Source organism: Corvus kubaryi, unplaced genomic scaffold, assembly GCF_017639235.1.
Source record: "Corvus kubaryi isolate FWS band 111438036 unplaced genomic scaffold, C.kubaryi_AGA036_p1.0 37266, whole genome shotgun sequence".
Classification (NCBI taxonomy): domain Eukaryota; kingdom Metazoa; phylum Chordata; class Aves; order Passeriformes; family Corvidae; genus Corvus; species Corvus kubaryi.
The window spans coordinates 678,557-822,735 of record NW_024581081.1 but is presented as its reverse complement, the minus strand read 5'-3'; the positions used below and the strand labels follow the sequence as shown (position 1 = coordinate 822,735).

At 40.6% G+C, this 144,179-nt stretch overlaps 4 protein-coding genes across 27 annotated transcripts in view; 2 read left to right on the top strand and 2 right to left on the bottom strand.

Moving 5' to 3' along the window:
* ZNF318 (zinc finger protein 318) overlaps positions 1-22,616 on the top strand; it is a 26,847-nt gene extending 4,231 nt beyond the window's left edge. For 2 of the 4 annotated variants that reach the window (XM_042025022.1, XM_042025023.1), the window contains 9 exons: positions 1,192-1,337; positions 6,189-6,822; positions 7,986-9,410; positions 12,248-12,347; positions 13,113-13,399; positions 16,560-16,763; positions 17,235-17,334; positions 18,352-18,470; positions 18,839-22,616. In XM_042025022.1, the coding sequence (XP_041880956.1) occupies positions 1,192-1,337; positions 6,189-6,822; positions 7,986-9,410; positions 12,248-12,347; positions 13,113-13,399; positions 16,560-16,763; positions 17,235-17,334; positions 18,352-18,470; positions 18,839-21,586 (5,763 nt within the window). In that variant the 3' untranslated portion in view covers positions 21,587-22,616. Of the gene's footprint in view, positions 1-1,191; positions 1,338-1,369; positions 3,066-6,188; positions 6,823-7,985; positions 9,411-12,247; positions 12,348-13,112; positions 13,400-16,559; positions 16,764-17,234; positions 17,335-18,351; positions 18,471-18,838 lie in introns of those variants that run through there. The other 2 variants (XR_006015535.1, XM_042025024.1) reach the window with 2 other exon arrangements.
* Positions 22,617-34,856: 12,240 nt separating this feature from the next.
* Positions 34,857-51,567, top strand: FAM98A (family with sequence similarity 98 member A). 2 transcript variants are annotated; one of them, XM_042025021.1, is made up of 9 exons: positions 34,857-34,875; positions 35,336-35,414; positions 38,306-38,454; positions 40,026-40,160; positions 42,959-43,143; positions 44,141-44,221; positions 45,499-45,615; positions 47,999-48,166; positions 49,687-51,567. In XM_042025021.1, exons 2-9 carry the CDS (start codon positions 35,362-35,364, stop codon positions 50,443-50,445), a joined length of 1,647 nt encoding a protein of 548 aa, XP_041880955.1. In that variant the 5' UTR covers positions 34,857-34,875; positions 35,336-35,361; the 3' UTR covers positions 50,446-51,567. The 2 variants fall into 2 exon arrangements, with proteins under 2 accessions (XP_041880955.1, XP_041880954.1); XM_042025020.1 differs by lacking the exon at positions 34,857-34,875 and adding an exon at positions 35,023-35,132.
* A 7,336-nt stretch (positions 51,568-58,903) lies between these two features.
* RASGRP3 (RAS guanyl releasing protein 3) lies at positions 58,904-115,140 on the bottom strand. 12 transcript variants are annotated; one of them, XM_042025010.1, is made up of 20 exons: positions 114,955-115,140; positions 96,009-96,071; positions 95,185-95,344; positions 94,975-95,072; positions 87,544-87,736; positions 85,958-86,060; positions 85,257-85,319; positions 83,953-84,084; positions 82,811-82,958; positions 81,101-81,274; positions 80,565-80,681; positions 80,003-80,278; positions 74,251-74,328; positions 70,338-70,454; positions 68,039-68,154; positions 67,115-67,262; positions 63,582-63,618; positions 61,016-61,141; positions 60,144-60,508; positions 58,904-59,641 (listed from the first exon to the last, which is right to left on the bottom strand). In XM_042025010.1, exons 5-20 carry the CDS (start codon positions 87,611-87,613, stop codon positions 59,633-59,635), a joined length of 2,079 nt encoding a protein of 692 aa, XP_041880944.1. In that variant the 5' UTR covers positions 87,614-87,736; positions 94,975-95,072; positions 95,185-95,344; positions 96,009-96,071; positions 114,955-115,140; the 3' UTR covers positions 58,904-59,632. The 12 variants fall into 12 exon arrangements, with proteins under 12 accessions (XP_041880944.1, XP_041880951.1, XP_041880942.1 ...); XM_042025017.1 differs by lacking the exon at positions 114,955-115,140 and adding an exon at positions 103,321-103,423 and having other exon boundaries at positions 70,338-70,451; XM_042025008.1 differs by lacking the exon at positions 114,955-115,140 and adding an exon at positions 103,321-103,422.
* A 13,409-nt stretch (positions 115,141-128,549) lies between these two features.
* The window catches only part of LTBP1 (latent transforming growth factor beta binding protein 1), a 192,548-nt gene continuing 176,918 nt past the window's right edge, over positions 128,550-144,179 (bottom strand). For all 9 annotated transcript variants that reach the window (XM_042024999.1, XM_042025001.1, XM_042025002.1 and 6 more), the window contains 4 exons: positions 143,705-143,875; positions 134,276-134,398; positions 130,854-131,003; positions 128,550-129,581 (listed from right to left, as the gene is read on the bottom strand). In XM_042024999.1, coding sequence (XP_041880933.1) covers positions 129,412-129,581; positions 130,854-131,003; positions 134,276-134,398; positions 143,705-143,875 — 614 coding nt within the window. In that variant the 3' untranslated portion in view covers positions 128,550-129,411. The remainder of the gene's footprint in view (positions 129,582-130,853; positions 131,004-134,275; positions 134,399-143,704; positions 143,876-144,179) is intronic.

The following is a 144,179-nucleotide window of genomic DNA, read 5'->3' as shown; positions in this document are numbered from 1 at the left end:
ATAAAGCTATATGTACAATGGATTTTAGTACAGATTTGTACTGCAAGTGAACTTCGTTAGGTAAACCTGTGAGGGAATTCTTTTGCTTTCTGTTGGAGATTATGTACTGTTCTTTTGGTCTCTTGGAGGACTGAGCTGAATCTGCTGCATGTTCCCAGAGTGGGTGCAGACAATTCAGTGCACCTGCTGCTTGCTACTGCAATTTTCAGCAGTAAAAGTGGTGTGCAGTGCATGGCTGGTTTGGCAGAACTGAAGCTGGTTCACTGCTTCCTGTTAAGCAGAATCTAAATTGTGTTGATTTAAAAAAGCAAATCAAGTATGTCTGTCTTTAGACGTCTCATCTGTTTTTTATGGAACTCCTCGTAACTCTGATCATTCCTGTATTCCAGTGCTGTATTTCAGAATAATGTGAGGTGTAACTAGTTAAGTGTAACTTACCACTGATGTTTTGTGCACTGTGTATGTGTACAAAGGAAGGTCTGTGCAGAGGCAATGAGCTCAAGTCTTCTCTGCTGTAGATTTTTCAGAGGCAAATGTATTTAGTTTACTCTGGTTTATCTCTACAAGTAATAAATAATGGTAATGGGAATTCTACTATAGAAGGTCTTTCTAGTGTCATTGATGTTTTTAGTATTATGTTGTGCTTATCTGCTGAAAGCAGCATGAGGTGAGGAAAACTGCTAAAAACATCACTGCTAGAAAAATCTTTGTTTATGCTGGTTTATACTTTGGTTCATGTTGCTACTGAAGTTGTAAAGGGCCAGAAATCCAGACACTTTATTAAGAAATTTCTGGCACTGTTTTTTATGCAATGTTTATTTAGCTGCTTCTTCTCTGCAAAGAAAGGAGGACAGCAGCAAATTTGAGATTTTGTGACTTTCTCTTTGGTTTTACATCTTCCAAAATGGTGCTTTATGAAATGTATTTTTGAGTTGAAAATTTTTAGATAATTTAAATATAGAGCATGTTATTAGCACCTGGGATGAGAAGTTAAATGCAGTCAATACCTTCCCCTTTCTTTAGTAACTAAGTAGAATTGAAGTATTTGGAGCAGTTGTTCTTCTGGTTTGATTTTTGAATTGGTCCATCCCCCACAAGTCGCACTTATTAAGCAGAGCAGAATCACTTTCCTTTCTGTAGCTGAGATTAAAATCCCGATTGATGGGCTTGCACTCTTTCTTCAATTTACAGAGGCGTTCACCGAGTCTGCGCTCCGAGTCTTCACTGGAACACAGCTTGCGGATCACTGTTGGTAATGACCGGTATTGCATTGGCACGCCAGAGCGAAGGAGGCTGCCTGATAGACTGAGCTCACCAGCTGATAACCTGAGTGACAGGTACGGTCCTCTGCACGTGGGGATTCACGTGGGTGAAACAGTGTGGGAATGGGAATGGCTCTGCTGCATGAGACCAAACATCTCACTAGCCCACTGAATGCCTAGGGAGTGAGGGTAGGCATGTAGTGATGCTTCCCGGCGATATTCCCCCCAGCCTCTCGCAGGCTGTGGTGCAGGGAATTCTTGAGCAAAAGTTTCTGCCTGTATAACTCTGAACAGGTATTTCTTCTCTAATTTTTGTCAGCTGCTTCTAAGCCCCATATAAATTAAGCATGCACAGCATATATTGCAGGAGGGAGTGTGATGTCAAACCCTCTGGTGCTTCCTTCCCCTTAAGGGTGGGATGTCACATGGAGACACTTCATTTGACATTTCACTATTTCAGCCACCTTCTGTTTCCTATGAACCTACCTAGTCCTTACTGAAAGGAAGGTTGTTTAGTGTAAGGATAGTGTAAAGCTTCAACTTTCTCATTTATTGAGAGAAATTGTCTACTTTCCTGGTTTTTGAGACTAGTCTAGAAGAAAACTCTAGAGCAGCTTGAAGAAGATTATTATTTTGACTTTAAAAACCTTTGCAGAAGAGAATATAGTCAGACAGTCTCATACATTATAAAAGAAGTGTTAGAATTCTTAGGATGCCTTGATTGAAACTAGAGAGAAACAGTTAATGGAGAGAATTCTTTCGTGTTAAAAATACTGCTGTGGACAGTGAAGTGTAAATATTAGTAGATACAATTTGGAAATCTTTGCCTTCAGTAGGAGAACCAGTATAATCTGGCAAAAGAAAGAAAATCAGAAAACTGTGCAAATAATTCTCTTTGTCTTGAATTTCAAAGTTAAAGATGGCATAGCTTGTGCCCCGAAGCACACAGTTGCACTTTCAGGTCAGGGATAAGCATCCAGCACAAAAAAAGCACTACCACTTCCATTTTTGATGCAAATATCATCAACTGTTAAAAAAAAAAAAAAGAAGAAGAAAAAAAGAGAGAGAAAGGGAAGTGAGCAGAATAAATGAATTTCCTGTCTTTCTCAGATGTAAAGTTAAGTTTCAGCAGGTGTACAATGAGAGTTTGGTTTTCGGTACTGTCACTTTTATGCCTTTACCTCAGTTCTCCTGGCATTAGTGTTTGATTTGTAAATCCCCTATGCAGTCTGCAATCTTCTGAGTGAAATGAGTGCATATGCTCAGGGAGAGTAGAGTGGTTGGAAGGAGAAGGAAGTGGTATGTATGAGAACTGGCACTTCTTTGGCAAGTTAGGAACATTTGAGGGCAGGGAGTGATTGATGGTGTCTGTCCCATTGCTTCATTTTATCAGGTGAGATTTTAGATTTTACCTGTTCTGTGGTGCTGATGCATGGTTAGAAGTAACATCAGGTATAGTGGAGTTTATCTGACATAAGAGTGAGAAATCACAAAAGTTGACTTCTCTGTTACAGAACCCATAGATGCGAAAAAGAATGGTAAGAATAGACTCCAGAGGAGGTTTAAAAGTGACAGATGAGTTAGAATGAGAAGAAGATAAAGTGAGACCATGTAGACTTTAATCTTTAAGTGACTTCCTCTGTACTTGTAGTGTAAGTATGCAAGAACTTCATGTTGTTACATTTACTCTTTTTTTTTTTGTCTAATCTGTGCTGGCTGCACTTTTCTGAGTGATGCCCATTGTCCAGAAGCTTAAAGTATGTGACGACCAAGTCACCTGTCAGCTTTTCCTAAATCATCCAGGTACCACTTCTGAATTCTAAATTTCTTCACTGCCAGCCATTTTGGTTGTTTTCAAAAGACACTTGGTATTTGGTTAAGGACATTATTTATCAAGTACTTTTCATCATGTATTTTTTCCTCCTCTCTGAGAGGCTGCCCTGGTACCAGGACACTGACTTTATTTCTGTCTCTGTTCTCTCTCTCTTATTTCTATCTCTGTTACTGGTCATATCACATTTTTATTTGGCATGTGGTATGTTCTCATTCTAATTAAAAAAAAAAAAAAGGCAAAAGAAAAAAGTGTTTCCTGAAGATGTCTCTTCAAATCCTGAAGTAATTGGAGCAAATAATTCTGAATTTAGTTATTCTCTGCTCTTTTTGCTAACTACTTCTGTATTTCAAGCAATCGCTTTGACACATTATTCTCTGTAATTTGTAGGGCCTTGGGATGGTAGAGAGGTTCATTAGCCTGTAAAGGAAATAAAATACCGGAGGATGGAAGTCAGGGAGGCTTTTAGAGTCTCCTGCAGCAGTGGGTTTTCAGGATGCCCAAGGAGGGTTTCTCAGGGTTCGTGTTCACATGCAGGTCCATCCCAAAACATCTGTAAGAGCTTGCCCCAAGTTTCTGGGGCAGCTGGTCTCCTGCACATGTAGGCATTCTGAATGCTGCTGGACTGTGTCTTCAAGGTCACCTAAGCAGCTTCAGTCTCCTACTTTGACCAATAAGTATGTTTTTGTCTTCCAGAATCTCAATCTGTCAAAGTGAAAAATAAATCTTTTCCCTCTCCCTGTCTTCCATCTCTCCAGCTCTCAGTATTTTTAAGACATTCTACTACTATCTGGCATGAACTATAGAGAGCATCCCACCAATTCTTTCATCTGAGGTTAATACAAAAGATAGACCATATCACTGCAGAGACTTGGTCTGCGTTAAGCTGTGTTATGAAATAGCATTTTTGGCATAATATCAAGAGTAACAGTTGGCTTGAATATGAACAGCTCATCTGACTCCCTCTTCAAAGACGGTGTATTAAAGTGGAGTTCTGTTGGTTGCTCTCAGCAGAATACCACTATTTATTTCTCTTTCTCTGTATGTGAATAAATATGCCAAAAAGTAAATTACCTTATACTAGTTGTAGGTCTCTGAGGCATCATGTGTGTAGCCTGTGGTCTGTTTTCTGTCTTTGAAACTGCAAATTCCTGTGATTAATGGATTATCTGTTGGTGAAGGAATTGGGATGGTCACAGTGGTACCACCTTGTGTTCTCTCTCAGGGATGCAGTAGCCAGTAGTGGACATTACTGGCTGAAAGCATCCAAACCAATTAAGAGGGACATATCTCTGTTGGACTGTATGCACAGAAAACATGTTTCAAAGAATCCTGTAAGGCAAGTAATCATTTTTCTCACACCAATATTTAATCTTCAGGTTTTAAATTTGCATCTTAGCTGTTCAGAGTGTATTTGGAATGTCTTTCTGGTTGTAAATACAGTAGGTTTGCTGCTCCTTTCTTTCTGAAGTATGATTAAAAATTCCTCTGCTTTGTCACTGCAGTCAGAGTGTTTGAATTGTAGGTGACAGCTGCTAGACATGCATCTAAATAATTTTATTTGCACGAAAGTCAGCCAAAGGTATATGGTGAAACACATCTGTTACTCCATAAGGTTTGTTCATGCAGCTTGTACAGGTTTAGCAGGCTCTCAGAAGATGTGTCACTGGGAGCAGACATACCTTTATGTAGGTTGTGACAACAACATTTATTTATGAAATTTAACTTAGCTATTTTTAGATATTTTTGTGCCTTTGGAGGAGGTGGATATGTGTAGTTTGCTGAAAACTGGAAAGATACTGTGTAATACAATGGATACAGGTGCATGCCAGATTTGCTTTGTGAGATGTGTTGGACTGATAAAGTACTAAATGCTTAGCAATGATGCAAGGTAAAGTGAAGTTTTGTGTTGGTTTTGTTCTTAAATATGCATATGTGAACTATGAAAATACTCAAGAAAAAGACCTTGTCTGTGCATCTCTGTTACTCTTTAGTCTGATGTGAAAAACTGGGGCTGTAATTTGTTTGCAGATTTTTTGAAGATGTCTTCTGTCGTGACTTGATTTGTCCCTTCTCAAATCTATGGAGGGACCTTTTTGAGGAGGAGGAGGTAATTTTTGAGGATTCAGGCCATTAAATGTAGTTTATCTCAAATTGATTCACTCAGGAAAGAGTTTTCTCTCTCATTGATTTCACTTAAGGAGCACATTTTCTTTCTTGGACGATCTTGATAGATTTTGAAATATCAATGAGTAAAACCAGCAGCTGGTAACTTTTAAAGTGGTTTGATTTGTTTCTGCCTTATCTAAAGAAAAGTCCCAGAACGGTTTTTAGGCATGGAGAAAAAGGCCTTAGTTAAAACAGTACTCCTAATTGGAGGTGTGTGTAGGAATTGGTCCAAAAGAAGATACTCAAGAGAAGAAGCTGGTTATTCTGACACTGTGAGAGTTGCACATCCACTGCGTGTAATAATGCAGGGGCTGGCGCAGAAGAACAATACCATTGCACTTGATCTCCCTGGTTTATAGGTATCAGAAACTTTACTTCTTTTTGGGTATGGCGTTAATGTGATTAGCGACAGTGCTGTCTACATGTCCGTTGCAAAAGAAAGTGTTGTTAGAATTTGTGGTCCTTGTCCACAGCTGAAGATAAAAAGAGGATCTGGTTGCATTTGCCAGTGTGAAACTGAATAACATTTTGAATAATTCATACGAAATCTGACCTTGGCATCTTGCTGGGAGAGGCAAGGAAGGGGATTGTGGTCTGAAATATGATAGTAAGGTTTTTTTTAAAACATGTAGTCTCTCACATTCACAGCAATGAATCCATCCTATCAATTTTTCAAGGCTCTTATTCTTCAGTATAAGTTGAATTGTTCACGTCACTGTGTTTGAGGGTAACTTCCTAGGAGGGATGTACAGTACCATTAAAAATAAGTCTCCCTCTCTACCCTGCCTTTTAAGTACATAAAATGTTGGTTCTATTTAGTGAGGGAGTTTTGAAACTGATTTGGAAATTTCTTACCCCTAAGTAGGAGTAAGACTTACTTACTCTGATTCAAGTACTTGTATTTATTCTGTGTTTCTCTTACACAGGGATGATATGGCTGATGGTCCAATATTCACTAGAGGTCTCACATGTCCTCGAGGCCTTGAGAGATACCCCGCGCATGAAGATCAGCCTTCAAGTCCCTTCGTTCCGAGGCATGATGAAGACTACCGCAACAGAGACGTTTTCCTCCACCGTTCCGATTACAGTCCACACTATGGCCGTCGGGAGGAGCTGCCTCGTGGATCTGACAGCGTTGGTGACAAACTGAGGAGATCCCCCTACCCACTGAGGGCAGAGGAGAGGGGACGAGAAATAAAGCGTCCACGGTATGAAAAGGATGAGAAGATGCATGGTGTGAGTGGAGAGCATCAGGGTTTCTCATCAGGAACACGAAACTATCGCAGACGAAGCCGCAGCCGTAGTAGGAGCCTGAGCCCATCATACCCGAATGAAGAATTCCGAGAGCTTGACCGTGCAAGGAGGAAAAGAGAAGAAGAAGAGCGCAGTAGAAACTTGAATCATGATGTTTCAGGCAGTGGCTATGTGATCCCTGGCTTGACTAACACACTACAGACTTCTGAGCCTCGGTATACATATAAGCCTGAAGAAATCCCACCCATGCCCAAAAAATCTATTTTGAAGAAACGAATAGAGATGGAAGTAGAGTCTGCTGTTCAGGTTTGGTCTCTGTGCTTCTGTCTATGTGCTTGTACTTTCCAAAACAGTTACTTCATGATACAGAATGTTTGTTTGATTTCCAAAATAGAAAAGCCAAATCTTTGCTTCCCTGTCTTTAAGAGAATAGGTATCTTTTTGCAGGCCTGTATGAGTTAGAATTGCATTAGAAACTTTAAATGGTTATGGCATTTAATCAGGAATCATATACATATATATATATACACACATATATACACAAATATATATATATATATATATAATCTGAGACAGAATAAAATGTCTTTGTGGAAATTCAATCCAGGATGCAGAGATCTGGGCCAGCTTTTATAGAAAAGCTGACTCTTGTAGTACCACAGGCAGTCAGGATATTGATTGAATTTCTTCCCCTGTTGCAGTGTCTCTTTCTTGTTTCTTTATAGGCTTAGAGAGCTGCCTAATGCATTCTCAGTACCTCTGTTTGAAAATGACTTTTAAATTTCCTTATTTTTTTCCCTTTGGACTGTAGGCTGGGATCAGCCCTACTTAATTTGTACCAAACCTATACCAATTGAGTCTCAAAATTAGAGCAATGGACAGATAAGTGGCTGTGACAACTGTGATAAATTGACTTTTTGTGTTATAAGACATCACTTTGATTTGCCTGTTGCACTGATCAGTGTTGGTTTGACAGTGACATGTTTATCTCAGGAGTGCTCCGATACTGAGGATCCCGTTCCTATTTCCTGTTACTGGAAATGCTATTTAATACGGCATTAATTATGAATATCTGACAAAGTGACTGGGAATAACCCCAATGCAGTAGTTTTTACCTGAATTAACATATTGAAATCCTATTTGACTATGACTAAACTCAAAGCATATCCAAAATTATGCAACAGGATTTCAATTTTAAAATTTCAGTTCTTACGCTTGCAAAAAATTTGTGAAATATAATCGTGACTTTGTGTGTTCTCTGAGATAAGCATTCATTGTTGGACATGACATTCCAGAATCAACAGGCAACTTGGTTTGTTATTGTCTGTGTTCTCTTTCAACTGTATATTGGCTCTTCTAACACTTTTATTCAGCTATGAACTCAAGGAGAAATGAACATGTTCCTTTGTTCTGTGAGGTGCATGGTGCCTTAGAAGGCCTCGTTGTAAATAGTATCTTCTCTCTTTCAGCCCGAGGGCTTTTCAAGCAGTCCAGCCCCCAGCAAGGATCTTCCTCTTCTTTCTAGTCAGTCATCTTTGCCCCAGAGCAACAACATGGCTCCTTTTGCCTCTGAAGTGGAAAACTTTCTCAAACGGTTTAATAAAGAGTCTCTTGCGGAGTCTGCAAACAAGGAGTTGCGTGAAGGTTTATATGAGTGGAACCAGCTCTCTGGACCTTCCAAAGACACTTTGGCGTTTGAAGAGAAGTTTGGAAGCTTCTTAAGTCACAAAGAAAAGGTGGAACCCAAGGCAGAGCCCACTGATCGCCATACTGACTTCCTGCTGCCTCACGAGAGGGCCAGTCAGGATGGCAGTGGTTTCTCCCGAATTCTGGGCATGATGGCTGATTCTGTCAGTGCTCAGGAGAAGAGAAGGCGTAGCTTTCCTGACATTGAGGATGAAGAGAAATTTCTTTATGGTGATGAGGATGAAGAGACCAAAATTGAATCTCTCCCCATCGAGAAGCCCCCAGTGAGTTGTAGCAATGAGATAATAATCCAAAAAATGAGCCCACCTCCTTCTCCTGCTCCAGCTGTCAAGATGGATCCTTTAGAAGAGCCAAATGCAGAGTATGCAAAAATCCATGACTTACTCAAAACCATTGGGCTTGACATTGGTGTTGCTGAAATTGGAAAACTGGCTGTTCGTACCCAGGAGCGCCTTCATGGCAAAAAGCTGGCCTCTCGTTCTCCAGATCGCCGCTCTTCAGACACTCGCAGACTGGATGCTTGGGACCTGCGCCGCAGCCGGAGTGACACTCGTTCTCCCGAGTCAGGCCAGCCGCGCTCAGCGTCACCTCCGGGCTCTTTCCAGCAGCCTAAAGATGCGTCCTCTCTTCAGAAACCAGAATATACTAAGAGCAGTCCAGTGGGACAGGAGATACCTCCACATGCACCAGACCAACCTCTTCCTTCTGTCTCTCTCATTCCTTCAATTCCACCAACTCCTCCTAGTTTGCCACCTACACCTACTTCTGTTTCCCAATACCAAATTCCCAACTATTCCCACTACACTGCTGCTCAAATGCCCCAAAACTATCCACCTCCCACAATGGCTCCTCCAGGATACGATGCGTATGGGCACTATATGGCATATGCAGCCCCTGGATGGCCCATGTACCCTCCTGCCCAGCAGCCTAATCCTACGCTTCCAGAAGCTCATGGTCTTCTTACTATGGCCATGTCGGCGAACCCCACACGTCCCAATCTCCGAGTGATTGAGACAGTCTCTCTGGGAAAGGATGTCCCTGATGTAAAAAGAGATGGTTCTGTGCTCGTTCAAGTCCCTACCACTCCTTCTCATTCCAAAGCACCCCTTCGTCTGTCTTCACACGCTCTCAAAAATGCCACAGAAAGGATGTCGGATGAAAAAAATCGGGCAGCTCAAAAGCAGAAGGTATGTTAGGTATTCAGAATGTGTTGGATTATGTGGTTGGTGAGGTGGAAGGTTTTTCTCTTCGGGTGCACCTTTTTTTTCCTGAATTACTCCAGTTTAAAAATGGTTTGACCTAGTTTACTTTTGTTAAAGATTTCTAAGGATTTGTCTGTATTAATCTGTGACACTTTTGAAAAATGCATTTCAAATCCCCTGATGCCTTGATGGGGCTGCCTAAAAACAGAGGCTAGACAAAATTAAGAGGATAAAAGCAGCGATTTACTGAAGTGCCTTCAAGGTACACGTTGGGCAGTCAAAAGCCTTCAAAGAGGCTACACCCAAAATGGACGACTGGGTCACGGGTTTTCATACTTTTATAAGTTTGGTCCATTTGCCTATCTGGATTAATTCTCCAATTACAATTTCGGGTAATGAAGTCATTACCCCAAGTTTGTTCTCCCCCCTCCCCTTAAGCCACTTTGTCAGTGTATTTCGGGGCCTGAGACAATAAGGTGTCCTTGAAGTTCAGGCCTTGAGAGGATTTGTTTTGTCTGACCAGAATGGGAGAACAGTAGCTAACAGGCTATATGGAGTCTTAGAGTTACACACTAAGGCATTACAGGATATGAAAAATATAAAAGCTAAAATCCTAAGGCCTCACCCTCAAAGTTGTATGCCATTGCCTATGGCAGAACAGATGAAATCAAAAACAAAGTTGAAGTTCTTTGGACCATCCAAAATCTTACAGAGAAAACACATGGTGACTGCAGCTTGGCTTTATTCTGCTGAGCTTTAGATATTGAAATACCTGAAGATATGTGGAGATATGTAAATATCTGAAGGGACAGTGTTAAGAAAATAAAATGGCTTTTTTCACTGATGTCCAGTGGCAGAACAAGAGGCAAGAGGCACAAACTGAAACATGGGAGACTCCATCTGAACATGCTACATTGTACAATAATACCATGGTTATACCTGTATTAGACATTCTTAAATACAAACTAAAGGATATTGGCATTCACATCACATGCAGTCTTCTCTCTACATTTATATTAATTCTCTTACAAAGATCACAAAATGAGAAGATTGTAAGGGAAACTACTTGGAGACTCTGACACCAGGTTATGGGTGTTAATGTTTTCCTCTTCTAATTACCTTGGTTTGTACAATAATTAGAGTGTAGTGGGGAAGAATGTATTTTAATATAGGAAACTGTAGTTACACAACTGTCAAAGAACTGGAAGATTCCCAGAAGTTGTTTGAGTTTTCAGACTGGTGTCCACTTGGTCTTTGTTATTAAAGTAGAATTATATGGGTTGGAGGGGACAATTAAAGATCAGCTAGTTACAACCCCACTGCCATGGACAGGGACACCTTCCGCTAGACCTGGTTGCTCAAAGCCCCATCCAGCCTGGCCTTGAACACTTCAGGGTTGGAGAGTCAGAATCTCTATGGGCAACCTGTCCCAGTGCCTCACCATCCTCATTGTAAAAAAAATCTTCCTTTATATCTAACTTAAATCTACCCTCTTTTAGTTTGAAACTGTTGCCACTTTTCCTGTGACTGCAGACCCAGGTAAAATCTCTATACCCATTTTTCTTCCACATCGCCTTTAAGTATTGAGGCTGCAATAAGGTATTTTATTATAAGAGCCTTTTCTTCACTTGCATGAAGTGCTACATCAGCAAATACGTGAGCTTCCACTGCTTGCAGAAATAATAATTTCTTCAGCTGACACAGCTGAAATTTTGTTCTTAATGAAATTAGTACTTTTGTAGTAGTTTTCTTGGCTAAAGGTCTGTGGTTTTCTCCTGCCCTGACACACCCTGCTACCTCATATGTGCATCTTGGTAGAACTTCCAAGGCTTTGTGTGCACTACAGATGTCTTTGACTTGGGCTTAGTCCACTGGGTTTTTTTTGCTGGGATGGCTTGGAGTATAAAAATTTGCATGCTCCAGTTGATGCCCCATGCTGCAGAAAACTCAGGAGAGAATGGTGCTTTGGTGATAAAAAAATAGCACACAAAACCAAAATAATAATTTTAAAAACCCTTATGGTGTTTAAGATGTGGCTTAACTGTGTTGGTAGAACTACTTCAGGAAGGATTCAGGGATCCAGCCAACATTTACGGTGCCATAGTAGAAGTGATTGTCTAGGGAAGTCAGGATCACTTGTTTCTTAAGGGAGGGGTCTAGTAAATTTTAAGAGCCTTGTGAAGATAACAAAAAAATTGGGATTTGTCTCTTGAAAAATGAAGCTGGAAATGAAACTGAAAGAACTTTTCAGGTTTCATTTTAGCATATTGCTTTGTTTCCTTCTATGAGAATCAATGAAAATCTGGAAAAAGGATTTGTGAGCTCCTCATGCCGCAGTTTACCTTATTGAACAAGAAACAAATTTCATCCTGATGTTTCATGTCAGATTGAAGCAAAATCTAACTAATAGCTAAAATGGGCCAGAGTCAAAGCAGGAGGCAAGGTGAAGGGCTGTGAAGGCTACATGCTAGCTGTAGAGATACTGCATGAGTTTTGATTACCCATTTGGCATTGGTCTTGATTAGCCCTCTAGAAGACAGTCAGCTGAGCCTAAGGGCCTTGGGAAGTGGTGCAACAAACAGAGCAGTTTAGAGGAATACACTGCCCAAAAGAAAAAAAATTGCCTACCAGCAGGGTTGAAGTGTGACCACACAATACAGTTACCTTCAGATGCAGAGAGAGGTGTATTTATTGCATTAAAATACTCAAGAACATTTTGGGAATTGCGAGCAGTGTGTCTGGAAGGCTGAAGTCTTCCTGTGATTCTTGCAAGACTTGTGTTGGGAAGAGAAGAAAATCCAGACACCTTCCAATTTATTTAGGTGATAGAAGAGAGAGAAAAACTGAAGAATGATCGAGAAGCACGGCAGAAGAAGCTTTACTATCTCAAGACTGAATTGGACAGGCTTCGTAAACAGCAAGGTAAAGTATATTATTCCCCCACACCTCAGCCCCTGCTTCTTTTTTTTCCCCCATTGGGGTGTGTCACAAGTCTTGGTACCTAATAGGAGAAGGGAGGACCAAAATAATAATAGTCCATAACAGTATTTTCATACTCCTGGCAATGCAAAACTCTTCAGAAAACAGTGACCTAGTTACTATATTAAAAACAATTACATCAAAGTTTGGCTGTTACACTGAAGCAAACAGTTGCTCTTGCATCTTCTTTGGCAGCCTGATAAGCTAAAGGAATTGTACTTTATGCATTTTAGTGCTTCTTTAGAAGAAGTGAGAAATAGTAACTGAAGATGTTATTGTGCCTTTCAATTGTTCATGAGTATCATCTGGAGCTGGAAAAGTCCTCTCTCAACAGAGCTGACTTTTGTATCTTAAAACTTGTTTGGTTCAAGTAAATACTTATTTCCCTCACCTTCGGAAAATAATACTTTCAGGTTAGAATATGCAATTTAACTTTTGCTCATTTGGTCACAGGGACATAGTGATTATTAAATTCATGCTCTGGAGGATTGTGATGCCTCTCTTAGGTTGTGTATTATGGCAGTCCCTATAGGGGCAGATCATGCAGATTTAGTGATGCTGTACCTGAGAGTTCCATCTTTACAACTTTGTAGTCAAGATTTAGCCGTAATATTTTATATTAGAATTTTACTTGTTGCTGGAATTATTGTACAGATCTAAAGTAAATTTTCCTGTTGCATTTCTGACTCTTCTGCTTCCTTGTTGCAGGAGAGATGTTGAGGAAAAAACGTCGTGAAAAGGACGGACACAAAGACCCCTTGTTGATTGAGGTGAACAGACTACAAGAGAATATTATGAAGGAGATTGCAGAGCTGCATAAAGAATCTGATGCAGCTGACAAGAAGCAGTCTGAGCTTGACAAAGTAGCACAAATCCTGGGGATTAACATATTTGAAAAACCTCGGAAACCATCTGTGGAAACTAAAGACTCCTCGGAAAAGAGCAGCAAGTCAGAAAATGCAAAAGGTGTAGAGAAAACGTCTTCCTCCAACAAGGTAAAGTCTTACAGTTTGTGTGCTAATGATTTTCCCACTAAGAGAAGAGGGCACTGGGGAGACAGCTGGTCCCAAACATTTACTAAAGGATCATTTTATATCGTTTATTACCACATCTCATACACTGGCTTTGATGGTGCATGCAGGTGAGAGTCAATGTATCAGTATATATAATGTCCCTCAGGTTTTGTGCTGTTCAGCACCACTCGCTGTTTTTTATCTTGGTTTTGCTGAGGTGTTGGTTGGATTGAACAGTATCATGAGTGTTTGTAGCTGTTTGGTCTCAATACTTTACCAGGAGGACAGACTTTTTTTTTCTCTACAAAATTTCCGGCATGGCCTTTCAGGGCGGAGTGTTTGTAGCAGCAAAGCTCTCTGAAAGTTGGGAGCATGTTGGTCTTCTCACTGGGTAATGATAGTAACAAATCACAAGACTTACATGTGATTGTCAGCTTAACATGATTTTTATGTACATGAGTTCTCTCTTAGGAAATGTCAGCATGCATCTGTATGGTCTGTACTGCTCTGTGCTGGGTGTACCAGAACAGGCTCACTGCATTCCAGAATATAGTTTTTAGTTTGAAAGTAGTATGGATACTACCATCTGAAAGGTTATGCATGTATTCAGAAAATCAATTATCCTGCTTCTCAGATGTTTATTCAAATATGTAACAGAAATAGCTAATGGGAAATTGTAGGTGAATTTTGTATAGATCTTAGCATATATAATTTTTGCAGAGAGGAAAATGTTAGTAGGGTAAGAGGTATAAGGACAACTGGGAGGGGACCTCATCAATGTATCTCAAGGGAGGGTCTGAAGAGGATGGAGCCAGGTTCTTCTCGGTGGTGCCGAGCAATGGGACAGGAGGCAATGGGCAGAAACTGATGCACAGGAAGTTCCACCTGAACATGAGGAAGAATCTCTTTACTGTGTGGGTGACTGAGCACTGGAACAGATTGCCCAGAGAGGTTGTGGAGTCTTCCTCACTGGAGATACTCCAGTACCATCTGGACACAGTCCTGTACCATGTGCTCTGGGATGACCCTGCTTGAGCGGGGAGATTGGACCAGGTGACCCCCTGTGGTCCCTTCCAACCGTACCTGTTTTGTGATTCTGTATTTTCTACAAGGTCACTCAAATGTGTTTATCCTGTAAAATTTTCTTTATGCTTTATTGTGGTCTGAGAATCATTAGGTATCTTTAATTTAAAGGCTTGCTTTTGTTATTGTTGTTTCTCAAAACATCTCTGAAGTTTACTGTCCTCTTTAATAAATCGTTTGCTTCAGTCACCACTTCATAAAGAAGGCAGAAATGTTTGTTAAGTCCTACATTGCATTAAGTTATATTGCTTTCTTTTCTTGAGATATGGCATCTGTGAATATACTTTTCATTATTTTAATTTGCATTGTCTGTATTGTCCAAACCCATAATGACTTGATCTCTTTTTCATAGTTCCTTATTTTAATGTGGAAAGTTGTGAGTTCTGGACAGGAATATTTAATATTTTCATACATATGTAGGCACATAGGACATGGCCTTCAGCCTCTAAAATTCACCTTGTAATTCTGATTGTTAACTTTTTTTTCATTAAAGAAAGATGATGCAGGCCTTTCAACACTGAGATTGGTTGACTCTGCCAACCTGAGGGCAAGAGCCTTTGCCTTTCTGCTTATTTGCAACGTGCCTTGTGGACCCTTGCTGCTGAACCTGTGTCTGTGTGTTGTAGTTACACAGTCAGTGCAGAGGTGAAGCCAGTGTTAATGTGCTAAACAGATAGATCACCCCGTCTGGGCTCTAAATAGTAGCAAATTATAAAGACTTTCTGAGCTGGGGTAATGCACAAACTGGAGTTAAGAGTGGGCTGTCACCTGTCTATCTGAGAAGCATTGTCTCTTTAAAGTTCAGATAAAGATAGTATTTTTATAGGTGTTATGTCTATAAATAGCATAACCATTGATGCTTGTGTGACATTGTGAACATCCTTCCATGCACCTCCTGCAGATCATAAGTTGATCTCATTGTTTAAGAGAATGTCTGCTATGTTCTTGCAGACAGAGTGCATGCAAATATTCATTGGGTCACTTCTTATTCTGCTACCAAGAACTAAATTATATTGGGATATGGATATCTGGGGGGTGCATAGTGGCCTGGCTGTCTCTTTGTTCTTTGATTTACAATGCATGTTGTGTGGGGTGGTGTCAAGGAATTTAAAATAAGGCAGATGTTATTTAACAATTTTGAATCTGCTTAAATAAATATGTTGAGTTGTTGGTAGTGAATAACTTGGAAATCATGCGACCAACTCAAGTCTGCTAAGTTAACATGCTGTTCTTTCCAGACTGCCATGCAAAAGGATAACATGATGGACTTTAAGCCATTGAAAATGTACTCAAAACTCAAAATACATCTAGTACTATCATAATCTAAGTTGCCAGGGCTCATTCGTGATATATTTCTGATAATACTTGTTTTGCTACAAGTGTTAGTTTAGTCTTAATTTTGGATAGAGTCTTGAAATGTCTGTATATTACTATATGGCGTCTTTCTGTACAGATTAATGTAAGTGTAAACACCACATGTTTAAAGTACATGATCCTTCACCTTATATGCTTAGGTAATTATCAAAACACCATCTTTCTTTTATTATTAAGCAACAGGTTTTCTGGAGAATTCAGGAACACTCAAATAATCTGATAAAACTGATGGAGTTAAATACTTTTAGTCAACTTCCTTTTGCATTCTGCTTTCATCCAAGCTACTTTTACAAAAGTAATTTCTGAATGACTCTAGGGGAACCATTTTAGGTCTTCTGGGCACTGTTTGGCTAGTATGGTAAATTGGATCTCTTATGTGAAACCAGTGAAGTGGGAAAGGTGCATGCCACAGGGAATTTGTTCATTTGGTTCCTTGATTACCTACAACCATCCAGCCATTACATCTGGGAGCCTTATTGGAAACTCTTCACTGCAGCCTCACAGCATCTTAGTCGGCAATACCAGCTCTCTGAAACAGTGGAATTAACCTGGGCGCTGAAAAGCAGGTGATATATTTTTTTTTTTTTTGGTGTGTATGGCTTCTGCTGGAGGCAGGTTCTGAGTTCTAGAGCATTATGTCTGTCCTGCCTTGTCTTAGAGAAGTGTTTCCTTTTGTTCAATTTAGGAATCAAAAACTACTAATGAGAAATCGAGAGGTAGAAGCCCGAAGCCAGCAGAATCCTCTTCACAGTCCTCCAAACATCCTTTCCAGTTGGCCAATATTTATGAATATTATGATGCAGGGAACCACTGGTGCAAAGACTGCAATACCATCTGCGGGACCATGTTTGACTTTTTCACACACATGCATAATAAGAAACACAGACAGGTATGTTGCAGGCTTCCTTCACTAAGTGCATTTCATACTGCTATGAATATTAACACTAAAACATACATCGCAGAACTACATTTTACAAGAGAACCTGAAGTAATAATGAACCCAAGAAGTAGCTTATTGAACTGTTTTCCCCTAGTACTGGACTTGAGCAGTTGTACAGCTACCGGTGTATTCCAAATAGTGTAAATGGGGCCTCTGTTCAGTTTGCTCGGGTTTGCCACTTGTGTTTCATGTTTACCTGTTCTTCGCGATCATTTACATGTTACACTTTTCACAGGCTATTTTGTCATTGTAAATTGCAAAATGGGAGGGAAAAGAGAGGAAAATTAGTTCTTGTAAATATTTGCACGTTGATTTTAATGTTCAGTGTTCAAAAAGGATATTAAAAAGGAAAAAAGACAAGTGTACTTGCCTTGCTAGTGTAATATATGAGCCTATATACCTCTGTCACTGTGCAAATAGACCCTGGATCCTTACAACAGACCTTGGGCTTCGAAGACTCAGAGTGAGACCAAACAAGACTCCATAAAACGCATTGATAAGATAACGGTTCCTGCCAAAGGTATGTTAATTTTTATTAACTTGGCTATCATCCCTCCTTGCCCTCCAGCAGCCTCCATTTGCTCAGAGAAAGGAATTTTCAAAACTTTACCTTGGTATAGGAGCACATATAGATACTGTATTATTAGGTAAAAGGAAAATTATTTAGTTTCTTGGTTGTTCTTGTGGAAAAGGTCATAACGCAAGAGTGTAGGAAAAGGTTGTGGTTTCTTCTCTTCTTTTTAGAGATCAGTTTTTTATTTTGAATACCAGTTGACTTTCTCCAGTGCAGTTCTGAAATAATTTTTGCCAACATATTAGAATTCAGAGCATGACCACAAGAGTTGGCAGTGTTTGGGCAGATCTTGCACAGTATTCCACATAGTCTTGTAGTAGACTTTTCCATTCGGTACATTTTTAGCAGAGGTCTCCCTGAAAATTGACCAATGAGTACTTGTTATAGTGCAGATACAGAGAATCTGAGACAGACATCTAGAAGGAGCTGTAAGTGATTTGAAAATTAATATATGGTTTAAAATCTGAATGTTGAAAAGGCCTGCCAGTGATTAACTCATCAATCTGTTACATATTTCTAGTAGTGCCCACTAAAGAGGAATCTGCAGTGTCTTAGATAACTGTAGCTGGTTCTGTAGGCACAAGGATGCAGTCTTGCTGAACTTCAAAGAAAATATCTGTGTTCTGTTTATAAACCAGGTGTTTAGTATTTGAGCAGACTATACCAGAATGATGGAAAACAGATCAAGGCTGTAGGAAATGTTAACCTACTTGAATACTCAATTACCTTAATACTATGGAGAGCACTTAAATAATTTCTTGAACCATATTAATGAAACTTCTTCACTTTACATGTTTGTTCCTGGTAGTGGTGGTTCCTATACAGTAACTGAAAGGAGAGCAGTATTAACTGTTTCAAAAAGAACATTACTGGAGATTTTGCTGTTGTTCTTTGACCGACTTTGTTAAGAGCTTGGCATTTATTAAGTTTTGTTTCTCTGATAATTTTCTTTGGCCTTTTCAGGCTCTGAGTTTCTGATTCCCATCACTGGATATTATTGCCAGCTCTGTCATGAATTTTTTGGAGACCAAATCTCAGCAGAGCAGCATGTGAAAAGTCATCCCCACAATGAGAAATATAAGGTTGGTAATTGGTGTCCTAGGAAAGAGACATTCCCTGTGTTAGCTTCCGCTTGTTCTGTCTTCCTTTCCTGAAGAATGACATTTAACTCCTTGGAGTATATGTATTTGGTTATTTTCACTACATTCTACTGAACTAAATAAGCAGATCCTCCCACTACATCAGTACATAGAGACTGATATTTTGTCTGCATGAGGCTGAAACAGTGTCTACTATAAAGTATTTGTAGTACCTCAGTTTCTTGGTAGGAAAAAGTTCTCTGTTCTCTTAGTGTTGAGATGGCACTTACTGAAAAAGTCAAAATTATCAGAGAGCTGCATTTTTTTTTTCATGGAAACAGTGGCTAAAACGTTGCTGTTTATTTCCACAGAAATACATTGATGAAAATCCGCTTTATGAAGAGAGGAGAAATCTAGACCGTCAGGCTGGATTGGCTGTAGTTCTGGAAACAGAGCGCAGGCGGCAAAATGAGCTGAAACGGAAACTGGTTGAGAAACAGAAAGAAGAGAAGGATGAGAAAACCCCAAAAATAATAAAGAAGGAGGAAGTAAAGAGCATCGCAGAGTCTGGAGAAGGGAGTAATGAAACTCAAGGCAAAATAGATTCTTCTGGGCGAAAAATGGGTATCATGGTAAAGCTGAAGAAGGAAGAGAAGACAGAGGAGAAGAAAGAAGAAAAGAAAGAGGAGTCTAAAAAGGAATCACCAAGCCAGACGTCCTTTGGGAAATTCAGCTGGAAAAAGACTGAGAGAGAGGATAAAACCCCAGGCGCTATTACAAAGGAAGAGAACACAGAAGGAAACAAAGAGGAGAACAAGTGTCAGTCTGTGAAATCCCATATCAAGCCCATTGAAATCAAGCTGTCTGGGAAAACTGTTATTCCACATACTAGCCCATGGATACCAGTTGTTTCCACACCGACACCAACAAAAATTCTCCCCAATCTACCAGTCCCCACCATGATTTTCAGGAAGTCTAATACTGCAACAGTTAGTAAACCACCACCTTTGAACACCTTTTTATCCATAAAATCCTCTGGAGCTACCACCAAACCACTGCCAGTGGTAAAAGAAACAAATGCAGATCTTCTACTGCCTCCAGATATCATATCAAAAGCTTTTGGAGGAGAAGAAGTAATTTTAAAAGGGTCAGAGGAGGATTTGAAAGCAGTAGAGAAAAATGAGCCTTCTCAGACTTCAGATAGACTACCTCCACCCCATCCTCCACCAGCAGTCCAGCCGGCAGCTCTCATCCCTGCAGACGAAGTAGCTCCAGGTGTGTCTGAAAGTGAACAGACAATGTTGGCAATGCCTGTGAGACCACCACCACCTTCAACTGCTTTCAGTGAACAAGCAAAAAAGATAGAGAAACGAAATTCTTGCTTGGCCACAGCCAATGCTAAAGATCTCTATGATATTTTCTACAGTAGTGGTGGAAAGAGTTCAGGTGACAGCAAGCTTGCAAGTTCTGCACTTCCAAATGGAGAAAACTCTAACCTAACAAAACCTGCAGATTTATCTGCAAACCACAGAACAAATTGTAGCTCATCCTTGTTGAAAGAGGATTCTCAGAATGTGGATTCCTCACAGTGTAATAATCAAGTAACAGGGAGTTTGGTTCCTGTTGAAAATCAGGCTGAATTGAACAAATCACTTCAGCCTCACCTGTCAGAAATGTCAGTCACAGAATTACCAGAAAAAAAACGTGTTTCTGGTATCCAGATGCCTGCAGAAATTGGATTTGTTAATACAGAAGGTAGAGAGCAGGCAGGCAGTCTGGAATTCTGTGATCTACAGAAAACTAAGGTCCAAGAGAAGGTTGGACAGGAAGATGGAAATAAAACCCCAGTTACAAACACAAATGTTTCTGGTACCTTGGAGAAAGACACAAAGACAAAAGATTGGGAAATAAAAGCAGTAAAGCCTAAGCATAGCCTACACCCAAAGACTTTGTTACCTGAAACACAGAATGAAATTCAAAGTTTGGGAAATTCCCATTTGGTAGAGGAAAGGTTAAATGATAACTGTAGAACTCACTCAGAAACTGGTAATCCAGAGTTGCTCTGGGGCACTTCCAGAACTAATAATGGAAAAGGACAGATAGTCACAACTCGTTCTGAAAGTGGTTGGGATCTATCAAATACTCCAAATGCAGAAATAAAATCTGGTTCCAATGGGGCTAATACTTCAGAATTGACAGAGGAACAGGCAGAAACTAGAAGTACCCTATTAGAAGCTCAAGGAGAAGTTCAACCTAAACCTTCAGGCCATACAGTGTTAGATACCCAGACCCAGAGGCAGGGAGTGGAACAGTTAGTCAATACCTGCTCGAACACTGTTGAACTCAGATCCAGTCTAGAATTAGTAGCTGAAAATGAAAAAAAATCATTAGGACATACTGGATCTGATGCAAAATTGGATAATTTTCTTTTCAAGAGACCATCAGAAGATGCGAAACACATGAAGACTCCCTCCCAGAAAGCAGAGCTTGAGTTGAAAAGCACTGATTTCAGTTTGGGAGACAATAAGATAAAACATGAATGTTTCAGCATCCTTTCAGCAGGACTTTTAAATGAAAATACAGAAGAAGTCACAAAACTAGAAACTGTTGCGTCCATTAGGCTGGAGTCCAGTAAACTTAAGAAACTGGGCATTGAAAGAACTGTGAATGAAACAGAGATTACTGATTTTGCTACATTGACTTCTGGTAGTTGTGAAGATAAAATTTGCACACGGATTTCTCAAAAACCTATGCTGCAGCCTGGATCACAGACCTCAAATAATGACACCACAGAAGTGGTCATGCCAGTTCTAGAAATGCAGGGCATTCCTCCCACATCTGAGGTACTTCTGCAAGTGGAGGAGAGCAAAGGTGGCACTGTTGAAATGCCACCACTGAGTTGTGACGGAGGCAGCACAGAAAGTCAGGCTTCTGGGTGCGCAGAAACTTTAATTCCTGGGCTCAAAGAAACACACGGAAAGGTGGGTGGCTCAGGAGGCAAGGGAGTGGGCACCATCCAGAGCAAGAAGACTGAGCAAACAGAAGCTGCTGACAGTAGTGTGGAAGTTACAGTGAATTCAGGAATTGCTGAAAGCGTAGCAGGAAGCCCAGTGGGTTGAAGTAAACCCAGCCAGTCCCAATGTTTGAGGAGCCAGAGCTGGGATTATGTATATGTTCTTTGTTTTTCTTTTTGTTCCAGCTGAGAGTTTTGGGTGTATTTTGCATTCTGTGGTAGGACTTGACTAAAGTGAAACCTAAATCATCAGAAGGCAGTCACATACTTTATTCTGTACATAATTAGTTGTGTAAAATGTTTTTTCATGTGAATTTTTTTGCCAATTTCTTTTCTACACTCTGCTATTAAAATGGAATCTCGTTTATAATGTGTGCGTCTTCTTTATTTTGGGGGCTTTTATTCTTTGACCGTTCCCGGGTGATTTCCAGCTCACCCAGTTTGTGTCAGTAGTACCGTGAGTAGCCCAGCTGCTGAGACAAGCTCAAGAACAGCAATTTAGAACTTGAGGAAAAGGAGACTTGCAGAAGAACTAAAACTGAAAATTTCTTTGAACTGTAATGCATGAGTTCGTTTACTTTTGTTGTTTGAAATGCAAGAATGTGTTTAGAGTTGATTTTTTTGTTTACCAGTCTCTGTGATTTGTAATTACTGTTGTACTACATCTGTACTTAAGGTGTTTCATTGTATTGTGTAAGCACATGTATGGATGCCACATCACTAAGCAAGGGGAGAAAATCTGTCCCGACTGGCTTTTGGAGAAGAAAACTAATCGGTAAGGCTCTGTGGCCTGACACCTGGACCAGACATATTGAGGTCACTTACGTGATTTGAAATGGGCTTTCTTTCATTTTATTGTGATCCAGTAACTATTTGTGTTAAATCATTTAGCAGCTGACCAGCTCTGAAGAAGTAGAAGATCAGAACCCTGGTGTCAGGAATTGGACTCGCTTCATGTGATACAGACACATGCATGCCTACCCTGAATGGTCCTTGAGCTATCAAAAGCTCTAGTGTGATGGTTCTCATTTGTATAGCTTGTTAAAGACTAAAGTATTAAATGTGTTTACTTAGATAAATATAACATTTTTATTTGTAAATTGTATTAAAAAATAAACTTATGGAGGTCAACAAGGCTTTCTTCTCGGTTTTCTTCTTTCCCTTAACTCAGTGAAAGTTTTATTTCAATCAGTTTCTGACTCCTGTAGTAGTTGATAAAATTGAGAAACTGTAGAGGATGAAGATACTCAACTGCTCAGTAAAAACCAGTTTGTTCCCAGCTGAAGTCAATGGAAGAGCTACTGTCAACATCATCAGTGGAAGTTTGTTTGAAGTCCTGAACCGTGTGCGAAACCAGAGGTGGGGCGTCAGGGAGGGACCCCAGCAGAGCTTGAATTTCTGTAATCACTGCCTGCACATGGACCTCTGGAGAGGGCAAAATCACCATTTGTCTTCGTTTGCCATGACTGTGTGTGAAGAAGGTATGAAACATTTCTGAGAGTCTTATGGTGGTTTTCGTACAAGACCTGTAAGAACTGTCTAAGCTGAATTTGGAAATCTAGTATATGGTCAAGTCAACAGTAAAAAGGTAATTAAGAAGGGAAGAGAGTTTTGGGAAAGTCTCTTTGAGCTGGTTTTATGATGTCAAGCAGTTACTGCATTGAATATAGGAAATCTTTGTTAGTATCATTACCTTACTTTCATCAGATAGCTGATTTGCTGTCAAAACCAAAGAAAGCAAGATTTGACGTGCTTTGGTAGTTTTAAAATGGCGTTGGGCAATGAGTAGGGATTGCTTAAATCCTGGTTTATAAAAAAGTCCTTTGTAGTTGCTTCTTGGTTTTCTTCTGTATTTTTTATTATATACCTGATTTTGTTTGTTTACATTTGACAGATAAATTTTTCCCCCGATTTTCTTTCAAAATTTTTCTGTGAAGTGCCTGGTCTCTCATAAATCCACAGAAGAAGAGGGAAAATGATTTTCTCTACCTGCCTTGTATTGAGAGATACAAGTGCAGGGAAGGGAAATATTCAAAGGAAGGCTGAATTTTTCTAGAGTTCTGCATTTTAGATGGTGCTGTTTTAGAATACACACATGCTTTCTGGTTAGTTTCCTTCTGCAGATTGGTTTTCATGAAGGTCTCAGTGGCAAACGGAGTAATCTGGACAGTCTTCTTCAGACAACCCTATTCAATGCTGTATTATCTGTGTGGAACTTCATTTAAAAAATTAACTTGACTTTTGGGGAAAGGACAATATAATTCCATTATCCTTGTTCTGTGCTCTACAGTTGCTTCTACGAGTAGTGGTCTTGGTCAGTGCTAAACCTGGCTGGCCATGAATGGAGAAGCTAGCACCAAGGGCAAGCAAGAGCTTTGCAAAGGAGAAACTGGGAGTTGTTAACCCATATTTGTCTAAAGCTTTCCAGAATCTGAACTTTCCTGTGGTATAAATGAAATACTACTTCTCTTTCTGCCCTTTATTCTATCTCTGAGAGGACAGAGGGCTCTTTACTCCTGGAAGGAAGATCAACTTGCTCTCTTTTGGGGAAGGAGTAAAAGGTCCTCCTTGAACCTCTCTAATGGACAAGAACATAATGGGTGGTGTAGGTAATAACATCTAGGCAGACTGACAGACAAGAGGCATTAACACTGTAATTTCATGAAATGGCAAGTATTTTTATTTATGTGTTTTTTCTTTTTTTTCTTTCTTTTTTTCCTTTTTTTTTTTCCTGTGGTTTCCAGAGGCTTGCAGTAAATGATTTATCCACTGTACTCATTCCCTGTGCTGGTAGAGCTGTAGCATAGTGCACTGACTGGGAAGCCTAATTTCTAGGCTGGCCTTGGAGTCTTCCAGATCCTCAAGAGGAGGGGTAAGTTAATGGGGATTTACTTGTCTGTTTGAATGGTGCAATAAAATGTTACCTCTCCTTCCTGACACAGTTCTCTAAAAACTGCATAAAGCATAAAAAGTTACCTTTTTCCTGGGTTTTTAGAAAGCTGCTGATAGGAAGGAAACAAACATCGTTTGAATGTTTCTATCTTTACTTCAAACCAGGCATAAATACCTAGTAAATTCAAAGAATGATGGATTAACTCTTAAGTCTTCATTTGAAGCTGTAACCTTTAATTTGTCATGATGGGGGCTGGCACATCTTTTCTCTTGGATGAAGTTTGTTGCAAAACCAAGCTTGATGAAGAAGCAGTGGAAGAAGAGACATAGAAAAGCTGCGGTCATCGTCAATCTCTTTTAAGGCCAGGTGGGTTTTTAATGCTTCTTCCAGTCTCTTTGAATGTACATTTGGAAAGGAGAAGAAACCTTCAAATGTTTTAGGCAAAACACAGTAATTTTTCCTGGGGTAGTCTGTTGGGTAGGTAAATCTTGCTACTAGCTCCCTGGAATCTTGTCTTTGACTAAGTTGTAACTAAGCAGCAGATAGGCTTTCAGGGGGATTGTTTGTTTTAGAATTTTAAATGGCGTGTGAGCAGGGAAGAAATGTAGCAACCATCATTCTGTTAGTAATTTTTTTCCAAATGCGTTTGTGACCTGGTGGTAAAAGTACAAGCAGTTGATTAAGATATAAGGTCTCTGCTGTTTGGCAGAGATTTTCCAGAATCATCATCCCTGGAAGTGTTCACAAGATGGGTGGATGTGGCACTTAAGGACACGGGTTAGTGGTGAACACAGTGGTGCTGAGTTGATGGTTGGATTCAATGGTCTTAGAAGTCTTTTCCAATCGTAGTGATTTTGTGATTCCTTAATTTTTACCAAGGGTGGAAACAAATGTGTAATTCTTATCTAAGAGAAACTTCACAGCTTAAATTTTCTCATTGAAACAGTAGGAAAAGTGGGCAAAGGTCAATTATTTTTTTATCCTGGTAAACCCCAAACAGTTTTCAGAAATACTTATTGAAAGTAAGTGATGATAGGAGAAGATTTTTTTTTTTTAAAAACAAACCCACAACCATCCACCAAACCAGTGCATCTCAAAGCTTGACCAAACTGTATTTTTTTAGTGCAGAGGGCAAGAGAAATCACCTGAGGCAGGTTTTCCTATGGCACCTGATGTAATACTGTGTTGGTTTATTGTTCTCTAAGAACATTACAAAAGGTTAAAGGGAGCAAAATCATTCTCTGAGACAGAACTCAGTCCTTTTCTGCCTGCTGCACAGTTATGTGCAAACAGCCTGTGTGCCAGCAGTGTGGGAGTATAAAGCAGCCATAAAATTTATTTTACTTGACTCCTCTGCTTCTGCCTGGCATGAAGAAGAAGAGAGAGATGAAAGGTATGGTTGCTAGACTATCCTTTCTCTCAGCTGTTTTCAGGCAATACAGATGTATTCATGTTTGTAACCAACTTGAACAGAATAACGCAGCTGCAGACTGTCCTATTCTGCCTTAGAGCAGAAATCTAAGGCTCCATAGTTAGAATTAGTTTCTGGGTTTTGTTTTCTGATCCCACCTCCACCACTTCTTGGGCTGTCATCTTGCTTGTGATGAGAAGGCTGACTGCCATATGTTAGCAGTTCTATGCTCTGGTAAAATGAGTCAAGCTGCTGTTACAGTTCCCATGAAGCTGTCCATCAACTGGGGATGGAGAGAGCAGAGCCATTAGAATTGTTGGGGCAGGTGGTGGAGAACAGTTGAACACCTGCAGGAAATAAAATCTGCATCAGAGCTGCTTCAAGGCAAACAGCATTCCCTTTTCCAGCAGCCTGTCTGAAGAGTCTTCATTTTACAGGCAGTAGAGCACTCACACAAGGTAATGTTTTCAATCCATCATCAAATACAGTTTTTCTTCAAGAAGCTGCTTTTGTGGGGGCGTTTCAGCCAGAACGTAAGCAACGCTGAAATACTACGAAAGTTTGTGTTACCACCTTGTTTAATTTGCTTACAAACTTTAGATGAATGTAGATACAAAATAACACTTTAGGAGCCACAGTAGCTGTGGTGGATGAAAAGTCCTGTAACAGCTATCTGGTAAAGAAATCACAGGGATGGTCTTCATAGCAGATCTTGCATTAGGCTGTATTCATATCTTGTCAGAGATAAAAAAAACAGGAGTTAAATGTAAATGCCAATATTAGATGAGAGGAGTCTTGTAGCTAGGTACCTGCAAGATGGGTATTTAAACATGCTTTATGAGTGGGGAAAAAAATAAAAAGTCCACTAGCAAAGGAATATCAATGACTGCATTTTCTCTTAAGAACTGAAGGCTTAATGCAATTAAACCCATTTAATGTGGTGCTTTCCAGGTACTGTTTAAGTTTCATGTCCTCTGCTAATTAGTTTCACACGTTATATTGCTTTACCAAGGTGAGAGAATGGTTCAAAATCAGTGTATCTCTGTTGTGTCCAAGCTAGGGTTACAAAAGTAATTCACCTTTGTATTTTGTGTATTCAGTGCAATGAAGTTGCGCAATGGATTCAGTTTTGGCTGGGTGAAAAAAACATCCCATATTTGCATTTGCTATAGTCATGGACAACCTGCCTCAAGCTGCCTACAATGTCTACAGAAGAGAGATCATCCAAGATAGTAAATGATGTGTAATTATTTCTCCAAGAGTTGAATTTATGTTTCAGAATGCAAGAAAGACTGACAGGTTGAAGGTGTATTTCAGGTTTGTAAGATGAAACCTTATGCTTTGTATGGTTAGCATCCTAGACCAAAGCATCAAATACATGGCTTTTAGTTATCCTACTTCCTACAAATCCCTTCTCCTAGTGAACTCTCTACATTCACAGTGTGTTCATTGACAGCTGTTTTCATTTTGTATTATGCTTGTGTTACAACCCACCCCTGAAGGTGGGGTAACTGAGGTTCTTGTTAATAATACATCCCTTGGGGTGGAGTAGAGTGAAACAACACTAAATGGCCGGTGTTTATGAATACATATATTCTGGGTTTATTTCAAAACAATTTGGTTGCAAAGGATAGGAGGTATGTAGCCGGTTTGATTATTATCTGTAGAAATATAACAACACAGAAGCATAAAAATAACATTTAAGAAAATGTATAAAGACGAAAGAAAGGATAGGTGAAAGGCCTCAGAAATTAGTTTGAGGGCACTTTGGGGGTCTTTGTAGCTTATGACACCTTCTAAGACGTGACAGCTGCCTTTCAGGACAGCATAGTTTAGCCAGTTATGCCCCCATCAGAAGGGAAGGGATGAGCACCTTCAGGCCTCCATGTGAATACTCCAATGCCTCCCCACCTATCCCACTTCCAAAGGGTCTTTTTATCGACCTTCTCCCTTATCTGGCACAAGCCCCAGCTGTAGCCCGTGGTGCTGGCTGTAAGCCCCCTCTGCAGCTGGGCTGCTGCTTTTGCAAGTGGCCGATTGCTTGAGTCACTATCCATTAACATTCCAGTCAAACAGCTTGACAAATTCTTTCCAGATTAGCTGTTTAGCTATTGAAAGGTTTTGATGCAGGGGAGAGGGAAACAATTAAAAGGGCCTAAAATTTGGGATTGTAACAGTCAAACCCACTAGAAGCTCCAGCAAGTGAGATTTTAGGGTGAACATAGTTGGCTCTGAAAAGTATTTGTCTTTGCTGGCTCTTGATTACTTTCCACAGGAGGTAAGAAAATGTTATCTGGAATTGCCAGACTTCTGCAAACCTGTTCTGAGAAGGTGAGTGCAGATTTGCATGACTGGAATGGTATCTTTTGCTCCTCTCTTTGTATGAGGGCACATTCTTTTCGTTATTATTAATGTGATTAATCAGTGAGGCTTTCTCTGTATTCTTACTGGTTAAACCTGCTGGTCATGAGTATGTCTCTAATTTAAGCTCTTTTGCCAGCATCCAAAAAGACTCTTATGTGTGGATTCCTTTCTCTCGATTAAATAGTGTTATTTTAAAAGCACACATTAAACTTTTATGAAATTATACTGATTCCTGAGTGTTGTTTGTTTAAAAATTGTTCTCTAAAGAGGATTTAAAAAGTGCAGGCTACTATGAGGTATTAATAGTGGCAAGAGAGGGCACTGGATTCTGAAGCTTCTTGATTCATAGGGCCTTTACAGGCCTTTCTGTATCCTTTGGAAGAGCTGCTTAAAGTAGGGGAAAAGGCTTTTTAAAGCTCTTGTCTCTATACTTAATTTGGAATCTTGCAGCTATTCTTAAACTCAGCTACCCTGTTAAATTATTCATGCAAACTACTTTGTCATGTGTTCACAGAAGTGCCTTGTTAACTCTTCTCACAAGTATTTCATCTCAAGGGAAGTGGTGCTGTGTTTCACCAACAAAAATGTCTTGACAGCAGCTGCCAAGCATGTAGAAGAAAAAAGACAGGCTGTGCTTTTTTTTCCCCCCCCCAAAGATTTATCATAGCTGTTGATTATTCTCAAAAATAATGTCTGAGAGATGGCTATTCCATGTGTAGATAGGCCCATCCTGCTTTATATATGATAAAAACCCACAAACTAGTTTGTTGCTGCTGCTCAGGGAAGAACATTTTAGAAATTCTTATTTTCCCCAAACTTCACGCAATAAGTCATACCCATCAGTATAATCTTAACTATTGAATTGTCAACTCTTAGCTTGTTCTTGTGTTATAGATCCACTTTCTCTTTCTCCTTCCTTAATTGCTACTGCAGAGGCTGACTGGTAAACTAATTACCATAGCACCGACATCCTTTGGCTAACAGAGGTGTAATCCAGGGATGGATTCTAACAGCCTGCCTAGAAGGGATGGCCTGTACTTTAATCGTTAGCAGAGCATCACAGCAGCAGAGATCCAGCTGCTCCAGAAAATATTCAGAAACATGGTCTGTACAGCTAGTGAAAAAATTACCTGTCACACAAAGGCTGCATTTTAACTGTGTTCTTTAGCAGAAATTACCTCCTGCCTGCAGTGGAAGTGTTGGCTGGAGTTGGTAAACCTAGTAGCCTCACAGAAGAGAAGCTGCTTGCATCTTTTTTCTCACCAGGTCCAGACAGCATCAAGGCTGAGTGTGTACTCCCAGTAAGCACACAACACATCTATGTGTGTGCACATGGTCAGCCACACAGATAAACACATACAAAACCAGAAAACAGCACTTCTGCAAATGAAAACAGGACCAACACCATAATCCTCTTTCTCTCTGGAATGAAGGTCTGTAGTGGAACATACAGAGAGACATACAGCGTGGGCCTCCTTAGTAACAGGACAGATGCTCATTTATCTAGTAGCCAGCCCTGGATCCGTGTTCCCTCCAGCTGCAGATACTGATCATGGCAAGACCTCAAGGCTCACTGCCCCACTCAGTGTGCTGGCACCCACAAACAGTCACCCAGAGTCTGTGGATCCCCTCAATAACTGGCCACTGGCAGTCAGCTGTCAGGGCAGTCAGCTCAGTCAGCTCGCCCTGGTACCCTCTCATCTCTAATCCTCTCAGGCAGAACCTGATGGCACAGCAGTAAGGACTGAAGAAAGTCCGGAGAGCTGAAAGTAGTCAGAAGCTCGGTGAATAGTAGGGGAAGTGCCATATGTCATTGTCCTGCTCTTGATCTTTCGTAGTATCTGGTTTCATTTAGTACTACCAATAGGCCATTTGGCTAACCAGAGCATGCTCTGAGCCAGAACTGACATTTCTAGACACCTGGCAAATCCAGCTGTATGTCTGGCAGACAGTGAGCTGCAGTACAGTGGCTGGATTCTGTTGCATCCGGACATGGAAGAAGCTGCAGCATCCTCAAAGAAATTAGTAAAACAATTGATTTTGATATAAAAGTGCTTAGCAGCACTTTACCCCTCTGCACCTGGTAACACTCAAGTGTGTTTCATGCTGTTCTGCAAGTGCAGATTTCATATTTCATGCTGCTGTCATGGGGATTTTTGACAACCACAGAGCCAACAGGCAAGACCTGAGGTGGGGGTGGTGTAAACACTGTGAAAATAAATTTGTCTGTAATGAAATAAAGCCTGCCTTAAGGTTGTTGTCTTTGGGTAGCTTTTGTATGGAAGTGAGGTTTAAACCATCAGGGTGTGTCTTCAGTGACCTGGGCAAGTTCAACAAGTCTCCACCACGCTGGTGACAGGTTCTTTTGGTGCAAAGCTGAAGGAGGGGTACAGCCTTACTTTATTAGCTGTGAGAGAATATGCTCAGGAGGAAGTCATTTATCTTCAGTCAGAGCTCGCAGCATCCCAGACACCAAAACCAATCAATCACAAAAGGCAAGTACACAGGAAACAAATGGTTTAATGACAACTGGCATCTAATCCATCACACCTCTCACAATAAATATTTTTGGGCTGCAGTGCCTCAGGCCATGCATGGGCTGCCAACTTCCTTAACCTGTATGTAACAGCCTGGGAGCACCTGACTGATACCCACCACACACATCCCCATCTCTCCCGCGCTAAGGGGGTCAGGAGGGGTTTACAGGGGTCCCTTGAAGAGGACAGCAGCAGCCTGGGCTGGTTTGCTTCTTGCCATAGGAGAAATCAGTATTACATGACTTTTCTAGCAGTGGCGCAGCGTAGGGAGTCATGTATGGCTCCAGCCAGGACGTTGCAGTCAAGCTGCCTGAGGGACACATTGGACTCCCAGTCCTACAGCTCTCTGTGAGTGAGGGCGGGAAGGGAAGCAGGCATAACAAACCTACCCCAGGGAGAGAACAAACACGAGGAGAGCTGAGCTCAGTTCTGCAGGCTGACAAGTCCATAGCACCTTGTGTAGCCCAGGGAAATCTACCCCAGTTACCAACCTTCCATGAGCCAAAAGCCCAAGTGGCTGCTGCTCCCAGAAGTAACCTGTCTGTAGAGCTCTGTATCTCATTGTGCAACAGCAAAATGCTCAGGACAATATTATTTTGTTCAAGAGGCACTTGTATGCAAAACAAAAACTGTCCAGCATCAAAACTAATTTCTTCTAGAGGGGCCAGGATGCTGTGCAGTGGCCATTCACACCTCCCATGTCTCCAAAATTTGTGTGGTGAAAAACCCTATGTTGGTAGGAAAAGAAAAAATCACAACTGCTAAGACACAATGACATAGCAAAACTCTCATCCCTGTCCCCAGGACAAAATTGTGGCTGCCTTCTCCAGGTTAGCATCACACCTCTCCAACTGTTCTTCTTCCCAGCCACAAGATGCATATGTCTTTCAAGAAACTACTGATTTCCACAGCACAGAAGGGACATTAAAGCAGTTATGGAACTGAGTGACACAGACTGGAGAAGATGCCTTCCAAATTGTCTCTACCCTGCAGTATTGGCACAACTGAACCCAAGAGAGAAATACACTTATTTGTTTCAGAAGGCAGATATTGTTAGCGGAGTGCCAAGATGAATACAACCCTTCTGTGCCGATGCTTACCTGAGCAGTAAATGCAGATGACAGCAAATGTCTCCATGAAATTAGCACAAAATCCTCACTTCACAACATGTGCAGGTTCAGGATTGGACACAGGAACAGTGTCCATGTGACAAAATGAATAGTTTCATGTACTGCTTGCTCCTAGGAATGCTTTTAAACCCTAAATTTAGGGCAAGAGAAAAGAAGGTTCAGAAATAAGGGCTAAACATTGTCATGAGCACAAGCAGCAGCAGCAACTGAGCAGGGTCAGACTGTGGACATACTGCCCAGCTTTGTACACTTCCACCTGTGCAAGCAAGCTCAACCCAACCATTACATTAAAAAAACCCCCAAACAACGAAACAAAAACCAAACAGAACCCCTCAAGTCAACCAAACAAGCAAAAGGTCACAAGCTTTCAGCAGCAGTGTTGAATTTGTGAGGAAAAGCCTGTCATAGGTTAGCAAGCATAGTCCCGGAAGGGATGTCCTTGCCAAGGGGTGCTTACAGCTTCCTCTGGGACCTGATAGAACCTATCAGTGGCCAGTTTGAATATGGACAATTCTTTAAGCCACTTAAAGTTGTGACCACCTCTGTGATCCACATTTAAGAATAGGCAAACTCCCCCTCCAAGCTCTCTCTCGTTTCCGGCGCTGGCACAGGTGGCTGCAGGCCCCGTGTGGGGGCCAGCGGGCCCGGCCAGGCCCTGCTTGGGCCAGGCCGGGCCGGGCCACGGCCATCCTGAAGCCATGGACCTGTTCCAGCCATGGAACCCCCCCCACTGCCTTGCCGTGGGCAGCCGGAGCGGCTCGGCTCTCCCCCCTCTCCACTTCGATAAGAAAAATTCAACATTCCAGCTGCAAAGCTGCAAGGCCGAGGTGAGATTAACCCTTTTACTGCTGTGAAGAGCTGAAAACCTGAGGGAAGAGAGAGAGGAGATGCTTAAAGCTGAAAGTCTGTTGTGAAGCTGTGATATATCAGAGTATCCCGTTGTAATTCCATGAAGATATGGGGGGTGGAGTGTTCAACTCGTGAGCAAAAGCACCTGTGCTGAGATAGGCAGATGCTGACGCAGCTGTAATTTCATGAGAAGTTTGGACAGGGAGGGATGGACCAGATGAAGACTTTTGCTCCAAATGGGAAAGGAGAAAACCTCAGTCCCTAGAGATGCTCCCAGAGATAGTCCTAACGATGAAGATGATGAAGACCCTTTGCTCCCAGGGAAGGAGAAGGGCCTCTGTTTTTGTTTCTGAATGGCTCAACCTTAAAATTGTACCCCAAAAAACTTCAAGAGTGGACCCTCGAAAGCAGTTGCGGGAAAAGCTGCAAGTCGGGGGAAAGGACTCACATGCAGGCAGAGAGACTCCTCTTCCTAAATGGACTGAACAATATTTGGAAGTGGGCGGCTGTCTCGTTGTGATAATGTTCTCATAGCACGAGCAAGAAGAGACTTCTCTTTCTAAATGGACTGAACAAGGTTATTTGGAAGTGGTAAACAGACTGAACATCTCAAGGGTTGTCTTTTCACATTGTCAGTGGGAGAAGGGAGGAAGGTGGGGGGAGGAGGAGAGTTCTGAAGGTGGTATAATTTTTTTCCCCCTTTTTTTAGGTCTGTTAATAAACTTCTTTATATTCTTTCAAGTTTGGTGCCTGCTTTGCATTTCTCCTAATTCTTATCTCACAGAAGATAAACAATAATGAGTATTTTGGACCAAACCACTACTCTAAATTGGTGTTTCTGCTCGGTTACAAACCCAACCCGCTACAAGCCCAATCCCCCAGATCTCCAGTTTAGACTATCCACCCAGGCAAGGCTCCCAAGCAGAACACCTGAGATGCTTTAAATCAAAAATGGGTTGACTAAAGGAAAATCAGGTAATTCTCACAGCCCAGCAGTGACAAGGCAGCTTGCCAGCTTTATCTCTTTCGTTTTTAAAAAATTGAAGTGGTCTATGGCTACACTGTACTAACCACTGTACAACTAGAAGTAAATCCACAAAGTAGAATGCCTGTATTATTCCTTTGACATTAAGATTTTAGTCCTTAGGAGGTAATTTCCCCCTAAATGTGTAGTTGATACGTCTTTAGTAGCAGAACTGGTGACTGAGCTGTCTGCTAGTGAAGTATTTGTTTTTTCTAGCCCTTCAAGGTACTGTTTCTTTATCCTCCTACCTAGCTTGAGGATACAAGATCCTTCATATTTTGACTGCAGCTTTTCTTCTTTGTGCCTGCCAAGGGCAGTTTCATGAAGTACGGGACTCCCCTCCTGCAGCATTAGCTCGCTGCTGGTGACAGACTGGGATTATTTTTCGCACAAATGGTTTTGGCTTTCCCTAGAATGGTGTAGCCATCCCAACATATGCTCTTATCCGTGCCTCCTTTCCAGTACTGACGTTCTGTGGGACTGCTGTCCCGGGCAGCTGGGCAGTGCTGGCTAACAGAGCTGCAGAGAGCAAGCAGAATGAGCCCCTTTAGCCCCGTAACTGGGCTTTGTGTTCCCGGTCATGGATCTGTACCTACGTGCACGGCTTTCCCTCTTAAGATGCTGGCAACTGAGCAGCTGGAAAAAATGAACGCTGCTACACCCCTCCCCTGCCCCCCCCCGAATTTAAAATATTTTTTAAAAAAGCTGCCAGAGCGTCTGTGCGGAGTTTCACGGCACAGAGTCGGGCAGGCTCTGGTACGCTCAGCGCAGCCTTCGGCATCCCCAAACGCCACGTCCCGACCGTGACACCGCTGCAGCCCGCGCCGCCGGGGCACGGAGCAGAGGAGAAACGAGACCCTCGGATTCCATATAGTAATTGAACTGAAACTATTTCGATTAATTAATTTTATTAATTGTACTCGCTGCCGGGCGCCCCCCGCGAGGGGCCCTGCTGCGCGCAAGGCATGCCGGGATTTGTGGTCCCGGCCGTGCTGCGGGGTCTTCTCAGGGTGGGGACGCGCGCTCGCTGCCTGGCGTTGTTTGACCCTTCCGGCGCCCCGTCCTCCCCCCTTCCCCCGCCCGTTGCCTCGACGCCGCTCGCCGCAGCACATTCCTGCGCGGGCTCCGTGGCGGGGAGGGGGGTGTTCTTCTTCCGGGTCTGCCCGTGCTGGAGCCTGAACAGAAAAGTGAGATCTTTGGCTCGTCCCGGGCTTCTCTCCCACAGAAACAACCCGTTTTCCGGGCTCGGACCCGCGTCTCTGTTTAGCAATGCTGCTCCGCTCGGCGGATAGGCGGAGACCGCCGCGGACGGAGGCGGCGCCGGTCAGGCATGGGGTTGGGCGGCCCTAGAAAAGCCGGGTGAAGAGTGAGGCCGGGGGCCTCGGAGCCGCGCTCCCCGCCCTGAGATGCCAACCCGGCAGTCGGCGGCGCAGCTGCGAACGCTGTGCGTGGGGCCGCGGGGGCTCGGGAAGAGGGCGAGCATGGGGAGCGGGGAGAGGGGCTGCGGCCTTGGGGGCTCTCCCTCACCGCAGGGCGGGGGTTGAGAGTTGAGCCTTCCCCACGGAGCCGGGGTGGGCTGGAGAAGGGGGGGAATGGCGGGCGGTGGGGGTTCGAGTACTGGTGCCGCTGAGTCCCGCTGTCGCGCAGGTCTGCCCCCCGTGTCCCGCCGCAGGATGGAGTTCGAGCTCCTGGAGAACGACGTGCTGGAGTCGCTGGAGGACCTGGGGTACGTGTCCGGGGGTGGGGGTGCGGGGCGCTCCCGGTGTGGGCCGGGAGCAGAGGGCGGCCCGGCAGGGGACACAGCGCCGCTGTCCGCCGCGCGCAGGCGGAGCCGCTGTCGCTCCTGAGGGCCACAGCGCACGGCAGCGCCTGGAATGGTCCCTTTTTGTCAGAGCTGCCCCCAGAGCGGGGCTGGTGATGATGCCCCAAGCCAGACGGGCAGGTCTTTAGCTGCACGGCCTTGGCGAGCGTTGCACTTCTCTGATCTCTTTGATTCTTGGGTGCCATCTCGTCGGTTGCTGCTCTGTTCTGCCTAGCGGTCCTAGCTGAGGGTGGGAAGGGATAAAGAGACCTTTAAAGATAAGTCAGACAAGAAGAAAACCTTCAGGCTTCATATTTAGTGGGGGGAAAAATAGTAAAAAGAATCGCAAATTAGTGAGTGTTTGTTCTCTTTACATTTTTTAAAGTGTAATAGGAAAAGCACAGGAAACTTTCGCTGTTTAGACCTGTTACTTTGTCAGAGTAACGGGTAAAGGTTCCATAATTATGAAAGGGAGAGCATGGAGAACACGTCCTGCTGTAAGCTCCCATAGCTGTAAACTATTGAGAGTTCAGAGGACAGGCAGCTATAATTTCTGCTGGTTCTATGCAAACAGCTGTATTTACTCACATTGGCCCCATTCCCATAAATCACTTTATGTCTAGAGTCATTATGCTCCAACAAAGATTATATTTCCAGGCTAAGTTAGTGATGATAGTTGCAAAGCTTGACAAATAGGCTTCTGTTTTGGCAGGTATTTCTCCGACTGAAATGTGAAAAGGCCACTCTGCCACAATGAAAATACTGTGATTGGCTTCTTTTTTCTGTCATATGTTTAAAAGGGTACTAGTGGATTTGTGCTCCTGATTTGTGCAATTAGAGACAGAAAGTGTTGTTGATTTTTGACATAAAGAAATGAAGCAAACAGTGAAAGTAGGTGAACAAATAAGTCACATGAAGCAAAATTGACAACAGTAGTTGAAAAGAAAATTTGGAGGATGAAAGACATGAGACCTCAGCAGTATTGGTAACAACTGGGAAAACTTCTGCATGTGTCTAAAGGACTTCTGTTTCTTGGTGTCTGAAAAGACTGGGGTGTTTGAGGTTTTGGCAAAAGCTTCACGGTCTTCATGGTTCAACTTACTTTTTCTCACCAGATACTGAAGCCATTTCTAATATATTGCTTGTTGGTTTTTTTTTTTTAATAGCATTGCATGTTAAAGAGCTGTTTCTTTTTGTAATTGTGCTTAAGGTGTTCAGATGGTGGCCTCTTGTCTTGTAAATCAGTTTGCTGAACTGTTGAGAAAGCAAACAGACGGGATAGTACAGTGTTACCAAAAGAATGTGTAGCTCTAGAACATGTGCCATTGGCAGAAACAGAAGGAAAAAGCTGCTTGCAAGGAATCTGCAAGTTGGATTATTGGCCAGATCGATGTGTAGGTGAAGTCATAGTTATCAGAAATAACACATTCAAGATGTTACCTCTGTTAAAGAAAAAATCTAGAAAAGGTGCCTCTAGAAAATGTGACCAGGGCCTTAAATCTTGATCCTCCCAAAGCAAAAGGCTTGCCACTGCTTCCTTTCTACTTTAATCTATAACTGGATGCTTCTATTCTGAGTCCCAGATGTTCCCAGACCAACATGTGTATGTCTGAAACGTCTGTGGGATGGGACTTAAACTTGCTCTAATTAGCCTCTTGAAGTGTCCAGCCTACTGTGGTCATGGAGTAGGGTTGTAATGCATGAGATTACAGCTTCCCACCAGCTGCCAGTAGATTAACTCTGTCACAAATCAAGCTGCTCTGTGAGGTAAAAGTTATTTTTGAGTGTGGCTTCTTCATTTTACTTGGCTGAAGTAACAGGCCACTACAGTAAAGACCAAATCCTTTGTATGTGATACTAAGCACAGGAGCAGAGTGAAGAGAATTACATTTCAATTTGAGATTTTTTTTTTTTTTATTCCTGATATTTGCCAAGAGTTTGCCTGAACTCATTGGATTGTTGTGATGTAGTGGGTGACTTTACCTGGAAGTTTCCAAGAGATTTCAGTTGGTTATATGCACTCTTGGATGTTCTCTTTTGGGGACAGTATACCAAAATATTGTACAATTTTTTTCTAAAATACTCGGGTGAACTCTAACTTGTGTTTGTACCTGGTTAATAAGGCAGCCTTCTCCCTGCTCTTCAGTCTCCCCCCTGAGAGATGTCCTGAAAACTGTTTTCTAAGATCTGATTGTAAACTCATGCTTTCTTACACTAGGTCTGATATTTGGCTTATTTTGCTTATGCAAAGAACTAATTCCATTGATTTTTCTTGTGCTTATTTAGGGAGGTTGGGTTTTCAGGAGAGGATATTGTCATGCAGATCCCTTTTGTAATATTTCTATCAAAGGCTTTGTTTTGTATGGCAACCCTTTTATATGTGATAGGAAATGACAGAAAAGATGCACTTGTTCAGCAGTAATTATTCAACTGTAAAGCAGTATGTAGAGCTCAGGAAGGATTCTCTGAGACTGCAGTTGCCCTGGATAGATCTGTTGTCAGTAACATCTTCAAGAGATGGAGGCAGAGAAGTTGCCATTGTACATGGTAAGATTCTGGAGGAGGAAACCTTTGATGGTGATATTTTGTGACACAGTCTCTTGGATGGTAAATTAATGTGCACAGAAATGCTGAGTTTACTCAGATGTTTTCAGTGTGCTTCCTGCTACAGTTCAGTCCAGGAATCACCGCTCCTGGAGATCAGCACTGCAGACGTGTTGTGGTTGTAGCTCTCAATATGTTTAGAGGATAAAATAAATCTATCAAAGGACATTAGTCACAGCAAATATGAATATTAATTTTGTTTTACTTTGCAGTTACAAAGGCCCGTTGTTAGACGACGGAGCGCTGGCTCAGGCAGTCTCTCATGGAGCCAGCTCCCCTGAATTCACCAAACTCTGTGCTTGGTTGGTGTCTGAGTTACGGCTCTTCTGTAAACTAGAGGAAAACGTGCAGGCAACCAACAGTAAGTAGTCATAACTCCAGCACAAACATGCACTTAAAGGGTGTTCTTGCATGCCACAGAGATTAGGGCTGACGATATCTGTTGTACCAGGGAGTGTTGTCTGCACACTGCCAGATTTTGGGTATTTTCCACCTCAAGCTTGCCTAATGAACAGCCAGTGTAGGTTGAAATAATAGTGGCGATCAAACTGTCTTTCTTCTGAAATTAGCTTTTTCTTTCAATTTTTCAGCCATATTGTTTTTTAACGTTCTTAGGTGGATTTAGGGAAACATTAATGCTAGTGGGGTTTTTATTAGATCGTGAGAATATTTTGTTTAAATGCTTCCTTTTGTAATTTTGATGTCAATAGTACTGCTATTCAGGGTAACATTCTTCTGACTACGGTAACCATATTTTCTTTTTAGTGTTGGTTACCTTAACTCTGTGCTTTCTATGAATTTTTCCCTCTTCATGAAATGCTCTGAGAAGGAGCCTGAAAATGATTGTTTTTCATTTTGGTGGAGGAAGCAAACCTTAGCTTTCAAAAAAAAAGTTGGTTTTGGTCAGCTAGTCGTGACATTCTACAGATTAAATTGTTAAATTGGTATAATAACCCATATTGCTGAATATCTAATATATTAACTCATAATGTCTTTATGAGCTGAGCTTTGTATTTACTCAGTGGCCAAAGGTTGTTGCCTTTTACCTCAGCATCTGTTGCTTCCTTTCTCTCTGTTTTTGACATGTTCATTCTTTCTTCTTTGAGTGTATTTCACATTCTTTCTCTGTAGCAATACAGTACCTCACCCCTTCTAGTAGTATAAGGTTCCTATTCTATGCTCTGTGTAAAAATACAATCCAGAAGTTTTCAAACACCAATTTCAAGTTCTTTAAACACAGTGATAGAAACATGTTAGCTGGAGTACCTTCAAGTCCTACCTTCATTTTGTATGTCTTGAGTTTGGGAATAACAGACATTTGGGGATGAAGTCTCTTTCCAAAAGATAAAAAATAGCTACTTCTCATCACTGTTTCTTTTTACCTAAAAAATTCTGATTAGTTTCAGTAATTTTTGACAGAAATATCAGTCAAAGGTTTTGTTTACATGACTTAATTATTTTTAAAGGATATTGATATGAAATAAAATCAGTTGACAAATGTGGGCTTACAGGGAGAAGAAATAGGAAAAAAAAAGAGCATTCATAAGCCATGTTTATTATTCATGACTTTGTCATAACTATCTGAGACATTTGTAATGGGAAGAGATAATTGATATTTAAAATACACCTGTAAAATTTGTGATGTTTTTAATGTCCCCTTTCATTGTAGAAGTTGCCAGTGCCTGTCTGTTGTAGCTTGGAAAAGCTGTCAGTGAAACAAAATTTTACATTAGTGAAGCATATCATGGTTCCAAATAGGTTATGCTGTGTCTTGGAGGAACCCAAGAAATGCACTTGGCCTCCATTAAAAACAGGTCTTAGTATTAAATAGCAACTCAAGCAAAAGATTTATTTTTTTAAATAACTAATTCATTCTAATCATAGCCCCATATATATTAGCAGTGAATGAATGATTATTCTTTTCTTTCTAAGGTCCAAATGAAGCAGAAGAATTTCAGCTTGAAATGAGTGGGTTGCTGTCTGAAATGAACTGTCCGTATGCGTCATTAACATCAGGAGATGTGACAAAACGCCTTCATAATCAAAAGAACTGTCTCTTGCTGCTTAGTAAGTTAAAAGGGTGCTTGCAAGCAAATCTGGTTTTCTGCAAGATTCATAGTATTGTTTCTTCCACTTAATGAGATACTGGTTTGTCTAGCACAATGTACCACAGTGTAGTTACCTAAAAATATGCATTATTTTTTCTGTAATTTACAGTGTCAGAGTATGACACTTCTGGGTTTACCAGTCAATGTGTAGCCAGTATATGACGGAAGATATTATGAGTATTAACCTTTTTTGCATTCACGAGCAAAAAGCCTGTCCTATTACTTCTGAAAAGGCACAACAAAAAGGGGATTATTTGAAGAATTCTGCCTGAATTTAGCTACTGAACTCCACTTAGCATGGTTGTAAAAATGACCACTAACATCAGATGCATCATAGTTTTGGAGCCCCCTCCCAGTGTGATGACTTGCAAGGTGCCACAAAACTTGCATTTTCCTACACTGACAACAGTTGGAATTGTTATGAAAGAGAGAATGTTTTATCCCAACTTCCAGTTCTTTTGATCATCATCCTTAGCAAATAGCTGTTGCCTTCTGCTGACTGAAAGGAAATTAATGTTAGCAATGGTGATGTCTTTTCTGCCCATCAAATCTCTACAGCTAAATTGGTTTTATTTCTGCCTATGAAATGTTAGAGGAGAAGAAATAGTACCTGAATTTGTAAAAGGTGTGTGATATTGACTCACATTAAAATAAAAAAATACAAGTCTCCGAGTTAGAAATTGCAGTACTAGTTTTAATCTGATCTCAAATTAAATGTGAGTTAATGTTTTATTTGCTTCCTCAGTTGCTGCTGATTCTTTAACTTTTCAAAAAGAAATTTAGTTCTGCCTTCATCTGAGATACAAAAGTTAATTACAGAGTAGGTTCCTGTATTTCAACAGTAGATGAGAAGACTTAATCTGAATATTTTTTGTAGTATGTTCAAAAATGTCGGATGAAATGAGGTAGCTGTTGCATTTAAAATAATTTGTAGCTCAACCAATCTCCTGTTCAGCTTATTTTCTCTCAGCCAAGCCATTCAATAAATTTGGCTTGTCTGTGACACACAGTTTATCCCAGAGGTCCTTTGGGATGTACGTTTTGGTAATATAAGGCCGTGTTCAGGAGCTGAACTTTGGTATCCTATCTGGCAGGATTACTGTGTTTACTGTCAAATGTGAAATTGCAATAGTGCCAAACTCCTTTTTTGTGCACCACGATAGTTGCATAGCTTTCTTAAGCTGCATCAAGTGAACTTATTAGGTATCCTGTTGTGAGCCATAAAACTAGGTTTTTTTGGGAGAAACAGGATAAACCTCTGTAATGAAATGCCAGGGTATTTTACACTTCAATGAAATGCAGCACAGTTTATGTCACTTGGAGGATGTAGCAGTATTGCTGAGAGAGGAATGCACCAAATAAACCTGAGTAGTTAGGATTGATTGCCCTGAGTGTGCAGCATCACTAGAATACAATGTTAGGTAGTGGCATCTGCAAAAACAAAAAGTACAAGAGTTTCAGGCTGGTTCAGAAGAGGTCTGCAAAAAAGAATCACTATCTGAAGAACATTTGTCTTAGTGACAGACTTAAAAATTTTTGGCATTGTCAGAGGAGGTTGAAGGTAGCTTAAATGAGATCTCTAAGTTTTTGAAACAAAATTATTCTGGTAGTTTCTTTTCCAGTAGGCCTGAAAAGAGTGTAAATAATTGGAAGTTCAGTGTAAGAAAACCCTGTATAAAGTATTGCTGAAAGACCTGAGAGAGGATGCTTCACTGCTTTACATATTCTAAGAACCTTTTTATTTATAAGGTGTTCTGTATCTTTAGCAGAAGACATTTTAGAGATCTAGAAGAAATTCTAGAGATCATTAAAATGCTGTGTTTTATTAATCTTTTTATCTGCCCAATTTTATGAATAATAAGCTTCTTCTGTACAGCCATGGGTCTACTTCTCTGCTCACAAGTGTGTCTGCAGTATCAATTTTTCTTATTTTTAGAAATGTTTATGTACGTTATTGCTATGGTCACTCAGTATGACTAATGAGAAGAGTATTGCTAAACCTGTGCATTTTTTAAAAGTCAAACCTTAAAGTTGTGACACCTGCCAACAAAGGCTCTTTGTATCATTATAAATTTGTATCACTGTAAATGACACCTGATGCTGAAATTCTGGGCATATACTGTGTTCAGAAATTGTGATTTTGATTTTTCTCTGTTTGATAAAGGACTTACAATGTAGTGGTAGGCTCTTACAGTTCTGATATTGAAGAGAACTTCAGCCATTCTAGCTTCTATTTCATCAGTTACAGCCTTCCTTTCCGAAGTTATTGTAAACATGAATTCTCAATAGTACTTCTAAGTGGGATTATTTTTCCACTCTGCATTTTGCGTGGGAAAGTAGAGGAGATTCACCCAACATTTCACTTCTCTTTACTCGTTTCCTTGCTTTTTTCCTAGAGCCTCAAGAAGTGCTTGCTTGACTACCCTTAATGCACATCCCAGTCCCTCATCCTGCTTGTTTCCATGTTCCTAGTTTCCTGTCTTTGCTGGGTGAAGCATGAAGGAAAAGAGCTGTGCTCTGTTGAACTCTGGGATTAATACCTGCTGGAATCATGGGGATTTTTTCCAGGCTTTAATTGGTTGTACTAAACCTGTCCTCTGTTTGTTGTGTTCTGTGGATACAAAATTTCTATCCCTCACTCTATCTAAAACAGTCCATTTGCACAGCTGTTGTTTGTAAGCACTTGAGTTTTCACTGGCTCTAAAATAACTTAACTCTGCTGGATCTGATGGTCAAATCTAATTTTTCTTACCCCAGCATACCTCATCTCAGAACTGGAAGCTGCCAGAATGCTGTGTGTGAATGCCCCTCCTAAAAAAGCCCAGGAAGGAGGTGGCAGTGAAGTCTTTCAGGAGCTGAAAGGCATATGTATTGCTTTAGGCATGTCCAAGCCTCCCGCCAACATAACGATGTTCCAGTTCTTCAGTGGAATTGAAAAAAAAGTAAGATCCAAAGGAAGAAAAGTTGGAATACTTATGATGTTACTGTTTTGATGGAAAATAGTTCTGCTACCTGGGCGACATTTGTCTCTTGTGAAACTCCAGTGTTTGAATTGTGAAGGAGAGTTAATGTGTTTTACTGCATATGCAAAGAGAATTTTGAAAATGATTTTAAAGGCTTTTTCCATGCCAAGGCATGAGGTCAGGGACTACTGCTATCATTGCCTTCCAGGGTGACTGCTCTAGGTTTTAATGCCATCACTTGCTGCAGGAGACATAGAAAATGCTGAGCTTAGGCCTCAGGAAGAATGTTAAAGAGAAATGTTTTTCAAGAAATACACCTAAACAAATTTGTATGGGATGATGTTTTTATTTTTTTAGTGTTTTAAAAATGTTTCAATTAAAAGGTGGTGTAACTAAAGCAAAACTTAACACCTTTTCCCTAAGACTTCATCAATTTGTGTGATTCCATTTATTTGTATTCCTTACATGTGTGTGTTCTCTGGGCTGTTGTGATTTTTTAAAATAAGTTGTGCCCAAACTCCTAAAATGCAAGTTAGATTTAAAATTTCATATTAAAGATTTTTCCCCTTTTGATTGTAAAGAGGGGTCCTTCTTTGGGTCATGTTATATTTCACATGGTCTTAATATAAGCTTTTTGATACAAATGTGGGGTTTTTTCTGAATTAAAGAGATGATGTGTAGAATAATCCCTCTGGCTTCAAGAGGACCTGCACCTCATGGTATCTTTGTTTTAACTGTTGATCTAGTCTGTAGTTCCTTCTCTTAATTTCTAAGTAATTATAGCTGAGACTACCAGAAATCTAAAAACAGTTGCCTTCCAAAAGAAGTGTGCATGGTTCTCTGTTCCAGAGAAAATAACGTGATATTGGAGGTTGCTCTGTCATACCTCTGACTATCCAACAGTCCTCTCCTTTAACTTGAATCTTGAAAAGCTAATTTTGTTAGCCAAAGCTTATAATTTTGTGTCTCCTAACAGCTGAAGGAGACTCTAGCAAAGGTTCCACCTAATCATGTTGGAAAGCCTTTACTGAAGAAGCAACTGGGACCAGCTCACTGGGTGAGTAGTTGCAGGTAGTTGCCTTTTTCAAGTATATAAAGTATTGGTCTTGATTCTGTGTGTTGCAAAATGATTCTTCTTTCTGAGGACAAGATGATAATTTCTTGCAGTATAATGTATATGTTGGTGCAATAAATGTGCAGCAACTGATAAGATCTTAGACTCATGAATCTCTGGGTCCAGGTGCAGGTTAAACTTTTCTAAAATAAAAGATCTACAGTGGTGGTGCTGACCAGCATGCTTGTGCAGTAGCTTAAACCTTCCTCTCCTGGCCTTTGCCAGCACTGTCTGTGTGATCTAGCCCAGCTGAGATGGTGTCATCTGGGGCTTTTTTTTTAGCTAAACTATGGGTCTTTTCATAATGCCCTCCTCTTTCTCTCATTTGGAGTAGTCTGCTTCCTTCCCAGCCTCTCCAAGAGGCAGTGAGTATGCAGGTAGGAGCTGGGAGAGATGTTGTACACCCAGGCTGCAGAGCCGGGATCTTCTCCAGCTGGGATTTGTCACCTGCTGTTCTAGGAGGATGGTGCCTGGGTTAATCACTGCTGCTGCACCAAGCACAAAGCTACGGCTGCTGCTGCAAGACTTCAGGTCTCTCTTGCTTAAGGCTGAAGCACATCTTCTCCCAGTAGTCTGCTTTCTTCAGTGTTTGTACTGTTGAGACTAAAGTGGGCCCCACTGCCCCCCCTCCAGCCAGGCCTCTGTCGATACATAAATTATTTCCCTAATGGTGCATATCTCTCCTGCTGCTCTAACTAAACCACTTTCTGCTACCAGGTGTGTTTCTCATGGTGACTTTTTCCTTTAGGGCACTTTGTTGTTTTTCCTGTATGCAGATTGTACTTTAATCAAGATCCTCTTACAGTACTGTACTTACTTTTAGTCCTTTATCTTTGCTCTTTGTCCTTAAGCTTACTACTTTTTAAGAAGGCAAGGATGTCCTGTCCTGTTTCCTAGGACTTACATATGCCCTTGCTTCAGCTTGTTGCCTGTAGTATATTGTCACCTTTGCTTTGTCCTGGTGGATGTTGAGAAAGCAGTGTGTGCAGTTTTTGTGCTGTTAGAAATGGTAGGAGGCTGAACATGAGCCTTGGAAGCTTCAGGAAGATAACATCTGCAGGCACAGCTTGGCTGTGAGTCCATTTGACAAGGTAGATAATTGCAATCTTAAGCTCTGCATAGTATCTCTGTGTGTCATACTCTCTTCCATCCACATAGTTTATTAAGTAGAAATGTTCCATTTATGATCTATAAATAATGCTTGCAAATTTTTGTTTCAGGAAAAAATTGAAGCAATTAATCAAGCCATAGTCAATGAATACGAAGTCCGAAGAAAACTGTTAGTCAAACGTTTGGATGTTACTGTGCAATCCTTTGGCTGGTCAGATAGAGCTAAGGTACAAATAACTTGCTGTGAAGTAGTGGTTAATGGTAACCCTTTATAATAAGTATCTCCGCAAAATTGCATCATTGTTTTGTCCTTCATGAGTCAGAAATAATCACAGGAGTTGTCTGGTTTTGTTTTGAGTATCTGAAGAAGTTTATGACAGTGTAAGAGGATTAAAAATATTTTACTTAAAACTGATTTGTTGGGTTTTAAATCAGTTTGTAAAATGAGAAGACAGACCATGTGTAACTACACACCAAAGCCACTAGAAAAAATAAAGATTACTGATCCAACCATGTTCAGAGTACCATAATGTGAACCATTAGGTGCTGTGTCTCGTGTGATGGTAGAAAAACATCTTCCTGTTGACCATCCGGTATCTTTGTGCTGTCCACAGCAGTCAGATTTCCTTAACTCAAAGTGTGTCTGCAAACACAGCTTCCCAGATGCACATGAGAAAAGCTGCTAAGGCACTACTTGTTCTTACCTCATAGACAGGGTAGTACTTTATGTGCTTCTTTTGTCTTTGAACCGTGCAAGTGGCTGTGGCATGAGATCTGTTCTCCTTTGAGTATGTGATGCATAATCTGCTTTTAGAAATAATTACATGGTTTCCCTATTTCCTATGTCTCAGAAGGAAATGACAAGATTTAAAAAGTAAATGTAATTTAGTTTCTAGGACTAAACTGGATCTGCTAACATGGTGTTTAAGAATGCTGCTGACAGTGTTTGAGTTATTAGTGCTAAACTGTGGCACATAGAATCAAGTGGGTTTTTTAAATAAATGTTTTTTTCAAAAAGCAACTGTACTTTAATAATAAACTGTGACCTGTCCCATTTTCTGTTTCATCATCTGAGTAGGACTTCTACTGGTGTACTCTCTCTTAAACCTTGTATTCTTCAGGCTTTTTAGTAGATGACTGGAGAACTAGCTGACTGTTTAAATATTTTAATAGTAAATAAAAATGAGCAAAAATGTGAATTATGTTTAAAAAGCAGGGATTTCTAATTGTGTTACAGCTTTGCCATCTTTATCCATGTGTTTTTGGTTTTTTTCCTAGGAATTCTCAGATATTTTTGAACTTGACTAGCTACACAAAATATTTTCACAAAACCCACAAGTTGTGTATATGCATTTATATCTATTAAAATGCAATTTTTTTTTAGAAGCATAACAGTACAAAATTGGAGAATGTTGCTGTAGTATTCCAGTTTGTTTTGACAGTAACTTTTAGCTAGATGGTAATTTTATTTTTTATTTGAAAAGTATCAGAATACAGTAGTATGACTAAATAGCCATTTCTCCAGGTAGTGGAAATGCCAGGGGAAAAAAAACCCTTGCAGTCTATTAATAGGGATTTTTTCAAGTTAAAATTTCAAGTTTCACCTATAACAGTATCATAGCACCAAAACATTGTGTTCAGAGCTCAGTCAGACTTACCAGGGAAAAGCACACTAGTACTCTGGTGAATACATTTGCTTCTCCTACCTTTAGCCAGTGTCATATTCCAGTTTTCTGCCTTTAGATGGAAAATAAGATTTTAGGATTTTAAAATGTGCTCCTAAGTTTTTGTGCTGTTAAGGTATGTTGGAGAACCTGGTTTGCCTATCCTCACTGCCTTCATCTGCATTCAGATAGCAGTCTGGTTTATCCCAACTGCATCACACACTATACTCTGTTGATAACTGAAGGGAGACGTAAGTTGTGTGGTAACTCCTGTCTGGTAGCACAGATTCCTCATGTGTCTCAGCTGGAAAATTTTGGAGGTGTTCAAAAAAGCCAGAATGGTTAGTAGAGGAAGAGACATTGCATGCAAGGCAAAGTTGAGTGTAGGATCTCATTTCTAGTTCTGCCAGTTGCTCTTGGTGCCTTGTCTTTGTGAAGAAGCTGACTGGAATGAAGAGTGAAGAGTTAACAGGACCTTTTTCTGCTGAGAAGTGTTGGAGATGGGGTGATGCTGGCCTAACTGGAATGGGTGCGGGTCAGGGTGAAAGCACAGAAGGAGGCCTGAAGCCTAAACACAAATGTGTTTAGCTTTCAGTGTCTTCTGGACACTAGCAGAAATTCACATAACTATATGACACACTTCTATTATGTGTTTGACTGCCTGGAAGTAATACAGTCTGCATGTATATACATTGTTAAAATTGTCAGCTCATTGGTGTCTTGGCAGGTCAGTCAGAATTGTGTTTCCTATTTACTTAAGAAATGAATGTGACAAATGCTAGTTTTGTTGAAGTAATCCTTAGTTATAAAGTACTTCTCACTGATTTTATATTAACTTTTTGTTCTATTTGCAGTAGTGGCTTGTTATTCATTGCTGATTTGATTCTTCTGTTGAGGTGTCCCATTGCTTTAACTGACTGGGTTTTATTTTTCTTTACTCCAACAGAGTCAAACAGAAAAACTGGCTAAAGTCTACCAGCCAAAGCGTGCCCTCTTATCTACTAAGTGCACTATATCAATTGCAAACCTCTTGGCAGCTCGGCAAGATCTGTCAAAGATTATGAGAACAAGCAGCGGGTCCATCCGAGAGAAGACTGCATGTGCCATTAATAAGGTACCTTTGGTGACTAATGGCTTTTGTTCTTTTAGGAATATTTAAGTAACTTGAATGTAGTAACAAATCCTACTTTTTTTCAGGATTCTAAGTGGAATTTGGAAATACAGGATAAGAAACTTGGTGTTTATACATTCCAGATAATGCATTAGTGCATTATGGATAGTGCAAGTTCAGCTATTGAGGTTCACAGTGTCTCTTCTTTGGGGCAGTAAAAAATTGCTGAAGTACCTTGGATTACTTTCAGTGGGAGTAGGCCTGCTCTGTCTTACCATAATTACTGTAGTCATTACACTACTGCTACCTAATTCTGTCACCATGTCTAAAATAACACCTACATAGTAACTGTATTTCTGGTCTATGTAAATAGAATGTACTAAGATCACAAGGCAAGGATCCCACAAATGAGATTTCCCTGGGTACACAAATAGATTATAGTCAAGTGTATGGTTCCAATAACGACACAGTAGAAACATGACTTACACTAAACAATTTGCCTTGTTTCAAAAATTGATTTCACAAGAGTAATAGGCTCACAGAAGTAAACGTGCTGAATTTGCAGCTCAGTAGCTATGTACAGCAGCATACTTGGTGCTTTAAAACTGTGGGGATAGGTGCATGCTTTTCTACCTTCTGGGTGCCAACTGCACCTCAGGTAAAGCTCTAATTGATTTAGGAGAGAATAGTGGTGTGCTGATTTGACCACAGCCCATCCACCCCAGATAATTTCTGCACCTTTTTAGTGTTGTTGGAGTGTAAGAAATTAAGTGGTAAGACCGGTTGATTATATCATCGGAATGTATGTATGTTTTAGTAGGAATGCAGTATTGCTCTGCTGCTGATGCATAATCTGTTACCTTATCTCCATTATCAATATTAAATGTTTTCCAAGGCAGTAGCATGAAATAGCAAAGTAGCCTACTTCCGTTGAAGTTCCTTTGTTATATTGTTTTAAAGCAGTACAAATGTCCTGTCCTATTTTGTCTTGCTAAATTTTTAACATCACACCATCCTTAGACAGCTGAAGACTTCTAGAGTCTTGCTCCACTCTGATCAGTGCTGTCTCACACCTGTCTGTTGTTAAGTTTCTGTGTATCCTTACTGAAAAATAGAATTTTTTTCTGTTTATTTATCAAGTCAATGTCTTCTACAGCAATTCAGAGCACTAGTTAGGAGAGAGACTGTGTTGCACTGTACTTGTGCTTATTTGAGTTTAGCACTCTGGACTGATAAAGAGTTAAGTGAAAGACTGTGTTGGTGCTGCCCATGCTGGTGTGCCTGCTGTTTGAACAAAAAGCACAGGTCTCCTGACTTATCTTGTTAGCAGTGCTTCAAGTACTAGATAATCCCTGTTTAATTTTTGTTAACTGGAGACAGAGGTCTGTCACATTCAAACAGACAAAATTTGCCTCTGGATGTAAAAACCTTGGAGTGGGTGCTGTCTGTGGTGTGTCTCAGTAAATGTGATTTCTCTGTGAGGTGTCACAACTCCTATGGCAGTTTTCCCTTTCCCTTTGCAGGTGCTAATGGGCAGAGTGCCTGACAGAGGAGGAAGGCCCAATGAAATCGAACCTCCACCTCCTGAGATGCCACCATGGCAGAAAAGACCAGAGGGTGGCTCACAACAAGGTGGTGGCAGAGGAGGAAGAGGTGGCTACGACTCTTCCTATGGAGGGCGGGGAGGTTATGACCATGGGGGTCATGACCGAGGAGGAAGAGGAGGCTATGACTCATCATATGGAGGGCGAGGAGGTCATGAACAAGGAAGCCATGATAGAGGGGGACGAGGAGGACGTGGTAGTTATGATCATGGCGGCAGAGGAGGAGGAGGAGGAAGAGGAAACAAGCTTCAAGGAGGCTGGACAGACGGCGGAAGTGGTGGCTACCAGGATGGCAGCTACAGGGAGAGCAACTACAGAGATGCAGGTTTTCAAACAGGTGGTTACCATGGTGGTGGTGGTGGCTACCAGGGAGGTGGCTATGGTGGCTACCAGTCATCATCTTACTCTGTAAGTGGCTACCAGGGGGGTGGTGGCGGTAGCTACCAGCAAGACAACAGATACCAAGATGGTGGGTCCCACAGTGACCGAGGGGGTGGACGTGGAGGAGGGAGGGGTGGCCGTGGTGGTCGTGGTGGCCGTGGAGGTCAAGGAGGTGGCTGGGGGGGCAGAGGTGGACAGAACTTTAATCAAGGAGGACAGTTTGAGCAGCACTTCCAGCATGGAGGTTATCAGTATAATCAGTCTGGCTTTGGACAAGGAAGACATTTCACCAGCTGAGGCTGCTAAAAATTTACACTTCAGCAGAGCTCACATAATAAAACCTGGTTTCAGAGGCCTGACTTAAATGCTGCTTTGAATTAGTACAGGTTTGTACACAGCAGGTAGAATCTCTTTGGGTGGGATGTTTTGCATTGAGCAAAGTACAACTTTGTGTAGACCTCTCCTCCCCATGCACCTCCAACCTGTCTGAATGAAAGGTATTGTCACTACACCCTGCACCCTAAACATCAACTAATAGCCATGCTTTTTTGATGTTGGACTGGTTCCCTCTGCTCAAAACATTTCTGTTTTGAATGTGCCTGCTGTGTTTGCCTTCTGTTTTGATTTGGATAAATACCAAGACCTGTCAAATTTGTCTGTTATAATACATAGTAGAACTTCTGCATTCCTCCCCCCCATAACCATTGTTGAGTTACACGTTCTAAACCAGTTCAGAGTGTTGCTTTTTGGCTTGCTGACCTCTTGTTTCAGTCTCCATGACGTTACAGCACGTGCGTGCGCACAGGGAGCTCCTCTGACAAATGGGATTTGTGTTATCTGAGCTCTGCTGTGGATGCCATGTTCAGTAGCCTTATCTCCTGCTAAACAACGTTTTCCCACCTGCTCAACTCTGAAGACTGACTGCCGCCAAAATCTGCAAAGATCATTTCAAACTAAGCTAAATTGTGAACTGATAGTGTGTGTAGGCCTGTAGTTAGGTGTAGCAATTCAAACTGACCTGCATCCATCCAAAACAAGTTGCTCCTCCTCCAAACCTAATTTTTACTTGAAATCAGCTAGAAAAAATGACAAACTGAAGTTTATTTTATTTGCAAGTTAATACCACTGGCTCAGCAAATCTAGGGCAATTTGTTTTGGGGGTTGTCTTTTTAAAGAAATGCACTACGGCCTGGGAATATTAGTTCCTGCCTGGAGGAAGCCCTTTTATTATTGCTGCAGAAAACAAAACCTGGCTGAGTTTGGTGTTCTAATGTTTGGGTTTTTTTTCTTTACTGAAAGCCGCATAATGCTTCTTGCTGGGTTTTTTGTGTACATAAACATTGTCAAAAAGCTGTGAAAGAAAATGGCTGAAGGTGTGCTGTTGTATAAAAGGTGAGCAATAAAAGTATCTGTATGTTCTGTTTGCTTTTGTGTCTTTTTCTTGACAGTAAAAAGCAGTTGCTAAAGTAGCTGGGAATCCATGGGGATTTCTGTCTGCTTCATCTTTTTAGTATTTTAATCTATTTTATGTTTTGTAATTGCCCCAGGTGTACCATGCATTCTGCCCTTTGAGGAGCTGTCAGAACAGGAGGACGTGGGAAGAACTGACCTTCAGTTGCTCTGAGTTTTGTTCTGTTCCTCTCTCTGACCTGATGCAGCAGCTCGTAGTACTCTCTTCCTGTGTAAAGTGATTCTTAGGCTGTGTGAGCACCTGTCTCCCAGGTTATGCTCCTGCATGCCATGTGAACTAGGTATGCTGCTTCTGGGTACTTTCCTGATGCTCTCCAGCCTTGTGGAAATGTAGGTTCCTGCTACTGTGCTCAGATCACTGTAGGAGGCTGTGCTGATGGCAGTCTACTTGTTTTGTCCTTGGGGCTGAATCCAGATTGATGCAGGCAGGAGGAGTTCCTTGGGTTACAGTAATAGCGCGAGTATCTGAGAGAATCTCTGTAATGCCAGTGTTGCTCTAATTCGAGGTAGTCATGTAAATAGGCTGATAAACCTCGTTAGAACTGATTCGCCTGTATTTCATTCCACAGTCGACCTGTTTCATTTATTGTGGCCACTAGATGCTGCTAGTGATTCATGGGTTTGGAAGCAAAGGTCCCTGTGAAAGGCGCTTGGGAATCTGATTTAATGGCTTTTCTCCTTTAGTGTTTCAGACAAATTTAACAAGCCTGACGAGGGAAAAACTTTCTGTATTGAATCCAGATCTTTGAGGATCACTGATACAGATCTACCTCTGCCTAATACCGTTCAAATTACTGATCTCTAAAACGGAATGTTGCTGCTTCACGAAGGTGTATTGATGGTTTCTTACAGCAGCATTCTCCAGAGAAGGTATTTCCCTTGTGGGAGGGTAATACCTTGTCGTGAGCATTAGCTGGTGACTACCTGTATTCATGCAAAAATAATTTGTGGGGTTTTTTAAAAGAATTAAGGTTCCTACAGTGGGGTCAGTCCTGGATTAGCAAATGTAAAGAGATTGACAAATTTTAAGAGCCTTTTGCTGGGAGTGTAGTATCTTCAAGTTGACAGCTTCTGCTTTTCTTCACACTCCTCACTGCAAAGAGGCTGGTGTTTTCTGTCAGTGCATTAGAGTGCTGTAAACTTGTTCCTAGCCAGAAGGAACTCAGGAGGCTCTTCAGAGAGCCCTTACTTGAGTTACATCAGAGCCTTTAGAGGTTGCTTTCTGGGCCAGAGCTGCCAGTTCCTCTGCAAGGCTATAGCTGTTGCTGCAGTGCGTAGTCTCACCTTTGCACACTGTGACATGGTGAATTGATGCTGGGGTGGGGTAGGAGCTTCCCCTTCCTCCTCCCAGATAGCTTTTTCTCATTGAAATATGTGGCTTCTTCTCCTCCCTCTTCCAGGACTTAGGGTATGCCAAGTCCCAATTGCTGTTTGAGGGGGAAAGCTGAAAAAAAATCAGAAGGCAAAACCAGGAGGCTTTACTCTTCCAACGGGAAAGAAAACACTTTGCTTTTGCCAGCTGTTGTTGTTTTTCCTTACTCTATTGTTTCCTCCTAGTGTGCTGTGACTTCTTTGTTCCCCAGAGAAAACAATCTTTGTATATGTGGAGAGAGCGGCTTTGATAAATGAAAGCAAACAGCCACTGCTTTGTTATTCTCTGTATGATGCTCTGATATTTACTGTTTTCCAAACATGATTCCTGCACTGCTGCACTGGGAGGAATCTCTTAAAGAGAAGCTGGGAGAGGAGGGATGGCTTGTGGATGTTAGTAGACTGGGGTGGATTGGATACACGTGCTTGATTTCATTGTGCATCGTGATCAAAAGCAGAACTCCAGCAGATTAAGAAGGCAATTAAGTAAGCAAGCAAGGGGAACAGTGTTCTTCCTCTTGACCTTCCTGTTCTTGCCACTCTTCTCCCACAAGCTGTAGGCATCTTGTTCTGTTTTTTCCCCTCTGCCTTTTTTCTCTAGCAGCTTTCGTTTCCTAAAGGCTTCACTTGCATTGCCCTTCCATTCCTTCTGTTAGGAGCACTGTCTCTCAAGCATTGTCACTGTGCAGTAACAACTGTGTGGAGCGGGGGACACACTTGCTTCCCACATTGGGTGCATTACTACGTGACTTGGAATACCATGATCCATATGCACTGTAGTCACAGGTGGGTTTTCCTTGCAGGTCTAAGGAAGAGATAAAATTTGTTTCTTACTGTGTGTAAAGGAGTACCACAGCAAGGGAAAGTGGATCAAGCTGAGCTTGCATCATGCATCATTCACCCCAGAAAGCCTTTTGGCTTGCAGCTGTTCCCTGAGTAGTTTTCTCTTTAGTTGGCTGGTAATCTCTTGCTTGATGAGATTCCCTTACTTCAGCAGCCAAAATCCTGAAGTGTGCAGTTCCATGGTGATGTACCATGATGGCTGGTGGCCCCAGAGGGGCTCCTCAAGCTATGGATTAGGCTTCTCAGCCAGAGCAGGTAGGTAACCTACTTTAAGGCTTTGGCTGTGTGTCTCCATGAAACTCTTACTTGCATCTGAATTGAGGAAAATGGCAAGTGCCTCAGCCAACCTCAGGCTCACTTAGAACCTAGAGGCTTACCAGTCAAGTATCTAAGATAGGACTGGGGAGAAGGGAAGCAAGATTCATGACAGTAGGTAGTTATGAGAAGTGGTTGGAGCTTGAAAAGTCCTGTGGTGTAGGAGTATTCCCTGTAACGGGTTATGCACCTAGGAAATGAAAATTAAACTGCTGAAGTGGGAAGAATGCAGTGAATAAGGATTCTCACTAGGATCTGATGACTTCTGGGTGTCCAAAAGGCTTGTGTCAATTCGTACGGTACTAGAAGTTAGGTTAATGAATACATGCAAACAAAAGCCCTCAAATACCTGTTTATTGCACATGATTTAGTCTTAGTTCTGCCATATTTAGACTGCAGTAGGGAGTCCAGCTGTTGTTGACTGTCAGGCTTGTGATGCTGCTCTCTCGGAACTTCTGATTTCCCTGGATAACAGGAATGGTACAGATGTATCAGTGCATTTTCAAGGTGTTGAGCGTGATTTAGCAGTCCCAAACAAGCCAGCTCATGCTGAACTCCAGGTTTGCTTTATCAGCCTCCTAGCAAACCCTTAGGTTAGAGGCACAGCAGTGTTGAGATTGAAGAGCAGTACACCAGGGTGTTTCCCCTGTGTAGGCTCTCAAAGTACTCATGTGCTTGCTTGTTTCAGGTTAAGACTTTTCAAAGGGACACAATCTGAAAAAGCAAGTGCTATTACCAGCTGTAAACATTGCCTTCTCCCCTCTTTGGCCGAAAATAAGTCGCACCTCTAATGGCTTAACAAACAAGGGTAGAAGGGAAAAAATATTTTTCCATTGTGTTTACTTTGTGCTTTTTACAGCTCTGACTGCTGTCAGTGTCATTGTTTCCCCTTTATTGTCCAGTAATTTCCCCTCTTGTCCACGTGGGTCTTTCCCACAACAGAGGAGAGAAAAACAAGTACAAAAAGTAGGAAAACACTATTGTAAAACCAAAGAAAGAGGGAGTCTGCCTATGCTGTGGGCAGGTGGAAGGTCGTAACTCGTTTTCACACATGAAGCAGAGATGAAGGTGATAAGGACTCTTCAAACTTTCCGGCATTAGCTCTATTCATGGAAAAAACAGACTTTTTGGCTAAATTTCATACTGCCCCAGCAGTAGCCTTTTGCTGATGGCTTTTCTGTCTCCTAGGACCACAGTTTCAGCAGCTGTAAACAGCACACGGATTTTCCAACGAGTTTAGCCTGTTGGCTGTAATGCTTATTTTGAAAATCCAGTTCAGATCAGTGCTAATAACACATTTTTCCAAAGCTGCATCCATTTCTGCAATGACCCTGGGTGAGCCGCCTCTTTTGTCAAGGCTCTCTTGAGAAGTACTTGGAGCTATTTTTTGTGCTGTATGGACGTTCATCAGTTAGCAGGTGGATGCTGAATGAAGCAAACCTTGATCAGATTTTTTTTGAGCTATAATGGTCATGAAACAAACAAACCCTTGTTTCTCCTGCCTACTGTGTCCACAAAATTTGCATTCAGTCCTTCCTTCCCCACCTCCCCCCTTTTGGTGTCCATTGGGATCTCCTTCCATTTTTGGTGTCACATAGGTCTCTTAGTGTGCTTCTTCCTGCATTTATTTTTTGTCTGTCTTGTTATTTGGTTTTGGTGGGGCTTGTTTTGATTTGGGGTTTTTTGGGTTGGTTGTTTCTTGTGGTTTGTTTTTTTGTTTTGTTTTATTAATTTTTTTCTAGTCTGTGTCCAGGATCTTTCATATGCAGCTATTTCCCGTACAGATGCCTAAAGCTTCTAGAACTGGTGTCCAAGGCTGCAAGGATCTTCCTGTGGCGGCTCAGGCTATCTCAGCCAAAGGCTTCCAGGCTTCCCATGAGGGGCTACATAGGGCATGCTTTCACTTTGACTTCATAGAGGAGTCCTTGAGCAACAGTCCACAGAGGTGACAGGCTGTTTCATTTTTGAAAAGTGTAAAATTTTAGGCAATGGCTGCCCCTAAACTTGCTCTGCATCTCAGCTCACCTGCTGTACTAAAAAGAAAACAGCTCACCTTTCCCAGCTGGGGAAAATCCATGCTTCAGACTAGTTCTGGTCAGCAAGCATATTCTCCCTGCCCCTGCCCAAGACTTCACCTGCCTGAGGAAGGTGCCTCTGAGAAGATAGCTTCTGCCTAGGAAGATGTTTCTTTGTAAAGCTGGGTTTATTATTTTAAAGCCTAAAAGCTGGGTAAGACTGGGGGTGGGGGGCAGAGGAGGATGAGACTCGGAGGACATTTAGAGCAGAGGAGAGAGCTGTAGTTCAAACCTGACTTTGCATTTCACTCTGAGGGAGCCAGATGTCCCCCTGACTCCTTGAGAAGCACTCAGGGCTACTCCATAAAGTTGGAAGCAAAGCTGAAGCTCCCTTATGTGCAACATGAGGCTTTGCAGAGGTTTTACACAAGCACAGAAAGTCCTAGTGGGTTTGGCTCAAACAGCTAAATAATCTCTTACAGGGTCTATCCAAGCACTTGCATTTTTCACCTACTCTTATTGCTTGTATTCTTTGGCATTTGCAGAGCAAGCTGTAAATAAAGTTTGACATAATCTTCCCTTTCCACTGTGTGGTGTTTTGGGGAGTTTGTGTTTTAAACAATCCCTCAGTCTCCCCCCATGTTTTTTAAAAGATCCCGAGACAGGAGAGAATGGATGGGGTGGAAGTATCCAACATCATTTGGGATTGTGTCTGCCTTTAGCTACTTCATTAATCCAGCGTTCTTGTCATTATGACGCACTTTCTCCTGGACACTCTCCTGGAATTGCTGTACTTCTAGCAGGCAGGATTTCACCAAGACCAGAAAAGACACATAGCTCAGGCAGGAGCTCTGATGGCTGATGCTTTCTGCATTTTGTTAAGTTAGGGCGAACAAGAAACTCTTTGTTCCTTTGCCTAGATTGGGGAACTAAAATTGTTTTTGTGAAGAAAAGTCTTTCCCCTGTTCAGAAAAAGATGTCCACTTGAAATAAGAAGAGAAAAAGATTTTTAACATTTTGTATATTCAGGCCTCCCCATGGGACTTCTTAAAATGTTTGTTCAAGCCCTGTCAGCTCTCCCTACTCAGATCCTTGTTGTGGAACTAGTAGATCCACATTCTGTAAACAGCTGGTGAATGCTTTTTTAATAAATTATTATAAATCTATTCCTTTTTGGGCAGTGAGGGGTGTGTGTGTGAGAAAAAAAGCAGCTGCATTTCTACCCAGGTCTTTCTTGTTTTTCAATGGCCATGAATGCTTACTGCCAACAGTGCACTCTGTGTTCCCCTTCCTTAAATGCCTGAAGCAAAGGGTTTCCAGCTGTAGCAGGTGAAATTTCACCTATTCCATCTCAATTTCAGGAAGAATTTCAGGAGAAATTTCTTCATGGATAGGAGGGTTAAGCATTGGAATGGACTGCCCAGGGAGGTGGTGGAGTCACCATCCTTGGAGGTGTTCAAGAACCAACTGGTTTGTGGCATTTAGTGCCATGGTTTAGTTGACAAGGTGATTGGTCAAAGGTTGGACTTGATGACAGCAGCGGTCTTTTCCAACCTTAATGGTTTTATGATTCTCCTTGGAGGCTGCAATATTTTGCTTAGCAGGATCATCTGTGTGAGCCTGCAGACTATACTTGATCTGCAACTGCTGCTGAGGTATGTGTAAAACTGACTGAAGCTACCTGGCTTGCAAGAGGTTTATTGATGAGATGAGTAAGTCAAGAGCTACAAATAACTTTTAAAAGCCTGCAAGAAATCAGCTGAGGTCTACAGACTAGATGCTGGTCAAAACTATGTGATGTTAAGAATGAAGTTGCTCATGAACATTTCATTTATAAAGCGTTAAGAGGCTTATCTCAACAGATCCATCAACAGCCTGGATCATAACCAAATTTCTCTATTCAAATTCCCCACCACATCATTTTCATTGTGTGCAAGCCGTGCGCTGTAACGGTAGCTGTGCGGTCAGCCGGCTGTGACCCGTCACCTGACCCACCACAGGAAATAAAGACCGTGTTTTTGCTAATGCTTGTTCTCTGCCCACAGCAGTAAGAGTGAAGTGTGCTTCTGGCCCTCATCCTAGTTTGGAAACCTCTGCTCATGCAGTGCTTATTTCTCTTGAACTTACAACGATAAAGAGAATGTTGGTTTTTTTTAAATGTTTTTTATCTCCACAGATTTACTATTGCTACTGGCTGTGTTGGAAAACAAACCTGCAGGATGCAAGATGCAAACCTGGGCAGGCACCATGTAGTCCCAGTGCAGTTTACAGTCAAATTACCACAGAGGAGTGCAGCTGTCAGTTTTGTGTTAGGGAGGTCCATGAAATTACTCTCATCTTGAAGGCTTATAACATGTTGAAGGGTGCAATAACTTGAATTTTGTAGGACATCTTATAACTGGGTGGCTTTAAGTCAGAGTGTGTGCTACACACACATGCCCCTGTTTTAGTGGGGAGATGGGGTAAAAAGACTAACAGGTGTGCCAGTCTTTCAGCTTTGAGCTTTGTGGTGTTTTGTTTTTCTCTCTTTTTTTCAGATGAGGGCTGTGCTCTTTCAATAACTTAAAGCTTCTGCAAAATGCAACTTCAAGCTGGACCATTATAGATTCAGGTGCTATGTCCTACATTAGCAAACTGCTAATTTGGAGATTGCTCTTCAGAACATTTAGTCTTAACGTGTACAGCTTGCTAACCAGAGAAAAGTATCACATCCACATATATACACAGACACACACACACACTTAAAACTGAAGTGTTTATTGAATGCTAATGTTACCATAATCAGTCCTGGCAAAGATGACCCTTCTCCATTGTGCTGTAACCAGACAAACACAGAGTGTCTTGGAATTCCTTCAGTCTCAGCCAGCTGCTGCCTGTTTGAAGGATCACCAGTCTGGGAACTGGTATCACTGTGCTGAACACCAGTACGTTCACCGTAGCAATGTAAACACAGCCAAATTTCAAAACCCCATCTGTGCAAAGAATTTCAGTATAGAGAACTTCGTGAGAGATTTTTGTTTGAGATTTAATCAACACACATACCTACTTCTTTCCTTAAATGATCATTACAAGCCTCGGGAAAGGAGTGTTATCGAACAAACTTAGATGCTTGGCTTCTGTCCTCACCATTGTTGTTGCTGGCAGACATACCAAAATGATGCAGTGCATTTAGAGAAGGCCAAATATATCCTCACTGGCATGTAGAGGAAGTTTCCACAGAAGTCATACAAAAGAAAACACTGAGCACAGAGATCCGTTCTGCTGTATCTGTGCAATGTTCATCTAAATGGCTTACTCGTGAGAAAATAAATAGTGCCTTATAACACCTTTCAGCTAAGGAAACAGGGCACTGGTTGGGTTTAAAAGGATGAGGTATGGGTACAGTTGTTATGGCCAGATGTGGTCTGTGACAGTCCATCAACACTTGCTGTAGTTGTCATCTTCAGTTTTCTGTGCTTCAGGGTGAGCAATCAGCTATCCTGTAAGCAGAAGAAAATAGGCATTTACATGCTGGCAGAGATGGTCAATAAAAGCATGAGGCTTTGGAAGTATAAACTTTATGGGTGACAGTAACAGACCAATATCCTGCCTCAGCCTGGACTCCTGTATTTGTCAGAATGCTAATTGTTGTGAGTCTAACACAGAGCCCTGAACTGTGCAGTGCAAGGGTACAACAGCACAGAAAGTGGCCAGATATCCACCAGGTTATTTTAATAATTTTCAAAATGAAAAGTACCCAACTGCTAAAAAGCCCATACTGACACCAAAACCCAAAATGCCAGTTACAGCATCACAGTAAATGTGTACTGCAGTGTAGAAAACAGGGATCTGTGGATGATTTAACATTCTTCTGAAAGTAACTCTTGTGCAAGAAGCAATGACAAATTTGAATGAAAAAGTATCTTGAAATTAATAAAATAACCTTATGAGACTTCAGACTGGAGCAGATTTTAAACTGTCTTGGCTTCTTTTGGAACTCACCTCAGATTCTTGTCTTTCTGGGAGGGTTTCTATCCTGTTGTGATCCTGTATAACTTGTGGGGCCTCGGCTTCTAGCTCTACATCAGCCTGCATGCTGGGCTTTTCATTCTCCCACTTTGCAAAGCCTTTGTTCTTCCCAGCTTTTCCGTGGAATTTCGACTTCATTTTGGGGAAAGTATGGGAACCTGAATCATTCCAGCCTGGCTCATGCCAGAGTGGCTCTGTCTGCGTTGCTTGGCTGGTGGTCACCCGCTGCAGCCGCACGGAAATTTTTCGTGAAGAGCCAGTGACGAGGGTGATAGCTCTGCCATCAAGGTCCTGGTGTTCTGCAGCAACACTGGGAAATTCAAATACTTCATCTTGGACTGAAAGAGAAGGTGGAATTGTTTCATTTAAGTATTCTATTTCAAGGTCTTTACAAGAAGGTAACAAGCCTGGGGGAGGGTGGGGAGGTAACCCCTTGTATGCAGCAGTGGTATAATTATCAGTATCTTTATGCTGCTCGGAAACTGTTTCTGATGCTGTGTGCACAGATTTTATTCTCTCACCATGCTGAGTAAGGCAGTGCTAGAATTGTGCCCGATGTCTCCTTCCCCCTAAGTGACAAAAAAGGAGAAGTACAATTTCATTTCTTTTCAGCTGGGATAGGGGTGCCAGCGAGGAGGATAGTGAGCCTTAGATGGGACACAAAGGCCATCACTGGAGAAAAGGATGTTGTAATCTGAGGACTGAACACATGCCATAGAGCAGTGAAAAGTAGAGGTGCTGCTCTGTGTGTTGATACAAAGGAAAAATTAAAAATGGCAGCAAGGACACTGGCCATTAGAGAGGATTCCAGAAATGGTTTAAAATAGGAGGAAAACTGCCCTCACCTGGAGGCAGAGATGGACTGCTAGGCAGAGACCCGTGGTTGCTGCCTACTGAGGTTCCTCTGGAAAATTTCCTGCATGCCAGCACAAGCAGGTCCCTGCATTGCTTGTGACAGTTGGCACCACAATCTGTAAAGAGAGAAATTGTCAAGTCATCAAAAGGAAAGCCACAACTATCTGGTAATCCCTCAGGGCTATTAGCAGGCAGATGCCAAGGAAGGACTTTGAAGGAACAAACAGTTTGACAGAAGGTGTGAAGGGAGTCACAGAAATGGATCATTTGGTGTGAAGGGCATTACAAAAAAAAAAAAAAAAAAAGGATAATTTCCATGACAGCCATTAATAGAAAAATGGCAGGAGAAGAGAAGAAGTAAGATGATATTTTAATAATAAAATGGTCTCAAGGAAGAGATGTGGAATTACTGATATGATCCTGTGTATGCCATGCATAAAACTTCTGCCCCGAGAGGGGGCATTATTTATTTGGCTGGCTTTTATTTCACCCAGCAGGGCCCATTATAGTAAACATATTTGGTTAGAAGACACCAGAGCACCCATATCCTAAGCCTCTGGAAGGACTGCTGGATGTCAGTGCAGACTACTGTAGGTTAAAACTAGTCTAAGTAGCTCAGTAAGCAACATGAGCACATGAATGAACTCTGTGGAAGTGTATCATCCACCCAGATGAGACTTGCTGAGTACTTGCACTCCAAGCCTCTGCTAGGATCTGCATCACTGTGGATACATCATTGCTAGGTGCGTTTATCTGAAGTGTGGCTGGAGTATGGATCTTATCTGTAAGAAAGGGCTGAAGAGTGGAGGATGTGCCCCAAACACAATCTCTCTCTCCTCTGTGTACTTTTCCATTGTTTGAAAATTCCCATCTCCCTTGTTTCTCTGTTGCTGTTCCATAGCCCAGCATTTTGTTCTAGGCAAGCATTGCCAGGGTGCTGCATTTTTAACTCTGCTATAAGAACCACTCTGCTCAGGGCAGCAGCTCTGGCATGATGGGTGAGAGTTCTGGTTTCGGCTGCCACCTTGATCATATGACTAATACAGCAATATATGCCCAGCTCTGGTTTTCTCTGCCTCAAAGGTAGCACTCTCCCTCAGATACACTGAAGATCTCTCTTGAAGTGGAGAACTCCTATCACTTGCAGACCAGGCAGTCTAGCTTTTAGCTCATTTCCCACAGTGTTGGGGTAGGCAGCAGGCCTGAAAGGAGGAACTCCCTCCCTCCCCCTGCTGTGTCAGAGGTTCAGAGGATGACAGCTCTGTGCTCAAAGGCAGAATTCATCCCTAGTGGGTGTCACAATCCAGTGAAGCTGGAACACAGAGCAGCCAGTAGCTGCTGCAACAAAAGGCAGGCACCCTCACGCTTCTTGATCACTGTAGGATCTGAGAGAGCAGCTCTGCTCTCTTGCTTTCATGCCTCATTGCCTGTAACTTTGACTTTACAGAAACACTTGCGCTCAGTCCCCACTGGGCCACTGCTACAGGCAGCGATGCAGGACAGGAGCTCAACTTTCAGATCTCAAATTGAGTTTACAGGTTGGTGTGACAAAACCTTACCTTCCTTCCCTCATCCTACCAGTAAAACTATAAACTGCAACCAGCCCTTTCAAAGCTTCTAAGATGACAGTAATCAAGAATATCTGAATTACATATGTTGATTTAGCCATGGACATTTCCCCCATCCCTCTCTGAGGAAGAGAGGTTTGTGGCTGGAGAGAGACAGGAATATGGTGTATCCTAAACAAAAATACTGTGAATTCTTTGTCTTCTCCTTGGAGTCAGTGTAAGACTAGGGGAAAAAGAGTACAAATGTGAATGTTCCCCTGTGAATAACTGAGATGCAGCTACAGCTGTGAAAATCAACAGTGCACTTCAGCCAGAGTTGGGCTGTTTGAGAAATAAATAGGTCCAGGATTTTAAAGCCAATAAGGACCACTACAATGTCCCTTTTCCTCTGACCTGCTTAATATGGTGCAAGCACTGCATAAGAAATTAAGTATTTTTTGAAGGCAAAGGGGAGGGATGTAAGAACTCTAGGATTTTTTATAAGTTGAATGTCTGAAGAAGATCTTGCAAGGAGATCTGCTGGGCAGTCTAGGAATTAAATATTTCTGTGTTTCTAGCTCAGCCACTATTAAATTGCAAATAGGCTTCACTACAGGCACATGGATGTACATGACAAACAGTGTTGCCAGCAGACTTTTTCCTGGCCTGAGTCTCAGGGGATATATTTCAGGATGTGTCTCAGTGTTAGGATAAGAACACTTGGTTTTCCAATTTACAAGGTCTTTACTGGTAGAAAGTGACAGCTCATGGAATCAGGGGCTGCTTTGGACCTTTATCTCACAGAATATGTGTGTTCCTCCTGGGTGGTATTTTCTCTAATGCAGGGAGACACCAGAGTGTACCAGTAGTCAGTGCTCATGGACAATACCAAATGTAGATGCAAGATGTGTTTGAACATATGCCATTTTAGTTAAAGGTATGGTTGACTGACTTGTACTAAAACCCACCACCCATAGCTTGAAAAAAAATCCTTGTAATATTTATTTACCTTTGCATTTGTAGCCTTGTTTGATTATACCCCAGAGCTGCAAAGAAAGACAAAAGAACATCAAGGAATCAGAAAAGAAAGCTGGAAGGAAAACAAGGTCACAATGAGGAAGTACCAATGGCTACAAAAGCACAAACAGGATACAACTGCTCTTAACACCCTTCCTGTCAGGCAGACCTCCCCCTCTAATTGTGATAAGACTTGTGTACCTTCTCCCTTACTTCTGCTACTTACTAGCAGTAATGGGACTACCAGAGAAGGAGAGAGACAGACAACATTTGCTTCCAGGTATGGGTGAAAAATTGCCATTGTATCAAGCTTTGTGAAAGCAGCAGAGCACATTCTGCTTCTGGGCTCCCTTAGTGTTATCTGCAGGAGAATTTCCTGTGTACATCCATTTTCCAAATACATCACTGATCCATAATGTTCAAACACAGCAGAAGAAAACACCACTCGAGATAAAAACTAGGTTCTTGGTTCCTGTACTGGTTTCCAGCACACCTAGCCATAGCAATCTGATCTGTGCACCTGCCTTTTCCCACCTTAAAAAAACCCAAAAAACCCCAAATAGTTGAAGAATGAAACAGGCAGAAAAGCCACTAGATTCCACCTTAGCCTTTCCTCAGAAGCTGTTCTTGTTGACACACACTTAGAACTACCAAATGCTAAACTTCAGAGGGCCAGTGTGTGTGGTCCCACTTTTGGGAAGCTTTCACTGCCACGTGAGCAGGATTGCTTGGAAACAGGGAAACTCCCTAGCAAATTGTTTTCTATATATGCAGAAGCACTGTATCTACAGCCATGGCTTTATAAAAACAAGCATTTCCACTCTGAGAAGCAGTGAGAGGAAGGGGCAATTTTTCTAACTCCATAGCATAAAAGGAAAAAAACTGGGGACTCTGGTGTTTATTTTTCCTGAACTCATTCACCTCATGAAGGGAGGGTGAACACATCCAGGCAGCTGAAACTGCATGTGGCTCCTCACCAGATTTGTAAGTATCCATGCACAAGAGAGTGGAGGGTGAATATGGTCATTAAGGAACAGTTTAAAGAGAAGAGATGATGAACATTCAGAATACAAAGGAAAGAGTAAAGTAAACAGAATGGAAAGATTCTGGGTGAGAAAAACATCCCACTCACTGCACGAAAGAAATAGCAAGGAAAAACGGGGGTCTGGAGAGAGCAAAAATAGATTAGCCAAGGTAGAAGAATGGTGAAAAAAAGAACAGAAAGGACAACAGTGGAACCTGGGTCCATAGAAGGCCTGCTGCTTATTCTTTTGCTAATGCTGCATATGTGCACAGTGAATGCAGTTGCTGTGCTCAGGAAGCAACAGTGGAGCACTCCAGTCCCTCTTAAAAGAGCAGCAATGACCTATTTTCCCAGATCTCTTTTACAGGATCACTGTAAGAGACATGGATTGTTACTTATTTCTTTTAAGCTCTAATCTATTCCCACTGAAGTTCTTTCTCCTCACTCCTCACCTTATCTCTGTACCTTCCTCCCACTCAAATTTGGCACCACTGTTGTGGTTACACACCGCAGGGAAAGCTTAGCTGAAGTGTCATGTCATGAATTCTGACCTAAAGCTTTGAATGTGTCTGACACAGCTTTGCTGCAAAACTGTCTTGAGCCAGCTCCAAGGTAAGAGGATCTGTGCAAATTCAGATTATAAAGCTTAACAGGATGGCCTGTCACCTACCCTGCCACGTGGTGCAGCTCAAGCTGTGGGATGGAACTGTGACTGGCCATGGGCATATCAACTTTGTGCTGCTAATGGCATTGTCTTAGCTTGACCTTCAAAGTTTGTATCATTTTAATAACTGTGTGCATTGTACTGTCATGTCAATTCATCCTGCTGCATGGTCAGTGCGCATTATTTTGACTGTGAATCAGTGCATCAGTTTGAAATTAGGTTTCCACCCGTGGATGAGTAGCACTGAAATGCAGAACAAATATGCAGCAGATTCTGTAGTTGGTTCCTGTCCTATCAGTCCAACTCATCCACAGAACAATGCCAATGACTTCAGTGAGCTGACAGGAAAAATGACCTTATTTCCATTTCCTGTACAACCTTTTACTCATTTGTATTCCTGCACTGGATGTAATCAGGGAGACGTGAAAAATCTAACAATGGCCGATTAGAAAATTGATGCAGGAGAAAAATATCTGCTGGAGAGGACGTTTCGGGGCAGTCCTCGGGCCTTGCTTTGCTGTGGAAGCCTTCCAAACATGCGCTGAGTGTCACAAACGCAATGACGTCTTCCCAAGGCAGCCTGGAACAACACGCTCTGGCTGGTGGCTGTCCCTGCCCCGTGGGTCTGCTGGAGCTGTCAGCACGGGAGCCCACCAGCACGCTCCTACGTCAGCACTGACCATGTCACCTCCAAAGCTTTTGCACTTCTAGCGGAAATAGGCGGAATTCCTTCTCCCCCACGGCGTTAGTCAGCGGCAGTGGTTGCCATAGGGCCTTCAAGCATCTGAACAAAACTGACATGTCGCAAAAGAACTGAGTGGAAGATGGAGCATGGACTAGGGTAGGAACACCAGAGTGTGTCTGAATGGAGGCACGTTTTTGTGCTTAGCAGGGCTGTTATTGCTACTTTCAACCATTTTAGTGGAAAAGATCCTGGAATAAAGTCACCCCAGAGTGCAGAGGCGTATCTGCTCTGGTGTGCAGGGACAGGGGCTGGGTTTACAGCTGGTTATGTGGGCCACATGCAAGCAGAGGACATGGGCCTCTGCCCTTACTGCTTCAGCTGTCTAAATGTGGACATTTGATTTCAGCCAAGTGTGTCCATTAAAGCAACTTTTATATCATAGTAATTATTTATTCTTTACTATATTTGGGTTGAAGTGGAAAACTTAGAGGTTCACAAGCAACTCAAATGTCCACAAAACCAATCCTTTCCCAGATATGTAGAGAGCACTCTAATAAGTGACATCTGGTAAGTTGCGGCTGAGAGAAAAAGCAAATTATAAAACTCCCATCTAATAAATTCAAAAAATTCTTATTGTACAGAACTGCTGGAAGCACTTTTGGTTTCTTTACCAAATTAGAAGATCTATTAATTTAATAGAGAAAAAATTAGGGCTGTTATAGCCATTCAGAGAATTATGAACATATCTATGTTGCCATGTGCAACTTCCTGAGAAAGAACAACTTTTGCCTCATCTACATCCTCTGTTCCAGACATCTATTTTCCTCCAAGCTTGTTTTCATGGGAAATCAAGCCAAATTAAAGAACTTAAGATAAACCAAGTAAAACCATTCATATAGTCTCTAATATCCTTTAGCTAATGTAATTTTGTGTCCCCCCCCCAAGAAATTCTCACAAATGCCTATTTTCAGAAACCACTAAATCAAAACTGGATTGCACAGTTACAATGTGAGTAAAAGTTTTGTGCTTCTGAATGCCATGAGATATTATTTGGCCAAGAGACTTTAGCAATGTATGGAGCCAGTTTCACCCCATATCCATTAAAGGGTAAAAGTTGTTTTTAAGATATGCTGGTATTAAAATCATACTTACAAATCCTGCACAGTGCTCGCAGAAAGTTGGTTTAAGATAGGTCATTTCCTGAAAGTTATGGATAAACCCTGGTCCCATTTTACACTGAAACTGTGACTTAGCTCTTAGAAAGTAAGCCATCATTTCTTCTTTGCTTATAAGACCATCTCTGTAAAGGAAATAAAAAGTAGAGTAGATCTGTCACTGCTCATGGCACTGAAAAATTTGGGGTTTTCTCGTTGCAGAAAGCATGCAGCACACAAAGCACATCCTTTGAAAGAGCTGAAAAAGTCCTGGAAGGAAAAAACCCTTACAGCAGTTGTGATTCTAATCTTCCTTTAAACAATAACACTGAACTTGCAGCATGAACCTTGTTATCTCACCTGTTAGTGGTATCAGAACACAGACCAGGCCATTAAATGAAGGAACTTGACTTACTGCTCACACAAAACATTCCTCTGGCTGACCACCAGCCTTCACAGCCAAGGAGATTCTGGACAAGAAGAATCATCAAGCCCAGCTGGCTAGGAAATATATGTTTTATATACCTTCTAGAATATTTGTTACTCCCTCTCTGCTACATGCACTCATTTCCCCAGTGCTGTACACAACTTATTTGTTCCACCAGTCTGATGCTTGGTCTGGATAGAGCACCTCCCCTGTAATTTGACAGTACTTCAGGGTTTTGACTCAGTCCCAGCAGGAATTCCTCATTAAGCTATTACATAAATGATTTTCAAAGAGTCAGGTAAAGCAGGACTCCAACCCGGGTAGACTTCTTATACTGACTACAGTATAAGAATTTAAATGATAACAGATTCAGCTGTTGGTAATCTTGTCAGACACAAGAAACTTGGGAGACACTGTTCCTTCAATATTTGTATTTTCTGAATTTTTAAATATAGGAAAAGAAAAAAACCACCACAAAGAAATCTCCAAGCTTACTGGTCTTTGTCCAGCACACAGAAAGAGTCCAAAAAGGGGAAGTTGGCAGCTATACTTTCAAAGTCTTCCTGAGAAATATAACCATCATGGTCGTGATCATAGTTCCTAAAGACAGACTGGGGAAAAAAAAGAGATTATTGTACTATTATCTAGACTATCCTGAATCTATAGAGGCCTCTTCAACATTATAATGACATGTAACTTAATTTTCTATTCAGCTATTCAGATGCTCTGTTGCATCTGGTTTATTCCTTTTTATTTTTACTTGGTATTTCAATATGCATATTATTGGACTCTATGGGAAAAATGGCTAATTTTTAAAGAAAACTTAACATCAGCACTTATCTAGTGATAATCCTCCACACCTCTTCACACATAATTATTCTTGCTTTACTTTTCTTCTTTGTTGGAAATGTCACTAAAATTCTGTCCCATGTGATGACATATTCTCTTTGCTTCATTAAGTACACTTTTTAAACATGAAAAAAGGGAAGAAATAAAACCAACAGCAGCTTTCCCACGACTGTTTCAGATGGTTTTGGCTTCATTTCTCATTTAGCTGGTCACCTCTACTCTGCTACAGTACTGCTTCAATCTCATTTGTTTACTAATATTTTGACACCCCGATCATGAGCTCTTTGTGTCTAACAACCATTCCCATCCATCAGCCCACCCCAATCCACTGCTAAGCAAAAACAGACATGGGATCAAATTTCAAATTTAAAAGGTGATGGGTGCCCTCCTCAGCTGCTAAGGAGTTACTATATTTTGTCCAGCTGTTTGCAGAGAAGTGCAAGGGATGTTAAAGCTACGTATGATGCTGATGGGAAAACACGAGTGTCAAAGTCAACATAACTATCTGAGATGCACATAGTGAAGTACAGACCCCTTCATTAGATTAAAATGTTGTTGATAAAGACATTAAATTAGTATACCGAGACCCCTGAAAGATGTTGGTATTGCTCTTGTTTTAACAAGAACCTGATGAAACCCATTTCTATCAAATGGCTGTAACCGATGACTGGCAGACCTCAAAAAACATCATAAAGAAGGAACCAAAACACAAAACCAAATAGTATTCAACACTTTTTGTAATAAATACAGTGCCTATAAGCACAACTCAAAGCAACTAGTAAATAACAAGTATTGGCAAAGTGAAAACAGCTGTGCAGAGTGGTGTGAGCCTTCTAGTAAGCTGTATTCATAAAAGCCCTAAACCATGTTTTAATCCTCAAGCATACGTCCTGAAGCAGGCCAAAATTGTGGAATTGGGGACTGCAACTCCCTCAACCATAGAAACAAACATAAACTCCCACTGAGCACATTCTGGAAAGATTAAGGAATTGTGACAGACTTCCTATTTAAACAAGCTATCAAAGAGAGGTTTGGATGTGGAGTTATTTTTATCAACACATACGGCACTGAAAAAAGCGAATCAGGAACATTGTGTGCATTTCTGGCATCCCACATTAGAAGAAGAGTGAATTTTTTTTAAAAAAAGGGCTTGTACAAAAAGTAAACTACAAGATATACTTGAAGTCTGAGTGAGAGAACTGAAGACTTTGTTTAGGTTATCTTAACAACATAACCCCAATTAACAATCTGTAGCACAGACAAGGCCAGAATTTAATAGCTCCTCCCAGACTTACTTATTAATTTGTAGAAAGCAGAAGGAAATGTTCTGTCTCCAAAGGAATCTGGAGGTGTTTAGTTTTGTTTACATTACCTAGCACAACACTTCACCTTCCAAACGGAAGCTAGAAGATCCCAGCTATAATTCTGCATGACCTCATGTCCACATTTTAAAAGTGACACCAAGACAGTGCTGTCTTTACCATAACATGACGTGCTCTGGACAGTAAAATAATAGCAAGCTGAAAACCAGAGGCTGTTTCCAGAAAAGTTCATTGGACCTATTAATGTGTGAGACCTTGTTTCTGAGTAGCTTTCTTTTCAGCTCTCTGTTACCAGACATGAATTTTGTGGCTAGAGCTGCAAAACCTCAACTTCACCTGCTGAATTTATATTTGCTAGACAAACCTATTAAACAGGAGGCAGGTTTTGGATGCTCCTGAAAGTCTCCTCCTTTGTACCCAAAAACCTATTTACTAATCCCATTGCTGATTGCAGGAATAAAATAAATGTTTCTGAAGGTATCAGTAACAGCTCAAATTTGTTATCATATGTCTGAAATTCAACCCAACCATAACAATCTCATGATAACCTTGAAATTAATTATAATGATGAAAATATCAAAGCTATCATCCTCTTAGACCAGTGTAATATTCCAAATACTTACATCCACCAGTTTCCGTATGTGCTTGTTAATGACGGTAGGGTCAGGTTTAGGTACCACTCCAGATGCCCACTCCAGTGGCACTACTGGCTTGTTGGGGGTGGTCGGGGAGGTGGGCTGCTGAGAGATGGATCAGAACACAAGGATTTTCAAATCTGAATTAAGAAGCTGAATTTCCCATTAGAAGTGGCTCAAAATGTCACAGCTACAACCACAAACTACTGGAGTACCCGTAAAGACGTGCTTAGTAAAACATCAGGCAGGGCTTTAAAGGGCTGCCTGCCTTCACTAACAGAATCAGTTGGGCTCTCTGTGGCACCTTGCAGCTGCACGGCCACCACCCAGGGAGCTCAGAAGCAAGCCCGAGCAGTCTGTCCTCACTGACAACTCCAGAGGGTTCAACAGCTATGAGACTTGAAGGGAGAGGGAAGGAAGGTCTGTGAACACAGCGGGCATCAGAAATGGGTAAGCCCAGAACCTGCTTTGCTCCTCAGTAAAACCTCTGAGGAACTCTCCAGCACAACACAGTCTGTCCCAGATCCCTGCTGGAGGGACCGTGCTCAGGAGCCACGTGAGGGACTGCCACAACCTGAGTAAGTTCATACTCCTGCTCTGTGCAGCACCAGCAAGACAGCAGGATGCAGAAGCAGGGGAAGAATTGTGCTCAGCAACCCCACTGGTTTCCAGCTGAGATGTGCCAGGATGTACAGCTTGATTCCTCTAGGCAGCTTGAGTAGATAGGGGCTAATCTTTGACTTTCTCTGCAGATAACACCAGCCAGACTATTTTATTCTAAAAACATCTTGGTCTTGACAAAACAATAGCTGACAGCTCACTGGATGCATGGAGCTCACAGCCTGACTCCCTCCACACCACTACACAGTGGGAGTAGCTCTAGAATGCAGCTCAGATTCTTCAGGTAGAAAATATAGGACAAATCTGAATACATTTTCAGGTAAGGATTCAAAAATAACCAGTTAGCATGAAAAATGCTGTAAGACATACTGGCCTTTCCCTGCATCTGCCGCTGGACATCTAGCAGGTGAAGCAGTGTCAAGCAGAAAAAATCCAGTGTGTTTTGGATCAGAAGGGAAAGGGTCCACAGTCTCAGAAAGCCCCTGTGTTAGCTGATGAGCAAAGAATCTGGGTCTCATCTGTCCCACTCTAAATTGGTGTGACTTCAAAGGGAGACAATTAAGACATGTAAAGATGTTACACGTATCATTGCGTAAAACAGTGATGTTGAGGACTTTGACATTGAGATGCGAAATGGTCACAGGATCATATTTTGTGTTTGGTTGGAAAAGAAAAAATGGATTTGTTAGTGGGTTGCTTGATTAAACTGGCTTTTCCTTTTTCAACTGTTAGAACAGCTTTTATCAATGCCTCAATAGATTTTGACCCGTACAAATGTACACAAGTAAGTTTGGGAGGAAAACATCCCTATATCAACAAAATTAAATTCCAATTAGAAGTACGGTGAACCTGGACGTCCAGCTCTATCTCCCAAAAGCACTGGCTCAAAGCATCTGTATTAAAAGGTTCAGTGTGGTGCTAGACTAACAAGACCTCACGGAGAGCTTTTAACACCTGCTGGTCTGAGGACACAGTGACAAAAAGAGACTGAATCCACTGGAGCCTTCCTCTTTCTTCTGGGCTACTTCATTTGAAGCCTCATTCAATTTCAATGGCTTTTTTGGCAAGTTGCAATGAAAATTCATGTTACTGACTACTAGCCAAAGGGAAATATTTGTTCCTTCTATTTCACTCATAGACTCAAAGGAAAAACCGTGATTTTATTTATGTATTTGAAATGCATCCTATGAGGAAAAGTTGTCCAGAGACTACCAAGTTGAATTTATTAAACATTCCAAAACACTGTTTCTGGTCATGCAGTTTGTGATTCACATGGTATCTCCCAGTTATTTCACCAGCACAGGGACCATGGTATTGTAGACTGAGAAAGCATTTTCAGATGTTTGTGAACATCTATGTATTTTGGCATTGAAATGAATTCTACTGAAAAGCAAAAAAAATTACCTAAGTGCATCATCAGTGGCATAATTGCACCAGGCAGATCTAGACAATAGCTGTATTAGCAAAAACTCCCAGCAAGAAGATCACTAATGGATGGGGAAAAGGAGTGACAAGGAGGTGCTATGCTACAGCTGGTGGCCATTCCTCAGTTTTTTCTTAGGCTGCTATACTGACTGAAGAGTCTCCTCCCAGTTTTAGCAGAAGGAAAGTCTTGCTCAAGTCCCTGTTGACAGCAGACTCATATGCTAACAGATCAGCTCCACTTTTGCCTAGAAAATGATTGCAGCAGCATGAGGCACTTCCTCCGTAGTGCACCTGCATGGGAGTGGTACCCATATAACAACAAATCGAGGAGCAGTTGGAATGATATAACTATGCTGTCATGTTGCCTTTGACAAATTTTTCCACATACGAAAACTCTACAGATTCTTTCCCCTCTAATACAGCCTGTGTGTTTTGGCACTCCATCAAAGAGAAGTAAGCTTCAAATAATCCAGCTTCTGTCGATTCAGCTGCAGCTTTTTACCCATCAGGGTGCAGCAATAGCTCAATGTCACTGGCTATCCATCGATTCTTATGCAAAAGTGTCCCACAATTGCTGGGTGCTGTTAAACTTCACAGCACTGTTTATATTGCTTTTGTTCTGCTTAAAGCTCCGACTGGGGATCAAAGCAGCAATGTGATAATTTTCTTCATTTACAGTAGTGGTCCATTAGTCCTTCCACAGCATAGGGCTGTAGCATTTCAACTTTGCTGGCAGTAATGAGAGCATGAGGGACCCAGAATGACTGAAATAAACAGCAACTGTTGTGGTCAAATCGTATCCAACAAGCACTGGAGACTCAGTAATGAAATTTCAAATGTGCAAGCTGAGCTACTGTTGACTGTAAAAATATTCATTAGTTTCCTTATCAATGTTCATAATACATCATTGGGAACACACACACATGGTCCTCAAACTGGTCTCCAAGAGTGATTAACTATTTTAAACCCCAGAGAAGCCTTATACTTGGAAATTAAAGGGCTCTGCTTCCTTGCTTGCTTTTAAGAATGTTTCAAAATCTTAAAAAGCACTGGAATGCATAATCTCAGACTCCTGGACTCTGCTCTCACACCCTGCAAAACACTTCCAGCCACCCTCATCTTCTGCTGCTGTCAGACTTGAGAGGGCTCAGCCTGAGAGCATCACAGATTGGGTATTAAAGGTAATGAGAATGTTAATACACTGAAGAAATGCTCAGGGGAAAGTGGAGTCCCCAGCCTTTGGCAGCAGAGGAAAGAGTAATACTTTAAGTGAAATTCAACTATTAATTATGAGATTTATCTGTATCCTCTGACTTCCAAAAAATAAAGAAAAATGCATGAACGCAGCATTATCTTTAGTTGCACATAACCAAATAAAGAGTAATATCTATTCTCATCTGTTTAAACATTGCTTGAGAGCCCAAGATACAGCCAATTATACCTAAGCAAACAGTTTTAAAATACTACAGTAATTATTTACCTTGCCTTAAACAAATCTTTTAATTTTGTGTTGCTTTATATAACTACACCAGCATCCAGAAAATCAACTAAGGGTCATGCAATAAATAATTGATATAAACTTACAAAGGATATATATCTAAAGCAGAACTTTGTTTTCCAGGACTTGCAGAGGTTTTGTTGAAAAATAACGAACTGTGAAGTGTGTTCCAATATTTATATCTCCCAATACGCACTAAAACCTATAAATAGTGACTGTGTCTTCTACACAAATGTAACACTAAAAAGCTTTATGTACGTATGAATAAGGAAACACATTAACTGTCGTTTAAAAATTTAATCAACTGCATGAAGACAAAAAAAGCAATATGTCAAAACACAGTAAAAGATGACGTACAGATTTGGAGTTCCTTGGCTCCAGCACCAGTGAGAGCTTGTAGATATCATCCTCAGTGTGGTAAAGGTCCAAGGACAGCTACATATAAGAAAGAACGGAAAACAGTAATATTTATTAGACTGGATTGGATATGACAGGCTTGTAAGCAGAGATATACCTCCCCACTGAAGGTAAATACAACATTTTGCTACTCTGAGTTCAGGAGACATGCCAAAGCCATGTGCAGCTTCTGGAAAAGCAGACTTCCACAGAGCAAACACAAGCCAGGCTGGTGAGCGCACGCTGCTGCTGCTCACGTCAGGCACTGCACTTGGGGGCTGGCACAACCCTCATCCTGAGCCCAGGGGTGAGCGGCGCTGCATGCTGACCTCATGCAAAGAGGGACATTGGCTCCAAAGACCACCCTTACACAAACACACTTTCTTCTAGCAGCTCAATGCTTGTGAGAGACCTCAGCAAAACAATCTGGTAAATACAAAAGCTTCAGGAAAGAAGTCATAGTGGGGCTAGGCTGGAAGGACTTCAGATTTTATTCTGGTCAAATTTAGTTCCTCAAGAATGGCCATAGTAGCACAGCTCTTCTACAGAGATCAGCCCATGCAGCAAACACCTCTCTGGAAAGCCCTGGGCAGACAGAGGCCTGGGAGAGGCAGGCTGGCTTTGCCACCACTGTTGCAGCAAAGTGCTCCATCAAGAGCAATCTCAGTTTAGCCCAGCTTGGCTTGCTCCTGATCACCTCTTAGCAAGTAAGGCAAATTGCCTTTCAGCTTTGTTTCTAGATAAGTGAAAGATTTTTCTTTCATGTTCTCATTCTTTTCCCTAGAGTATTTATTGAGAAAAAGAGAAGGTACATAAATATGTGTAAAGTAGGATGAATCTGGTTTTACTTTGGCAGCTGGGGTCTCGCACTGATCCATGTCTGCAGTAAATTCCTCCTCTTTTGGAGTGATGAAGGAGAAAAGTAATCAACACTATAGCTAATGTTTTGCAATGAGAGGAAACAAACACAGCATGTTTCCTGTGGTCATGTTTCTACATTAATTTGCTTTGGAGAATTGACATGATTTGAAGTTATCCTCCACCTTGTAAATCCCCAGTTAAGCTAAGATTGAGTTAAAAGGATGTTCCCGAGCAGACAGATAGAATTACTACTGACTAAACTACTGTGACAGAAGGTTATTTTTAGGGAATTTGAAATGCCAAGTAAGTAACAAGCAGGATCAGTGACACCTACTGCAGAACCACCTCTGGGAACCACCCTCTCTTAGGCAGAATTTTGTGCAATGAATAAGACAGAAGTTGTGCCCTTTCCCAAAACAGGCTCCCAAAGCAAACACATGGCTTTAGAGAAGTCTGGAGATGACATTATTCATTTTGTCTAGCTGAAACACTGCTGATTTTTGCACTTCGTAATTTGGTTAAGGGCACAGTGAAAGGATGTGCATCCTGCAGGTTCCTTTACCAGCCAGCATGCTGCTGTCAGAGTGTTAGGTAAGGGCCTGTCCTAAAGACAACATGGAACCAGTAGGTGCTGTAATAAATATTATTCATATGGTGAGATATTCAGTGACTGTACTCTGAGGTTCCTTGGTGGCATAAAATAAAAAGCACTCAGTTGGAGCACATGATATTATCAGGTCAGACAGGGAGTGAGAGAAGAATTGGTAGTTCAAAAGGTGTTGTCTGGTTCCTATGAAAGAGCACAGTTTTCTCAGCAGGCCAGATGAACAGGGTGTGGATTTGGGAGTGGAAATGTACTAGTATTTATTGAGCAAGATTGTATCTTTCCCTCCCTGAATTATATGACCTTGTCTTAAGCAGTGGTTATAACTTCATTAGGCACAGTGTGTAAGCACACAAAGAAGAAGGTGTTGTCTAGTTCAGAAGTTTCATGCATTAGCACAAAAATTACAAGCGTGATGACCATGCAGTTATATAAACATTCATTTTATATTTTATTTACAGTTTTGCTCTGACAAATAAAGTGCAATAAGAGTTTTCCTAGAATAACCTTTATAGTGAGTGGCATTTTCTATTCTAATTTTACTATCATTGCTGTCCTATTTTTTTTCTGAGCAATTTGGAGGGGGATTGAGAAGGGTAGGGGAGTGATCAGAAACGCATGACTTACTTTTTTTCTCTAAGTGGAACTTACTGAACACAAGTTGGGGGGTGACTTTCAGTTTGATTGTTTAGGTAATTCTCATTCTCTTCTCTAGACTGGGACTTTCCAGTCATTTGCATATAGTCTCAGAACAGGTTAGATAAATAGATGTTGAGACATAAAAATAACGAGGGTAAAATGGTGGCACCAAATAAGTTCTAACACGGTTCATATAAATACACTGTGGTCTAGTTGAGAAACTGAGATCCACTTCCAATCCACAGAAAGTGATGAAATATTTACCTACAGGTTTTTATTCACATTGTGTAAAAAAAACAAACCAGTGTGGAAATACTGCACAGCAGGTAAGGAAATCCCTTAAGCATCCTTAGCAAATGTAAGTTTTCTAATGGCAAAACTGTCTTTAGAGCTGTTTTTCCTCTCTGCTGCACTGCCAAGCTTGTGTTTAGGTCCTCTTTCACTACTTAGCTCCAAGTTTTGGATTCCAGGGAGCGGTACAGCACTGGGTACAAAGTCAGTGAGGGTGGAGCAAGTGTGGCCAGTAAGTCAGGAAAAGAGGAATAATCACAAACTAAGAGCAATCATGCACTAAGAAGTGAGTCCATCTTCATGTAATGTACTCTGGCTCACTGGCAGCTGAACTGTAATACATTTACTTCGCTTGCCCATGTAACTCAGACTCATTTACACAACACGAGGCAGGACTTGCATCCCGCTCAGCTTTTGCAGTCTCCTATGCCAGTAAACCTGGCATGTGTCCTTGCTGTCCATACAGCAGACCTTTCCCTTATTTGTGGCAGGCTAACTTCCATGCAAAATGCTGGCTTCTTTCAGCTGCTTGTTCAAAGCTAAAATTCTGTGAGCTAGAAGCTGATTTTTTATGCTTACAACAAGATGAGGTGGGGTGGAGGGGTGTGGGGATGGGGGGGAAGGCAGAATTCCAAGTTTGCGTGCAGACATTTAAGGCAAGAGAAGAACTTGCCAAACTGTTGACCATTCAGCAGCTACCACTGAAATCAAGGGTCTTTTGTTCTATACTCACAATAGCATCTTAAAAATGCCTGTAAGCCCCTCGAGCAGGTGGCCTGAAGTCTACTACCCACCTCTCACCCAAGATTTTAACCCAAGCTCTCACTTTATAGCTCCGATCAAAGTCTCCCCAGACATCACCATTTCTAAGCCACTTGAAAGGTATCAGCTCCCTTAGAGCAAATAGGACTCTACCACTGAGAAAAACCAGGCCATATTCCCACATGCCCACGAAATGCTAATATTATCTTGTTGTGCAAGTTGTTGGACTAGCAAACCAGTACCCAGTGATTTACTTGTCAAACAAGCACAGGCCAGGCTGTTAGCACTTGCTAAGTGTGGGGTAAAAGGCAACACTGAAAGGGAGAGAGGCCAGGCAAGAGATTTACACATTGCTTATCAGGACAAGACACCTACTAAAAGCATGCCCAGATAGAAGGTGCTCAATGGGAAAACAGCAGAAGTGAAGAAACAGTTGGGTCAGCCAATTCACACACAATTGAAAAGCATTCTACACATTTAGGTACATTTACTAGATTTGAAAGGGAGTTTCTCTAAATAAGGCAAAGATGGGGAAAATTTTTACAGTTGACATCAGAGAGATAAGACCTAGCAATAAAAGGAATGGTTAATTTTTCACGCTCTGAAAACTGAAGATGACATAGGCAGCAAGGGAGGCTAAATCTGCTAAAAGACCATTTGCACATAGCAAGGTCAACTATTTTTAGTCATCAGCTCTTGTCAGTTTTGGGTTTCAATCCTTTTCTTCTCCTATTTCTCTGAACCCAACCAATAATTTAAAACTTTCTTATTAACAAAAAGATGGAAAGAAACAATTAATCTACAATGCAAGTCCATCATTACTATTTAAGAGACTAGTGTAAAACAAACAAACAAACAAGTATTGTATTCATATACACAGATGAGGACACAATCTACGCATGGGAAGAAAAATGAGAATATTCATATTATGGTATGTACCAAAATTCTGGTCCAGGAACATTTTGTAGAAATTTGTTGGTTTTTCCCTTTTCAGAAGTCACCATTTTAAATTGATACTCCCACACTATCAAATGTACTTGATCCACACCTACACTTCCAGTGACTAATGTGAAGACACAATTGCCCTGGAAAGGTTTTAGGATACCTACACCTGTCTACTTAGATAAACAGCCTAGATGGGCTGTCTCCATCATCACATAAAGGTACTACCATAGAATCATGCTAACAGGTAAAAAAAAGCAGAAGTTATTTGTAACCCTTGATCAGGTCTGGAATCAACATTGCAGAATACAACTTCATTTTTTACAATCAGATTGGTTCAACTGTATCAAAATCAGCAGAGTTTTATTATGAATGAATGCATCAGAGTATCATAAGTGAGAAAGTACCCATCATGTACTCAATTACTTCTCCTTGTAAATGAAACACACTGAAATAAATACAAAAATACAAATTTTTTTGTCATTTTGCTGTCATTTTGCTGAAAACAAAGAAAACAAGGAAAATATTTTCTAAAAAAGGAAAACCAGATACACTGTGTGAGATCAGGCTGATACAATGATGAATATATGAAGACCTGAAAGGTCTTCAAAAAATCTTTAGCATTCTCCTCCTTTTGGAAAACAGGTTGTCACCAAGAAGAGAGAGCAGCTAATGAAAGGGGTAGCAGCAGTTCAGCTTCCATCTCTCACTTCACATTGTCTAAGTTCTACCCTTTTGGACTCACTTTTTTATTGCTCAGTTCCCTAAAGCCTGAGGTTCCACTTCCCCCTATTCAAAGCCAAGCTTGTAAGAAATGACCAGGAAGGGAAAGAGCGTCACGAGAAAGCAACTCTCAGTCCCTACAAAAACAAAACAAGATAATAAATATCTACCTTCATAGTTCAAAATATAAGTTAAAGGATTGTTGCAGTGGTCAACATCTGGTGCCTTCTCTTTCCTGTCCCACTAACCAGGATTAAGACTTGTTCCCAAGTTGTTCTACACAAGGCACAACTGAAGGTGTTCCTATTCCCCCAAACGTCCCCAGTCCTCATTACAATGAAGCCGTAGGTATATCCACACCAGCTTGGTAGCTCCAAGCTCAGGGTCATATTTGTCAGCTTCCTTAGTGTAAAGCTCTGTACCTGATCAGTCTTAGTATAAATCCATCACATTTTTATTTACTGGATAGGAAGGGTACTGTGTCACATGGAAAGCACAGGGGAGCAAGAGTGTAATGGTCCTCAAGCTGGAATTTCTCATGTGTCCATGCCAACATGTCACCCAATTGTTCCACAGGAGACATAAGCCTCCATTCTAAGTAGTCAGAACTGAGTTTTTACTTCTCCTAACATAAATACAGCCCTCCATCTGTCATTCTTAAAACAGGTGATTTATAACAGTCCAGTTGCTGCTTCCAGCATCACAAACCACTGTAGCAAAACTCTCTTTGACTTTCTTAACACCTCACGTGAACTTGTTTCTGTTTTGTACTTTTTCCCTTTTCTTTTTCAAAATTGAGATAGTATACACTTAACTTCATAGATATGAGTATTCCTACTGACACTCAACATTTGAACCACAGCAGTGAACTGAAACATGCTCAATACTTACGGTTAGCAGGTTAATTAAATCCAAATTAGGCTCTAAATGATGAGAAGCAGTTTGCAGGGAAACCAGCTCACTCAAGGTGATGGAAAGCTGCTGCATTTTCACTATGTTAACTTTGTTCTCATCTATCCAATCAGGAAAAATGACATGGACAGCAATCAAGTCTTTCAAATGGACTCCTAAAATAGGAATTTTGAAGCCAACACAGTCAGCAAAAGCCTTGCGGTAGTTGCAGTAGTTTCCATTGGAAGAGACCAGCTCTGTCATTTCGTTCCAGTCCTACAAATAGCCAGAGAAGCAAGTCTCTGTGAAAGCATTCATAGCATTTCCTTAATCTGAGCACAACTCTTGTCAGGGTGTCGACACCGTTAATTTCCTCTCTGGCACAGGCAATCAGCCAGAGGATCTCTGTGAGCTCATCCTGCTCCACTGAGAGGAATGCCTTTCAGGATGCCCTGCCATGATCCAAGTATTGTGCTGGTGAGACACCTGCACTGCAGAACCCATCAGACCTCAAAGAGGTGATGTTCAGCTCAATATGTCTATGTTCTGGAGTCCACCATACCTTTGTGACTTCCGAAGACAGATGAGAATGAGTCTCTTTCAGGCGAGAAATAGAGCTGTGGCTTAGACCTCCCACAACTGCCATCAGTGTGTTGAAGTTCTGGAGGTGAAGGAGCTTCTGCAGGAGAGATTAACCATGTATAATTAAAAATTAATGAAATACAACTAGCAGCTCTTCAATGTCACACACACAGCAAGTTAAGGGAGACAAGCCATCATGGCTAAAGCAGAAATCACTAAACCAGGGCACATAACAGAATGGTTCAGCATTTCATTTTTTAATTAGCTTAGCTCCAGAAGAAACTCACAATAATGACAGTTGCCAACTGGAATACAACAAAGAAAAATTATTATATAGTTATGTCTGCTAGTTAAAAAATGCAGGCACACCACATCTGAACAAATAACCTCCAGTGATGTTGAACAGGCTATTCACTGAGGAAATAACACAAATAGCATCACCTGATTTGTTTACTGCAATCTCCATCTATATTCCTGCTTAGTATGGAAAGAAAAAAAGTCATCAGTGAGACTTACCTGTGCAACATTGATAAACTTTGTGATTACTTCTGCTCTTTGCTGGGGTGTCGGTTTGCTGAGAACCATGAGTTGGACCCATTTAGAGATGCCATTAAATAAAGCAATAGATCTCTCCAAAGTAGGATTGTTCTCCAAGCAGCCATGGATCACATAGCTTTGGTAGTCTGTGAACTAACAGAGAAAAGGCTCTTTCAGTAAAACAGTGGACAATTGAAGAATCAAATTGAAACGTCAGTGCTTTTTTTTCTTTTTAAAGCTCCTCTTGTTTAGAAAGTGACCATGATTCAGGGTCTGCACAACAGCTCTTCGTTAAAAGTTTTTTGCTGTTGTTTTGGTTTGGCTTTTCTTTAAATGTCAACTTACAGCTTGTTTGTGTGTCAGGAAATATAGAAGCCTGCATGATAAGTGTGATTGCTACTTCCATCTTTCCCGTAATTTACTCAACACATTTTATTCTGTGTAGTTTCATTTGACACCCTCAAGCCATAGTACTCTATAGGATCCCAAAAATTAAACTTCCTTAAATGTTTGAAAAACATTCTTCAGCTGTCCCTTAAAGGAAGGTTTTCAGTAACTAATGGCATAACTTTAGCTTGTGTATAGAGCTGCTAGCAATGCCAGACAAGATGGGTTTCTGGATCTTAGCTGATCAAAACCAGCCTGCTAGAAAAACATACGAGGGCTTATACTCTAACACAACAGATTCTTGTCTCCTAGCTGCAGATAAACAGTATTTCAGTGTTCAGATAATTTTAATTTTTTTTGTTATAGTTAACACTGCCCTTCCTTCTTCCCCATTTTTCTTTAAACAGGTAAAACCAAAGACAGAATTCAGACTAATCATATTCTACAATTACGTATCTTTGAGAGAACAAGTAGTACAAGATTGGTTAACTCTCACTGGTTGCAGAGAATCATTTGTGATAGGAAAATTCAGTTAGAAACAGCAAGGAAAAAAAAAAAGAAAATTCATTGCAGGTTTGAGTTTTCTTCCTGGAATCCCCAAAGGAATTCAAATGCATCTTAAGTCTAATTAGAAATCCATGCCTTTTTTCTTGTCCTTCTCTCCTACTTTGAGGTTAGCATTGCACAGATCACAGTAGGGTGTTTTCCCATGATTTGAAGTCTAGAGTAATTAAACTTTGAACATTATTAAGTGACATCAAAACTGATTCTATTTAGACTGGTCTCAGCTCCTCATTGATCTCTTTTTCCTTCCTCTCTTGAAACAAACAAAAAAACTCAGATATTTTTCTTAGTTTGGGAGTTTGATTTCTCTCATGCTCCTAAACACTTGAAAAAAAGGTCTCATTTTTCATCTTAGTAACTTACTGCTTCCATTTGCCACCTGATACAGTAATGGCATGTGACCCTTTCATGTGGATATTTGCCAGCAGAAATCAGCATTTCTTTCGGCATTTGTCTTACTCATTTGCTTTGTTTTAGCTTCAACTTTAGTTTTCAACCACTTTTGCCTCTAGTCCTTGTACAATCCTCTGCGAAAAGAAGCAACTGAATTTCCCTCAGTGCCAAAAATCATCAGACATGAAAAAGGTCAAGGAAGTGCATGGCTATGTATATCACACGAGAGAGTATAAAGATTTACTACACTGAAATATTGAGAAAAAAATTCATAAATGTGAAACCATGTGAACACTCTTTAAAGACAGGCTCCTAATGCAAGCAACAAAGTTGTGGGCTTCTTACAGAAATTCTCCTAAATGATTTATGCTCCAAAAAAGTGAGATGCTCAGCTAGCTCAATGGGCTCCAGATGGTCAAACAGCAGGCAGGCTTTTCCTTTCTTGGAAATCTTCTTCCTCTGTGTAACTCTTCTCATCCAGTCATAGGAAGGACTGCAACAGAATAGGTATAAGTGTCAATTCTGTTTGGGTCTATGTCAGTATAGGCCACAGCTGGAATGTATCATGTAAAATTGACCATAGAAGGACCAGGAGCCTTCTGGTCTGTGACATCCAGCACATAACAAACACTTAGAATACGACATGTTCAAGAGCAGAACAGAAGAGAGGAGTTTTGGATGCGCTACAACAAGTGATAAATAATAGCAGGTTTCTATCACAACAAAAGGACAACGTATTCTTCCCCATGATACAGGAAGCCATAATTAAAGATGCTTTGGAAATACAAGAAATCCAGTTCACAACAAATTCTGATACAGAATAAAAACACACTTGAATAACATCAAGGATTAATTCTTCCTCTGTAAGTGCACAGGTCCCTGGAGTAATGGACCAACAGAAGCAGCTGAATACCGTGCATGTGCCATATTTTAAAAGAAAATCTACAATATCAAATGAGATGCAAAAGCATGTCTGGTGATGTTTAAAAGGTAACTTTCATTTCAGCTTGTCAAGGAAATAGTAGCTGTAATAATTTTGATGCGATGCAACTACAAATGTGAATGCTAAAAATTCTCCAGTTAAATAATAGAAAATATTACAAAAAACTAAGAGATTACTGGTGAGAGGACAAGAAAGCTTCTCCAAGAAGATCTAAGATTTACACAGCATTCCAGTCACTACATTGCTTGTTATTCTGTATGAAAATGTATAGGAAAAAAAAGTAATACTAATCACTTAATTGGCACTTGCTTTGCCAGAAAAATAATTTATCTCCTGTTTATATGAAAAACTTAAAGATAGGAATCTTCTCTTTATTGTGTAACTGTAACTTCAAATTTTTAGTAGCTTCAAATTTAAAGATGATTTGCAAGTGCTTTTTTTGCTCTCTCAAGATCAAGACAGCCCTTAATATTTTTGTACTTTGTACAGAACTAGAATTCTGCTGTTCCAGACACTAAGATGTTGCAGCTCATAACATTCTTACATGCTGGAGATATCAATAAGATGGATGTGATCCTCATAGCCGAGCTGGCTGGCTACTTCTTGAAACTCTTCAGTCAAACGAATCAGCCCAAGATCCAAGTTAAATTCTGCAGGAAATTCCAAAATCCAGTATCTGAAATCCACAGACAGCAGTTAAGAGAGACTCAGGTATAACATTCAGTGGCTGCATATATTTTACATATATCTTTTTAATAGGACTTTTTTCAGATCCACTGTTCTTTAGACAGAGAGAGTGAACTACCTCAGCCTGTTACTTCTGTAATTATTTGTGACACTGAAGTGGCAAAAGCCACTTTATCTTTTAATTTTCTTTGCTTAACTCACAACAGCACAACAAAAGCAGTATTCTATTGAAATGTAAAATTACAGTGATGTCTCAGGCAACACTCACAGAAGGCACACACATGGTGTCCTGACTCAGGCTGCCGGGACACCCAAATAACACTTGCACTTGGTCCCTGTCCAAGTGAGACAACTTGGTCTGCTCAGAAAAGACTTCTCAATGAAAATGCAAATGTGAATTTGAGCGGCAGTTCTACCACGATAACTGTGTAAAGCAGATGTAAGCCACGTAAAGTTACATGTAAACCATATAAGCCTCCTCCTCTATGTAAGGGGGAGTGGAAAAGGCTTTATCAGTCTGGCCTTCAGTAACCCCCCTCACCTTTCTTCTCAGTGATATAACTTCATCCAGAGGAAGGAGGAAAAAACATTTGTTTGAGTGAAGCAGGTTACATCATAATTACTTAAAAATTCATGCTTTCTCTTTTACAGGGAAATGTTCCTATGTAAGAACAGCCCAACACATGAAAGCTTTCCCATGGAAACAAGGTCAGAGCAGTTGGTGCAAGATTTGGAACACTCCCAACCTGTAGCAACTTTTGCATCACTAACACACTCCTGTCACCATAAATTATGTAGGGATTGCATGAACTGAAGTCTACAGCCCGGAGTCAATCTTCCTCTCCTACACTAAGTTACACCTGGAAGTAAAATGTCTCTCCTCTGTCTGGCACTCAAGTAGTCTCCCTCTGAGGAGCTGATAAATCATAACAGTCATGACCCAGATAAATTGTAACCCAAGTTTTCAGTCACCCTTTTAGCTCGATGCAGCTAAGTGTCTTAAAAGCTGGATGGCTCAACTTAATTGTTTTCAACACACAGAAATTCACTCTTCACTGTAGAATGGAGATCAAGTAAAAAAAACCCAAACAAACAAAATTACATTGATAGTATTAACAGAACCATAAAACCAAAATGCTAGAGGACCAGAAGTGCATTTACCTCATGAAGTAGCAGATTTTCAATCTGAATTCATTGCAGTTCTCCCCATCGGCATCTCTATAAGTAGGTCAGCTAAAGAAAGCTTTGTGTGCCTTGATTCAGCAATGATGTTTTTATTCACTGGAGATGGATACTAGACCAGCTGAATTTAAAAAAGTATCAAACTTTTCTTCTAGAGACAACCACATTATGCTTCCGATATTTCATTCACTTTCACAACATCATAGGGGACAGAGACTATTTCCTGGTTTGCACTTTTTTCCCCTATCAAAAATGCCACTATTCTCCAATTCTGAATATTCTGCTGAAAGGTCTCTTGCCAGCTCTGGCTAGCCAAATGTGATAATACTTACGATTACTGAATTAAGAGATAAAAATGACATATAGGTGTTTAGATATCACTGAAAATTTATAGTACTCAAAGGCCAACCTGCTGTGATACACTTGAAAAATTATCTTTGCCTCATATTTGCACTTATTCAAGGTTGATGTAAAGTCAGTATTCTTGTCATATCGAAAAAGCCCACAAAGACTTAATGTGAGAATAAAGAAGCTCACAAACTTCCACTTTTTAGACCGAAGAAAAATTTACCTCTAAACCTTGTTTGTCACTATTAATTGGCACATTTTTACAAGCAGTCAGGAAAACAACCTGGTTTTGACACTGTAATGCCAATTTGCAGCACTTTGTGAAAGGATATGTGGACAGAAGCTTGCCAGCCAGCTCTGTTGAAGGCAGATACCACCGGTGCATTAAAAGGAAGGTTCTTGGCAAATGGCTGGAGCACTGGTTTCCTTTGTGATCTGCAAAGGAGAAACACTGAGTTAACCCCATCATAACAGAGGGGAGCTTTTATTCTTCAAGCAGAGTCAGATAGAAAAGATCAAAAGTGGAAATGTTGGTTCGTTATCTACCAACGAGGTAGGAAAGAGCACCGGAGCACAAAAATGCCCCTTGAAGAGTAACTATTGGTAGAATGCAGTGACAGTTATTAAAACTGAGGAAAAAACCCAAACCAGTGCAGATAACAGGCCATAGCTAAAAAACCAGGGCATGGGCACCACTGTGCTAAACTTTGCGCATCAAGAGGGTGGGAAGATGATTTATGTACAACTACTTCCAGTATTTATTTTGTTGCAGCTTTATAGCTTTAAGTTAGCAGTTAAGTTAATAATAAATGATCTGCTTCAAGGAATTCAATGTTAAAGGAACATCTCCCATCTGTGGCCAAGGTTGCATCTCCAGCTGCCTAACAGAGACCCTTGTGTCTTTGCAGTGTAGCCACTGAAACTACACAAAGAGTCATTCCCTGGCAGGCTGGCTGACAATCAGTCTTCCCCAACATCTGCAATGTTAGATTATTCTGTCTGTCACTTTTTTAGAAGACAGTAGATGATATGATGTACAAAACAGGAGCCACACACGGACTGTGCTTGGTAAGAGAGTGTGTATACAAGAGGAGACACTATTTCCAACAGACAACAAGTGTGAGGGCTCTGCTAATACTTTAATGAAGTTGTAGAACAAAATGTTTGATGGTGGTCTACAGAAACAGATGTGTGGGATTCACTGCAGCTGGTAGCAAGGTTTGTCCATCCATCAATTGTTCAGTCTCTCTCACCTTTAGACACTTGTTTCTCCCCACATGGCAAAAAAAAAATTAGTACTTCATTCCAATCAAAAGCTGTCCTGCATCTCAAGAGAATCTAAATGTAGCCTTGTGAATCAAAGCCCCATTTGAAAACATTTAAGCCTGCCCATGAACTCATTTGACTGCAATGTGATATATGTCATGATTAATGGTGTTATGGATCAAGGTCTTTTTTATCACTTCTTTCCCTCAGACCTGGTACATCTCATTTTAATAAGAGTAAAAAGATTACATGAGCATTAGGTCATATACTTGCCAATTATTGCATGATGATTTGGAAAACCTTTAAAAAAATGACTGGTCAAAACCACAGCTGTGTAACCACTCAAGACAAAGATCAACGCCAGAAATAACTCCTTGAATAATTCATCTAAACATTTCTCTTGGTAAAGGCCAGCATTTTAAAAACTACCATGCCCACAATTGTGCATTATCTGTATTAAGAAAATTTAATACAGTAAGCATATGATTAAAATTCTGGCTTGCATGATTCTGGGCCAAACTGAAACATGGAAAATTTTAGAGAACAGGAATGTCCTTAGACAAGAGAAAGACTGGCTAAACCAGAGAACAGCAGGACTTATATTAAAAGATTAATTTCAATAACAACAAAATAAAATATTGAAAGAGCATACCAAACATTTCAATACAAGTGTTCAAAAGCTCATCTAATGTTGCAGCCTTTCCAAGAGTGTTTGACCCCATTGTCTTTTAATCGTTGTCAAAAAATAAGACACATTTTCACCAAGTAGAAGGATGCTTCTTCAGATGCCCAGCTTTTTCACTTTATATTGTTGGTTGCATTCTTAGCTGGACTTCAATGAAAATCTGAAGAAAGTAAAAGAAATCATAATTATATGACCGTACGGAAGAATTGTCAGGATGCAATGCTTACAGTTCAACTCATCTTTTCTATAAACTGCTTTTTCCCCACATGACACAGAGCATATGAAAGATTGCCATAAGCTTTCCCTTCATTCCAGCTTGTGTTTCTAAGCATTGTCCAATTGTTTGTCCACTAGTACAAAATAAATCCACAGAAAGGGTCATAAAACAGAAACCAGATGGTAAATGAGGGCCTGCATGTACAATGACGCACATTTTGTTCAAGTCATTCTATTTACACTTGATAAGTCACTTTTTGTTAATAACACTGCTTTTATGTTTTTAAGCATAACCATTTTTTTCCCCTGAGGTTACTGGCTTGTGATAATACTAATGGTCTTAATTGGCACAGACCACATAAAATGTTTAATGAAGTTCATAGCAAACATTAAACTAGGAGGCAATTTTTCAAAGGACCTTAAGATCAGCTTTTTAAAATAAAATAAATCTTCCCACAGTAGCTGGGCAGTCACGGAAAGCTGAACACATAAAGAAACTTCTGGATTTTATTATACTTCTACTATGCATTTAAATATCAAATATTCATTTACCTGAAGATGCACTGAATTCCCTGTTTGCAAGCTTTTGGAAGTTATTTTAAAGGTTATATTTAAAGAACAGAAGAAGTAGTGTTGCATCACTACTTGCAACAAATTGAGGAGAAACTAATCCTTTTCCACAGCTGTAAACAGAGCACGCACTTAAGAAAAAGGGGGAGGTGGGTATACAGTGGTCCTTGGCTTCAAGCCTGTGTAGCAGGTGGTGTCCTAAGGGTTGGCTCTGGGGATGGACTGGGCAGCCTCAACCCTTCATGCTAGAGCTGGACTATCACCAAACCCAAAGCTGTGTCAAGTGAACCAGAGAATGCAGAGATGCGTGGCTCTCTAACCTGCTGGTCAGGCCACATGAGCCATGGTTACCCTAGGGTCAGTCTTTCTTCCCAAGACTGTTTATGTATTTAAAGTGTAAAAAAGTAAGCAGAGCATTTGCTTGATTTACTTTTAGAGTTAGCCAGCAGCTGTGCAGTGTTTTTCAAGTTCTAAGTGCACAAGTGTGTACACTTAACTTTTGCTTGAATCCCACTTTGGGCATGTTTGTCCTTTTTGACCATCCCCCAAATCCTTCTCTAAGTGCTTAAAGAACTGGTGTGATTTTTGCAAAGTCAGCTATCTAGCTCTTCCAAATTCATCTGACTTAGGTTTCTTTCAAGAGGAGAAAAATAAAATAATTTGCCATTTCAAAATATTTTTTAGTCAGCTCTTCAAAAATTAAATGGGGAAAAGTTATGGCGTTTTCTGTCTAACCCTAGAAATTGCCAAGCATGAAATGTAGGATCTGGCTTTTCAGTTTTGTTGGTATTCCCATCCTCCATAATATAAAGCATAGGAGAGTATCATCTTTGTCTTCCACTGACAGCAGTATAAAAGCAGCCATACAGTAATTAACAAATAATGCCCTGGGTAAAATTGAAGGTTTGGGGTTTTTCTTCAATTTTACAACTGCTTAAGTGGCAGACACCTAGATCCTGACATTACAGTGCTGTCCTCCCAAACAGCCTATCTGACCTCTAAAGGTCAGAGAATTATTATAATAATGATGCTTAAAGAAGAATAAAACGTTTCCACCAAGTGAAGAACTGGCTGACTGGGTCTGAGCCAAAACCTGATATCACATCTCTTGACTGCGGACTCCAAAACCCACAACCATTACATCATTATTTGTGTGATTAAGCACTGCTGTTCTGCTAAAAGAACAAAAGGCTTGTCCATGACCATGCCACAATGGTATCCAACCACACATCAGCACCCATAGGGATGGATGAGTAAAATACCACTCTAAATTTCATCTACATAAATTAAATAAACTATATTCTGTCAATGGTTCAGTGCAAGAAGGACACAAAATTTAAAATACAATAAAATCATAGCAGAGTTTTTCTACATATAAATAATTAAAAACATTTGAAAGATGTGGCTGTTATTAAAAAATTGATTGCCAGAAGTGCAGTTGGACTTCCAAATAAAGATAACTTTGAGAATCTCTGCCCCCAGCTACTTCCCAGTGTAACACTTAAGCACCTTATTGCCATCCAGCAGTTTCAGGGAATGATTGCACACTATAAAGAAACGAATAAATAAATTTTTGCTTTATAATGGAATTATAAACCTTATTGAGTTTACTGTGATTAACATAGGCTATTAAGGACACAGGAGGCACACAATCCTCCACAGCCACCCATTCGCATTTCCTTATCAGTCCACTTGGAATTACAGTCTCCCCTGCTGGAAACCCACCACATGGTGGGAAGGGGTTTCAGGGGATAATCAGGAATGGGTGAAGACTCCAACAGCAGCAATACCAAAAACATAGACCTTAGCACTCCCTCAAAGACAACAGCTTTTCCTAAGGGACCTCCTTCTTTTAGGCAATAGAAACAACTGTGATATCCCTATGAACCAAGCCATTGTATCGGGCATGTCATACTTTATTTCATGAAATATTTCTATCATGGGATGTGTACTTCCTCCTTAGGGAGAAAGCAGAAACATCTGCAGTGATATGCTCAGAGGCTAGAAGTTTGCCATGGACTGAACTACAAAACATAGAAATCCTTCCAAGTCCTGCCATCACCCTGACTGCCACATACACACAGCTGTTTTCAGCAGATGGATTTCCTTAGTATTTTCTTGCAGTGTAATTGCATTTTGTGATCAACATTTTGGAAGTCTTGAGATGGTGCTATTGTGGACTGTCTAGATAGATTACTTAAAACAAGTATGTAGGCTGTGAGCTCTTGAGACAGTTGTGGTCAGGTGCAATCCATTAGTGTTTAGAAGAAACAGGATACCCTGCCAGCAAACTTGTGGTTATGCAAAAGCACCAAGTGGTGTGAACAGGGTGGGCAGCATGAAGCGAAGTTTTAAATGCTGGCTACTGCCATTAGTAAAACCAAAAGGCATCACTTCTACTGCTGGAGGCTGCCAAGGGGAGGTCCACACCTACAACCTATGGCAGTTTAAATAATGTTGAAATGTCTTGCCTGTACAAATCCCTGTGTGGGCTGTCTCTCGTGGATTTCAAGCAAGTTATATCAGTTACAGTCAGTTTTAAATAGGATTAAATTTTATATACAGGGTAATATTTATTCGGCTAAATTAAATTCAAGCAGCTTTTTAGCCAGGCCAAAGTAAATGTACCTGTAGCATTTCCCCCATTTATTAAAAGTGGGCTACTTTCCTTCTACTTAAAGACAATAAATAGATGCACATACAAAGAGTCCCACCTTGATACAGAGGCACCTCTATGGGTCTCAGTTTATCCACAAACTTTCCAGAGGCCTGCATACAGAAGACTCATATTCTTTACAAGATTAGGACAGTCTTCGGGTTTTAAGTAAGCCAGACCTCCCCTCATCCTCCCTCCTCCAAGCCTACACAACACGTCAATGAATGCTTGCATTAAACAGCTTCCACCTTGCTGCTGGAGGAGTGCTAGGTGTGAGCAGCTCAACAGGGAAATCCAATAAGTAGCAGTATACAGAAAAAGAAGCTGAGGAAAAAAACATGAGTCTCATGAGAAAGCTTAAGGGTACCTTCCCTTGATACAACTTTTTCCATTATTCTGTCTTAATTGTATCCAGGGCAAGCTCTTCAGGACAGAGGTCATCTGCTACCCTGTAGATGTAGTGGAGGCTCTTTCTTCTTACTAGTCCCCACACATATTAGTGCAATTACCTAATACACTACACTAATACATACTACAATTACATGATAAGAATCCCAGCTGGGACTGCACCTTTGCCTACACAGGTGCAATCAAGACATCAGTTTGGGCTCAAATCAACACAGCTTAGGTTGCCTGCTGTGTGATTCCTGGAGTTTACTCTCTCCCAGCAGTTAAGTATTTCTTGTAGCTGGTCAGTACCAGTTTATTTATTACAGTACACACAAGTCTATTCCTAGGAAACTCTGAGCAAGTGACACGGGGTCAGGTTTCTCCAGCGTGTGACACAGGCAGAAGCCGTGCTAGGCGGGACAAGGCAGAGATGCTGGGCTGTCAGGCAGCCTAATGCCACTGCTTCTGCCCAGCCCATGACCTCAGCCATCACATGCAGCTGGCTACAGGATGGCACATCTGGTTTACCAGTGACGTTTGTTGTGTAGAGCAAGGACACAGAACAAGAGAGAGATTGCTGCAGGCAGGAGAGGAATGAAAATGGAGTATGGGAGTCTTGGGCTCATCTGACTTCCCAGTACTCATTCACCTTTGCTGCATACCTTCAGACAGTAGTTACACAATAAACCACATCAGCTGTCTGCACCCTATTGCTTTGATTCACTCTTTTTTTGGATCAAAGGGGAACTTCAAAAGACACTGAACAACAGAGTGGGAGGTCTGTGTTTGAAAAGAGGACAGGGCAGGGGGATGGATAAGCATACGCTGTTGGTGGCTGGCTAAAGCCAATCCTTTGGCAAGACAAGCAGCAGTGCATGAGGTCAGGGTCGGTACTCAGTTTCTCTCCACTGCTGCTCCCTTCTCACTCTTGTCCTATGCTCCAGCATGGGTTCTCTGCGGGCCACAGTCCCTTCAGAGGTGCAGTTGCTCTGCCTTGAACATATCAGTGGGCCAGAGTCTCTTCAGGGAAGTACCTGCTCTGCCACAGAGCACTTCCTTGTCCTCTGACTTCATTATTCTCTCTCTTCTTCCTTTCTCCTATGCATTCCTGTGTTTCCCCCTCCTCAGAACTGTTTGCCTTTTCTTAAATAAGTTTTTACAGAGGTGCCATCAGCTTGGCTGGTGGGCTCAGCTGCATGGGGTCCCTTGCAAACACAACTGGAAGTGGCTGTGGTTGACACAGGGCAGCCCCTGGCCTCCTCCCACAGAGGCCATGCCTGCAGACTCTCTGCTGCCAAAACCTTGCTATTTACATCCAGTATGGTCTCTAAGGAATGAACACTTGTGCCTTAACACCAAAGTATTCAAGTTACAAATTCTCAAAATATGTTTTATTATGCTTAATTTTGAGGGAAGGCTCCGCTAAGCTTAATACTGACTTTCACAAGTCACCCAATTAACATAGAAACGTATTAAAAGCCGTTTCAAGCCCTAGACCTCTTCTATGGGAACAGAGGTTGAATTAATACAGCCACAGGTAAGAGACCAAGTGGATATATGCATCCACTCACATGGACTACCCAGCTGTTAGTTGAGAGCCACATGGTGTCTTGTACAAGTTCATAAATTAGAATATGGAGTACAATACATGCTGACCTAAGATAAAAGAGAAGCTTACAGAAATCATGAGGAATGCCAATGGACAGTCACACAACCAAATACTTTCAGTAATCAGGAAATCACTTGATTAAGGCTTGAGGTGCTTAGACAACATTTTGTTTAGCATTCTTTCTGCGAAATATAACCGAGATGACTTCAGAGACAATGTAACACCTCCACCACCACCACCTCAAGGTTTTCTCCCTTAAAATCCGCCTAAAATAATGGATAACTTAGTAACTGGATTTGTAAAAGCAACTAAGGTTTCATTCCCAATTGCAACACTAGCATTCTATGGAACTGGTTATCTACCATATTTTAGGTTTATCCCATCCACTTCTATATTTGTTTCCTGTATTTCCTTTGCTGGCATTTGCCTCTGTAATTTTAACTCCAGCTAATACATGGCAGTAAAATCTGGTTTGTTCCATATACTATGCTGATGACATCTTCCGCTTTCCACGGGTCAAGGTAGTACAGTTGCCCAGAATGCATCAGGTTAAAAGGGAGAGCTAAGGAAGACTTTAGATTACTTTCAAAAGAAGGAAAACTTCCAGCCATACTTCTCAGTAGATTTTTCACAAAAACTATTTCGTTATTTCCAGTAAAGTAAAATCACATTATCAATATCAGAGATTTGACTAACATGTGTGACACCAGGGGATGCAGCTCTTCTGAGAATCTTTGTGCTTCAGACACATCAGATATCTCCAGCACTGAGGGAGAGGACAGCAACAGCAGTAAGAGTTTTACACACTCTAACTTGATCTTTTTTCAGAAGCCAAGCAAGACACCATCAATACCTCCTACAAGCCATCCTACTGTCTGTAAGCCTTCTGAGGAACTCTTGGCAATTACCTCTGCTATTCACAGACTTGAATAGAGCATCTTTCAAGAGTAAGTCTGCTTTTTTAGCCTAGTCAAGTCAGGGTTAAAATACATTTTATCAGCATATATTCACAACTGGTTACACTGTTACATGCCTAATGAGGCTGGTCAAGCCCAAGTAAAAACCAATTTTTTTAGTTATTTTAAAAAACATCTGGGGAGGTAATCAACCCTTCAGTTCTGAAAGACAAGCTCCCAGAATATATATTACCATATACCTGTTACAAAACATTTTAGTATTTTATTACTGCTTACCTTAGCCATCTATATTCTCTTAAGGACAAGCTAGAAAAATCACATTTCTTAATTAGATTACTAAGAAAACCTAGGCCCTATCTGCCTAGACTTTCTCGTACATTCAGCTTGAAGATCTACCACAGCGCTTGTTATATCTTATTTTTTACTAAGCCAAAATTTTTCCATAGTAGCATGGTCCCTGGATAGAGACTTCTTTCAAGCTGTTAAATATTCCAAGAGTTATGACAGTTTTAGAAGTCAGCACTGCTTTCAGTTTCACACAACTTTTCAATCAATTTTAAGTCAAAGAGGACTCACAAGAGCATGTAACTTGTATAAAAATCCAGTAAGTTGGGTATCAAGTTCTTAGCTAATGAACCCATAGCTTCTAAATCAATGTTTCACTTGGAAGAAGCTTTTTCACTCCATATCATTCTGTAATCTCCAGTTATTTCCCACTGTAGACTAACTACTCATGGAATAGTACTTTCTGGGCCCCGCACTGGGAGACAGCCACACTGCAAACGTCTGTGCCACTCTTTGTAATGATGCCGCAGGGATTGCAGACACATGGGGTGCTTTTCAAGCCCGCCAAGCCCCACAGGCTTGTGCTGGTCACCAAGACAGTAGAGATTATAGCTAAGTGTCCCAAAAAAGTAACATTTTAAAACACTCCCCCTCTTCCACTGGCCATCTCTGCAGCTATGTTGTATCAAGGTAAGACAAAATTATTATCTGCAGTCACAGATACCAGTGAGGAGAATTCAACACCTCCAACTTACCTGCTATCATTTCCAGCAAAGATGATCATACTTGATTTCTCACTCTTTCTGGTTTCTGGCCTTTCCCAAACTGAGGAACTGCAGTTACTTTGCATCTACTAGAAGCACAGGTATCACCATGTGAAAAGGGGCAGTTAAGTGCATGCTCATTTTTCTTCTTCAGTCCTGTTATGCCCTGTATTCCCTCACAAATTCACAATCCATACCTACCCTAGTGTGAGGAGTGGCCTCCGTGTGTAGTGAGAGCAGTTTTGTTGCTGACTTTTCCTCCTGTGACTACAATCAAAACCTAGGTTGGCTTCAGAAATATCTCAACCACGTATTTACAGCCTGGGAAGTCCTTATCAGTGCAGTAAATTGAAGGCAGCAACTGGCAAAACAATAAAGGCAGGAAGAGGGTTTCAGAGACTTAAGTAATGGGAAACTGGATGTCTGAGATGGAGCAAGACAGAGTTAAAAGGACAGAGGGCAGGACAAAGCTTTGGCTCCTTTTGCTCATTTGGCTGTTATGGTGCATTTGTAATCGGATAATCCTTTGTTTTCCCTTTGATGAATGTAGAAAATGGTTCACACGTAACTGCTATTTCCCCACAGACCTGTTAATAGGTCCCAGACAAGGAGGGAGGCTGGACCAGTTGCTAATGGCCAGCAACCCTTCTCACTCCCTGGTGGCAGCTGCCCATTCATTGGGGAGCTGTTGCTCTTTAGGGAGAGAATGCAAATTAAAATGGTATGCAAGGAGACAGTGACAGACACTCATGGCAGCAGCCAGACCTGCTTCGTGACCCTTGGAGCTCATGCAAATTGCAGTCTCCTGCACACTCACACCAAGCAGGGATGCTTGTCCCGGGTGGTGCTATGGTTTCACAGCTGCAGAAGTCACCAGCGTCTCACAACTCACAGGCAAACAGGCCTGCAAGAAAGAGGCTGGTAGAGTAGAAACACAGCCAGGAGCTCAGGAGAGATCCAGTATCTTTCTTTTTGGAATTCTGTCAGCAGATGCTGGACATCAAAATGTATAAGCAGTTTCTCACCTCTAGTTATAATTTCTGAGATTCCCTTGGGAAGATGGGTGAAACAATGGCAGCTTCAGATTCCTAATGATGCAAAGAGAGTATTTTAAACACAGGCATACAGTGCTTCTTGGGCCAGTTCAGAGTTTTTTTAAACACTAAGCCTCCAACAGAGAAGAGCAGTAAAGAGATTATTTGCTGGTTTTATTGTGTCTGACTAGATTTTATACTTTTTTTTCAGAGGTAACAAAGCAACCATCAGTGAGCTGACAACTTTGTTTCCTCACCAAGCAATCTACTGAGAAACATACGCAGGTTAGTACAAACATGAAGACACAGCAAACCTCTAAAACTGTTTATGATACAAGAAGTCTACAGAGTACAGGATATGAGAACAGCGTCACCACAGTTCCTATATTTCTATATCCAAGCTCTTGGAACAGAGTGAGTTTTATTAATAATCACATACCTTCCTAACAATAAGACAGCTTGCAGCCAACAAATTAAATGCCTTCTTTAAAAAGAGACTCATGTAAGAGTGTGCTATATGTGAAAATATACAGAACAGCAAGACAACTTGAAAAAGGGGAAGGAGCAGTGTAAAAAAACTCTCAAAAAAAAAAAAAAGAGGAAAAGCATCTTAGAGTTCCTGCTTTAATAAGTAATACTTCAAACAAGCAACTTTGGTCTTTATTTTGCTAAGATTATTTTGGCAGTTATATATTTATTGTATGAAAGAATATTTAAGACAGGACTGCAGCTACACAAATATCCCACTTCCACAGCCACAGAACACACTGCTACCATAGGACTTCAGAAAAACAAAGCTTATCAAAACCAGTTGGTTATGTTTGCAAAGCTCATGTCTTAAGATACAACACTGTAATTCTTTAAACCTCATGTATGCTAAAGATTCACCACTATCTGAAAAGCAACTAGAGCAGTTGCTGTAGTTGTAACAGCTGAGAATCACATACTGCACCCAGTACACTTTTGTCTCTGTAGATAAAACCCTGTCAGTTAATTGTTAGTATAACAACTTTGCAGTAGCCAGTTCGGACCATCCCAAGCAACTTGAAAGACTATTAAATTAATCCAAACCTGTTTGTTTTGTATTTATAGAAAACACCCATAAATCTTTACTCCTTAGCATATAATTATCAAATTTCAGGACCTTACCGGAATTTCTTTATGTATCTGCTAAACCTCAACAATAGTAAAAAAAAAAAACCCTGTGGCTATGTAGTAAAGCTAGTATCAAGTGAAAAATGTGGTCAAGTAACGACAAGAAATTAAAGGGTGAAGGGGTTGGGAAGATCTTGATTTAAAAGCTGATTTAGAGACTTAGGGACTTGTTTTTCTTCCCCAGTATTTAGCATTGAAAGACTGGCTGCTATTGCAGTCAGGTTTTCAGAACAGCTCAGTCCTTTTCTAGCTTACTTACAGGAGCAAATTATATTTCTATAAGCACTAGTATACCAGATAACCATACTCAAGTTAAATCTTACACCAATTTCTATTTCAATGTCATTAAATCAGTTCAAGAATTCAAAAAGGAGAAGGAAACACAGACACAAAGCAAATTGCAAACGGGCCTTTGCTTAAGATACATTAATCTGAAAATCACGTCTCTTATTTTAGTTCTGCAATATGAGCTGAGAACTAGATCCAAAAGAAGGATTAAGAGCCTAAATCCTGGATCCTTTTTACTTCTACAGCCTGACTCCAGGGGTATGTTTCTCAACCTGGTCTCTCACTTCTCACCTCTTCAGCCCAGAAGGTGACTGCCTAGAGCTTGTAACCTTTTTCTGCACTTTCAGTATTAAAGTCTGAATCAGTAACATCAAGAAGCTCCCTACTTAGGTCGCTCCTAAATCCTTTTGGGCTATGTACATGCAAAAGTCCTCCGCCTTGTCTGTGTTAAGCATCCTTTAGTCACACCTAACATGTCAATCCCACACTACACAGGTGCAGTCATGATGCCCAAGTTCTTTTTCCAAGAGCTCTGAACACTCCTTAAAGCTATGAGAGATACAGGATCAACTCTTCCTGTTAATGGAAGGATTGCAGATCTCACACTGTCGTGCTGAGACTATAGAGGAGATTTACCATCCTCAGAATCTTGGTGTAATTCCATATTACAGGAAATAATGAAGTTTTTGTGGTCTGCAGAGAGCGAGCAAGCAAGAGCATGACTGTGTCATTTAAGGGGAAGAGCACTCACTCAAGAAGAGGGGAAAAAAAGTGAATCCTAGTTCCTTCCCCAATTCCTACTTTAGATAAAAATATACAGACAGTCATTAGGGCAGGGCCTGGAAACCAAGAGTTTTAGGAAGGGTGGCAGCTGTTCCAGGAAGTATGTGTTCATGAATTCAGCAAAGCAGAACATGAGTAAGCAAGCTAAAGTAGGCAAGACATCTTTAGCAGAGGAGATTATTATTAGTCTTTTAAGGAAGCTATTTCATGAACGGTGTGATAAGACTGGAATGTCATGGCTATTCTGATGTGGATGACAAAAATCACAAATATCCAGACAGTGAGTTGACTCAAGCCCTAATTCAGCAAACTTTTTCAGATGTAATTTTCCCCACTGGTAATCAATTCTGTACTTGCACAAGCTGGGGTTTTTTTTATTTCCCACTAGCAACACCAGAAATTTCCAAACAAGCTCTGGGCTCAAACAATGTGTTGATGCAAAACAAACAATTTACCAATGTGTGCCACATGAACCAGCACCAAGATTATGGATTGGGTGGACCTAAGTGAAGTATGGGTTATGAATAGAAGCCTATCTGTACTAATGCTACTTCAGATTAAGGGAATTCAATTTGTTGAGACCAGAGTTTAAGCTGGAGAAACATTACATCTTTCTAAAGAACATGACCAAGAACACAGCATTACAACAAAGAATATATGCAACCTTTGGTCACGTGTCAAAGGCAGCCTTATCAACATGTCTAGCAAGCATGCAAATACCCCCCCATACAAGCCGTGTTCAGTCTGTTTGACCATATCATGTATGGCTTACTTAAATTCTACTCTCTAAGACTGATTTCTACATTGAAAATCTTCAATCTGTTTCAGCCATGGGGAGCAAAATACGCTTCAAAAGTAATGGAAAATCCTTGTTCATCTCAAAGATCCTGCTCCTGCACACACCTGCACTCCAGACCCCCTCGCACAAGTCCATCACTGCTCTGAGCAGAGCAGGTTTCCATAGAAGGGGTTGAAAAGAGAGGCAGTTTTAACAGGAGTGGAAGGAGTTATATATGGAAATGTGTTAATACATATAACACGTAATATCAATATGTGTATCTCAGCTACTGCATATTAAGCTTGGTATGACTTTTGTGCTAGTCCAAAGCAGACATATGATGCTGAATCACTAATGTTAAATTTGTGTTAATTTAAGATGATACAGTTATTTTCTCCTTGCAGGAGCTAAATATATGAAGTATCTGAACAATAATAGCTCGGGTCTCACTAATTTTGCACATATTATTATGCCTGGCAGGTTCTTGAGATGCTGAAGCCTTTTCCCCTTGCCCGAGAAACTCCAGATCGTTAGTAAAGAGCATATGCATAAATCACAGGTGGGAGAGTACTCTATAGAGAGAGTCAAACCATTTCACTTCTTTGAATGTGGTAAAGGGGAGCAGTTTTTCAGAGAAGTGAGACAGCAGATGGCCACCAAAACAACCAAAGCAGTTCTCAGGAGTAATTGTATTTTCTGCTGAGCTGTAAACATCAGTCCTGTGGGTATTTCCACACACCCACATGTTGATTCTGACCTCATACACACTTAGAGGTTAGCTGAGCTTTCTCATGGGATCTCTCATGAATTCAGCTCAGCAAATACCTATGTATTTGCAGGATTAGTCTTTGTATCTGATCTAGACTCACCAAATCTGTTTTGTTGATGTTACTGGTGCTTGCAGCTGATATTCTTTTACATTCATTACAAGAGGAAAGCTCTCCCCCCCACCCCCTGTCACAATACCTCTATTCTGGTGGTCAGGTGGTTTTTAGATATGTTGTACCAATAAGAAAACCTATTAATGAAAAGGTACTACTGCACTGGCTATTCCCATTGAATAGAAAAAGCACAGAGAAAAGCGATGAAGAGCAAAAACCAAAAGTCCTGAGAATTTGTTGCAGGCTTTTGATTCAAACTCTTAGGTATAAAATATTCTTATTTCTCACTTGTAAGAAAGGGTCAACATGAAAACACATTTATCAACTTCAGCAGTGAAAAGTGAATATACCATAAATATGTTAACAGAAAACACTCAGAGCAAGTTGTGTAGAGTACCTGTACAAATGTATTGCAGCCAGGCCTGGACGGCTTAGGGAAAAAAGAAAACCACACAAATACCCTTACAGTATTTTTAAAAGTAGTTTCCTCTCTTTATTCAGGAACATCCTGGGAGTGGCTCCTTGGTACAATGGCATTTTCAACTAGGGAGAGGGTCTAGCACAACTGCAGCTGCTCCTCAGCTAGATGTTTTGATATAGAGCAGAAATATACCCATTCAGATGCCAGGCTGCCCTGATCATTTCCTCAGAGTAAAGGGAAAAGATTTAACAGGAACCTTATGACACTCTCAGTGACAATGGTATGCGCTGAGCTTCTGCACAAGGACAGCAATGTCCCCACTGTTACCCAATCTCCTGTACAATGTAATAAAAAGAAATCCAGGATGAGCTTTCAGTTACGTATTGGGCTTTCTAAAGACGCATCAAGGGGAAATGCAAGGGCAGAGCACTTCTCTGAACAAAAATCTGAAATTTAATTAATGTGCTTCATGCCTATGCACACCTGCCTTGACTTACGTGAACATAATAATGGGGGTGTATATTCAAAAAGCTGAGCACTGGTTTTTAGGAGACTAGGATATTATAATATAAAAGGGTGGTGGTACAGAGGTTGTGTTTTCTGCTCAAGTGCAAAACCAGTGTGTGCCCCAGTGGTGTTCCATGACTGATGCTGCAGTGACAGATGTTGCAGTTAGAATTCATGAGAAAAGCCGAAAAGTGAGGAGGGCCTGACTACTGCACTTATTTCTCAAAGTACACTGTCTGTGTTTAACAGTAAGTATTCTTACCAAAATGGGTTAGTGATAAGGATTGAATCAATTATAGTCTTGAGAATCTTGTGATGTTGATCAAGTTTTCTTCATTTTGTGTACAGAGAATTAAAAAATCTAGTAATGAGTCTTGAATTAAGTTCAGAATCAGATACAGAAATGACAGTGGGAAGCTGTAAATAAAGCAGGGATTTTTATCTTAAACTTTGCAGATCCAAGTGATGAGTTATACTCCTTGATTGTAAATTATCTTAATAACCAATAGTATAGAGGCACAAAACTGAGCTCTCCCACCACATTTCTTTGAGCCAATTCAAGTTACCACTATAAGAACATGTTTTCAGACATTATTATCTGAAGGTGAGCTCAGCAGTGCAGTTATCTGAAGTTTACTTTGTAATCATAATTTTGTCTCTTTTATATTACCCTTAATTCCCAGGGCTGTCTGAGAATAAAATCAGCTGCAAAAGAGGCACATATAGTTGGCTCATAGTCCAGCTGGTGCAGAGCCATATGGCTTTACATCAACCTTCTGCACCAATACTGGCACAGTGGTTGTAGAGAAGCAGGGAAGAAGTTACAGCAGGTATGGACTGAGCTCACATCTATTTTCTGGTGGATTTGGGGTTTAACTTAGGTTTAAAACTTGGTCCTTCAACAGACCTGGACAGTTTGCTTAACAGAGAACACTCATTGCAAATACAAAATACAGTGTCTGGAAACAAACACACGATGGCATAGTCTTACTCAAAAACCAGAATTCCTTCTAAAAGTCTTCAATTTCTGGAAAAAAATAAATTTATTCTGAGATCAGAATAAAAAGCAACAGGAGACAAGTTATTCTCCCTGCCCCACATGGAACATGGAATGGAGATGTGGACAGGCTGGAGGGGGCCCATTGCAGCCAAGGTTCCCAGGGGACCAGGGGCTCCTGGCGCACCACCAGGTACCTCAGGACCCATAGGCCTGCTCCATTCACGGTGTTCCACAGTATCCCTATGGGAGGGCTGCAGTGTGCTGAGAGCACTTCAGTTCTTGGTTCAAAGGCAGTCTACCCTCGGAGACACAAACAGGCAGGAAGCCACACAAACTTCTGGTTTTGTGAACAATTGAAACCGATTGACATTTTCTGATAAAATTTCCAATGTCAAAGCTATGGTTAAAAAGAAAAGTAAAAGTCTTCAAGGAGAAATAATGTCTCACTTTTTTATGTGAGAAATCTTTGCAAAGTTTATTCTTCCTACCTTTAAAGGAGAGACTGCATGCAACCTGTCAGTGTTTACTCTTAGACTTTCCTCAACAGGACCCCACTGCTCTCCACTTCTGCCCCTCATTAACTTTCCCCAAAGCACCTTAGTCTTACCACATATCAAGATCCATCACTCATTCATCTGTTCCCATTCCTCCTAAGTCTTCCTCCAAAGAAACCTGATTCATCTCTATGTAAATAATTGATCAAAAGTTCCTTTTTATATATCCTATAGTCTGGTTTTAAAAGAAAACTTCAGACTGTAAGAGTCAAAAATTATCTGACAGGAACATCAATCATTCATGAAGCAAAATCACAAAACATGCAAGTACCCAAAAATAAATAATTAGGAACTTGGAGATATTTAGAAGACTCATTCACTGTTTTTTAGGGAGGATTTTTTCAATCTTCACAATCTAATTACGCATTATTATCCCGAATGACTCAATAATATCTTTATCAGTACATCTTCAGTCTTCCTGTACTTCTCTGCTTCTACCTTTTCCTTTCAAAAAGATCTCTGCATTCACCCCCAGAAAGTAACCAGTCAGAAGAAATTTTGTTCAGATTGATCACATTGTTTCGAGGGTGTATCTCTGTCAATTCCTTACACTAGTACTTTTAAGCCAAACACTGAAATTTCTCTATACTCAAGTTGTATCACTACCTATTGACTAGGTCTACAGAGAAAGGAAAATACAGTCTTCCTAAACAGCCTCCTCACTCCATCATCTGAGTAAATAAGCAACATAATCCCTTCCTGGCTAGCATGAGGGCAAAACACCGTACCTGCCTTATTCCCGCAAGAGCAAAAACAATGCCGTTGTTAATCACAGGTCAGAAAAATACAGGCAATCCGAGCATGAATGACTGCTTATCAATGAAGTTTCAAAAACACACCTCACCCTTTCAAGTGTTTTTATGAAAGGTCTAGGATGAAAATAGGAAAACAGTGACAGTTTAGGAAAAAAAATCAGAAACAGGGAAAATCACTTACTGTACTTAGTTCTGTAGAGGTATTCAACACAAACATCACCCTTCCTTGTCCAGCTGCCAAGTGCTAAAGCATGAAATGAGCAGCTGTTTCCTTCAAGCTGGGGCTGTGTGTCTTAACTAGTCACATGTCCCTCCTGATAAATCTCACTGCTGTGCCAGGAGGTTAGAATCTGAAGATCATTATTCCCCCTATTAGAAAATCCTTTTCATAACAGCAGTCTTGGCTAAAGCATTTGACTGGAATGCGGTGCTATGTGCTCCATAACTTCTGGTTTTCTGTTGGGTTTTATTTCCAAATTACTAACACCAAACAGTAGATAAGCCTTAATCGACAGTAGGGGCAGCACAAGTGGAAAGTTAAACACATCCCCGCTGATCTCTTCAGGTTTTTTTCTGACTTCACACTTCGCTGTGTTTTAATATAGGAATTTAAACAGGAACAGGAAAATATAAAATACTGCTGTGCTCATAGTGTCTTTAACACCAGGCCACTCCACTGATCATGCAAAATACATGAGCAATGGCACTTTTGGGGATTAGTTGATCTTAAGTGTAACATTACAATCTTTTGTGTTTGGACAGTAGAGTGATGAGTACTTTATTAACACTGGAGATCATTTAAATTCTGGCATCTGGCATTTTTACATCATGGATCGTGGGGCTGCATTTTGCCAGACATTGTATAGTCAGACTGAGATAGACCCTTTGAGGTGAGGACTATCAGTCTAAACCGAGACAGCAAAAAAAGCCATTCTTATCCCCATGTTCCCTGATGTAGGACAAATGAAGGAGAAACAGTGAAGTCAAGAAAGGAACAGGTTTTGATGGAATTTTCCAGGGTGATATGTAGTCATACATTACTGAAATTCAACTGAGACTTTACACTTAATTCCCTTTAGCTTGGTCACACATTTAAAGATATTTAGGTATTTAAGGACAAAGGCATACAGTCAATGGTATTTTGAGGGTGAGGTGCAAAACATCATTTTCTGAATTTCTTTAATTCCCGTCCCACATATAGGATACACTGTGCTGAAATCTGGTGGTACCTTAAATTGGAAAGACTGACAGGACACAGGAAATTGCCATACCTCAGTATAGGATGTGGTAATGGTATTTTGATGTTTGGTAAGCAATCCAGATCCCAGAAGACTGCACAGTCTCATTGGATTACAAGGGCACTATAGGGCATTTTTCTGAAATACAAACTGCACCAGTAGATAGTGCAGCATTTGAGATATGAACAAATTCAAGGAATTTCTCAGAGCCAGGCGGCTGTTGTCAAAATTGTTAAAATACAATAGCATATCTAGCTGGCACATTTGTCAGAATCCAATGAATGCCAGCAAATCCCTGAGGATGAGGTCTGCAGTGAGAAAGGGTAACTCAGGTTGCTTCCTTTGACCTTACCCAACTCTTCATATTATATAAAACAGCACATGGGTACAAAACCATGCAGCCACCAGTGCTGCCAGCATAGCCTGGAGCAGGGAAGAAGCCCTTGTGCTAATTACTCACGCCTGCCTTTGTGAGCATCTCCTGCTTCTCAGGACTCCAGGGAAACAAGTTTTCAGAAAACACACCTCCTGCCTTGAAATAGCTCTCTCAAGCCGGCCAGGCATGGGTGTACCCATCTTGTGGAGTGGCTCTTGTCCCAGCCTGGCTAGTGAAGGAGCCCCCAGGTGGGGGTTCCTGCTCAAAGGGCTTGAGCTTTGCATGAGGCCCAGCCTCTGCTTGGCATGAGTAAGGGGATCAGTGCAGAGGGAGGAGGAAGGCCTGGGAAATAGGGAATATTTGCTGCAGGTGTGTCCCGGTGCACAGTCAGGCTGGGCAGCACCTCAGCAAGCTGCTCCTCATGTTGTCCTGGGAGACTCCCAAGAGAGTGTCCCAGAGCATGGGGCTCTGTGACCCAGGGGCCTGCACAGCTGCTGAGGAGGTTTTAAAAAAGGAGGCTGTAAAAACTATGAATTTAAAAATGAGAAATAAGCCCATGACGAATGAGTCCATTTAAGTTTAGGGCACAGGAGGGATGACAATTTCAAAAAGGGAGGGAGAGCTGCCCTGGCAGAACTGAGTTGGAAGTTCCAGCAGACCCTGGCCATGGACGGCTGCTCACAGAGCTGGGTGTAAACACCTGGCTTTGCTCAGAGAAAGGAGAAAGCACTCACTGTGCTTTAGGGCATGGACCATTGACCAGATGAGTTATCCTTGGGAAATGCCATTTCATTTCCCCTAAAACGCACTGAGATCAAGGGTAACAGAACTTTACATGCAGCTTTAAAATTACTCATAACTTTCTTTATAACTTTGTACAAAATTACTCCCTGTTGATACTGCAGAAAACATGATCGAAATGTGTTCCACAATAATGTATTTGTCCACAAAGACCGTTTTTATTACTTTGTCTGTTTCTCTGATTATGCAACATCAACCGCACTCTTTTACATTTATCAGGACCCATTAATATAATTGATTAAATACTGGTAGTACCTGGGCCATTTGAAATAGCACAATGTCATCACTCTGCACTGAATAGCTGTCTTTTTTGGTAGTCATGCTCCACACAGGAACGTAATTGGATGATAATGACTGAATGGCGACATTCCACAAACAGCTTGGTATATGCTCCCTAAAAGAAAAGGAGCCTTTGTACTTTCTGAAATGAGTAGACAAATAATTTTTTTTATGGCTCAGTAAAAACTGGAATAAACTGTGGTTTATGTGGGAAAAAGTTTATCTATCCTCATGCTAGATGGTTTTAAGTCATTAAAACAGAACAGAGAAACAGAACAGAGAAATAATTTGGGTGTAGTTCCTGAAAATAAAGGTCTTAAAAATTTTGTGGTGGTTTTTATTTTTTCCTATTGTTTCCTGTTTTTTTTAAACAAATACCAACATACAAAAGAAGATCAGGTAGTTAAGGCAGATACAATAAATTAAGGGTTGTGTTCTTACACCTATCAGATAGCATCTTAAGTATGACAAAAGCTTTGCTGTTTGGAACACAACAGTATTCTGCCTTGTCTTTGTGTTGAGAAAACAAATGAAGACTGGATTGAAAAGGGTACATCTTTGTCTATGGACATTCATTTTTGAGCAGGACTTGATGATCCCTGTGGGTCCCTTCTAACTCAAAAGATTCTATGATTAATGCCTCAAATAAAAACTGAGAGATGAACACAGATTTCTCAAACATGCTGAAATGAAACATGAGAAATCTGGAAAAGGAACACCAACAAAAAAAGTACAGTTAGCACTGAATTGTGATAGGGATGTGTGCATGTAAGGTAAAATTTTAAACGTCAGATAGTATGGATAGCTTTTAGAATAGCCTCAAGGAACTGAAGAATGGAACAGTTGTCCATTTTGGTTTGGGTTATCAGGAAGGTTTTGGCTTTTATTGATGCTGGATAAATGGATCCAGAGCCTCTCCTTATTACAGGAAAGGCTTTATTTCATGGCTTCTTTTTAACTGTTGTTTTTCTTAGTTTTTAAAGACATATTTGGCTATGTCTTGTTTATGTGTCATTTAATTAACTGTAGGTGTTTTAATTTAGAAATTGATCACTGATAGAGAGCTTATCTCAACATCACTGCTTTGATACTGTGGAGAATTTTGAACTGTAGAGTTATTTTCTGCATATGGCAGTTACGGACATCTGTTTTGTGGGTTGCCTGAAAATGTCACCTTTCTGTTAACATGTTCTTCTGGAATTTATGGAACAGGATGTCAGACTTTCAGTGGACATAAATGTCAGGTTATACTAACTGTAAATCTGTGTTGCCACATTTGTTTACTAAATGGCTGCACCACTCTTCAGCTTCAGCCTTTTAGAATATATGGAACTCAACAGACAAACTGCTTGGTTTGCTGGTCTACTTCACTGCCCCAGATATTATATAGACTTCACTATCAGCTGAAGTGAATGAAAGCAAACCATGGAAGGCTTCACTAGACAGGATGTTTTATAAATACCTAAGTGCGATTAAAGGGGCTGCTATAAATAGTCCAACAGCTCTTACACAAAGCTTCCAGCTAAGGGACATATGAGGGGCATAACAGAGAGGAAATTTTGTGTATAAGGCTCTCAACCTTGCATTGCATTAAATCAGTTTTAAACATCTATAGGCTATATTACATCCCTAGCAATCAAAGCCAGTTCCAGGTTCTTCAGTGTAATGCTCTAGGGGGCATAGAAGTACTGCAAATGCCTGGTGTACCTCCCCTTTTGTGCCCAAGGATGCACCCAGTAGTCATGTTATCTCTAAGAAAGTAAGAGTTGAGAGGATAAGTTATCAAATTAGGGCATCCCTGGGTATGACACTTGAAATCAGTCCTTCTTTTGTATCATCAAATGTCAGGGGGAGCCCATAGCAATGCTTAGAGTCAAGGCTGCTGGTTGCTTTTCATTGGAAAACAATGCACAGTGATTTAAGTATATGAGAAAATAATGATTTAAATGGAAGTTTGATATCCTGTCTACCCATGTGAAATTTGGAGTTTGTGAATTAAGCTAAAACATCTGATAATTCCATTGTCAGAAATAATGGAGGGAAGAAAATTGCTGTGCTCTGTTAAACATTTCTTTCAAGTAGAAAAACAGTAATAGTTCTGGTCTATGAAGTACAGACCTGCTTTTTGACAGCTCAGTTGCATCATGGCAGGCAGTGGGGGATTTTTTTGTTGACCCAGTAAACATTCAGCCCAGCTGTAAGCCTCTGACAAAGGTTTTCACTTGTTACTGTGACTCCTGAATTCTCTGGGAATTAAGGCACTCTGCCAGTGGTGTGTGCCCTCAGTACTTCTCATGCCATGTTCCAGAGCGGCTCTTGCTTGTCCTCTAGGCTGTCTTCCCACCACTTTTGGATGGCTCCTAGTTTTCTCCTAAGCACTTGGTCTGCTTAGTGGAAAACCCAGAAGCAGTATGCCTGGAATGGAAGGGATAGGACAGAGAATAGAATAGAATAGAATAGAATAGAATAGAATAGAATAGAATAGAATAGAATATTTCCATTTGAAGGGACTTATGATGATCATCTTGTTGGATGAACATCATCCAACTGTGAAGCACAGACCTGTAAGAGTAAAGGAGAGAGGATCCAGGAGGTAGAGATGGGAGGCAGAAGGATGAAGCTTAATGATAAAGGTGGAAGGCAGCCTTTTATCTGTTGTACATTACCAGTAGGACCTCCCTCCTTTTCCTTCTTTCCTCTTGATGTCTAGCTTGGAACTGTTCTCTGGCTTGTGGAAATCCTGTGCACTCTCAGCTGCAGGTTAATGGTAACTGTGTCTTAACTTGAGTAATATTTTCTTTAAAGTAGTATAGGCAGATACTAGATTTTAGGGATTACAAATTTGGCATGAAAAATAGGGGCTGCTGGTCTTATCTTTTCTGTATTCAAACGTACTCAAAAAACCCCAAAATGCATCCATGAGACCAACCCTTCTCACACTTATTCCCTCCTTCCCAAAGCCCAAGCTATTCACAGAGAACCTGGAAATTTATAGTTTCTTCCTTATATAGACATGTGTAAGAAATTTCAATTATTGAAATTTTTACTATTATTGTAAGAACACTGTTCACTATTTCCAGTTCGCTTTGCTTGGTTCTGTTTCACCTTGGAGTACAGAGGTGGAATGAGAAATATAAGTTGTTCTGCACTGTGAATACTAAAGGGGGCTGGCTAAGAGATAGGGCGATGTGCCATGCAGTCATTGCAGGCACTAAGGACATCTTCTATAGCAGTGACAATAGACCCATTATTGTTTACAAAAAACCCCAAAAAGCGAAAGCAACAAAAGTTCTTCATTGTCTATTACCAACTAAGTTGAATAATTATATTCCACAGGGTGGATATGCTCATTTCAGAAGCAGACCTTGAAGAGTGTTTTGCTGTAATTCTAGACTTAGATACAGTAGCATGAAAGCACATCTGTCATAAAGGGGTTTTTTCCCAATACAGTCTAGATGGAAGATTTGTTCTCCAGCCATCCTCATTGTGAGTGATGTGCTGAACAAGGATGCAATGCTGTAACATTCAGTGTTGTTGAATGTACAGCAGCTCTCAGTTGCTGTTGTCCTTTCCGCATCTGGTAAGTTTGAGCTAATCTGTAGCTCCTTTACCATTTAAAAATCTCCAGTAAGGATGTTTTTTTCCCACAGCTGGTGCAAATGAATACAAGTAACCAAGAGTATGACATCAGGGGTTTTTTCAGAGTTCTTCATGACATTCTCTCTCAGACTTCAAATGAAATTATAGTTGCACAGAAAGTTTCCAATTCAGTGAGCATATGTTTTAAAATGCATTTATTTCTGTTTTACTGAAAGTACCTTTCTGCATTTTACTGTCTCTCCTATTGTAAGTTCAACTGCTGTCAACTTTGTCTTGTATAATTCATTTCTGAGAATGTTTTTCACCTAAATTTTACATCAGAGAAAATGTCATCTGCCACATTTGCATTACACATAAATAGTGACAAATGTTTTATTCACTATATTAATTTTGATAAACATATTGTCACCACTGATGTCATAGTGGCTCTTGGTTTGGTAAGTCAGTCTTTCCTCAGTGATGCAGCACAGGCTGATGCTGAGTATCTAAGTATTAACTTAAAGCAACACATTCCACGTTGCAGCATGACATAGTCCATTTGCATTGACATTACAAGAGTAGAAACAATGGAGTCTAGAAACAGACCCAGTAAAGAGCAAGAAACCAAGCCTATTTCCTTCCTCTCCCTAGGAAAATACTGACTTTTTAAAACTGTTTCTGTCAAAATACTAAAAATTAATGCACTGCTCCCTTATAAACAGTAGCACTTTCATGCACTGTAAAATGAGGCATGGATCACAAATGCCTACCCTGATAGAACTGTCAGGCAGGATCTCCACTTAGTCCAGCACACAGCATGCTTATCAGTCAGACTGTTATGCAGCAGCCTGTCTGAGATCTGCTGCAAATGTCTCAGGGTTCATGCTCCCAGTTTACTCTGAGTGAGTTTGCATCCATCTCTGCCTTCATGCCATGTATGAAGTATTCAGTGCAAAGACAAGAGAGAGGCTATTGCTTCCATGCTCATTAGTTGAGAGGAGATTTGCTTATTATAGTCACAACACTTAATATTTTTGTATGACAGAGCCCCTTGGGGCCAAGGTCTCTATATATAACTGCTGGATTTATTATACTTGTTTTATTCTGGGCCCTTCTCTGTTGTTAGTTCCAATTCCATTTCTTTTAGTGGTATGAAGACATTATCCTGCTCTTTTATCTTTTTTCTGCTTTTAATTATTGCTTAAGACAGTTATCTCTAATAGAATATATGTGAATGAATAGAACTATGCTAGGGTGATGTGCTGCATCCAGAATTCCATATGGGCTGTGTTTCAGTATAAAACCACAGCAGTATACGAAGGCAATATGAAGGTCCCTTGTTTTAAGAGAGAAAGAAGAGACTAGCCATGACTGGGAGGAAGATCAAGCAGCTTGGAAAAGGTCATCATTAATCCACTTTTCTCCCTTGCCTGTTCCCATTTTTGAAGTTATGAAGTGCATTTTGTAGTTCAATTGAGATTGAATTTGGTTTTCCTTTTTCCTTTAATAATGATCTGATCTTTGAAGATTTGTCTTTGCCTCCAGCCTTCCACGATAATTGTGGTACGGTAATAACCCAAAATAATAGTGGAACACTATGCTGGAAAAACAAGGTGTGTTAGAATATAAAGGATTCTAAGAATGCTAACTGTCTAAACAGAGATGTTGGTACACATTAATTTTTGTTCTTTCTAACTCAAGTGAACTACATTTCCATTCTCCTGGGGCTGTGTAGTGCTGCACTACAGAACTGTTAGAGCAGGGCTCTGTTTTGCCCTGTGCAATTGCTTGGGTCCACAGAGTCTGTGGGGACCATTGTGATAAACGGGTCTGCAACCATTACTAGACAGGGGGTCAGGAAGGGAAACCTCAGAGAAGATTAAAAAATATAGCTGCACTTTGGCATAAAGATTGATTTTAAAGAAGCTTTTTTTTTTATCCTTGTTTATGCAACAGTACTTTCCTAGTCCGCTAGAAGAGTAGGAAAGCAAGCAAATGCTTTTTCTGATAGCACAGAGACTTCTGGGAGAAACACTCCATCTCCCATGCACACATTGACCTTCACCCTTGTGCAGTAAGTTGGTACAAAGCCTGTGCAACATTTAATTCCCATTTGAGCTAAAGGATTTGTGTCAACCTGAACAATTCTCACTGTTGTGGGTTGCTACTCATGTGTAGAACATTGTGATCTTCCCCTTAAACTTTTATCTTGAACATACTACATCCATACTGCTCTGTTGTAAGCAGGAAAGCCTTTGGGTTTTGGATAAGAGAAACGGTAAAATTAACATGCTGTGCTCATAGTCAGACTAGATGATCTAATGACTCTACCAGGCTCTAAATTTTATCAGCCTGTTGAAATAATTTTGCTTGAAAACAACGAGATTACCCATATGCTTCAATTAAAGCACCTGCATAAACATTTTCACCAATCAGGATGTTATTCAGCACAAAGTTATGAGCTGGATGTTTTAGAGATTATCAAAGAAATTATTTTTAAACACTAATATTTCTGTTGTGTTGAACAGCTGCTTCTGTTTGTAGAACTATTTTGATGCTGTCCAATACTGAATGTTGATTTCTTAATGTGTTATAACTGGTTTCTTTTTGTGGTCCCTCTTCCCCAGTTCTGTTTTTTGAGTGAGACTACTATAGACTGTACATGTGTTCTCAAAAAATCTTGCGCTGACTGCTCCAAACACTTGTAATTCTCTGCTCTTTTTTTTCCTATAACGTTAGTGGGCCTGACTGTGACTCGGAGAACAAAGCTTCCTTGTAAGAGTGTCTGGTATAGTGGAAGAAGGACTTAATTGCATGAGGAATAATCTTACTAAACCTGAACTAGCTTTGCAGGAAAGCATGGCATGACTTGTCACTCAAAGTGCATTATTTTTAAAGTCATATGATTTTTCTTCAAGTCAGTCAGCTTTCCTGGAACCAGAAATCTGAACTGCCCACACAGTAGTGGCAGCTGACTGAGGTATTTGTTTGACAATCCTAAACCTCTTTAATTACCTGGCAAAATAATGCCAGTGTAGGAAGCATGTGAACCTCAACTTCCTTCTGGTATATCAAGTTCTCGTATTTAATTTTTAGCTTGGAGCTTTAATAATTGCAGCCCTGTTAGTACTTGTGAACACTCAGAAGTGTTTATGTAGAAAGACTCTCCTGCAGAGTAGTTAGACCCTAGCAGGTGGTAAGATTTTATAAGGTGCTGGGGTGTAAATTTCATTCGAAGGCCTTCTGAAATCACAGAATCACAGAATAAACGAGGTTGGAAAAGACTTTTGAGATCATCGAGTCCAACCTGTGACCTATCATTCATTACCTTATAAGCTAAACCATGGCACTAAGTACCTCATCAAGTCTTTTTTAAACACCTCCAGGGATGGTGACTCAACCACCTCCCTGGGCAGCCCATTCCAATGCTGAACCACTCTATCTGTGAAGAATTTTTTCTAATGATTGTATCTTCAGGAGAAAGCCCTCAGTTTGCAAACTTTGAGCTCGTGGCCATGTGAACTCTTGCAGTTTAGAAACAAATCTTTATATGTGTGTTTATTAAGAGTATTAATTAGGCAATATCTAAGTACCATCTATAGTATTTTTTCCAAGGACAAATGTGAAAGTGCATCAGAACATTTTTTGAACACCTTTTCCTGTATAATTACAATGTAACTGGCTGATTTGTAAAGGATCTTTTCCTTATAGCTAAGGAAAGGTTTCTGTTTTTCTATATTCATGCAGTGGTACCAAGGTTTAGAATAATGTGGTGAGTGCTGCTGACCTGAATAAATCTGATACAATGTGTACTGCTTAGTTGTATTGCAGTCGCTGTTCAACTGACATCTCATGGAAATTATTGTATTTATTCAACACCAGAAATTGCAATGCTTTTTAAATTTTTAAATTAAAACACTTTTTTTTCTGTTTCTGCTTAGTCTTTGTACAGGGGAATCAGTTACTGAAGTTGAAAGCAAGGAATGTTACCTGCATGAGAGCACGCTGCACTAGTTACTCAAATTGCAGTCGAAAGAGCTTTTTCTTACAAATATCTGTACAAGCTTTTAGTTTTGCTGCCATTTTATTCTTCACTAGACCAGGCTTATAATCACCTAGAACTGAGAATTACTGTAAATGCTGAGTATTTTGAAATCAGACAAAGAAAGGCCTGATCCTTTCCATGAGCACTGGCTAACATCTGCTTCATCGGAATTATGCTTGGCACCTCCCTGGATCAGATTTTCAGCTGACTGCTGCTGTTTACAGTTGCCCTATCGCGGATTTTCACCTACATGGATGACATCCTGCCTTGCTATCTTCACAATAGCAGACTCTAAACATAATAGCATCCTACGGGGATACAGTAGAATAACAACACATCACACTTCCTTTTTACTCACCGGCAGCTTTTTAGCATAAACCGCTAATCCTAGAAAACATCTGAATAACAAATGAATAATCTGAACAGCATATGCTTGGAGGTAATGTGTTAACACAAATGAGACTAATACAAAAGTTATTCTCATCGATCTTTCAAAGGAGATAAAATTTGCCTGATGAAAACCTGAATCTATTAGTCTACAGCTTCTATTCTGCTGCCTGCAAATCACAACAGCATTTCCTTTGTTAGAAGTGCAAAGGATGTGCTCAGAATCAAAGAAATCAAACACAATCTTAAAAAACTTAATTTTTCCATCTTAAAAGTCTGTCTTGTTGATTGTAACTCAGTGAATTAATATGGTCTGTACACTGATCTATCTTAAAATAGAGCTTTTTACACAGTCATGATAGTATAATATTATTTATAGTATCTGAAAATGAGCAGATTAGAAATTTCCACTCATATTCTACTTTCAGTTTAAATTAGACTTCAGAATGGCAACATGTAGTATTGCAATGCAAGCAACAATGAATATCTTGATTTGACATCTATATGTAGTATATTTTTGTGTATATGCATGCACACACACACAAATCACTCGTCATAATAAATTCTTAAACACTAGAAACTTTCAGGTGCTTTCATTCAGGCAAAGTTCCTACCTTCAAATGTACATCATAGGACTAAATTATCACAAAACTTCCATTATTGAAAGTTTGATATGTTTATATGTTCCATATTAACACATCTTGTATAAATATATATTTCATATACTTCTCCCTCCCTCCCTCCCTCTGTCTCTCTGTAAATCTATATTTTTAAACGAATGCAGAGTCGACATCGTATGTTCCTTTGGGGCATACGTTTACCATAACATTTCTCTAGTACTTAATCACAGTTTATAAGATGGACATGACACAAGTCAGGAAAAGAGCAAAGTTATGGTATGGATTTATGGCAAAGGCTTCTTTTGCTTAAGAAAAGTTCTGAGTAATCCATAAGTGAATTCAGATTTCTTTATCTAAAAATCAAACCTTTATCTAAAAGTCAGATGCCATTCCTTGTCCAAAACTCACTCCTTTTTCGTTTACCAGATTGGCCACACCTGGAAAGATGTAGAGCATGCAGCAAGCAGGAATGCCAGAAGGAAGCACTTACCTTAATTTGATAGGTACCTAACTTTCATCATGCTCCTTTTTTGAAAGAGTTCTTCTCAGAGTATTGAGATGCTGAGGTTATTTGCTTCCAACAGTGTCCTGCACATGACTCTCCCACTTGGCAGCCCTGGCAGGGCCCTGGAGAGAGAAGCAGTGCTCTGTTCACTCCCAACAGCTTCACTGAGACTGGGGCTCCTTTGAGCTCAATTAGTTCTAGATTGTTTGGCTGAATGGCAGCCACACTTCCTTCTATTCTTTCCCAACTTAGTTTTCCTGCCTCCAGTGGTGCTTTTTCCTTTCTTTGGACTATAAATAGGCCTGTCACAACACAGTCTATAGCAGTAAGGAAGGCAGGAAATGCATTTAAACAAAGGAAAGATCTTAGGAGGTTTTGTCCTCCCCTGCCAATGTAAGTAAAAGAATTTGGTAGGAGTTGGTCTGCAGACACAGCTCTATTTGCATGAGGAAAACATTGTCCAGAAACATGCTAGGATGTCATCTTTTTCACTCCACAAAACAAATGAGGAGACACAGTAGCAATAGGCCTTAGCCTCTTGAGTAATTACTACTTCTTTAAGTATTTAATTTTGATTAAATATTTGAATTCTTGAAATAAGGAATTTTTTTTGGCTTTGGAAAGAGCACAACGGTGGCTAACAAGCTTTAAGAAGACAAAATATGTCTTACAGAAGGTGCAAATCTTCCATGTTAAGAATGATGTTTAAAGTCTATGCATCTTCATTTTGTCTGAGTACTTTCGTCAGTGGAACTTATCCTGAAGACTTGAAGTGTTTAAGCAAACTAAGTGTGTTTACATGCAGGGAAACAGAATTGCTGTGCATGTATTCAATGAAGATGACTGTGCATCTATAGCTCTCGAATAGCAACTTTGTTGAAATCCTCAAATATGTTCCACGAATTAATTTGAGTAAAAGAATTATTTTAATGTACTTTTTTTAAAATCAGAACTTCCAATTTAATTATTTTCAGCTTAGTGGTTTTAAAAATATCAAGCTTCTAAGGCTCTCTCACGCTTGGAAAAAGAAATGAACAATTTTCACATTATCCTCAGTTAGGAAGGGATATAATATGTTATTTATCTGTCTCTATTTCTTTGCCCCATCCCTACATTTTCTATTGTCAAGGGTACACGCCTTTCCTTTGCTTTATGCAAATTAAGTTAATTGCTGTAAAAAATCCTTTCTGCTGCTTTTTACAGTGGTAGTCTCCTGTTAGAATAGCAGTGTGTTTACTGAAGACTCTAATGCATGGTTTGGGATTGGTGATTATTTTAGTGGGAAGGTAGGGCCTTGAAAGATAGCTGTTATGTGGATGAAAAATCTTTATTCTGTTTAAGATTTGTATCTGAAATACACACTGTGGGTCACACTGAAAGTGGTGAGAGTTAAGGACCTGTGGCACTTAAGGAATTTGGAGAACGTTAAACCTTTTGTTTCAGACATTATGTAGGCAATGATCATGATTGTCAGCCAGAATGGTGTTTTATATAAGAACTAGTTAATCTGTGTTAACATTAGGTAGACTACATGATGCCAGAACAGTTTACATAAGAATTTTCTTCAGGAAAGTGTCTGCCTTGTTGAGAACTTTGCAAAGATCCTACCTGCCATGACAAGAATGCGATTGTTTATGAAAAAAAAAGAGACATACAGAGGGTGTGTGAATAAACACTGTTGTTGATATTTTGGGAATTAATAATAACTCTAGACCAAGGTTTTCCTTGAAAGTGCTTTTTTTAATAAAATGGAATGCTCCAATCAAAACTCCTTTCAAAATCAAGAATTTAATTTGTAGAAGGACCTGAAAGTTATGATATTTATGGTATTTTTTCTTGTGTTAATACTCATATTTAGGAGACAGCATGAAGCCTTAGAAAGAAGTTGATCTTTGCAGATCATGTACTACAAACCTGATAAAGAGAAATATAATTCTCTAATACAAATGTCTATTATAATATAATTAACTAATTTGTAATGAACAGTGGATCAAATACAGACTTCAGTTGAAACATGGAAGCAGATTTTGCTTAGAAGACTGTCATGGAGATGACTGAGGGCATGCTGCAGTCTTTCTGGCTCTTTTGGACCTCAGATCAAGGCCAAAGGATTGGCAAGGTGTAAAAGTTGATTGAACAGCTGTGGAATAGGTCTTACTTTATTTCTGCAAAGTCGGTCTCCACAGTGTAACAGCACCGAAATGCAAAGCTGCTTAGCAGTAATGCACTTGCGCATACCTTTATTCAAATGTAGTTTAGTTGAAATCTTAAATCCTCTCAGTGAGTTACTAGTGGTTACAGACTTGAATTTGCATCACACATTCTCTGTGTGCTGTTAGCACCAAGCACTGCCAGAGCCCTGGAGAGGCTTAGTCTGGAAGAGCTGCTTGCCTTGTGTCAGCACCGTGCCAGTAGAGCACAATTCCATGAGCCTGCTTGCACTGATTTTGTGGGTAGTCTTTCTTTCAAAACCACACACATATTTTCTCAGTGTCATTCAAAACATCCCTAAACATAAAAAATAGAATGCAAGGTTAAAGCAGAGTTGCTCTCCTCAGTCATTCTGACTTTGCACACTGGAAAAAATTCTCACTCAGTGTGCAAATTTCTCAATCCCACTTTACCATTCCAGTCTTGAGGAGAGTCTGTCTTGAAAGAGATCTTCAGAGTTTTCACTACAAACTTCCTCCTGGGAATTGATCAGGTAGCTGGTAGAGCCACAAGAGAGCTTGGAGCAGGGTGAGAAACTGTTGCTGAGGGCAGATGCTTGTAAAGAGCAGTGAATTTTTCCCATTTTTCTCCAAAGCAGAAGAGTTGTTTTTTCTCTGATGGTCTCATTTTTACTCATCCTTATGCATTAGTCTGTAAGACGAACAATGGCTGCACAAACAGATACAAGGTAACACTGTGGTGCCCAGAATTTGTGGGGATGTGCCTGGTCCCCTGGAATTCAAAGCATCTTGTCTTCACAGTTCATTTACATTCTGTGCCCTGAAAATATAGCATGTGTGTGCATGTGTTACAGACATAAAAAACCTCTTTATTTTCAGTGAGTTCCTGTGTGCAGATGCAACTTCTTCAAAGTAAAGAGAATCATGAATTCCTCACCGCAGAAAACTTAAGACTGAGCTATCACATGGCAGCATGAAAAAAGCACTGCTTTTTGCTGGACACCCCAGAGGGGCTTTGCACAAATAATACCGATTTCTACCACTGAGCCACAAAACATGAATTCAGAATCATTGATATGCTTCCCCCTGCTAGTACTGATTACTGTGTTAGTTTTAGCTCTGCATCTGGCTTTTCACAATTAGAATGGTAAAAGTGGTATCCAAATTCCCATGAAATTTGAATATGGAAGTTTTTTAGAAAAGCTTCCAAAATGAAAAGCTGAACTACCTGAACCTTCTCCTCTGCTTTTTTGCTGCCCCTCCCTTGGGCTGCTGAGCAGCATTGTGTAATGTCACTCTTTCCACTGACATCAGTGGGAATGGGTTTGACATCAATTCAGCATGAGCAGGGAAGCACACTTTAGTGCCTGTAATTCATTAAGTGTCTTGAATTCCTTATTGTGTTATTCCTGTCTCTCTTACCCCCTCAGTTGTCTCTTTTTTGCATTCACATTTGATTTCCTTGTGGAATATGTTGCAAGAAATTACATAACTTTTCCTGGTAAAACTATACAGAGGAAGAAACAAAGAACTAGTTTTTATCTTCTGTAGCTCTTGTTTAGTCTACCTGACTTAACACCATGAAAATCACTTGTCTCAGTAATATTGAGTAAATTATAAGGACTTTCCTTTTGATTTCTGATTCTGTTAAACACAGATGGTCTTTCTGGACTGCAGTGCAGGCTGTGGGCCAGATCCCTAACTTCTACAAATTGGGGTTGCTTCATCAGTTTCAGTGGAGTGACACTGATTTGAGCTGTCTGAGGATTCCTGCCAATTGGTTTTAATGTATCTGTGCCAGTTTATGGCAGTTGAGGAGCTGTGAGTTTAAGGGCCTTTCTAATTGTAGCTTATGTTCACTTTATAGAAGATTTATTGGTTTTCTTCTCTCTGCCAGTCAAGCAAGTCATCAAAACACAGACACATACCAACAGATCTGCTGCTTCCAGCCATGGGGCAGGCTGAAGAATTGTTCATGGTGATCTTAAAAAAAAGAAGGGAAAACTGCAGGTCAGACTCAGGCTGTGGGTCAACATACAAGCAGGAGACTGATAGTCTGCCCAGTGTGTTCGTGGCCCCATGAGTTTAGCACAGCTGGGGGCTGTGATTCCTTATGCCATCATCTGTCTCTCTGCACTTTTGATTGGTTGTGTGGTCTTGAAGGGAGACCACAAATAGAAGTCTAATTTGTTTTTCACCTGCTTGCTTACCAAAACAGAATGCATATTTTTTATTCTGTGCCTTATAGAACATGCCTTAAAGCTGATGGCAGCATAGCAGTGAAGATTAAAGTTAAAACTTCATTTACAGAATGTTGAAGTTCTTAAGGTCCAAACCTTCTGTACCTCCCCACCATTTTCTCTGTGACTGATTTCTCTACAAACAACCAGGAGTTTAAAGCTTTTAGGGGTGTTGTGACGGTCTGAAATACTATCTCCATGGTATTGATGAGGAAATAGAGTAATTTGCCAAAGGTCTCACAGGTAGTAATACTTTTATTTGGAAAGCTTATGCTGTTTGTTGTTTCTCCTTTCAATATTTTTCTTCTTTTTATTTGTATGTTGTGTTTCTCCTGTTCCCTTTTCAGTCACATCTTTATATTCACGTTCTTTGCGTGCTACTTCTGTCCTGCTCAGGGTATGTGTAATTTGGTTTACTTCCAGACAGCTCACAATTTCATGTTGTTTCCACTTGTAAAATTGTCGTGTAAGCACCCATGTGTTTTCTCTACCCCTTGTGAGAAGCTGCTACAAACAACTGCCACATTACCACACGATTTGGCAAAACTCTCCTTTGTGCCACCATCCTGCAAAAATGTCAACACTGTTGCTGCAGGGCAGCAGGTCGTGTTTTGTTGCAGGAAAGTAAAAGGGGCTACATAAAATTTCAACAAGTTCTTGGACTGTCAGAAATTATCTCAAACAGGTTCTGCTGGTAATACCCATCTTTGTGGGTGGTGTCTCTGCTCTCCTGACTGCTCAGGATGCCATCCCCATTTCTGATGGCATCCCATCTTTGTACAGAGTGGGCAGCTGCTCTCACTGTTACTAGTATTATCTCATTTATTTGTATACTTTTTCCACCTCTATCCATCTTATTTTCTCATTTGATACCTCTGTTGAGAGAAAGCCTTTTTTACAGCACTTGACTCAGCAAGGTGCCTGTTTTTGACTCCCAAGCACTATGACTCAAAGGTATTAGTAATGGGTAGATGACCTCAGGCAATGCACTCCTGCACTTCAGATGTTTTATCTTCTTTACTCTTGCATTTATTATCATGTGTGTCTTTTAGAATTGAAGTTTCCAAGGAAAAAAAGTGAGAAAACACATAGCAGTGACATTTTTTTTCCTCCTTTGTATATAATGTACTAAAGAAAGAGCAATAATGTACTAAAGAAAGAGCAATAATGCATCCCTAGAAAAATACTTCCTACAGGAATCGGTTGACTTCTTCATGGTTGCTAGAAGCTGTGTGTACATCATTTTACTTATCCTCAGACTACTCAGGTGTAGATTAGGGAAGAAAATATTTTAAAATGGCTAAAATCTTTCTGCTTTTTGTTTGGGTTATGGAGTCTTTTTTACACAAGTTTCACTTTGCTGTAATTCATTGACCGAGATGAGTTTCTTCCCCCATATGTCAGTATGAATTTATTCTCCTGTGATTTCCTTTGCCACTATGCCAAGAGGTATAACCAAATGCTAACCAAACATTTCTGGATTTCAAGGTGTTGATTTCCTGTATCTACCACAACAGAGGAGACAGGTTAGGTTAAGTTGTGCTAAATGCCATTGTGTGAGTTTATGGAAAGATTGCAGCCCAAGCCTCTTTGCTGCAATTTGAGTTAGGGCAGCCTGTTCTAAATGGCTTTTTTGGGGTATTGCTTTGGAATTCTTAGTTGGGTCTGAGTCATGCCGACAAGCGTGCTTTTCTGCTACAGTGGTGAGTTGAACACCAGAAATCCTACCAGAACACACACGAGGAGGGGAGGTGACTAATTTGCCTGCCACAAGGTGACATTTCTTCAGTGCCAAATCTCTCTCACTTGCACCTGTCTTGAGAGCAGCTGATTGCTGCAGTCTCCTCTTCTAAAAGGAAGAGGAAGAGCTGCTCCACCGCAATTCCTGTCAGGTGCTGTGATAGCTGTCACCTCCTGGCTGGTCCTGGCTGTTATCGGGCCCTTGAGAGCCCCCGGGGGCAGGACTAATGGCACAGAGAGAGAGTCCCGAACCATGAGGTTTATTCCGTGACACCAAGGATCACAGTGGATATCTGTTTTGTTATGTTGGGAAGACGAGTGTCTGTTTCTTTTTTTATTTAGGAATTGTTCCAGAGCAGTTAATGCTTTCCCTATCTCCTTGTCCTGCATGTATGAGCTAGATTTACATTAGTTAGACCAGCTGTTCTCAGCCTGGGATAGGAATTTTGTTATGCAGGGAGATTAAAGAGTTTATTTTTCATGCATCAGGAAGAGCCCTCAGAGCGTTAGTCAGCTGGACTTGTTAGGTGGGAACTTCTACCTCAGGCTAATGGTTGCTTTAAAAATAGCAACAGCTACACTTCATCGCTCTGCGGGAAACTTCCAGCCTCTCGCGCGCTTTTATGCCGATTTTGGGCTCAGGCTTTTCGGTTTCAGCTGCGCTCTTCTTTTCCCGGGGCTTCCCGTTTCTCCTGTTGCAGAAACAGATTCTATTACCTTGGATCTATTTCTTAAGACCACTGTTTGCCTCTAGGAGCTGGGGCTTAACATTCCTGAAAGGAGAGGGCAGCGTGGCACTGCAGGTGCTGCGCTGACCTCTAGTGACAAGTCAGGAGGACAGAAAGTAACTTTGCTGTTCAAACCCGCCAACAGCAGCTTCCCTCGGAGCACCCCTCTTTCCTGCAGTGTTCAGCCCAAACAAATCGTAGGGGCTTCATCTCTCCTACGGTATCTCCAAGCCTTTATAATATTTGTTTAAATTTATGTCCAGTTATTGAACAGCAGGTGTCAGACTCAGATCTTCTGCTGGTTGTACAATGGCAGAATTCTATTAGCTTTTATTAATACTTATTAATTATAAAATTAATAGATTTTGCAAGCTGATGATACTCCATTCCATTTATGATCCTACAATAAAATGATTTATATGAATACGACTTAACTCTTGAAACCTAGAGTTTAAAAAGTTTGTTTTGACTCTTAAAATTTGCCTTTTAATTGCATTTCAGTCCATGTGTTGTTACCAGCAGGGGAGTTGGAAGGGTTCAGTGAGATATTACTTGGTTTGAAACACAGAAAAGAAGTTATAACTAGCAAATATCTCTAGGGTTGCTAGATCTCTTTCAATAAGTTTTAAACACTTCATTCCTTGCATTTTAAATTATTTTAGTGTTTTAAATTTTGAAGTGTTAGAAAATTGCTGTGATTCTTTACAAACTGGGAGCAGAGCCACTCCCTGTGTGAGTCACTGAAGTCAGCTGAGTGCACCAAAATTAGGTGGGACAGTATGCATATTAACAGATAATGTACAGAAGAATGAAGAGATGACAGTGGAAATCACACTGAACCAAACCAGAGACGTTAGAAGTACAAGGGAATCACAGTGTGAGAGAGACACTGCAGGGCCCTTTTGTTTGGCCTGCCCTGGAGACTGGTAGATCATTTGCAAGAGGCTCTTGCTTGAAGTCCTTGCCCTTGAGTCCTGGATGCTCCTGAGTCTCTAGGACCTGCTTTGAGTGAGGTATTTAGCCGGGGAAAATACCCCTAATGTCAGATTCTCCTAGACTATCATCCTTGGGGTACACATTTGCAAGTGTTTTGTTAGGTCTCGTATGTGGTAGATGTAATGTTTTTAGCAAATACTCAAATATAAAATTTTTAGCAAACACTCGAATTTTACTGGATGAGGTAAGGGCCATTTTGGCTAAAAATAGTTATTGCTGCCTTCTGGTGGAATAACCCAATACCAGAACTATTAGCAGATGTGAAATTAAAATATATGTCTGAATGCACTATGAACTCAACAGCGAAACCCTCAAAAGCTCCCTATCATCTGCTTTGGTTTATATTCAATGTGCTACAATGAACCAACATCACAATCAGTAATTCAGTCAATGTAGCTCCTTTTTTTCTCCTTAGCAGCCTAAGGAAATTTAAAAATAATAATTTTCTTAAAATAAAAAAAAAAAGTCTAATCATGAGCAAATGTGAATGAAAATTCCATGTTCATTCAGCTCACTATTGTGCAAAGCAAAGGATTTCCCTTTCCTGTCTTATTTTTGAAACTTCCTTATTCCATGTTTGCTGTTCAGCTCAGTTTGGGGATGCTGCAGGCCAAAGAACACATTCATTGCTAAAGGCATGGTTGAAATTTCTTGCTTAAGGTAAAAGAGGGACAAAGGACATGTCACATCTCTCTGAGTAGTTTTGTTACTTGTGGTGGTGGCTTCTATTCCTGTGAGGAGAGGGATGACTGTGAGGGCAATGATCAGTTTACCTTGGCGGAAGGTTTTCCTGAGTACCGGATAGTAACTATCAATTTCACCACATGCCAAATCTTTATTTAGAGACTGAAAATTACTTTGTGGCCTCCAATGCCAATGAACAGGAAGGATGGGATATATGGGATGCTGAAGCTTTGGATCATGAGCAAATGACAGGATGTACTGGAGGCAAAACAGCAAAAGCGGGATTTCAGTGAAGACTGCTCCTGGAAAGGGGTATCAAATGGAACAGAAAGTGGGGAATGACCCTGTGGCCACAGCTGAGCTGGATGGCTGCCTGCAGCAAGAAGGACAGGTGTGGATCCTGAGAATGGTGCCCACTCACAAAGTTACACAGACTGCCCTGACAACAGTAAAGTTTCATTCAGTTTTAGGTGAAAACAGACAATATCCTGCTGGGGGTTTTGGAACAGGTCTTACCCACTCTTCCAGGCAGCTACTGCCTGGATGAGAAGTGGCAGAAATTGAACTTTTAATGTGAAAGAAATAAAAAATCTGCTTAGCTGCACTCAAAACTTTTCTGCCAAAGACATTCCTCATCAAACACACATGGTGGGATTTTTTTCAAAAGGGCTTGGCACAGCCTTTTCCCTGCTCCCACTGGAATCCATGTAGGTGCCACAGGTTTCAGTGGGAGGAGAGCTAAATCAATATGGAGTGCTTTGGAAAAATGCAGCTCAGAATGGATCCTGGCAGCCTGAGTAGATAGGGATTGGAGGTGATGCTGAAATTGTCACGTAGAAATTTTCCATGCTGGCTAGCGTTATCCTCTCCATCCTCCTTGGTTCAGAGCTAATGGAAAGCAGTGTGTGGCAAAGCAGTGTGTGACTTGAGGGGAAGGGAAAGTCAGTGTTGAATAAAATAAGAATATCCTCATTTCCTCCCTCCTCTGTGTCTTTTGTCAGGACAAAAACTGCAGAACTTCCCTTCTCCCTGAGGTTGCCACTTAACTCTTCAAGAACACAGGGGTTAATTGCAAGCAGCAGTGCACATTGTGCATACTGCTCCTTCTGGATGGGATTCTCCTGATGTGGGCTGAGCCGGTTGGTACTCTGTTTCCTCCAAAGTGCACCCAGCACATGTTCAGGTGTGGGAGAAGAAGGGGAGCAGGTCACATTCCCTCTGTCCTATCTCACATAAGGATTCTTTCCCCACCAGGTAGTAAAGTCACTTATTAATTCAGGTTGTCACAGGATAATCCTGTTTCATTACATGTTCTCTTGTTGGCACATGGGCACTGAAATGGCACAGGTTGGTGAAGGGTGGGGTGGTGTTTGGGTTCAAGATCTTCTGTTGTGTGAGCTTATTCCTCACAGGAAAGTAGTGACAGTAGCCCAGTCCTGTAGCAGTCACTTACTCTCACAAGGTGACATTGTCACTCATTGAGAAGCCTTCAGCAGGTGGCTGATTTTCCTCATTCACTCAGTTATTCTGCTTCTGTTTTGGACACATCATTTCAGCTTCCCTAAGTAAATTTCACACCTTCTGATAGAAAAAGCTACAGAAATAACAAATAATCACAGAATCACAGAATCAATCAGGTTGAAAAAGACTTCTGAGATCATTGAGTCCAACCTATGGTCAAACACCACTATGTGAACTGTACCATGGCACTGAGTAGCACATCCAGTCATTCCTTAAACACCTCCAGGGGCAGTGACTACACCAGTCATGATCTCAGAAGTGAACAGTAGCTTCTGTTACACACAGCAATTCACCCCTTCTTTGCTTGAATGGCTCCTTAATAACTCCCTTGGCCTGCTTGGTGCTAAAAGAGGCCCCAGCAAGCACAAACTGCCCTTTGAAGTGGGTGGCATTGTTAAAAGAACAATACTGCAGTGTCTTCTAGAGCAGCAGGGTTTCTAAGTTTGCCATGCAATTTGAAGGAATGCACTGTGGTTTAATTGCTGCGCAGATCAGGCCTGTGACATGCCCTAATTGGGTCTGTTACCTTTCTTTTTGAGGAATTAAGAAAGTGCCAAAGCCAGGAGCTACTCTCCTGCCAAACTCAGATTCAACCTGCATGAGGGTAATGATCAGTGTGAGCTAATAGGTTATGACAACCCCTTCGGTGCCTTCAGCATTTTAGGACGTCTCTCAGTCAGGAATTTACTTGAGTGTGTCAGTTGCCACTGACTAGCTGAATATTTGTCATGACTTTGAGTTCTGTCTCTTGGACCCAAACGATCTGTCCAGCTGTGAGAGTCTTTTCCCAAGGAATGTTAGTGTTCACTTCGATAGTTTTAACACTGGCTAATTTTTTCACTGAATAGCATCCCAACATGAAAGTATCTGTTCATAGCAAATCTCTTTCTAGCTGAAATGCACGTAACTCTAGTTAACTTCATTGTCATTAACACAGGAGCATTAAAAGGGAACTAGCAGAATTCAGTTCTACCATGTCAGCAATTTTATTTTTTGTAGCAAGGAAATGTCTGCCTGAAAAAGGACTGATTTTTTTTAGAGGATCCATATGGATGTATAAAGTATTGGTGCCATTTGGTATAAATTATAATCAGTTCCAGATTCTGCTGTACTCAGAAACTTGAATCATGGAATTGTACGTGGTGGTTTCTGTATTTTGAGGACTCTCACCTAAACCACAGCTCTTGTAACAACTAAAATGGCTACACCCAGGGTGTCCAATCCCTTGACTTAATCATGTTAAGAAAATGTTTGTTCAACTATGAATCAAAATTGTGTTCCTAAGCCCTGCAGCTTTTCAGGTGAAATGACAGAACCAGCCTTGCTACACTGGGGCAAAGTAGGTGGGCTCCAGAGGCTGAATTTAACTTAATTCCTTCAATTGTGGTTCCTTTGTCAAAGCATTTCTGAAGGCCTGGAGCCAGGCAATGTGGAATACTAAGCACTGGGACGTAAGTGGGATTTAGGCTGCTTGGTCTACTTTTGGCTCCCTGCATGTGTTTTAAGGCATATTAGAGGTACAAAGAGGTAGAAGGGAAAGGCACGAGCACGCACAAAGTCTGCTGCCTGCTTACACAGTGTCTGTGATTGATAGAAGCGTAATGAGGACATGGCTACTGAACCAGCAGAATGTTTCAAACTTCATTCAGGACTTGGGTCATCTGCTGCCCTCTTGAATTAGGTAGGGGAGATGGAAGATGGCTGACACACCAAAACCTTTTTTGTGAATTGCTGCCAACAGAAACTGATGGTTTAGGTTTGCTGTGGGGGTTTGTTTTCTATGGAACCAGAGCCAGCATAAGCCATGACTCTGAACTTACTCGTAGCTTTCAACGCTGTGACCAATTTCAACCATGTCTATAAGGCAAACTAGATCAAAAGGCCAGCACAATCTGAGGTCTGCAAACTTTGATGAAGAGCTAGAGACAAATGACCCAACTAATCCTCCCTGCTGAGAGCATGGACATTTAACATGCCAAACATTTAGTTTGGCAGCAGTTGTACCAATGCATCTGCATCTGTTAGCCTGTCCTGGCACTCACACCTGCAAATGGGTGCTACCTGTGTATGGATTGATGGAGTACTGGGATGCTGAAAATCTGAGGCTCGGGTGACAGCTGCAGTGGCAGCTTGGGGCCTAGGCTGTCTTACAGAGATGGACACAGCTGGTTTCTGAAGCAGAAGCAGGTCGGAGTCAGGAGAGCACTGTCTCATCTATGAATTTTCATGGTGGCTGAAAGCAGCCCAGGGCTCATCCTGAACCCAGTGAAAGGTTGTAACTGTGACCTTGCTCTTTATTAAGATCGTAGGATTAACCTTAAGCAGGACAACTAGGAGCTCTTTAGTTACAGCATTCACTAACAAGACTAGACCTTCCTTCCTTTTTCCTTAACCACAGCAGGTAAGCAAGAATTATTTTTTTGTGTGTGTGTAATTATAGACCAGCTCAAGTGTTTGTAATCTACCTCTTTTTGACTGGAAGAGTGACTGGCCCTCCACCCTCTCCTGCCTAATTCTAGAAAAGTCAAGAAAGTTGGGCACTTCATAAAGAATCTCCTCCCTAAAGATCCCTCTTCCCAGAGTTTTACTGAGAATGTTTTATTGCATTTTAACAGTATCTCCACTTGTCCTAGTGTCAGGTTCCAGCAGACAGAGAGAAGGGTCCTGGGAAGGAAATGCTTCTGCACAGTTACAGTCACATGGACTTTAGTAAGATCTACTGTAGGGTACAGAACTGAAAGGGATACAATTTATGATATTTGTAGTTCAGTGGCTGACCTGAATATTGGAAAATAAATTTTATTCAGAATCAAAACAATATTTCTTTTTTTGTTTTGGTGAAATGAGAAATAATAACCTAATTTTTTGGACAATTGGACTGAATTTGACTCACTTAAAAAAATCTCAAGTTATCCTTCTCCTTTTAATGCAGGGCAGGTCTCAAAGACACAGCAAAACATTTTATTTGAAAAATAGCAAAAGGACCTGTTTCAGGATTTCCGAAATAAACTCTTTCACCCTGGAGAAGGTCAAAGTGAAACATCTGTCAGTCTCCTAATCTCTTTCTCTCCTTCCACTGAAAAATAAGAGCTGATGGGAAAGTATAGTTCATCAAGAAAAGGAAATTCTCCCCCTTCTCTTCAGTATTTCTGAAAACCAGGCCATCATACTGTAGAGTCTTATTTGCAGATTCAGTGGGAAACATGCCTAAACCAGGAAAGAAGAAAAATTCCATGGGAATCAGCTTCCAAGTCAAACAGTTTCTGTAGGTCTGTGTTTGAAATCTTCCCCCTGGAAGCCTAACTTCAGGCATTAACTAATTCAGATTCTGGTCTTATTAAAACAGCATGAGAAGGAAAGACCAGCCAGACAACTCCCTAAGACTGTTGTAATGTAAATTAAATCTAGTACTGTAAACACCTGAGGGTTGATTCTTGTAAAACAAACACAAAAAGAAAATGAAGGAGGGGGGAAAAGAAGCCACAATAAGTAAATAGCGCTTTTTTTCTAAAAAAAGGTGATTTTATTGAGTTTTAATATACAGCTTTAATATGTTAGGGTAATCATACAAGATCTCTCTTGTGTTCAATTTACACATTACAATAGAGATGTGAGCTAAAATCTTTTCGTTTAATGTACAAAAGGAATCCAATGTTGTCCACTAGCAGCTTTGAACTTGGCAAGAAAGGTTCTAAAGACTTTAAGTGCAGTAACAACCATACAGGATACAAAATGAATATAAGGACTTTTCGCCAAGGTATATAAACATTTGAAAACAAATGGTGCCTGCTCCACAGGGCAGACAACTAGCAAATTAAAAAAAAGTCACTGACCAATGTTCCAGAGAAGGAGGAGCATCACCCTGTGTAACAGTTCTTACAAAATGGACTAAGAATATCTGTATCATAGAATTTGTACTGATCAGAAAAAAAAGGTCTGAAAAGAAACAGTAGACAAGGAAATGAACAATCAAAAAAATGACATAGTAATATAAAACATTTCCATCACTATTTAAATGCCAAATTAATCAAGCAATAGTAAAAAAAAATCCAAAACAAAACAAAAAAACCAAAGCTCTTCTGTTTAAAATAACAGCACTGTTTTTGATTATTTTCAAAGATTTTTTTTTTTATGAACACACTATATACTTGATTGTTTCTTTCATACAGAGCAATGTGTACATTTGGTCTGTCACTTCAGTGAAGCTGATACACAACCAACCCATCACGTCTCACCTTTGACACATTTTAACCCTTTTCTCCCCTTTCGTTTGCTACTCTGGTGCCTTCTCAAGTTAAATACTTTTCTTCCTTTTCTTTATACAGTGCAGAGTATATGGGCTTAGGATATGGAGATTTTCCTCTACTCCAGTTCACTATCTAGTTCTGAGTTCAGTGGTGTGCAGTAGTTTGGCTTGTCTGAAGGCACGTACCCAGGGAGACACAAACACTTGTACGACCCTTCCGTGTTGATGCATTTGGCATTCTTGCAGAGAGACATCCTGTTGTTCAGCTCGTTGCACTCATTCACATCTGCAAAAAGGAGGTATCAAAAGACATGTACTTAAGTCTGGTGTGTAGGTAATACTCATTTATTTCCAGCATTGTTAGGACTAGAACAATCTGTACAAATGCCCTGAGAACTTTATTTTCAGTTCCAATTGGGTGGAATTAGGCTGGGTCAAAAGCTCTAAAAGTTGAATTGGGAAGAGGTAGAAGTTATCATAGGAAATCAATAGGGTATTAAAGGGCTTTGAAGAGTTAGATTACCAAGTCCAAACTCAGTCTAGCTGCACAACAAAATTAAGCAACAACTTAGAGGTGTTTATCTGATGACTGAAAAGTGACTTTTAAGAAAGAAGCGCGAAGTTCTTAGCATAATATCTGCACTTTACACAACTGAATACCTTAGGAGCTGCTGGTGTTGTCAACTGAATAGTCATGAAGAGCAAACTACCTGCACTCAACATCATGCAGCATTGGCCTGACATACACAGCAGCTACATCTTGGCTAAGGAGGCCAGCTTGCCATAAAGTCCTGAAGACTACAAGGTGCATAGGCTTGTCATAGAGCTGGGAGATCTCAGCTGTGTGTCATGAAGCATAATGCTAAACAAGGTTAGTGCAGACCTTAAACTGAAATAATCACTATTTTTACTAGGCTTCTACACTGAGGCGTAGTTGTTTTGCTTCATCTTCTCACTGACACTTGCTGTTCCCATGTTCATTTGTTTTAATTGAAGATACAGATGTCATGGTTAGTAAATATGCAGATTTACTAGTTTGAGAGTGAGAGAAATAGCTGAGTCTGTTGACTGTTGAAATCATTGAAAACCAGGGGCCAAACTTCACCAGGTGGTTATCTGCATATTTAGGCAATCACTCTCAATCCACTCTAAAAATCCACTCTAAAAATCCACTCCTAAAATCACTCTTCTGCTCTGCATCCAGTTCCATCCTCCTAGCTTACCAAAGCCTTTGAAAAACATTTGGTCTGTATATTAAGAGTTAAATTCTTGATATAAGTTTAAGCTTCATTCCACCAATATGTGCCCGTTCACCTCTACTCTCTTAACTGAACACACCTGCAATGACCAAGATGAACTGAGGAACACCAAGATATTTTTGTAACAATAATTACTGGCTTTTGCAGTGAGTAAGACAAAGCTGGCATCTTTAATACAATTCAGGTGATTATCTCTATCTAACCCCTTTGTTTGAGGCCTCCTTAGGTCAAGTGACTGAGTAAACTGACAACCTAACAGGACATAACAGGTGATGTAACAGGTGATATGCTATCCTCACCAACACAAGTCATTTTGGCCATGTCCAGGTGATAACCATCAAAGCAGTCACAGGTGTAGCCCTCCTGGACTCTTACACATCGGCCGTTTTCACATCCATTCAGAATACCACATTCCTCTGCTTGTAGCTCCTCAAAGCTGTTCAGGAAACCTGGGAGGAGAAAGAATTACAAACAAGTAAGTTACAAAGCTATTGAATCAGTATACCCAAATATATAGTGAGAGTCTGAAATTCTCTCAGAAGTTTGCTGGAATGTGACTTTGCAGAAAATAGGTCAGCCTTAGCAGAGCTGTACCATCTGGAGTTTTAAATGTACCAGAAAAGTGCTGTGATATGTTTCAAGATGGAAACTAAATAACTTGGTTAACTCTTAAGTTTTAGTTTGTGTTAAAAATCTGTGATTTTTTTTTGTAGTAATGGAAACTCCATAATTTCATTGTTTATTTTTTTAAAGAGTAAGTTGGTGTTTTCTAAATAGTGCCTTTTATTTCAATTGTTACATGTATCAGCCTTTAAGGAAACAAGTGGTTGTGCAATCTGGGATAAAACTTTCTTAAAACTATTCTAGAAAAATAAGGTGGGTGTGTGTGTGTAGAGGGGTAAGAGATGCATTATAATTTATCCAGAAGAAAACATATTAAAAAAAAAAATCAATCCCAGCTGCCAAAAGGAAAATAAGAAGAAATCAAGAGACTGCTTTCCTGTTGTGGCTTTTTGTTAACAACCCTTTGGCTTGTGCTTCAGTGACTGGTGCCAGTACAAATACCCATAATCTACCAATTGCTTCTTGTCATAGTTCTAGATGGTGAGCAGTCAAAGCTCAAAGAGTTGAGCTTTTTAGTTTTTCACCTCTTACACAAAGAGCTGTCTTTGTATTCAGTGGTTTGTACAATGCTTTTTGTGCTCCTTGCCTTAGGGCTTTTGTGACAGTTATGCTTTTATATATAAGGAAGGATTTATACTTACAAAGTTATTTTACATTTTTACATGTTCAGAGATTGTGTCTAGGACTGAACAACTCCTGTAGGTTCTAAGGTTTTTTTTACTAGCTTCCTGCTCATGGAGCAGTGATGTAACAGGACTGCAGATGGCAGCCCATCACATCAAAAAGACTTCTGTGGAAAAAGCTGAGACTATTTGAGTCATAAGTTTAACAGCACAATGAATATATAGAGGGGAATTGGAGCTGGAGCGTAATAGAGTAGGATGTATCTCCCCATCTGTCCTGTAACAGGTAGTAGCTCCACCAACAAGCCATCAACTTATTGAAAAACTGTTTACTGATTAATTGCAACAGCTGTGATACATGTATTTGCTAAGCTACTAGGAATATGATTTTCTCCCTTCCTTATGTTTCTTTCTCTTGTGTTTTCTTATTTACTCCACCCTGTCTTGGTCCTTGAGGCCTTCTTTTCTATTGACCTGCTTTTTCCTTTTCTATTCTGCCCTTTCCATATCATCCTCCATTTAACTTCCATGCTGCCATTTCCACTCCCCCTCTTTTGACTACAAATATTGTTCCCCTATCCTGGATTTTCTAGCATGGTGGGCTTCTCAGTAAGGGTCAAGCTGGTCAGTAATACACTGAGTAGATTCTGGAGACACTGAACACGTAACGTGAAGTAAGTATTTGCTGACGGATGTCACATCTCAAGAACATACATAATACACAGGATGTGTACAAGTGTGTATTAAATGGGAAACACTGCAGTCTTTTTCACGAGCCTTGTAAATCACTTATCAGTGCAATAGTATTGAAGATATTGAGCACTGTCATGATGTAGGTAACCAAGTTTCATTACTTGCTAGAGTCTTCTGACAGAGCTTGCAGAGGGCTCAGGAGAGACCTTTAAACTAAAGACTTTTTATAATTTAGGAAACAGTGCCAAGAAAGGGAAAGGTGTCTCCCCAAATATACAGATATTTTTAAAATAAAGACAAGACATAATTATTAGACATATAGTTTATATGTAGGTATATACGCATGTGAATAAACATATGTACACTCCCTCTCTCCGTCATAAATACAGTATGTTGTAATTTTAACTAGCTAAAACTGAAATATTTATCACTTACAGCAAGTTCTACTCCACAAAATATACTCTACTTCAAAACAGCTTGATGGGACCTGTATTGTAATTCTAAGGCATGTATTTGCTTCTGTAGAAACTGATTGCATAGTGACAAATATTACACTGAAGGTACATGGCCCGGCCATGGGATGGGATGTACTGTTGTATTCCTCACACAACCTGCAGCAGGATTGTGATCTTGAAGTCTCTAATGCCCTAAACAGGATGCCCCACCTGATTCAGCGATACGATGGGAGCAAGAGCCACGAGCTCTTAAGCCTCTGTCTCTAAGAGGTTGGAACTAGATGATCTTTAAGGTCCCTTCCCACTGAAGACATTCTATGAAGTGGTCTCAGCTGTGGATTCAAAACTTTCCACATTTCATAGTATTTATTTACCACTAAGTTATATACCTTGTGAAATGCTTCTTTCCAGATTAACAGTACATTAACATTGCTTAGCCATCATCCTTCTGGGCTTTTCCTTGTGTAACCAGTAGTTTTCAGCTGTGTGACACTTCAGTTAAACATCAACACTCAGTAACACTGACTGGGGAAGAGCATAGTGGCAACTTGCAGGCCATATATATGTAAAGCACAAGAAGTTACCAGCTCCTTCTGATACTTCCACTTTCCTTCTCTAAAACTGTGATAAAATATTCTGGACCTGTACAGGGTGCCTGATTTTGAGGAAGATGCTGAAATCTGTAAGCATTCCTCTCCCACAAGTCTTAACAGAGAGCTGGGCCAGACCCAACATAAAGGGCCCTGATATTCCTCAGGCACAACCAAGATGCCGTGTACAATCCCTCACACCCTGCCTGGCAGGCCATAGCATCCAGCCTGAAGTCCATACATACGTGTATTCTCTGATCACACTATGCTGTACATTTTCTCTGTTGAGAAAGAATGACTTGCATGCTCTCATTTCACCCATACAAGTTCTGCTGGGAAATCACGGAAGGATGAATTTTTTTTTTTCCTTTAAAATTAAACACACTCTGGAGAAATCTGTCCAATGCTCCAAAGGAAAATCCATTTGTGAGAAGGAAAATTGGCAATCCTTTTGACCTTGAGCTGTAAAAGTGTTGGTAAACACAAATTTAGTACACTTGGCACAAACTGTTTCACTAGATTAAAAATTAATTGTACTCCAAGCCCAACTGGACTCTCATCCAAACCTGGCTCTTGAACTGGAACACCTGACTGCAAGGTAGTGTCATAGGAATAACTAAAACATAAACAGGCCACATTATCCAGAAGCAAAGAGAAGAATGAAACCAGCTACAGGAAAACAACTGAAGTTAAAATCTCATTTCCAGTCTCTTATATTACAGAGAATCCCACTTACGGTCTTCAACAAAGTATGGATTAGTTTCTGGAGTGTAGTGCTCCTCGAAGTCAACTAAAGCATCCTGTCCATATGGCCGCCGAGATCCTGGAACAGGAATGTTGCACAGCTGGGCGTAATCCTCTGAGGGGGGAAAGAAAATAAGATATGAAAGTAAACACACTTGTAACACAGGCTGCATTACATTAGTCCCAGTGAGCTGTGGTTCATATTTGCTGGAAATAAACTTATCTTCCTAGAAACACCATAAATCTGCAGAAAAGAGAATCTTCAGAAAGCATTCTCTCTTCAAGAAGAATGTCATTAAAATGTTAATGAGCCAAATACATACTATTAAGTCATAATAGGAATAACACCAGGGATAGATTTGAGTCAATAACTGTACAAAAAGTTATAGGTCAGGTTCTTGTGGTCTGCATGGGAAGCAAGAGCAGAGGGATGCTGTGTATCCCACTGCTAATGCACTTCTCTCCATGGCTATCTCTGTTTACACTCCTCATTCTGTGGAACAAAAGCTATCCCAGACCATCATGGCTGCTAGCAGAAGCCTCCCCAAAGGAAGGAAATTGGGGCAGGTACAGCCAGTATTTCTGGCACTATCAGCCGACCTGCAGAAATCAGAGTGAAAAATACTTTTAAAATAGCCCACACTTATCTACAAACTGTATCTTCAACCCACAGGCTTAAAATTATGAGTGCTGTTCAAAGTGTCCTTGGTTGTGAAACTCAAAGGGCATGGGAAAACACACAGGAGAAATAGTTACATCTGATTTTGTGCCTGTAATAGCCAGACTACACAAGCTGAGACAAAAGCAACTCTTCATTTTAGGTGTCAGAGTCCATGTTTGAACTGCTTATGCAGAGTTTGATTCTTTTATAAATCAAAAATTGTGTCAACTCTGTTTCTACTACCCTTTACTAAAACACATACAATACAATTGATTTGAAAATAGAAATATTGTTAAAATACAGCAACCCAGGTTCTCCTTTACTGTTCCTATAGTCTATTTAGCATCTGGTTCTGTGAAGATTGCCTGGTGTTCTGAGAATCAGGCAGAGAAAGGACAGGAAAGAAAAACCACCAAAAGAGAGGGAGGAAAAAAAGCCCTCCCTAAGCAGATACAAAATCCAAGAATTGCAGATGGTTACAGAGCCAGAAACCTCATGCTGTGTAGAACTGTCCCAGACAGCAAATAGTTGGGTAAGTCCAGACTGCCTCTAGACAGTGCAGAGCACAGCCCCACTTGCTGTCCAGCACTGTAATTTTATTTTTACAGGTAGTATCTCCTCCACCTGGAACGATTTTATTTTGTACTGAAAAAAACCCAAAGTGTTCAAAAAGTCTGTTTGAATTCTATGGTCAACAACTCGGCCCTCTGAGAGCACAAGACGTTGCAGTACAGGCAGAGCGTGTCCGTGCACATCCAGAGCTGCCATGGCTGCCAGTCCAAGTCTGCAGCATGAACTCCCCAGAGAACTTACAAATTATTGTAAATCCCATCACATTCTGCTGCAAGACTGAAGTGGTTTCCTTTGAGGTATGTCCTCCAAAACATATTTATATACAGTAATAATATTCAAGCAACACTCTCCTCTCCTAGAGAACAAAGTACACTGCCCAAGAGGAACATCCCAGGGCACAGCAAACAAAGCCATCATGGCAAAATAAATGACATACAGAAAATGCTACTTACATCCCTGACTGCACAGCTTCCCACTGAGATACTGTGATAATGAGCATAGTTTTAAGAGCAGACATAGGACCAAAACCACCCCATTCTTTCTTCCCCACATCTAATCCCAGATTAACATCCATGCATGGGGACAGGTTATCATCTCAGAGGGACTCCTTCACTCATAGGTACACACAGGAAAGCTGGGGAGAATAGTAAAAGCACTTTCTCACAGATGCCCACAAATGTTCTTGGCAAAGGAAATCTGTGTTCTACCACAAAATACTAATTCATCTGGCCTGTGTGGAAGAAACCACCACATGAAAACAGTCAGTGAAAGGCAAAGGGATAAGACAAGCAGGTCTTAGGGATCACTGCCTCTTCCACATGAATGGGATGTGACGGGAAGGACTGAACAGAACCTGGACATTGGCTTCCCAGATTACTCAGTGCTAATTTTCCATTAGTGATACTGGTAGTATAAACCATGTTTTAGTTCTGAAGGAAGCAGTTGGAACTTCTGAAAATCTGTAGACCTGGAACTCTTATGTACACGAGAGTTGCGTAGTTTGACAATTGTGCAAGACCATTTTATACTGCATGTTTGCCAATGAAAAGTTGTTTAATATCTAAAAAAGACTAAAGAAATGTTGACAATAGAAACTTGTTTCCTGCCCCACTGGTCCGTCGAAAATCAAGTTCTGAATGTCTGCATTTTTAGGTCTTATACCTATAATTACCTATAATACTCTCTTAATACTGTATGTTCTGTTTAGCCGTCCAAGTAGTGTAGAAGCTTTCTTTCTCCTTTTTTTTTTTTCTTGTTCTTTTTTTCTCTCCCACAGGGAAGAAAAATGTGGGCAGAGAGTACAAAGACTGAAAGGTGTACAGGGGGCCACATTCTGGAAAGATCATGAGAACTGGTGTTTTGAAATAAGATAGACTTGAGACTTGGATCCCTGACAGAAACGAACCCATCAGAATGCCCCTGCGGAGGACAGAACAAGTTACAGCAATGACACTTTCTGTTGTTTTAAACTTTTTCCCTTGCTATGCTATGTTCCTACAGTTCAATTTAAGATAATGTATTTTGGATCACTATGATGTGTGCTGGTCCCAGTCTTCTAGGGGAGGGAACTAAATGAACAGAGCGCTGTAAGATTTGTGGGTGAAAGCATGACTGGTGCACAGAAACTTGCAGGTAAGTATTCAAATGGAAGAACAGCATGAAATTGCCCTGGGGAGATGGCAACAGGAGACAGAGATCAAGAAGGCAGTGAAGGGGTAGAGACCGAGACAGAATGTGGAACTACCCCTGAATGACAGAAACATTTTAGTTGTCACAGAAATTAATGCTCACTTCGAAAAGAATCTTTCAAGTAAAGTTGAAAGAAATTTTTCTATAATTCACAATGAATGAAGAAACCTTTTTCTATATTGGTTTGTTTTTCCTGCTCACTCATCTCCTGGCTGTGATCAGGGACAATACAACTACAGTTCAAGAGGAAAAAAAGTACTTTGTTTTTAATATAGTTTAGTCTACATTGGTCCATGTGTTTCTAAGTTTTCTTCATAGCTTGCAAATGAAGCATAGAGACAGCTTGTTGTATAACTAAGGGTGGCTATTATAAAAGGAATCTGATGTATGCTTCCAAAAATGTAAAGGACACTTTTAAAGTCAGATGTATTGCATATTAAACAAGTGTTAGGGGATTACATCTAGACACACATGTGTACTGGCACAGATGTTAGCTGTAATTGGTGACGAAAACTCGGCTGACAGAGACAACACAATATAATGGGATGGACTGACTGGCTTTTAGGTGCTTGTTAACAAAAATGCAGCTGCGTAAATGTGCATTTGATTTGCATATCTAGCTGTAACTGAGCAAGCCCATGTGGGCCTTACTTGTACCCAGAGGCCTAAAAATCCTAAATTCTCCAGTCAGAAACATAATTTCACAATTCATTTATTTAAAGCAAAATATTATACAAAAAGCTTTTCCTGACACAACCATGAAACAACTACACCACAGCCAGTCCAGCTCCTGCCCATAAAGAAAGCTTTATTTCTGTTCCAGCTCTTCAGAACTGTCACTATCACACAGACATACAAAAGAAGCCAAAACTAAGAAACCAAGCCAGATCCATCAAATTATTTAAGATTGCAACAGTTTCACCAGAGGTTCTGGACATCAGTCTAAATTGGTTAAGTTTATGCTGCCTCAGGAAATTGCATCATCTGTGAACCAAAGCTAGAGGTATTTCTGCTCTGTATTTAGATTGTGCTATTTGACAATTTAGATAATTTCATTGACATTGCCCATGGATAGATGCTAAGGTTTGCAGTGAATAGCATTCACATCTATACTACAACTTAAAGGTAAGGACATCAATCTTAAAGGTTATTTTTCATTAGTTAAAAAGGATGTTCATATCCTCTCATGGACATACTCTAAATGAAATCCCTGAAAAAGATTCACAGTGGATGTAAAGCTCTTCCTAAACTGAAATAATTACCAAATTGATTATCTCAATACCTCTTGGTACCGACCTTTTGTTCCTCTACTAATGCTGCTCAAGTTTCCTAAAATTACCTTCCCTCTCCTTTTGCTCCAAATAGATAGTTAAAAGTTGTAGTAGAAGTCAGGTTGTTTCTGACAATTTTGCACATGGCTTCTGACTCCTTGCTGATTTCAATGCACACTCGGAATGTGAGGTTCTGTGAGAAAAACCCTTTAGCCAAAGCAATTCTGCATGTCTCTCCTAACCTTCAGAAAAAGCACTGAAAATCTCCATGAACAGAAATGAAATCAGCCAAAAATCTACACAGCCAAACACAAGAATTTGAATATTCAAGGCCCAATCAGTGCAATATTTTAAGCCCAGAGGACACAATCCATTTGACCAGAGGACTAACCACAAAGGAAGGAGGCACACTGCCATCCATGAGAAAATGATCTCCAGAAATGAATCCAGTGCCTGCTGATCTTTACCATCTTGAAAGGACAGATGAAAACTCATCCTTTACACACATGGGTTTTCCCTGTACTTCCAGATCCTCATGAGTGACATTAGCCAGAACTTAAAGGGAACACAGTGTTCTCATAATATAGAAGCTCAGCCCAGAACTAGCTCATAATGTTTACAAAGGATACACAGAGTTCCTTTGCAACAAAAATGCAATCCAAACAATCTGTTCTGCCAGAAATGGGCAGAATTCAACTCCATGTAGGCATTACTGAGGGTCTACATTAGAATTAGTTATTCACTGTCGATTTTTAGTCCATGAAAAGACATAACCACTTCTAAGACAGAATCTCATCGTAAAGCACGTATCTCAGACAGGTCAGGGGAATATATTGCTCAGGGTGCTAATTTAGCTTTCCTGATGGAAGAAGAAACTGGCAGGACCAGCACTGATGTGGGTTTCTGTATAAAAAACATGATATGAAATTGTCCAAGAGAAATCCTACGTTATACAACACCCCAGGTGATTCACACTACTCTCAGTGTTCCCTTAGCATGGGCTTTGCAAATGCTAAGGTGGAAGATAAACTTCAAATACAACATGAACAGCAGTTCTAATACCACAGAATATGCGAAGTATCTACTGACTGGAGATCCACCATTGTCTTTTCTGCTGTGGTTCCATAAAATCCCACAAAGTAATAGAATTTAAAACTTAGAATAGAAAATGTATTTATAAGGATACACAAAATAAGCAGGCTGATAAACTGAATGCTGGTGCCTTTTACAGTTGCCTAAGGATGTGTTCATGACATTGCCTTAGCACTCACACCAACAAAAAGGTCTAAGTTATATATGTAGGAATGTACCCCCACTCTCAATAGTTATTAAAACATCTGCTAAAGCTGCAGAGTCCCAGACCTATCTCACCCTGTTTTTCTATATGAAAGCTTCTCCAGGCAGCCAGCTACAGAAGAGAAAGTACCCTCCTTAACTGACTGACATCTTTGTTTCAGGGGCTCCTCATACCACCTTACCACCATGTTAAGGTGTTACTGAAGCAAAAGTGGTACTGCACTACAATAACCTCAAAAAGATCATTTTACAAATACAAAAATAGGCAGTCTCTGTAAATTAAATGCTAACCCCAGCACACCACCTTACTCAATGTTTTCTAGCTGTTAGTTCTATCTCCTCCCTTCAAATTTCATGTAACCATACACCTTGTCTAAAATCCACTTCAGTACCATAAGGGTCTCCCAGGAGCTTCTGGAGTCTCAGAAGGTTTATAGTTCAGGTCCTACATGTTCAAGTTATCTTGAGGCTTTATTTTAGATTTCAGATTTTTTCAGTCTGGGCCAGTTGCTCTGTTTTCTGGCATGGAGGCTTTGACCCAGCTGCTAAACCTATTGGTGCCTGTTCTGCTACCTGCTACTAGACCATGGACTCTGGATGGAGAGAGTTGGGCTGTTAGGCACTAACAGTAAATTGACCAAGGAAGCAGAACTTCTGAAGACACGTCATCCAAGGTGTACTTTTTTGGGTAGGTGCAATGAAGAAAGGATGTTTTGCTATTGTTATCTAAACCAAAAGTATCCAATTTTCTAATTTTCTTCAGCTGGTCAATTACTACAGATTGCCAATGACAAACCTCAGTAACACAGAAGTTTTTAAAGAATAATTACTAAACTGTTAGTACTGTTCTTTGGGCAAGTACAGATTAATGCCACCATGAGCTCAGAGAGATTACACCTCAGTAGCTGACATTTTGGTACTGGATGCAACCTGTGAAAGTTTTTGTCCGCAATACGATATCCTAAGATTATAATGTTAGAACCAATGTAACTGAAAACAATTACATCCCTTGTTTGCATGAGTCAGATGTACTCAAGCATTGCACTACAGTACATTTGCAGTGTTGTGATCAGGACTTTGAACTAATATTTTGAGTTTGTTCCTCAATGTTGTCATCAAAATCATCATCTGTCTTACTACTATTGTTAAGGTGCTGCTGTTGAGTTGCAGTATCAACAAGTGCTACTTATTTTTGTTTCAGTCTCTGAATTTCACCACCATTTCAGTGGGGTTTGTTTAACTAAGCACTGATTAGTAATTTTTAGAAATTGTAGCAACCATGTAAGTTCTGTTTTCACGCTGATCTAAGATTGTATTTATTTTTGCTTAATATGGATAAATTCTTACAAAAATGCTCTATCTTCCCACAGGTTTTATGCTGGTTCCTACTTGAACGGGATATTTAAATTTTGTAATGAAAAATGGAAGCACTTTAAAAACAAGTTGGGTTACAAAAGCTAGAGGTTATTTTTATTAAAGCATTAATATCTTTAGAAGGGACTTGCAAAGTATCACTTATGGTGGTAGGCCTGTACTTCCTTCTTTCTAAGGGTGCTGACTAGATCTTCAAATACAATGGGAACATAAACAAAGTAAAAGGAAACCACAGATCTATCCTATGATCCAAGCCATTTCATGGTGATAGTCTTGTGGTGATAATGCTTTTCACACTGCCAGGTCTTCTTTAACATGTGCTACAAATCTCCAGAAAGCCCCTAACTGGGGAAATAAGCAAACACCTTCAGTGGTAAACCGGCCAACACAATACCTAAGTATTTAAAAATGGAGAAATTCCAGGTTCCCCAGCCAGGACTTGAACCTGTGACCTGCTGGCCTGGAGGTGTGAAAGCACTCTCTTGAGCCAATGATATCACTTTAAGTGCTACAGACTTAAGACATGTCAAATGAATCATTTATTCAGTTCAGTCAGCTTTAAATTTTTCTTGGTAAACGTTCCTGAACGCAGAGAAAGGCTTCCAGGTTTCTGTGTGGGTGAGTGCACATGTGTGTGAGGACAAATGAGCACATACCATCTCCGCTAAGAAATGTGAGCTGGTATGTTTATTCTGACATAATAAACATTCAATATGCTTTTATTTTTAGCTATGTTCCAATCTATAAGGATAATTTAAAATATTTAGGATCAAAGTATGCCTCATACTTTCAGTTAAAGCAGATACCTCTCAATGCAAATGAAACATTACATAAAAGTTATCTCATGTCTGGAGGGAGAAAGATTTTATTATCCAACGTAATGCTCTTCAGCTTTGACTAAGGATCATCCAACCGATGTTTAGGATGTTATCCATTGGGAACCTCCATGTAATTTTTTTAATGAATTTCCCTATTTTCTTCATACAGCTAGTGGGGATTTGCATCCCACTGTTGGCACAGGATTGAGGCTCCAGAATCCTGTGTTCTTAATGATCAGAATACGTCTAATATTTTCAGACTGAAATTGTTCCAATTCTTCCTCATATCAGCACTTTCATTTAATTAAAAAGTTCCTGGGAATTCTGCGTAATTGTGCTGTAGTGGAGAGTCTTAGAATTTGCAGCCTTTGTTCTGCATCTATGTTTGGAATTTTTCATCTTCCCTTGTGAGGCAGGTTCTCTTCCCCTGACTATGTTGGTGGTCCTTCTCTCTTCCTTTGCAGATTTATCCTGCTTTAATTGTAACTAGCTAGAAATCTCCAGAAGTAAATCTTGTACCTAACTGAACTCCCTCTAACAGGAACAGCTTTTCCTCCCTCTCTCAGGATTGCATGCTTGCACGACACACATGGGTCACTCTCACCATGCAATGAACTTTGTACAAAGCAAAACTCCTTTAATCTGCTCCATCTTTCCACCTGAGGAGTTGCAGGTCACAGCAATGATTCTTGCTATTAGCTATTGCCCTGTATATTTCTTACTATTACATTTCTTCCATTGCATTTGTTATTCTAGCAGTTTTGATGCCCTCATATAAGATTTGTTCTGACAAAGACATTTCAGAGATTTCCGTATCTTATAAATCAAGCTGCTGTCATGCCCTGTTTTTCTTCTTCAGTCTCTTTCTGGGGTAAGCATCAGCCAGCAGTTACTCCAGCCAACATCATCAAACTCAGGTGGTTTTTTTTCAGTTGCTGCATTTCCAAAGCAAACTCAAACAAGTAAAGATATCTAAGAACAGGTTCAGGGACATTGCAAGTAAACTATAAAAGCATAAAACCCAAGCAGACAGAAACAACCACATTGATGCTTCACTGAGCTTCTCTGTGTAGTTTTTTAATTCCTGTTTTTTTGCTACAAGTAAAACATGTATTGCTTTAGCCATAACATTATCATTGGAGTAACACAGGCCCAAGAGAAAATCCAGGAATGTGCACAGTAAAATGCTTTACCAGTGCAGGATGGTATTCCTACATGGGAAGACATGTTACTGAAAGACACATAGTAAGAAAGCCACATCCAAACCAGGCATTGGAATAGTTTATACAAGGGGGAAGAAGTTAGTATTGTACCAGACTGTGTATACCAGGGCTGATGTATCTCAGGCAGAGCATGACATATACCCATGCTGCTTCCCCTGGTCCCTTCTCCAGTCCCCAGAAATAAATCTGTGTGTCAATGACACTTCTCTCTGTATCCATCTAGCTTTTGTAGTCACCACAAATAGCACCTTTACCTGAAATGTCATGGAACAGCATCTGATTTCCAGACACGTAAACAAAATATAGTATTTTAAAAATACGACTGTCAGCTTTCTTTTTAACACTAAATTATATTCCGTGGAAATTCTTCAGTCCTTATTGGTAACCCATTTCCCTTAACTTGAGGGGCTAGGGGTTTTTTGTTCTTATGTTATTGGCGCAGGTACAAATGCAAGGGATTAAAGTGATGCAGTATTTCAGATTTCGTTCCAAGAGCCGACACACACATCTCCTCACCTGACTCCTTCATGGGACACAGCGCGCACTGCATGCCCCAGGCTTCACCGTACAGGCAGCAGCACTCCGTGTACGTGGTCTGCTTTCCCACCAGTGGTCGACTACAGACAAAATCGTCACTTAGGTGCTGCCAGCAAAGGTCCTGGTAGACCTCAGCTTCTTCAGTTTGTTCTGATGGAGAAGACAGGATAAGGTAATAATCACAGCACTGTTATTTAAATAAGACACTGGCATACTGAAAAATTTTATTAACTTAGATTAGAAGAATAACTTAGCTTTACAGACTTCACTGAATACAAATTTAAGCTTAGAAGTCATGACTTTTTTAAGTGCCTGAGGTGGCTCATCACTTGAATGTTCAGCTTTGCAAAAATCTTGAAAGGTTCTGAGTTGTCACATTAGGCCAATTTAAAAGCACATTGGGTTGGACACCCAAGAAATAAATCTTTCTAAATCATAGTCATTGCTGAACACT

Bases quoted from the DNA above. Each gene is read 5' to 3' on its own strand.
- RASGRP3 (XM_042025010.1), bottom strand. From the start codon at position 87,613: ATGGGGTCAAACACTCTTGGAAAGGCTGCAACATTAGATGAGCTTTTG. The intron at 86,061-87,543 runs GTATGCTCTTTC...TCTCCTTTGCAG, and splicing joins CACTTGTATTGAAATGTTTG to ATCACAAAGGAAACCAGTGC. The intron at 81,275-82,810 runs GTAAGAAGCCCA...TTTCTCTGTTAG, and splicing joins AATCATTTAGGAGAATTTCT to TTCACAGACTACCAAAGCTA.
- FAM98A (XM_042025021.1), top strand. From the start codon at position 35,362: ATGGAGTTCGAGCTCCTGGAGAACGACGTGCTGGAGTCGCTGGAGGAC. The intron at 35,415-38,305 runs GTACGTGTCCGG...TTTACTTTGCAG, and splicing joins GAGTCGCTGGAGGACCTGGG to TTACAAAGGCCCGTTGTTAG. The intron at 45,616-47,998 runs GTACAAATAACT...TTACTCCAACAG, and splicing joins GCTGGTCAGATAGAGCTAAG to AGTCAAACAGAAAAACTGGC.